Genomic DNA, 144,179 nt, shown 5'->3' on the forward strand with positions numbered 1-144,179 from the left:
TTCATTTTCTTTTCTTTGTTGTTTTCACTTTTCCCTTTCATGTTGAGTGTTTGTTCTTTAAACCAATCCCATCCTCCATGATGCACGGACAGAACATGCAAGGGTTGGAAACCAACCACCTTGAAGCGTTATTGTCCAGGCAGCCAAGTACAAAAGAACCTTGAACGGATGTGTGTGACTGTTTTTTGTTTTTGTTTACTCCCTTCCTCCCTTCTAACCATTTTCAACCTGGTGTCCCAATTTTGGGCTCGTCATTGAAGGGAGAATTCTTCAAACATTTTGTCGCTTTCTGGCAGAAAACGTGTATTTCCAATTTCAACTTTATATACGTTTGTTTTTCTTCACACATTTGCCCTAAGAGTGTCTCACAAAAGTAGTGAAAATAGTCTATAAGCTCACACTGCGTTGTGAGCTTGTAGATCCGACAGGGTCTATCAGGGACCCCAGTCAAATGCACGTATGGAGTCAAATAGGGGCTACTGTATATTATCATGGTCAGTATCATGTTCAGTATCATGGTCAGTATCATGTTCAGTATCATGTCAGTATCATGGTCAGTATCATGTCAGTATCATGTATCATGTCAGTATCATGGTCAGTATCATGGTCAGTATCATGGTCAGTATCATGTCAGTATCATGGTCAGTATCATGGTCAGTATCATGTCAGTATCATGGTCAGTATCATGGTCAGTATCATGGTCAGTATCATGTCAGTATCATGGTCAGTATCATGTCAGTATCATGGTCAGTATCATGGTCAGTATCATGTCAGTATCATGTCAGTATCATGGTCAGTATCATGGTCAGTATCATGGTCAGTATCATGGTCAGTATCATGGTCAGTATCATGTCAGTATCATGGTCAGTATCATGGTCAGTATCATGTCAGTATCATGGTCAGTATCATGTTCAGTATCATGTTAGTATCATGGTCAGTATCATGTCAGTATCATGTTCAGTATCATGGTCAGTATCATGTCAGTATCATGTCAGTATCATGTCAGTATCATGTCAGTATCATGGTCAGTATCATGTCAGCATTATGTCAGTATCAATGTCAGTATCATGTCAGTATAGTATATGCACGGACAGAACATGCAAGGGTTGGAAACCAACCACCTGAAGCGTTATTGTCCAGGCAGCCAAGTACAAAAGAACCTTGAATGGATGTGTGTGACTGTTTTTTGTTTTTGTTTACTCCCTTCCTCCCTTCTAACCATTTTCAACCTGGTGTCCCAATTTTGGGCTCGTCATTGAAGGGAGAATTCGTCAAACATTTTGTCGCTTTCTGGCAGAAAACGTGTATTTCCAATTTCAACTTTATATACGTTTGTTTTTCTTCACACATTTGCCCTAAGAGTGTCTCACAAAAGTAGTGAAAATAGTCTATAAGCTCACACTGCGTTGTGAGCTTGTAGATCCGACAGGGTCTATCAGGGGCCCCAGTCAAATGCACGTATGGAGTCAAATAGGGGCTACTGTATATTATCATGGTCAGTATCATGTTCAGTATCATGGTCAGTATCATGTTCAGTATCATGTCAGTATCATGGTCAGTATCATGTCAGTATCATGTATCATGTCAGTATCATGGTCAGTATCATGGTCAGTATCATGGTCAGTATCATGTCAGTATCATGGTCAGTATCATGGTCAGTATCATGGTCAGTATCATGTCAGTATCATGGTCAGTATCATGGTCAGTATCATGGTCAGTATCATGGTCAGTATCATGTCAGTATCATGTCAGTATCATGGTCAGTATCATGGTCAGTATCATGGTCAGTATCATGTCAGTATCATGGTCAGTATCATGGTCAGTATCATGGTCAGTATCATGGTCAGTATCATGTTCAGTATCATGTTAGTATCATGGTCAGTATCATGTCAGTATCATGTTCAGTATCATGTTAGTATCATGGTCAGTATCATGTCAGTATCATGTCAGTATCATGTCAGTATCATGGTCAGTATCATGTCAGCATTATGTCAGTATCAATGTCAGTATCATGTCAGTATAGTATATGCACGGACAGAACATGCAAGGGTTGGAAACCAACCACCTGAAGCGTTATTGTCCAGGCAGCCAAGTACAAAAGAACCTTGAACGGATGTGTGTGACTGTTTTTTGTTTTTGTTTACTCCCTTCCTCCCTTCTAACCATTTTCAACCTGGTGTCCCAATTTTGGGCTCGTCATTGAAGGGAGAATTCTTCAAACATTTTGTCGCTTTCTGGCAGAAAACGTGTATTTCCAATTTCAACTTTATATACGTTTGTTTTTCTTCACACATTTGCCCTAAGAGTGTCTCACAAAAGTAGTGAAAATAGTCTATAAGCTCACACTGCGTTGTGAGCTTGTAGATCCGACAGGTCAGTATCATGGTCAGTATCATGTCAGTATCATGATCAGTATATGTCAGTATCATGACAGTATCATGGTCAGTATCGTGGTCAGAAACTGTGCCAATGCACATATGGAGATTTTCAACATGTACTGATGTCAGACACAACAGAAGGGCCTACAGGGGCCCTGTGGATCGGCGGGGCGACATAGGAGGGCCGTGTAATTTTTTTAAATTTCAATACAGCAATGTATTGATGTTAAAGATGAAATGTATTTACTTGATTTAATTACTTTGAAGTCATTCGATTATTATTACTTGAGTACATACTTTGTTTAACACTTTTAGTGAAGAGCATGTTCTGCACAGAGAGAGAGGCAGTAGCAGAGGCATCTATCCAGCTACTGGGTATGCGTGAAACGGCCTCCTGCGGGCTCTGTTGATGGATGTCTGGCAGGAGGGCACAGAGACCCCATGTTGGAGCGTTGCCAAGTGTCCTGTATACAATGTATCCAATAGTCCAATTTGGGAGAGAGAGAGAGGGGTTTGTATTATTATTTTTGTACATTGGTGGCTGATGGAAAGCTACAGGACGGACCTGGTGACAGTTGACTGACAAGCTGTTAAGACCTCCACAGTGCTAGCGACAGCTGTCCTGACATCAACCCCTCGGTAGGGCCACGACCAGTGGTGTAAAGTAACTAAGTACATTTACTTAAGTAATGTACTTAGTACAATTTTGAGGTACTTTTACTTTACTGGAGTATTTCCAATTGTCTATACTTTTACTTCTACTCCACTACATCTCAGAGGCAAATATTGTACTTTTACTCCACTACAATGATTTGAAAACTTTAGTTACTAGTTACTTTGTAGATATAAAGTATTACATTATAAAACATACATTAACCACTTTAGCCCTGTTTTATACCTAGGCTATCTACAAGCTCACAATGTGTCGCATCGCGACGCGTTGTGAGCTTGTAGATCTGCTATTTTCAAATATTTTAGTACTTTTACTTTTGGTACTTTAAGTACATTTTGATACCAATACTTTTGTACATTTACTCAAGTAAATTTAGAATTCTGACCTTTACTTTGTAACGGAGTACTTCTACATTGCAGTATTGATACTTTTACTTAAGTAAAACATTTGAGTACTTTTTCCACCACTGGCCACGACTAACAATTATTATTGTCTCGTCTCCGCCAGGCCGGACGCCCCCAAGGCCGGAGAAAATGTTTTCTTGGCCTCACTCCCAGGAGGCCAAGGAAGAACCGCTTACACCCCATGCAGGTTCAAACAGACCTCATGGTGATGCTCGTGGTTTTGTTGATTCTTAGGAATTGGCCTAAGGGCCAAAAACGTCAATTAAATGACAGCGTATGGAGCTGGAGTGTGCGATTTTTTTTTTCTTTCTAAACACACCCATTTTTAATTTGATTAGCTGCAGCTGCGTTGCATATATCATTCACAGTGCTCCATGAGGTCAGCATTAAGCAGCCTGCCATGTTTTTAAACTGCTGTGGTTTTGAACCACAAACTACAAAACAAACTACAAAATCAGCCCTCTTGAATATGTTTGCTTACTGTGAAAGGCATCACTTTCCATATGGCACAAAGAGGGGCATTATTATTATTCACGACACACACCACGTAACCGATTATTCAACGTACGATTTAGTTCAATTACATTTCTGTACATTGGTTAATTGATGAATGGTTTAACCCCTAATCATCCGTGCCTCGATCCTCCTAGCTCTTTGTGCTCTCTCCCGTCCGCTTTGTAGAGCGGTGGCTCTCAAAGTGCGGTGCAGGGACCCTCAGGGTTCCTCGAGGAGGTTCCAAACGATTCTTTAAGAGTGCTACATGCTTCAAAATAGTCCAGCCGACGTCCAAACTTTTTCCGGATGGCCCGTCTGTCCGAAACAACTTGAGACGGTCAGATCATCTATGCAGGTCAGGAGCGTTCCGAGTCCGCCCATCCGAAGTTCTGAATGACATTCATTTTGTAGTTCTTATAGGCTACATACAGTAGCCTGTTGTAGACTAATCTGAATAAAACAAAAAACTAAGAAGAGAGCATTGCCCACTCTCTGTGTTTACAACACATGTGTTTATAGGTGGTGTACTCAACCAGTTAGCCTAATACACACACTATACTTTATTAACCATACAACTACAAATCCCAGCTCAGCATGTGAGCCCCCACTATCCTTAATTCTGATTTATTCATAATAACAGCTGATCTACAAGCTCACAACAAGGCATCGCAAGTTGTGAGCTTGCAGATCGGCTGGTGTTGGCCGCACGATGCCATCGTCATAGTCAGACAATGAAGAATAAATGAAGCATTGACACTCTCCCCTGTCCCCATCCCAATTAAAAAGAAAATATAGTCATTAAATATAATATCAAAAATATTTATTCAGTACGTTTGTCATCACCTAACAGGCTCTTCTCCAGATGAAATAATTAGAATCACACTCACAAAATGTGAGGAGATGTTTTTTTTGTTTTTCTTTCAGTGACTGAATGAGGTGCCTTCGGGCACATGAAAATTTCAAGCCCCATTAAATATTAGATGTCTCAAAATTGCCATACGCCCCAAAGGAGGCTGTGTTCACAAATGTGACGAAATTATGAGAAACCAATTGTAACAACAACACAGAAATGTCCCCTGGACAAAGTTGGAATAAAGTCATAGTGTGATCTGTGTGACCTTTACACCAAATTCCTTTTCATGAATAGTGCATGAATATTCAAAATGGCAGCTTTCTTTACATGGTGGAATGAGTGTTGAAAGACAATGAAAGATTACATTTTTTTAGTATATTGTCGCTGTCGGGTGGTTGTCCAAAGATTGTTACTTTTCAGAAAATGAAAACAATAAACATGCGTGTTCCAATGGATCAAATGGAGTTATTATTTTTAATCTCAAGCTCTTGTACTACTTGTCATTGGTTCGATATTCATTCCACAGACAGACTTCACCCACCCCCCGAAAAAAAATTCTATCGATGAGTCACCCCATGGAGAGTTGAATTCATGGATATTTGTTTTGTTTTTGTCGCATTGTCCTAAGCCAATAATTTGATGACCGGCGGACCGGTAGGCAGCAGTTCTGGTAGGAGACACAAAGGAGAGTCTTTGTGTCTCCTACCGGTCCGCTAGTCATCAAATTATTGGCTTAGGGATTCGACAAAAACATATCCATGAATTCAAGATGGGTCCCGACACACTTTTAGAACCAGTGATCTACTCAGTACTTCAGCAATGTTGTTACGCAATGAGCCTTGACAGCATGACTGCTTGTTTGCTGTCTGAGTATGTGTTCTGCAATGTCCTCCTGTGTTTGTTCCCGTTTGTAGGGGAATGTGACGGCCACTGTATGCAGTTTCCTTGAATCAGCATCATATTCATCCTGTGGTACAAAGTCTTTGATAACACTTGGCATGACTCCAGTTTATCACACAAAATAGACTTTCTGTCTTTCTCCAAGGCTTAAACGTCCTCTTGTGTTTGTTCCTGTTTGTAGGGGAATGTGACGGCCACTGTATGACAGAGCACTTTAATTGAACGAGCTTCATGTATTCATCCTGTGGTGGAAAGTCTTTGATAGCACTTGGCATGATTCCAATTTATCACACAAAATAGGAATGACTTTCTGTCTTTCTCCAAGGCTTTCAACATTCAAAGATGTGTCCTGAATGACTGCAACGTTGTGGGTTGTTAGAAGAAAACAGGGGTCATCGCCATTATGCTTGGACATTTTTTTCAAAATTAAAAAATTGCCATGGACACACAAAATGAGTAGACATTACATATAAAGAGGTAGCCCTAAATTACAGTCATTTACAGATCTGTAACTCTGAGAGTGTAGACATTTCTACACTCTCAGAGTCATGGTGGTCCTTTGAAAATAAAATGTCTGAGAACCACTGTCCTAGTGCATTGGTTCTCAAAGTGGGGTCCGGGGACCCCCAGGGGTCCTTGGGGGGGTTCCAGGGGGTCCTCAGCAAAATGTGTTAATATAGCATCACAATAATTGTAACCTTTTATACTTTGGCTATTCAAAAATAGCAGATATACGAGCTTGTAGATGTGCTATTTTGGAAAAATCGTGAAAATGTGTGCAAACCTTTGAATATATATATATGTTTTTTTTTTAAATTAATTTTAAATGTTTTGATAATAAATCGGTAAAATCAGGCAAAAATAAGAATTTAATAACATAACCTTAACCCTAAAACAGAAATAAAGTAGCCGCCCAGAAACCGAAAAATTTCGCAACGGGTCCCCCAGAGGAATCTTGCCTAGGGCGTTGATCAGCCCAGAACCGGCCCTGGGGTCCTTAGCATGAAAAAGTTTGAGAACCACTGTCCTAGTGGACTCTTAGTGTGCCATAGTGTCATAGTAAATCAGTGTCACACATATTCTGAGGAAAACCTGGAGACTGATTCAGTAATTGTGTCTTATGATCAAAATAAGAATATTGTAATGGTGTGTAAAAAACTAAATAAATGTAATACCTAAAAGAAATGTAAGACACAGAGCAGACACAGCAGACATTCAGTATTATACAATTAGCCTGACACTGTGCAAAGAGAACAAAAGCTCACAAATGAAATAAACACATGTTCGTGTAATCAGCATGAAAATTGAAGTGTATTAAAGCAAAAAAAAATCCAATCAGGGAATCAAACCATGAAGTGATTGCGGCTGCAAAGCATAACGAGGTGGGAGGGCACGTGATGGCATCACTGCATCAGGTTAAAAGTTAAAGAAAAAAGTTAAACTGACTAATACTATTTATTCATAATTATATAAATAAATAATAATTACTGTACTTTAACAAAGGGTGTGCAGTTTGAGTGAAAAATAAGCAGGAGTTGAGGTGAAGTCTATAAGCCAGTCTACTATATCATTGGTTCTCAAAGTGGGGTCCGGGGACCCCCAGCCAGGGGTCCCCAGCAAAATGAGTTAATATAACATCAATACAAAATCTGTTAAACCACATTAACCCTGCATTAATCCTATTCCCCCCGTGGGGCACCAAAATGTTTTGAAATGGGGGTCCGCAGCCACATACATAAAAAAAGTGGTCCTCAAACTCAAAAAGTTTGAGAAGCACTAGGCTAAAGGTAGCTCTCCACCGCCGGGGGAGGCAAGTGTTTGAAAGCATCTGTTGCCAAGAATCTGCTGTTGAATGGGAGTTGGGTACACTTAGCTCTGATCCATATAGCGTTAGAAGGAGTTCTCCTTAACCCTTGCATTGTATAGGCAATGGATAATGATGTTATCTAGCTATACTAGAATAATTAAAAATAATAATTAGAACACACTTCCCAAAAAAAATTATAAAAAAAATACTTGTTTTCGTTTTTTAACTTAAAAAAATGTCAATATTATTAAAAATAGTGACACTAGTGGTGTTAGGGTCCGAAATGACCCGTATACCATAGAAGGTAAAAAGTCATTTATTTTTCATAAACTCAAACTTTATTTTACTCCTGATAGCAAATGCTAATTTAGGACAAGTCTCTCTCACTCTCAAACATGTAAACATTGAATATTTAAAATTTGGGGGGAAATGAGCCACACTTGACACTTCTCTTCCGGGTCATTTCGGACCCTAACACCAACAAGTGTCACTTTTTTTATAGAGACCATCAGAATTAATTAAAAATGATGATAAATAATGTTGTTGTGTTAAAATGGCTATTTCTGAGGATATCATGAAGCCTCGTTCCAATAAAGAAATGTAAAGGGTGCTTTTTACCTATTTAAACTTGAAAACGGGTCAAAAATGACCCTAACACAATGGAAGGGTTAATGCCATGTTACTTTTCGGCCATTGCCCACACACCCCCGATAGCGCAGGCTGCGCAGCCTCTCGACTGTTAAGAATAAAATTTAAATTAAAATGTCCTGATACCTAAAAAAAAACATTACTGCATCCAAAGTAAACAATACTATAAAAACAAAAATTGGCAAATTGTCAAATAATATAAGAAAGAGGCAACAATATTGTGAAAATAGCCGCGCTTGTAAGATGGGTTATTTTCACAATACTTATTCAAGTCAAACTAAATGTAATGCCTCAACTCCAAGTGCTTGTCAGGGTGGGGTTAAAAAATGATTATTTTAGGGGGTCCCCGGTTCAAATATGCCTGAAAAGGTTGAGAACCACTGCATTAAGCCAATTCACTATATTCATACAGCGGCCATTTTGCTCTCATGTCATAATTTGCGGGTTGGGAAGAAACGCCACCCTGCCGGGGTGCCCAAGTATGACTTAATAGCAAAAATGGCCACAGCGTGAATATTGTGAATGCAGAGCCATATAAGGAGAGTTGCATCACCTCCGTTCACTTCATCGGGCCAGTCTTCTATACAGAGCCTTCTATTGGCGAATAGTGACAAAGCCCGGAACCTGAAGTTGAGTGCGGAATGTACTGGAGTCTATGAGCGTTTGTCACTATTTCGAGTTTACATGAACCACGTGACCGGCGGTGTTTTCTGCCCCCGAGGTGAGGCAACTCTCTAATACAAAGCTCTGGGTGAATGGTGAGAAGGCAGAGCAGCGCCGCCAGTGTCAACATCTTCTATTATTTACACATCAGATTCACATACCCGGTGGACGCTTACATAACTTAGCACTTTTAACTCCTCCACTTATAGAGCCAGAGCCGCACTAAGTCAGCGCAGATTAAAGCCTCTTGCCTCTAACATGATTCCGAAGCTCCTGGCCTGGTAGATTTAAACTCCTATGCGAGAGAGGAAAAAGCATGCATGTTATTTCTAAGAATAACACAGTAATATTTTGGAAATTAAGAAAAAAAGGGGGGGGGGATCTGCATTTGTCGGATACGCTTTTTTTGGAATAAGCTTTTGAATGGAATTCATATTTTCATATGGAGCGCATATTGAGGAAGAGAAGAGGGAAGGGAAAGGGAAATGACTTAGGGGAATCTGTTGGAAATCCAGTTAATTTGCTCCGTGGCCAAAATTAAGCCCACGGCTTTCATAAATTAGCATTTCATTAAGATTCACAGGCAAAACAGATTTAAATATTCATGTATTCTCTGGCACTCTGGCCCCGGCTCTGATTAGATTTTAATTACATGACTTTGTCTTAAACAAATGAGCGGCGGCAGCATAAAGGTCTATTTGTCTTCGTTGATAATGAGAAGCACCTGAGAGGAGGATCCATTGAAAAAGGGAGCGCGCTGCGCCGCTCGCCGTCAACACAAACTACATTAAACGCTGTCTGCTGCATGGCCCATATATACATCCTGCTTGTTTACTGGTGATGGAAAGTAACTAAATACATTTACTTAACCCAAGACCCAAGACTGGGAACAAGTCATTTTGTGTCATTTTAAGACTTCTTATCGGCTATTAAAAAATAGCAGAAATACAAGCTCATATTGCGGCATTGCCGCGATATGAGCTTGTAGATCTGCACTTTTTTGAAAATTGTGAAAATGTGTGCACATCTTTGAATAAATATTTCTTTAAGCGAACATTTTTAACTAAAATCGTTGCTTCTGGGGGGTAAAAAAAAAAATGCATTCAAAGATTTGCACTTAATGTTCACGAATTTTCAAAAAATAGCAGATCTACAAGCTATATCTGCTATCTGCTATTTTTGAACAGCCAAAGAGATGACACACAGATGCTTTCCCGGTCTTATAATGGATTAAAACAAAATCTGAGTACTGACAAAACGCTCTGTGCTGCATCCCGGCTTGTTTACCCTTTCAGAATGGAATCCAGCATCTCCATAGCTGAGCCCAGACAGACAGACAGACAGACAGACAGACAGACACCATTTCACACTTTAGTCACCAGAGTGTCGGGATGGGAGAGAGGGAGGGAGGGAAGGAGGGAGCGAGGGAGGGAGGGAGTGAGGGAGGGAGGGAAGCCCCCCCCTGCCTCTCCTCCTCTCAAGTGCTTTTCTCTCCACACCTCTTATCTGTCTCACCTCACGCCCTGATTCTTAAATGTTATTGCTTTTCACACAACTCCTCATAGCAACCCAGCCAGCTAAAGGTCAACAGTTACTTGTCCATGGTGGAAAACATTGCCACGGACCTGATTTGTGCTGTGGTGGGAAAGAAGAGAGGGGACCATCCATGGGTGTAGTGTGTGTGCGTGTGCGTGTGCGTGTGTGCGTGTGTGTGGGGGTGTGTGTACGAGAGGGATATTTACAGTGGTGGGCGGTAACTAAGTATGTTACTGTCGGGCAGAAACCTCTTATCTCCATATTACATTTTTTTTCTTTTCTGTAAATTAACGCCCTATTTGGGGGCATTAGCCAAAATTTGCCGATCAATAAGCTCTCAAAGTGGCACATTCATTGCGATGCGTTGTGAGATTGTAGATCAGCTATTTTTAAGAGATTTTGACGTAAAATAAAGTGTTGAACATGCAGACATGAATACAATGTTTTGTCCACTCTGTATGGTAGAGTATTTTAATACAATATAACTTATACAATTGGGATGGTTGTATGTTGTCTTCCTGCTCTTCCATTGAGACATTTAGATCGTTTCAAAGATCACGTCTCACCTAGACATGAATTTTCGACCTGATGGTCCAGATTCAATGTATCCCCTGAGCAAGCAGGCAGGCTCTATTGTAAAAATTGGCAGCACCACTTGTGCAAGAAACCAGGTTCAAATCCGGAAGGGGAAAGGGAAAGTTACATAGTGCATCTTTAATGTGAGTTTGTTTGTAGATCTGCTATTTTCACTATTTTTAATTCACTATCAATACAGCAACACATATTATATTATATATTATTATTATTATGTGTTATATGATTAGATATTTAAGATAAAATGCTACCTGGTAATTTCTACTTTCTACTAGTACACTGAATACTTGATAGTTAGGGAATTTTAGCAAAATATTTGGACCATCTGTGAAAAAATGTACTACCAATAGCTTTCTTCACCAATGTGTTCTTATAGGTGTCTAGAATCACCTCTCAAAAAGTGCAACCCCAAATCCTCGTGGAAAATCCTGGAGAGCCAATCAAAGTTAAGGAGCCCAGAGGGCTTGGGTGAAAAATATGAAAAGAAATAAAAGTCTTGTGAGGTGTCTAACTAGGGGTTTTCAGGGGTGCTGAATCCATTCCAACCATTATTTTTGAGTAAAAATGTCTCCCTGGCCATCTAATATTGGTATATTGGTTATTGTTAGTGTATAATCAGTGTATAATCAATGGTAGGGGATTGGGGTGTTGTTGAATTGATTCTATTTTGAAAAATAAAATAAGAAAATATTGCTAAACACTTGATAAGAGTGTACACCTACTGTGCACATGCTCAGTGGGATACACTGTCTGCATGTGGGGAAGGAGCGGGAGTGTTGCATCCTGGCAAATATGTCTGGACGATTTTAAGGTACGGTAGTTTATCTACTTTTTGGCATTTATTTTCCTCTGCTTGCAAAACTTTTGATTACTGTGAATTTAGATGTCAATTTTCTCTAGCCTATTGCTTACATTGAACAATCATTAGTTAAACAATCATGACACTTGTCTTTTAGTAGACAACATGGAAGAGGATTCTGTAGCTTGTGGCTTAAGGTGCTTCATCTGTGGTGGTCCTGAGACTGAGATTCAAAAGCTCTCAAAAGTCACCCAAAAAGGCTATGCACAGATGTTGTCTTATTCTGAGAGTGTGGATGATGCAGCATTAATCAGAAGACTACATGAGGACTGGAAAAACTGAGATGACCCCAAACTAAGATACCATTTGGAATGCAAAACCGAGCTATACAGTCGTGCAAGAGGTATATCCACTGGAAATCGTACGTTTTTTTCAATGTGATGAAAGTTGCCACTTGCAGATTTCAATCCTATTCTATGTTGTGAGTGACATCATAATTTAATAAAAACTTTAAACATAATATATTCTTTAGAGCAAGATGAGCAAGACCAACGGCCAGACAGGAAGAAAAGACGCAGGGCCTTGTCTGGGTCAAGTAGTTCAAGTGCTAGCTGGCACACTTGATCTACCATAATACTTGCATCCTTTGCAATGAAGGTATCAATGCTGGCACATTGAAAAGAAACCCTGGTAAGTCTTTTGTATGTAAGATTCAAATGAATTTTGATAATAGTTTTTCTTGCTCCTCATTGTAGGCTTCCACTCAAAGTAGAATAATTTAATCATGCACATACTGTATGTGGCTACCTTTTATCCAGACAGAGCTCGGCAGTTGTATCGTGCACCTGATAATGTCTACCAGGACCAACTGAAAAGGAGTTTGATGCAGAAAGCAAAGCGACGAGGTGATGACTGGGGACGTGAAGTCGCTGGTCGCCTGTCTGGTATTATAGATTTGGTGGCAGAAGAGGCAGTATATCATATTCGATGAAGAAGAGACTTTGAGAACCCTGTTACAAAGTCTAAGGTAACATTATATGGATACGCAATACAGCTGTACAATACAACTCACATTTCTTATCCTTTATTAGTCCCCCTCATTCCTGGATCCATATCAATCTTGCAGAATCAATTATTTTGAAATCAAAAGTTTCACTATTAAAAATTATATTTCTTCCCTCAGCATAAGAAATGTGAGTTGTATTGTACAGCTGTATTGTGTATCCATATAATGTTACCTCAGACTTTGTAACAGGGTTCTCAAAGTCTCTTCTGCATCGAATATGATATACTGCCTCTTCTGCCACCAGGCGACCAGCAACTTCAAGTCCCCAGTCATCACCTCGTCGCTTTGCTCTCTGCATCAAACTCCTTTCAGTTGGTCCTGGTAGACATTATCAGGTGCACGATACAACTGCGGAGCTCTGTCTGGATAAAAGGTAGCCACATACAGTATGTGCATGATTAAATTATTCTACTTTGAGTGGAAGCCTACAATGAGGAGCAAGAAAAACAATTATCAAAATTCATTTGAATCTTACATACAAAAGACTTACCAGGGTTTCTTTTCAATGTGCCAGCATTGATACCTTCATTGCAAAGGAAGCAAGTATTATGGTAGATCAAGTGTGCCAGCTAGCACTTGAACTACTTGACCCAGACAACGCCCTGCGTCTTTTCTTCCTGTCTGGCCGTTGGTCTTGCTCATCTTGCTCTAAAGAATAGATTATGTTTAAAGTTTTTATTAAATTATGATGTCACTCACAACATAGAATAGGATTGAAATCTGCAAGTGGCAACTTTCATCACATTGAAAAAAACGTACGATTTCCAGTGGATATACCTCTTGCACGACTGTATAGCTCGGTTTTGCATTCCAAATGGTATCTTAGTTTGGGGTCATCTCAGTTTTTCCAGTCCTCATGTAGTCTTCTGATTAATGCTGCATCATCCACACTCTCAGAATAAGACAACATCTGTGCATAGCCTTTTTGGGTGACTTTTGAGAGCTTTTGAATCTCAGTCTCAGGACCACCACAGATGAAGCACCTTAAGCCACAAGCTACAGAATCCTCTTCCATGTTGTCTACTAAAAGACAAGTGTCATGATTGTTTAACTAATGATTGTTCAATGTAAGCAATAGGCTAGAGAAAATTGACATCTAAATTCACAGTAATCAAAAGTTAGATAAACTACCGTACCTTAAAGTAATACTAGGTAACGTTTTCAACAAAACTAAAGTTAAATTGTATATCTTTTGCGAGTGGCAAAAGTTTCACAACACCCACTCCGTGAATTTCACCCCCGGAAGCCTTTTATTTATATATTTTCTATTGAACGTGTACGGGGGGGACTTTCCCGGGAAAATGACGTTCCTGGCCAACGTCATGACGTCGTGGCCGACGTCCTCAGGAACTACCGCAACGGTTTCCTGTTTGGCCAGGAACTACCGCGCTATTAACAAAAAGGAACCTCACGCTGATTTTAAGATAATGTAGGATTGGAAGATCGAAAAAGAACAGAAAAAGAAAGCACAGCTCATGGTAACTAATGCTCCACTGGCTAAGAGAAACGATCCGTAGATAGTATAAAACAATTAAAAGATCGCTTTTTGAAACGCTTCCGGCTTCCGGTGAAAACGAATGGAATTCTGGGTAATCGAGGACTAGGGAAATTGTATGCAGTGACGGTAGTGACCAGCAGAGGTTGCTAAAAATCGTTATTTGTGATTCTGCATTGTACAACTTTAAAATCGTCCAGACATATTTGCCAGGATGCAACACTCCCGGTCCTTCCCCACATGCAGACAGTGTATCCCACTGAGCATGTGCACAGTAGGTGTACACTCTTATCAAGTGTTTAGCAATATTTTCTTATTTTATTTTTCAAAATAGAATCAATTCAACAACACCCCAATCGATGGCCAGGGAGACATTTTTACTCAAAAATAATGGTTGGAATGGATTCAGCACCCCTGAAAACCCCTAGTTAGACACCTCACAAGACTTTTATTTCTTTTCATATTTTTCACCCAAGCCCTCTGGGCTCCTTAACTTTGATTGGCTCTCCAGGATTTTCCACGAGGATTTGGGGTTGCACTTTTTGAGAGGTGATTCTAGACACCTATAAGAACACATTGGTGAAGAAAGCTATTGGTAGTACATTTTTTCACAGATGGTCCAAATATTTTGCTAAAATTCCCTAACTATGAGTATTTACTTGAGTATATTGTCTCTGTCGGGTGGAAACCTCAAAACCCCCTTTTTACGGGAAAAAACTGAAAAAAATATGGAGATAAGAGGTTTCTGCCCGACAGCAACGATATACACTGGTGTCCACCACCAGATATTCATGCACGCTTTTGCCTTGTTGCCGTAGCTCATTGTTATTCAGCCAAGACGTGAAGCCCTTTGCTTTGTTGGCATGCTTGCCTTGCACTTTACAGCATGTGTAAATGGTTTTACAAGGCCCTCCACAACACCTCAGCCAGACTGATACATCTGCTCACTTTCTGGGAGTGTCAGTGCAATAATAAATACAGAGTGAAAGATGGTGATTTCTCTCTCTCTCTCGCCCCCCCTCTCCCCCCCCCCCCTTGGTGGAGCTCCCTTCATTCCTCCCTCCCTCCCCGTATTTTTACAACATACCACAACAACCTCCGTATTATTTTCACCCCAGGACGGAAGACAGCAGGTGAGAGAATAAATATTAGCCTGTGTGTGTGTGTGTGTGTCATTTTTTTGCAGTCTGAAATTGTGCAAGAGTGCATGGTTTTCGCGCGCACGGGTGAGTGTGTGTGTGCAGTGGTGGAAAAAGTACTCGAATTCTTTACTTAAGTAAAAGTACCAATACTGGAATATAGATATATTCTGTTAAGTAAAAGTCCAGAATTCAAAATTTACTTGAGTAAAAAGTACAAAAGTATTGGCATCAAAACGTACTTAAATACCAAAAATGAAAGTACTAAAATGTTTGAAAATAGCAGATCTACAAGCTCACAGCGCGTCGCGATGCAACGCGTTGTGAGCTTGTAGATCGGCTATTTCAAATTGCCTATGTATAAATTAGGGCTTAAGTGGTCAATGTAATGTTGCATAATATCATAATTTATATCTGAAAAGTAACTAGTAACTAAAGCTTTCAAATAATTGTAGTGGACTAATTGTAGTAGGCCTACAATATTTGCCTCTGAGATGTAGTGGAGTAGAAGTAAAAGTATATACTTAGTTAATTTACACCACTGTGTGTGTGTGTGTGTGTGTGTGTGTGTGTGTGTGTGTGTGGATCGATGAGACAGGACATTCACAATGCATTGTCAACGTAAATTGTGAATGAGCAAGGGATAATTGATGGCGCGCCGGTCGTTTGTTTAGAAATAACCCCCTTTAGGATAATTAAACCCCAAAGCGAAGCCACTTATTACACGGCTACTAAATAAATGGATAAATAGACCCAAAAGTAACGAAAAAACAAAGTATTTCCTTGCTTACGGTAATGAAAGTATTCCATAAGCGTTGCGCTGGCCGTCCGTCTAGAGCAACACAGTGGCCTCGGAAAACAAGGAAGTGTTGATAAATTAGAATACATTTTCGGTTACTGCATTGTCCATTTCTCACTTCAAATGTTTTCAAAAACATTCTTGAGAGCAATAATTTATTATAATTTAGTTGTAAGTGACATTGCGTGTTTGTTTACATGGCTGCCGTGTTGGATACAGCATAAAATCAAGCAGCGCAGCAGGTGCTCTGAGCCTTTGAAAATAAAAAAAAATCACATCCATTGTGAAGTGGGCGGTGTGGTCACAGTGGTCATCACAGTGATGGAAGTTCACCTAAAGAAAAGTAATATTGTGGACCAACCATTGTACACCCCTAACTTAAAAAAACCCATATATGTGTTTTTTTTAAGTGCATAGTCCTATTTATAGGGCTATGCACATGTGTCATGTGTTTCACTAGCCAATCACAGTCCTGAATAGAGTCAGCGGTGGCCAATCACGGTGCAGGGTTAGGGGGGTACAATGGTGGCCAATCACAGCGCAGGGTTGGGGGGGTACAATGGGTGGGGGGGGTACAATGGTGGCCAATCACAGTGCAGCGAATGTCGATGTCCAAACCTCACTTATAGTGGCGGTTTCACCGCCCAAAAATGTTATAGAGCACATCGGTCATTATTCAGAAACAACATACCGCTGAATTCAGTGATTGACCAATCAGAATCAAGCTTTCAACTAAGTGTAATAATAAAAAAAGAATAAAGTCTGCACACTGCTTGCTCCAACGTTTTAAAATGTATTGGTTTCCACCATTTTGGACATGACGTTTCGAGCCTCACCAGGCCCTCCATCAGACTGATGACTTTAGTGAGTGGATGTACATACCGCCATAGACAGATCCCGCTCCCAAGGGAAGACAAACTATGCACCCACTGCAGAAAATGTGGTGGAAACAGAGCTACACTTTCTAACCATCTGCCCACTATACCAAGATATCAGAAACACATACTTCCCACAGATTAAATACACCCAAGTGAGTTTGAAAACATGACCAACGCCAAAAAACTCCCATACCTACCGGGAGAAATACAACAATGTGCGAACACAGCAGCAAGATTTGTGAGCTGTTGCGATAAAAGAAGGTTAGCCAATGGAATACAACCACCCTAAGGACTACTAACCATTGAGTGTCCTTCACTATCTGTACCGAGTAGACCTCTAGAGCTACTGCACATATAAACTATCTGTACCGAGTAGACCTCTAGACCTACTGCACATATAAACTATCTGTACCAAGTAGACCTCTAGACCTACTGCACATATAAACTATCTGTACCGAGTAGACCTCTAGACCTACTGCACATATAAACTATCTGTACCGAGTAGACCTCTAGACCTACTGCACATATAAACTATCTGTACCGAGTAGACCTCTAGACCTACTGCACATATAAACTATCTGTACCGAGTAGACCTCCTACTGCACATATAAACAGAGCTGCTACCTTTAAACGCATTGTAAATCTGAGGCTTTTTTGTATGATATTTAAAGCGCCCGTTTCGTAGCACGGGCAGCGACATCGAAGCCTCCCGCTCGCTCCGTCTCGCGCCCGCCGGAAAACTAGCGCTCCTTTTTCGATCCAACTGTAACACATACTGTAATGTAGTGCCCCAGACAAGATCCGGCCACAACAGTCCAGAATTCAAAATTTACTTGAGTAAAAGTACAAAAGTATTGGTATCAATATGTACTTAAAGTATCAAAAGTAAAAGTACTGAAATGTTTGAAAATAGCAGATCTACAAGCTCACAATGCGTCGCGATCCGACGCGCTGTGAGCTTGTAGATTGGTTATTTTCAAATAGCCTAGGTATAAAATAGGGCTAAAGTGGTTAATGTATGTTTTATCATGTAATAATTTATATCTGAAAGTAACTAGTAACTAAAGGTTTCAAATAATTGTAGTGGAGTAAAAGTACAATATTTGTCTCTGAGATGTAGTGGAGTAGAAGTAAAAGTATAGACAATTGGAAATACTCCATAAAGTAAAAGTACCTCAAAATTGTACTTAATTTAAGTACAGTACTTGAGTAAATGTACTTAGTTACTTTACACCACCTGGTAGATGTAGTGCCCCACACAAAGACCCGGCCACAACAGCTCTGCCAATGGAGCTCAGCTCAGCTCTATTGGCACGGTAAGTTGTGCGTCGCTTTGCTGAGTGGGAGACTGGGTTCGATCCCATCGGGTCTAAAGCACTACACATGCATACATACATATATCATACATACATCATACATGCATACATGGAGTGCAGCCTGTGGGAAGGACAATGTAATGATGTGCGATAATGGTCTTTGAAGAGCAGGAAGCAGCTCTTTATGCTCATGTAAGCAGCATGCTCCCTCACGTCTTTAATGAGCTGCACAACTCCGTTGCCATGCCAACATAGCATTTTGGCCAAAATCCCCCTGTGTTGCCGCACTGTCATCTCTCTTTCCTTCTCTCTCTCAAAAACCTATAGCCATCTATAATAAGCTCACAATGCGTGTTAGCGAAGCATTGTGAGCTTATAGATCAGCTATTTTTTGGCAGGCATCTGTGTCCCATCTGTGTCTCTGTGACTCTCTCTCGCTCTTTCTTTCTTTCTTTCTTTCTCTCTCTCTCTCACTGTCTTTCACACTCTGTCTGTCTGTCTGTCTCTCTCACCTCCACTCCTCTCCCATCACCAATTAAGGCCCTGCGAGGCCCTTTAAGGAATGTTAATGATAGCGGTCTGTTTGAAGTATGGCTGCCTGTGCGATGTGCCCTGTGCGCTCAGAGGGCATGGTGTTTGATGACTCATGGAGTCCGCAGACCGCTCTCTCTTTTTCAGAGCAGCTCGCCTTTTTGCTCCTAATCAGTGGCGTGCACAGACATTTTGAGGGGCAGGTGCTCAAGCAAAAAAAAAGGGCACCTTGCGCGGCGCGCAGAACCGCCGGCTGCCCTAGTAGTGTGAGATTTATAGAAGAAAATTGCAATGCACATTTTGGGGAATTGTTAATATATTAGAAGCTTTTAATCCAGAATTGATCGATGTCACCATGGGCTACATACTGTAAACTGGAAGAACCCCCCCCCCCTTTTTTTTTTCTTTCAAAAGGGCACTTCTGGTCAAGAGGGCAAAGGGCAACCTATCTGTGCACGTCCCTGCTCCTAATTCAAATTTATGTATTAGTGCTTTCGGGCTTTTTGGGTGAGATGCTGCAAATGGCCTTCAGGCTACAGACCTACACCTATATTCATGGGTACGGACAGAGCTACACCTACATGAATGGGTACAGACAGAGCTACACCTATATTCATGGGTGCAGACATAGCTACACCTACATTCATGGGTACAGACAGAGCTACACCTACATTCATGGGTACAGACAGAGCTACACCTATATTCATGGGTACAGACAGAGCTACACCTATATTCATGGGTACAAACAGAGCTACACCTATATTCATGACTACAGACAGAACTACACCTATATTCATGGGTGCACGGATGTTTTGGCCATAGACATAAATAGGTAGACACTTCATTGGCCAGTGGGGTCCGAGAATGTTCCCCCCAGAATATGCTGGGGTTCAAGTGAATAAATGCCAAGTACAAAGTTATAAAAAAATATATTTTTCAAAATAATTTCAGAAATAAAACAAGTATTCTCTGTAAGTTTTTTATATAGATTAGTTTTTCTTTGCTTGAGTGTTTAATTCATGATGTTTTTTTTTTTTTGAAAGTTTGGAACAACAAGAAGTATCTTGTGGGTCTCGAGGTGAAAAAGTTTGTGAGCCCCTGGGACAGAGGATGGAGGCATCAGGTTTGTTTGGTGCAGCCAGCCGGTCAGGCTTGCCACTCACTCACTCACTGTGCCCAGCATTTTATATTCCCATTTGTCTTTCTGCCAAAGGCAACACCTGGAGCACTGGGGTGGCATTTTCTCTGGACAGGGCAGTTAACTAACAACAACACTAGGAGAAAATGTTGTGTCCTACGGTGTATTTTCTGCACCATTTTTTTTGCCATGTTGCACACGTTTATCGTCTCTGTCGGGTGGAAATGTCCAAAACTGTCAATTTTCAGGATTCAAATTAGAAAATAGCAAAAGCAGCAGATCTACAAGCTAGAAACGCTGCGCAAAGAGCTGCGGATCTGCTACTTTTGATGCTTTTGTGTGGCTCTGTATATATAAAATGGATTTGGTTCCATTTGTACGGTCAGAGTTAAATTAACACTGAAGATTTTACAATGTGTCCGTGGCCTGACGCATATTTTACTGGGGGTCCTTGAAATCTGATTCTGTGAGTGAAACAAGCGACCGGGTCTATGAAAACAAGCCCAAAAGAAGTGACCAGTTTTACCACTTGAGCCCTTTTACATCAGCTATTTTCAAAAAGTGTCTTGAAAGCACGCCCAAATAAGCAACTACATGCACTCCAGAAACAAGCCCAGGCTTTCCTCCGCAGTGGAAAGGCTGGTGACGCGAGGTCAGTGGTGTAAAGTAACTAAGTACATTTACTTAAGTATTTTTTGGGGGTATTTTTACTTTACTGGAGTATTTCCAATTTTCAGTACTTTTACTTCTATTCCACATCAAATGGCAAATATTGTGCTTTTACTCCACTACAATTATTTGAAACTTTAGTTACTAGTTACTTTGTAGATTTTGATTATTATTACAAAACATACACTAACCACTTCAAGCCCTATATACATTTTGGCCATTTGAAAATAGCCGATCTACAAGCTTCTTTTTTAAAACTTGTGAAATGGGACATTCTGCACAATGTTACTTTTGGTACTTTAGGTACATTTTAATGCCAATACTTTTGTACTTTTACTCAAGTACATTTTTAATTCCGGACTTTTACTTGTAATGGATAATTTCTACATTGCAGTATTGATACTTTTACTTAAGTACAAAATGTTAGTACTTTTTACCACCATTGCGCAAGGTTAGGTCCTCTATATAGAACCCCACATCCTTCCCTCAACCACCTCCGTCGCTCTGACTCAAACACGGGAGAATAAAAAAAACCTGTGTGTGTTGCTACTAGAATATCCACAGTAGATAAATGACGATAACGGAGCCCTTTCTTCTGATAATAGTGTCGTTAGGGGTTTTGCAGTCTCTGTATAATTGGCCCCTCAAGCAGACTGATTAGGGGGCCTGCCGGATCACAGCTGATTCAGCACATAGCACCCCTGGGGGGAGGGGGGGTACACGTAATGCAGTAATGCTCACTTTCCATAAGTCTGTCTCCTTTTACATATATCGCCTCTGTCAGGTGAAGACGTTGTACTGTATGTCCAAAACGACATACTTTTCCAGAAAATGGAGGGAAAAAATGACCTGTGTTCCAAATAGAGTTGTTATTTAGACACAAGATCTTAATACTTTTCATGGGTTCAATATTTATGAGACCCATACACACTTAGGGAAAGTGATTTGCTTTGGTTAAAATAAGTGTTAAATAGCTCTATATTCTGATACTCATTGCTATAGTGTGTTTGTTCAGCAAAAGGAGTCTCCCATGTCTCTCCAGCTCTTTATTAAACAGAAAATGCATTTTCAGTGCTCTCTCCTGATTGGCTTAAATGTTATCACCTACCTGAAAATGTACTATATTCTGTTTACTAAAGAGCTGGAGAGACCCCTGTGACCAAACAAACGCTCTGTAGCAATGATTACTATCGATTATTGTACTTTAACCTTAAAGAAAAAAATATCACTTACCCTACCTTTAACCACTTTCACTTTCAAAACAATAGCAACAAATTGCCTGGTAGATCGGCTTTTTTTGCCACTTTTGTGTGACACTAGTAGGACGAAGTAGGTAGGGCTTTCACCAACTAGTCGACTAGTCGACTAGTATAACCACTAGTCGACCTTGTTGGTACTATAGTCGAATAGTTGGATTTTTTTTAATTTTTTTAATGCCATAGTAATGGCCCATTTTACTATTATTATTATCCTCCTGACTTTATTTTTTATCAAAAGGGGGTCGAAAGTATGCCCAATAAAAGCCTATTATTGGGCAATGGGGATCCTTGGAGACGCTGCTGTGGTGCTGTGCTGCTGTGCCAGAAGCGCTTCCCTTAAAACGCCATAAAAATAAGGGCAGGAGGATAATAATAATAGTAATATAGTAGTAGGATGGCATTAAAACAATGCCCCCCCCAAAAAATAAATAAAAATAATAATATATATTTTTTTAATGTAAATTTTGACTAGTCGACTAGTCGACTACTACTTGGTCAAATGAGTCGACTAGTAAAAATCATTAGTTGTGAATGCCCTAGAAGTAGGCGTTAATTTTACGTGAAAAAAAACTATGTGTTGATATGGCATCAAAATCTGTTTAACCCTATATACATCGCCGATGTAGAAGCTCACACCGCATTGCGATGTAACGCGTTTTGTAGATCAGCTATGAAAAAAATTTAATCAAAGAAATCTTGGAAGAACCTGTGGGGGAAAACTCTAATCTTGTATGGGGCGGGGTCGCTGGCACAACATTCGTTTCAGGTTTGAGAACCACAAGTGTTACTCGATACTTATTTGTTTTAACTCTTGCTCATTTGATTTTCCTATTTTGTCTCATCTGTTTAAAGGTAGGGTAAGTGATTTGCGTTGGTTAAAATAATTGTTAAATAGCTCTATATTCTGATAGTACTCATTGATATAGAGTGTTTGTTCAGTATTAGGAGTCTCCTTGTCTCTCTACCTCTTTATTAAACAGAAAATGCATTTTCGTTTCAGTTTCAGTTTCATTTCCAATTTTATCCAACCAGGACAGAGAACTCAATCAGGATACAGATTAAACAAGTGAAATTGGAAGTGATGACACTAAGAAATGAGCAGACAAAATTGGAACTGGAACACTATACAAATTAAGCTTAAAAATGGGTACTTTCTCCTGATTGGCTGAGATTTTGACACCTACCGAAAAATGTATTTTCTGTTTATTAAAGAGCTGGAGAGACAGGGAGACATCTGTTACTGAAAAAACACTCTATAGCAATGATTACTATCAGAATATAGTATTTTAACTATTTAACAAAATACTTTTTGTTTTAACCAAAAAATATCACTTACCCTACCTTTAAGAAAGTAGGTAGCTGATATATTGCACTTTTACCTTAGCGCTAGGTATACTCTTAGTTGCTTGTTTTAGAAGAGAATGCACTTAAGACTTCTGGTGATTAGTAGTTTCCTTGCCTACCTATGTTGAATGCACTTATTGTAAGTCGCTTTGGATAAAAGCGTCTGCTAAATGGCTGTAATATAATGTAATGTAATGTTACAATATTCTTACATGTACTGAGAATGATAACACATGTTAAATGTCCAAAACTGTTAGCCTACTTTTCAGGATTCAAATTCAAAAAGAGCAAAAGTTGTCAGATCTGCAGATGGCTTTGTGTGACGCTTTGTGTATGTATGATCAAGTAAGGACATTGATTAACAAAAAACTCCAAAAGTTAACGATATGTATAATATAAACTGCCCCTTACTGTTAACACATGTGAATGCAACATAAAGAACATCACATGATGGTGTTTATGAGTTCTATAGGGTCTGAAGCCATGCATGGAAGATGAAGCAGTACTTTGTACATCACATGCTACTGTACACTTCATGCCATGTTACTCTGTCATGTAGGATTTTTGAGTGGTGGAAGAAACACAGATTTTGTTTTTGTATATATCGTCGCTGCCTTGTATGTCCAAAACCGTTTTATCATCGTAACACTTTCTTTTTTTTGTCTAAATAGTGAAAATAGAGGATCTACAAGCTCACAACATGTCGCGATGCGAAGCGTTGTGAGCTTGTAGATCGTCCATTTTCACTACTTTTGTGTGACACTCTGGTATGACGAAGTAGGGTATTAATTTACAAAGAAAACACAAAAAGTTTAAATATGGAAATACAAGGTTTCTGCCGAGAGCAACGATATAATGTAAGAATAACAAATAACAAATCATCGCTATCAGGTAGAAAAACCTTGTATGTTCAAAACTGTTATTTTTCAACAACAAAAAAATCCAATGGATCCAATCATTGTACTTGTGCAAATAAGTATAGCTTTATATTCAGTTGTGCTAGTCAAGTTTTTTCCCCCACATTTGTAACCCTTAACAGATCAGCAGATTCACTCAATGTTTGTTAATATTTTATCATTAAACATAACAGTAAAAGTACTGCCTTTTCCCACGTTCTCTCACATGTCCCCTGTAGTACCTCTGTACTACAGGGGACTATGTGGGGTCCCCTGTAGACTATGTGGGGTATGTGTTCCCTAGAGGAACACATACCCCAGTTTGAGAAACACCGGACAAATTAAAAGGTAGGGTAAGTGATATGTTTTGGTCAAAAACAAAAAGGGTTTTTTAAAAAGGCTCTATATTCTGATAGTAATCATTGCTATAGACTAGAGTGTTTGTTCACTAACAGGAGTCTCCCTGTCTCTCCAGCTCTTTAATAAACACAAAATACATTTTCAGGACAACATTTCTGCCAATCAGGAGAGAGAACCCATTTATCAGCTTAATTTTTATAGTGTTCCAGTTCCAATTTTGTCTGCTCATTTATTTGTGTCATCACTTCCAATTTAACTTGTTTAAATCTGTATACTGACTGAATTATCTATCTTGATTTGATATTGGTATCCTGAAAATATATTTTCTGTTTACTAAAGAGCTGGAGAGATGGGGACACAGTCGTAGGCCTATGTATAGTTATCCTTAATTCAGGGCAACCTTATAAGACTAAGGATAACCATGAATGTAATTACTAGAATTCTAACCTTTTCTGGTGAATTTTTAAAGCTTCCTTTGCAATTGCCATTGAGTGACAGTACAAGCAGGTATACTAAGAGCTCTACTTGTGAGCCTCACAGGACTTCAAGGCTACAGAAAAACCCTTTGAACGTTTAAAATATGACATCTTCTGCAGATGGCTTAGGTTGGTGACTAAATCACATCAAAACTTTGCTTTCAGACATAACCCAGTGTTGGGGTCAGATCCGAGAATGATATTAGATTAAGACTGTAATGCTGTTTATGAAGGTTTTAGGTAAATGATTAAAGTCTTTCACTGCCAGATTTATTTCTGGCGGCGTGCACCCACTGCCACCCACTACCTTTTGAAGTAGTCACAGAATATTTATCTCCAGTATGATCAATCCCCTGATAGCTGGTAATCACGGGGTGTTTCACTGTGCTTCCACGAAAAAAAACGACCGTCCGCTCGTTATAGGCCGTTGAAAATAGGACGACTCGTCCAAAATACATAGTAAAACACAGGGGGCGAGATACAGACGATTTCCCAAAGACGTTAACCTGGAAGTGAATGGAGCAGTAAATCCTGGGATCACGTGATCTCCTGGATCTGTGTGCATCTGGGGATGAAATGGTCACTCATGTGTTAGAGAAAAGCGCCATCTGTGGAAAAAACTAAAAAACACAAAAAGTCGTCTTTGGCAGTCTTTGGAAAAAAAAAGTCGTAAAAGTCGTCCTTGGCAGTGAAAGAGTTAAGAAACCTTTAAAAAGAGAAAAGTATTTTCAGCCATGCACAATAGTGTAGGGCTGCAACTATCGTTTATTTTGTAATTTCTTATTATATCGATTCCTTTTTCGATTAATCCAATAATCTACAGGCACGTTTTATTTGAACTTTTTATATATCAGCAAATAAATTAAACACTCAAACGTCATTTTATACTTACACTTGTCGTGCAAAAATTGTTTCGAAACTTTTCACCTATAATGACATGTATGCCCAAAGCAAGAATTGATTTGGTAAATGACCAATAATGTTTATTTTTATTTTTATAATCGATTAAAACTGATAATTCTATTAACTGTTGAATTCAATTGTTACAGTGTGTGATTATAAAACATAAATATTAAACATTCTACATTTCCCAAAAGGAAATGCATGTATTCAGTCTGACCAGAAGCGGAGATAAAACATAATCCTCACCAGTGATAATTAAAAAAAAAAAAAGTACTGGGGTTGAGTGGCCTACTTTGTCTACCATTGATAAGGAAGAGGTTCAGACAAAGCTGTTTACTCTGTTTAATTATGCCATACCACAGTGAATACTAAACAGGTTTATTTTTGAGTGCAACCCTTTTCCTTAAACCAGTGGTTCTCAAAATTATTTATGTCAAGGACCACCCAAGATTATATGTATTTAGCTGCGGACCCCCAAAAATCGAATTTCTTCAAAAATAACAGATCTACAAGCTCATAGCACGGCACAAAGTGACACACTATGGGCTTGTATATCTGCTATTTTTTAATAGCCAAAATATATCTATATTCAAAGATTTGCAAAAAATGATCAACATTTTTCAAAAATAGCAGATGTACAAGCCCATTGCACGGCACAAAGTGACACACTATGAGCTTGTAGATCTGCTATTTGTGAATAGCCAAAGTATAACATATGGTTAAAGTGGTTAAAATTATTGTGACGCTAGATTAACACATTTAGCTGGGGACCCCCTGGAATCCCCTCAAGGACCCCTGGGGGTCCCCGGACCCCACTTTGAGAACCAATTCCTTATACAAATGTTTATAGAGCGCACCGGGCATTCAGAGGGCAGTGGATGGAACACCTATACACAGTACAAACAGACTTTACTGTAGACTGTAGCGCTATCGACGGGAGCACTTGTTACCTAGAGGACAAGAATGAGAGGAAGCATTGGAAGAATGTGTTATGGATGAAAAAGAACCTGTACACACAAGATGTACCAATAAAGAAACCTTGAGACTTTCAGCTTTCATTCTCAATGGTCATAATTATATTCCTTTGCTTCCTTATGCCCCCCGAAAGGTCCTTGGTCGACCTGTGCAATGTGCTCGCTGCTCGCAACAGTGTATGCAGTCAGAGAAATATTCTTCATCTTGCCTGACGCTCCGTTGTGTACTACAGCCCGATATATACTAATTTATATAGCAGATCCCCAAGCTCACAACGTGTCGCGAATGCTGCCTGCGACCCACTGTGAGCTTGACGATCATTTATTTTTGACGCAAAAGACACCGTCGTGCGACGGAGTATACCTCAATCGTACCACTTTCACCTTCAGTGACAATAACTGTCTACCGATTCTTGCAGGAGACAGACATAATCGTTGTTGTCGGGCAGAAACCTCTTATCTCCACATTTTGAAAGGAGCAGATCCGCAAGCTTAAAACGCGGCGCGACGTCTGTTGAGCTTGCAGATCTGCTACTTCTGTTATTTTTTTATTTGAATGCTGAAAAGTAACAGTTTTTGGTTTCCACCCGACAGTGACGATATGTTTAGTGATTTGACAGTAAGTGCTTTAGTAAAGACTTCACCCATTTTCAACCGTATCCGCAACATGATTGGTTCTCAGCTGTGCTCATTATATATATATATATATATATATATATATATATATATATATATATATATATATATATATAGGGCTGTGGACACTTCAGAAACATGCCTATACCAATTATGTGCAATGTACAATAAGTGCTAACTTTCCAGCAAGAGAAAGGCTGTATAGTTTCTATATAACTGTCCACAGCCCTCCAATGAGATGCAGAGTAAGTATCGACATGATTAAATGGTGCCATCTTATGAGCATTAGCGAGGACCAATTATATGACATAAGGTTGGAAATGGGTGAAGTGATCCTTTAACTCTTTCACTGCCAAGAGTATTTTCATAAAGTACTCCCAAACTGCCAGGAATTTGCGTTTTTTTGTTATTTTGTAATTTTGTAATTTGTCATTCAAATAAATGATCTGATTGGGGTTTTAAACCCATAATACAGTTCTACCAGTAGAGAGCAACAAATCGACACATTGATGATCTCGCTGGCTCACTCACCCCCTCCCAAACAGGCTCACGTCATATCCGGTCAGAACCGGATGTTGACATTTTCGACAATCGTTGATCGCGCTAAATTACGATGCGATACACGACTACGATGACTGATCGTCACCCAGACCAAAGAGAGTAGACGTGGACCTCTCCGTTCGCTTTTTATACCGTGTGAAAAACCGTGACTTTCCCTATTCTGGCCGAAAATCACCGGAGAAAAACAACGTGACCCGGAAATGAAATTTTTTTTTTACATCCGGCTCCGGGTGAGTCTGATGTAGTCAGGAAACGAAAGTGATCATGAAAAATATACAGAATAGCGCGACCACAGTCAAAAATAAAAACTCGGGATTTCTCGTGCTGGCACTGAGGGTACTCGGGAAAAACTCGGGATATGTCGGGGCGTGGCACTGAGAGAGTTAAGTGTACTTCACTTCCTTAAAAGGCACTGGTTCTCAGTGTGGGTTCCCACAACAATTTAACCACCTTAAACCATTTCTTTATAGATCTGCATATTTTTTATAACTTTGAAAAATTATAAAAAGATGTTGAATACCTTTGAAGATTTTTAACAATAACAAATGTTTTCAGATCAATATAAATAGATATAAATGTAAATGTATAAATATAAATGTGGGGGTCCTTGCAATGAAAATGTTACACTACTATGGTAATGTTCTTTTTTGGCTTACATTTAGATATACACAGGTGCTGCTACATGGAGCAGGTTATCTCTGCTTCATACAGAAAGCCCCGAGGGGCCTTCCGTGGTTTACAAGTGATTTCAGATCAGCTAGGGGAGCTGTTTAACCAAAGCCTCGCGTCGCCTATTGCTTTTATAAAACAGTAATATACCTTCATAAAGTAAACACGGCAACAATAAAGGAGCTGGAGCAGTGGTTGTGGCTCCCAAACGTTTTAGCTCAAGACCCAAAACTATAGTGCCCTTGGACCCAAACTAGTGAAAATAGCAGATCTACAAGATCTTGTAGATCTGCTATTTTCACAAATTCTTAATATATTTATTTTTTATATTTTTTATGAAAAGGTGTTTTTAATTGATGAAAAGTTGTGATTTTCGTTTTGTTTAAACTTTTGCAAATCTTTTTAAATAATATACTTATATATATATTTTTATGTAGGAATAAAAAGGGGGACATTTACTTGCGACCCATAGAAATTGGTCTGCGACCCAAACATGGGTCCCGACCCACTGTTTGGGAAACGGTGAGCTGGAGCACTGACGGGCCCTGGTCCTCGACGGTCAGGATGTGAAGGGGACATTCCGTGCCCTGGTCTTGACCTTGACCTTGGCCTGCCAGCTGGTCGATTGTGTGGCGACATTAGTTTCATGAGATGGTCTTGCACCAGCTCTTATAAAAAATGTAAAAAAAGATCCATCGCTACATCTGGGACCTGGGAGATGGCTTCAAAAGTGAAGACCTAAAGTACCACCACCCAATAGACTCTGCTGAACTGCCAGGGGGTCCCCAGCAAAAGTAGTTAATACAGCATCACAATCATTTTAACCATCCGTTCCTATGTTGGCTATTTAAAAATAACAGATCTATTCAAGCTCACAGCGTGCCACTTTGTGCTGCGAACTTGTAAATCTGAATTTTTTTTGTTGTTGAAAAATCTCAAAAACAATTGCGAAAGTTTGAATAATTGGGAATTTGTTTACACAAAATTTCTCTTCTGGGGGTCCCTGGCACAAACCATTTTCAGATGGGGGTCCGTGGCCAAATGTACATTAATTTACGGGTCCTTGACAAGAAAAAGTTTGAGATCCACTGCAATAGGGAACATTCAGAGCAAGATATGTATTATGAACAAACTTAAAAATCTATTTTGATTTCATAGCAACTCTACCATGACCATGAAATGTACCGAGCCCAAAAGCACCGTAGATACAGTAACTCACATAATCAGCTTGAGTCCTATTTTTACAAATCTTATAGTTGGCTATGGTGAGCAGATTGCATTTTTATTTGTTTTGACTGACCCAATGCAGTGGCCTGGAAAATAGGTTATTTACTTTCTGCAGAATCCATTAGCAATTCTTTAGCAGTTCCATGTTGAAAGAGCACAAGCCATGCGTCCTTCACAGACTGTAAGGAAAGTGTTAGAAACATTGACATTCAGATAATCAAGGGAATTTACACTTTGTGAGAAACACACTGGTGGACAAAGTAGCCTACTCAGGGCTTTTTGTGTTATCCGTTTAGCATTATTGTATGACTGTACTCTGTACTTTTTGCAAACTGTAAATTAAGTATTCAATCAATCAGCAGAGATATCTGATCGTGAAATGTTCTGCTCTGCACCAGCTGATGCCTGATGATGTCACCATTTTGGTTCAAAAGGCTACACACACACACACACACACACTAAATTGTAAACAGCAGCAATGCTACAGAAAAAATGCATTCACACACTCCATCTGCGAGAAGCTTTCATCCTTCTAAACCAACAGGGTCCATATTAAACCAACAGGGTCCATATTAAACCAACAGGGTCCATATTAAACCAACAGGGTCCAAATTAAACCAACAGGTTACATATTAAACCAACAGGGTCCATATTAAACCAACACAGTACATATTAAACCAACAGGGTCCATATTAAACCAACAGGGTCCATATTAAACCAACAGGGTCCATATTAAACCAACAGGTTACATATTAAACCAACAGGGTGCATATTAAACCAACAGGTTACATATTAAACCAACAGGGTCCATATTAAACCAACACGGTACATATTAAACCAACAGGGTCCATATTAAACCAACAGGGTCCATATTAAACCCTGTTTCACTGAGGCTAAATCACACCATCCTTATAGAGACAAATAGAACCCAAGACTGTGAAGCACTCTAATTTAAAACAAAGCAACACAAATAAAACAACACAATAACACACAACAGCACCAACACAATAGCAACACAATAGCAACAATTACACAACATCAGCAAACAACAACACACAACAGCAGCAACAACACAACAATACACGTCAGCAAACAACACACAACAGCAGCAACACAACAATACACATCAGCAAACAACAACACACAACAGCAGCAACACAACAATACACATCAGCAAACAACACACAACAGCAGCAACACAACAATACACATCAGCAAACAACAACAACAACACACAACAGCAGCAACACAACAATACACATCAGCAAACAACACACAGCAGCAGCAACACAATAGCAACACAACAGCACACTCTCATACATGCAGGTACACTTTCCTACCTTTAGCAGGTTCTCTTGTACTTGTCTCTCTGACAGATCCTTAAAGACGCTGATAGAATCCATAATCCACTGGGTCTTAACGTACGGGTCCATTTGGTTCCATTTGTACACTCTAGGAAAATAAACAAAAAGGATTTTAAAGTATTGGGGTCCCAGAGATTAAAAATAACATGGTATCAATTGGGGGTCTCTGGTAGGAAACTACCTCTCCATTGAGTCATCAATTTATTGGTTTAGGATCAGGAATGTGACAAAAAACTAAAGAATCTCCATGAATTCAAGACTTCATGGAGTGAGTAATAGATAGGAAAAAAGTCATTTTGGGCGTGAACTATTCCTTTAAGAGAATAATAATAAAAAAAAATTAAATTATAAATTAAATTATAATTTTTTTTTTTTTTATTTAACATTTCAAATGAAACCTCCATGGTTCAGTCAATGAGGTCTTCCTCACTGGAAAGTACTTAAAATGGCCACCATGCTCCTTCGTGTTGGGAGTAGTCACATGATCAGTGACATCATCAGTCACATCACTCACCTTTTTTTCTTTTTACTTAGGTAAAGGTAGTAATACCACAGTGTAGAAATACAAGTAAAAGTCCTGTATTCACAATTTTACTTGAGTAAAAGTACAGTGTTGTAGATCTGCAATTTTTTAATAGCCAAGTAATAGGGCGGAAGTGGTTACTGTATGTTTTGTATTAATAATCTAAATCTGCAAAGTAACTATTAACAAAAGCTGTCAAATAATTGTAGTGGAGAAAAAAAGTTCAATATTTGCCTCTGAGATGTAGTGGAGTAGAAGTATAAAGTATTGAAAAATCTGGAAATAAGCAAAGTTGTTTTGTAATTCAGATTATGCCCCATTTTAAAATAGCAAAAATAGCCTATCTACTGTACAAGCTCGCAACACGTCTCAAAGCAACACATCATGAGCTTGCAGATCTGCTATGTTAACTATTTTTGCCATAGAAAGAAAACTATAGAAAGAAAAAAAAGTAAATACAGTTTTGAACATTTTTGAATAGTTTGACTATATGACATGGCCACCAGGTTGAAATGTTCTAATTTAATTTTCCGATCCGATCTCTTAGGCTTTCGTCATGTTGATAGAAGAGCAGATATAGTCTATTAAAACAACTTCTGGCACTTTGAAGAAGATACGATACGCGGCTTCAGAATGATATTACGGTAAACTCATTTCCCTTTTACTCTCCACTATACTGTTCACAATTCTCCTGTTTCTGTACAGTTTTATTTTCATCGTTTCTCAGAAGGGATTTTACAGGTAATTGGACTCCAAAACGATGCCTGATGAAAGCAACACAACAGATAATTACTTCTGTTTGTAGAGTTTATTTTTATTTGCTTGTGTGACAACGCCACCCTGGGAATTTCACTCAGGGAGATCATTACCGAATGTACGTTTTTTTTTCAGTGGTTATGAAAATAGGTTGCAGATGTTTTCAATTATGAAGTTTTGTTTAACGATAATCAAAATGAACGATGAATAATTAAAAACAGAACACTGTTGAAAATAGCTGTGGGGGAGAGTTGGACAACAGTGGTCCCGCATGCACGCACGCGCGCACGCACACACACACACACACACACACACACACACACACACACACACACACACACACACACACACACACACACACACACACACACACACACACACACACACACACACACACACACACACACACACACACACACACACACACACGCAATATGTAACTTTTTCCAATCTGTATGGTAGAGTATGTTAATACGATAATAACTTATACAATTGGGGTGGTTGTATTTTGTCTCCCTGCTCTTCCATTGAGACCTTTAGATCGTGTCAAAGGTCATGTCTCACCTAGACACAGGATCTGACACAAATATTGACCTGAAGGTCAAGATTAAATGTATCCCCTGAGCAAGCAGGCAGGCTCTATTCGTTCATAGAGTTCATAAAGTTAACATAAGTATAACTAAATGCATTTGAAATTAAATAAAAATGTAACTTTTCAGAATTCCAATTTAAAAATGGCAAAAAAAACAGGATTCCAATTCAAAAATAGCAAAAATAGCAGATCTACAAGCTCAAAACTCGCTTGGAGATCGGCTATTTTTGCTACTTTTGTGTGACATAGAATGGCCGAAAAAAGTAAAATTACGGAGATAAGAGGTGTCTGCCCGACAGTATATGCAATGTGGCCCTCTGGAGTGAGTGTGGAAATATAGTGGCCCTCTCCATCATCAAATTTGCATCACCCCTGTACTAAAGAGACGTTTATGTTTTGTTTTGTTTCGCTTCATGGCACCTAACTCCAATATTTTTTAGAAGAAGGCCTATGCACACCGCAAAGGTTGGTGACAGGTGCATAGGACAAAAAGTGCATTATGTTCAGTAGGGGATCTCTGATAATGACATCAAAGAAAAAGACCTGCACACTGTCTGGAACTTGCAAAAAAGAATGTTGCTCTTCATTCGACGTTTCGGTCGTTAGACCTTCATCGGAACAGACAAATCATTTGAATAAATAGCAAATTTTTTTGCAAGTTCCAGACAGTGTGCGGGTCCTTTTCTTTGATGCCATTATCAGGGATCCCTCTCTGAACCTAACTCCAATAAAAAGCTACCACTCAATGGTAACAACAGCAACACAAAAACACCTCTCCATTTAAAATGAACACCACACTAAAAGGAACGACAGTAAAAGGTAAAATGACTATGGGCCAAACAGTAGTCTGTAACCTATAGATATAGAAATCAGATAAGTCCATTACAGTAGAACTGAATCTAACATAAGTACTCACACCTACATTTACCTGCCGGAAGCAATGCTGCTTGGCTTTATGCCTATGTCAGCTCCAGCTGGCCAATGGACTGGGGAGGGGGCGACCAGGGCGTGCTTCTCCATTAATCAATGTCTCTGTTGCCAGCTGCTACATTCACTTTAAAGCTGCACTATGTAACTTTCCTCTTCTAACCCGGATTTGAACCCGGTTTCCTGTGCTGACATTTTTACCATTGAGCTAATAGAGCCTGCCTGCTTGCTCAGGGGATAAATTAAATCTTGACCATCAGGACAATATTTTGGTCAAGATTACATGTTATACATTAAACAAAAGTTACACAGTGCCGCATTAACCACTTATTCTGGGGGCATTTGCCAAAAATACTAGATCTACAAGCGTGTGAGCTTGTAGATCTGCTTTGCTTTCGGCAAAGACATTTGGTGATAGAGGGGGAAAAAGGAGTGGACCAGGTACAGAGCCGACCCCCGTCAACTAAGCGGTTTCAGACTGGATCCGTTTGAATCGAAGCGTTCCCGAGTACGCTTGGCTTCTCCCAGCTGGTCAGCATTCACACTGGCCAAAATCCTTTCGTACTCGACCATTTAATTTAGCAGTAATGGTAAATATGTGCCTCATGGGGGCGCTGTTGACTATGGGGCTTTGGAAGAGAGAATGTCATTCTCAGAAGAAAAGTCACTCTAGAGTGAATAATAAAGTTTGACTGTGTTCCTGACGATGTCTTGAGTTATAATAACAACAGATCAACAATACACAACCAAAGCAGTGTGTGCACTGGTCTTTGAAACCTCGAAATGTAACGTCGTCTGTTAATATGATATTGGCGTCACGGACGCATCCTTGGTATGACGTCACGGACTAACCCTTGGTGTATTTATCCTTATAAATACGTTCGCCACACATGTGTTTTTTGTTTATTATTTTTCACGGCTCGTGCTACTCAAACACTAGCGGGATTATTATTTCTTGTCAACATTCAAGTAGAACAATGAGAAGGTATAACCCAGCTAAAATAATGCGTCATTATAACAAATATAAAAATGATATATGATTAGCAGTCCAGTCTGTCCACTTCCTTCTCTTGGTACGGATGGATTCACACTGCCGCGTTCCGTTCCCGACTCCGCAGCAATCGGACCCGAGACTACCTCCCCAGGTGGTTTCGAGTACGGTACGGTGATGCGTTACGGGGAACGGTTCGCTACGTTCACACTACCACAACATCTGCCATGTGGTCTGGAGTGCGCACCCGGGACCTGAGTGTGAAACGGCTATTAGTTTATTAAGTGTAGAGGGTTTAATAAGGGTTTAAATGTATGAATACAGCAATGGAAAGTGTAGCTGTTAAATATTACTTTACTTTACCTAACTTTACTTTATTTGTTTAATAGCGACAGAGAAAATGAATGAACATCATTATACAAAAAAAAAAAGATGTAAATATGCTGGAGTTGAGCAAGAATGCTAATTTACATCTGTAGTCACAAAAAATCATTGCACCAAAACATCGAACTAGAAACAAACTGTCAAAGACTACATTTTAAAGACCGATGGATGAGCTCATTAAATGAAGACTTTCAGTAAGATTGTCAATCGTATTTCCACTTTTTTTAATCTTAGGGATGGCATAATGTCTATAACATTACTTTAATCTGACATCACTGGGCGATAGAGCAACAACAGACATACTGTATGTGGCTGTGAACGAACATGAACCACATAACCTTGAAAAAGTTTAAGCACTTAAACCCAAGCATCCTTATTAGTAGAGGCCCTAGGAGGGGTCCACGAGCACCCCCCCTGATTTGTTTTTATCTAGTTTGGATTTTTGCCATCCAAAGGCAGATTTCGATGATCCCAAGAAAAAAAGTGGTCCAAAATGTCCCCTAGAATAGTATTAACCATATGAACCCTACTGTCACCTTTCTGCGGTGAACATTCCACTGATTTGAGCATATCGGATCGGCGGTACTGGACATCCGATCCGATCAGACATCACATCAAGCATATTGTTTGATGTGACAAGTGTTTGTGTTTTTTTCCCTTGTAAATTAACGCCCTACTTGATCATCCTACACCGTGATAATACACAAAAGCATCAAAAGTAGCAGATCCACATACGGTGCGAAGCGACGCTTTTTGAGCTTGGTACTTTAGAATTTGAATCCTGAAAAGTAGTTTTGGACATCAGGTTTCCACCCGACAGAGACGAGATACATTATACAATTTTCCCAAAGACGCATTTTGATGGGGTCAGTCAGTCAGTCTTAGGTATTATGTATCGTTGACACAGCCATCATGGAAGATAAAATGCATCTGCTGTAAATGTAAACGTTGTACAGTGAATGCAAACAATGCACAGTCATGAGTGATTAGAAATGTGTTTTTAAAAGGTAAAACAGGGAACTCCTCACAATAGTGGCCAGTTCTGCAGTTACCAGCAGGAGAATTCACATTTCTAGTACACAGTGGCAATTATTATTATTGATCATGAGTGATGATTGCAACTCCACCAGAAAGTGGTGACGTTCTCTTTTCACATTGTGAAAGCAGCACACATTTAGTCAGATTGCTAAAATAACCGCCAGCAGAGATTAAGCTGGCCAAATAAGCATCACGACGGGAGAAAATGAATCGATAGCACGCTGCCCTCTATAAACAATAAGGGATCCACAAACAACCGCCCACTGTGTATTTCTGGATGCGAAGCAGTGTGCTGCATGGTGAGTGATGCATGCTGTAGCAAAGCCTTTGCTTTAGGAAGAAAATACAAGGTATTATGAATCTCATAAGAAAAGGAACAGCTTGGACTTTGCCAACACTTTTCAGGGTCGGAGTAAGGCTCGTCAGAAAAGCCCAAGTCAAGGAATGTAACGGAAAGAGTCATACAGTATGTTGCTCTAGATCAGTGGTTCTCAACCTCTGGGTCAGGACTCGGGAGACCAAATGATTTTTGGGGGGTCCCCAGATGACAGCTAAGTGACAGTCTAGGGACTTTTAAGACCTTTTAAATACCTTGGGGAAAAATGGAGAAAAAAACGACCATTACTGTGTTAAAAGTAGTCAAGTCAATAAAACAAGCTCACAACAAGCTCACAACGCCTCCCAACACGAGGCGTTGTGAGCTTTTATCGGCTATTTTAACAATATTTATCTGTGGAACTGAGGCAAACAAAATGTTATGGCTCAACTCTTACATTCCAAGTGCTTATCTGGGTGGGGGGGGGGGGGTCCTCAGTTCAAATATGATTATTTTGGGGGGTCACATGCTGAAAAAGGTTGAGAACCACTGTTCTAGATCAGTGGTTCCTCAAAGTGGAGTCCCCAGGGGGCCCCCCAGGGGTCCTTGAGTGGATTCCACAGGGTCCCCAGCAAAATGAGTTAATATTGAATCAAAGTCAGTTTTATATATACTGTACATCAGCTATTTGAAGGGAAAAAAGCTGATCTACAAGCTCACAACGCGTCACGATGCCACATGTTGTGATCTTGTATATATTTAAAGACAATCTTGGGACAAAAAATTACTATTTGGTTATTGTTGAAAAAAGTTAACAACACAAATCTTGTATGTGGGTCCCTGGCACAACAGATTCTCCACTGGGGCGGCATCAATGTAGACGGGGGTGTGATCTCTGCCTGCATGTCTTCCTGCAGTCCCTGATCAGCTCTTTTGTCTTGTCAACGCTGAGGGCCGCTGCCAGGGCCAGGGTTTTCTCTTAGCAGAGTTGTCTCCGGTTCTCCACCCCTCTCTCCTGTAGGCTGTCTAAACGTCATCAGTGATCAGGCCTATCACTGTCATGTCCTCAGTGAACCTGACTAGAGTAAAAACAGAACAGCCAGGTGCTCACAGCCAGGAGATATAAAAAGGTAACAGTCCAAAGTGTCAATGGTGCTCACGGATCAAATGGGCTCAAGCATGCGAGAAAAGAAACTATGACGATCCGGGCACTCAGGAGTAAAAAGGCAACTGCCAACATGTTTCGACCACATTTTTGCCCTGATGAAGACCTTCTGAGGTCTGCATGCATGGATCTACAAGCTCACAACGCATCTTGAGCTTGAAGATCTTTCAAAAATGTTTTTTGACATTTTAGATATTTGAAAACTTGTGAAATGGGACATTCTGCATATTGAGTACTTTTCCTTTTGGTACAAAATAATATTTTGATGCCAATACTTTGTACTTTTACTCAGGTACAGTACATTTTGAATAACAGACTTTCCCTTGTAACAGAGTATTTCTACATTGTGGTATTGATACTTTTACTCAAGTGAAACATGTGAGTACTTTTTTCCCACCACTGTCTCCTTGACATGCTTCTCGAACATTTTGCTCACTATTAGGGTGAGTGCTATCTGTCGCCAGTCATTTAAACCAGTTACCTTGCTTTATTCAGCAACGGAATTATTGAAGAGCGTACTCTACCCTCAAGGAAGGTAGAGCATATTGAAGTAGTTGATTTGAATATTCTGTCCATTGACTTCCATTATTTGAAAAGAAAAAGTGCTAAAAAGTTAAAATATAAATGATAAAAAATGTCAAAAAATCTGAATTCCCCAAAGAAGCAGAACTTTTGTTTAAAAGTTTGAGTTCTAGGTTAAAGTATGAAGGAGTTGAAATGGTCCAAAGTTTTGGGCAGAATAAGAATGATAAAAGGTGAAGATAATGTGAGTGCATGTGCTCACTGGCTGCCTAATTATTCACAATGGTGACTGTTGCTGAAAGTCTTTTCAAGGAAAATGGGATGTAAGAAATTAATCAAGTTTGTGAAGAGGTAAAATACTTTGGAAAGGTTTCCCCTCAAAAAGAACAGAAAAGGGAAAAAAAAGAAAAAGAAAATAATGAAAACAAAATCTCCAGAAGTAGTTGCAATAACTTATTTTTGACCTTCCGGCTAGTTAGGCACAGTTAGAGAGTATGTGAAACAGTCCATCTCCATAACTTAAGTGTGAAAATGTGTCTCCGGCTGCCATGTCCGTGTGCCTTCACACTGGATGCTGGTTGAACCATGGAGCTGAGAGCTTATCTCCATGTCTAAAAATACCAGAGGCACCTGAGCAGAAGTGCTAAACCCCCCCACTGCGAGGACAGATGTCACATTTTCAGGGTGGGGTGGGGGCTTTGCAGCACATGTGACCCGCACGAAGTGAGTGTCTCTAACAAGCCACTTCTAAACCTGACAACCTTTGCCAAGAATGTAGAGTCAAGATTTGACTACAAGTCTAAAATATGCGATCTACTCCAAGCCTGTAAACTATCGCAATGGGTATGGTTTAGTGAAGTTTGAACCCAAGTCACCCACAGTTAAAATACAGTTGATGAAAACAAAACAAAAACAAGATCTGGATCTTTCATGTGGCAACTGTGTGACGTCAGTTGGCTGCCATGTATGATTCCAAATGTGGGCAACGGTTCAGCCAGATCAGACCACAGCATTGACTTCCCTTTTAAAAAATGAGTAAATAAAAAATATGAAAATATGAACCATATTATAATACAAATATTGGAGATACTTCATTGGCAGTGTGCACAAGATATTTGGCACTGATCGGCACAGATACACAGACACAGACCCTCTTATAGAAGACTGGCCTCCTGCAGAGTCATGGCGTAAAAACCTGCTTCAATTAATGATAGGGGAAGAAAAAAAACGATCTAATACAGTGGGGTTTTGCCCAACACACACCAATGGCCCGGGAATGTCAAAATCTCAAAGCACACCTGTACCCATAGTGAAAATACATCTATAAGGTCACACCTGTACCCATAGTGAACATACATCTACAAGGTCAGAATCCACCAGGAGCTTGTACATTTCTTACATTGTCGAATAAAAAGAAAAGAGGAAAAAAACATTTGTGAAAATATTACAAATTGCTTTGGGAAATGAGTGTGCACAACTGATGTAGTACATTAAAATAATCCAAAACTTTTTGTATATTATTGCTGTAATAATGTGTGGTTGTCACAAAATCAAATTGCTGCATGTACGAGGCTAAACTGTGTGGTTCTGTTTTTTCTCCAGAATGCTGTGAGTGGAATGGCAAAATCTCTTGATTGATGTTCAGCCGTTTCATCTATTTTGGCTGCCTTCCCAGAGGACCCTCTTAATGTCTGATGTCCTGTCTCCTTTTGATTATATGTGAGCTCCACAAGTGTGTTTCATTACAATGTTTCATTACATTTCAATTATTCATAATTATCAAGTAATGCTTCATTAGATTAGATGCCTATTTCTTCTTCCTTTTCGGGAATTTTAATGTAGAACACGTTTATTGCTGGGGAAGCTACAAGCAAGAAACAATAATTAATTAAAAAGAAATCTGTTTGAAATGTAATATGTCTCAGATTAGTTTCTCAACTAATGTGTTGTTGAGAAAAGTACATTTGAAGATGTTTTTTCCCTCACATATCAGTCGTTCACAACGCCTGTTCACAACGCCTCACAGCACGAGGTGTTGTGAACTTGTAGATCTGCTATTTTCACAATATTTATTTGTGGAACCGAGTCAAACTAAACATAATGCCTCAAGTCAAGTCCAAGTGCTTGTCAGGGTGGCTTGGGGTCCATATTTGATAATCTACTACAAGCAAACGTCAATTAATCTCTCCTTCTCAGGATTCTCAGCAACACTCTCCTCTCTCACGTTGCTGTTCTGTTTACAACTGCACTGGTGATGGGGGCGGGGCTGAAACAAGCGAAACAAACCGTTCACGTCTGACCAGTGATGTAAAGTAACTAAATGCATTAATTTACTTAAGTACTGTACTTAAGTACAACTCTGAGGTATTTTTACTTTACTGGAGTATTTCCAAATGTCAGTACTTTTACTTCTACTCCATTACATCTCAGAGGAAAATATTGTACTTTTACTCCATTTCAATTGAAAACTTTAGTTATTAGTTACTTTGAAGATTTTGATTATTATTACAAAACATACATTAACCACTTCAGCCCTATATACATTTCAGCCATTTGAAAATAGCCGATCTACAAGCTCACAGATTGTAGATTGGCTATTTTCAATTTCTGCATAATGAGTACTTTTACTTTTGGTACTTTAAGTACATTTTGATGCCAATACTTTTGTACTTTTACTCAAGTATATTTTGAATTCTGGACTTTTACTTGTAACAGAGTATTTCTACATTGCAGTATTGATACTTTTACTTAAGTAACAAATGTGAGTACTTTTTCCACCACTGCGTCTGACTCTATATCCTTCCAAAAAACACTTTGATTGCTGATAATGTTGACCAATCCAACTAACTAGGCGTTTATCCTATGTCTGACAGCGCTGAGGAAAAAAGAAAAAACATTGTCCCACCCCTCCCACGCGCCAATCTGGGCCTGCCGGCTCCATGCTATTCACTTTTCACTTCAAAATACTTTCTTTCTGAGATGGCAAGCAGCCTGGGATCTGAGGTTAACACTCCTAGATGCTGAAAGTTAACTCCCTGTGTTATTACATATCTTTGAGGCTGCTTATCGACTCATTCTCCTGAAGAAGAAACAATACGACTGAAACTGCTCGCGGAGCTGTACTCTGACAACCCCCATCATACCACGTCGCCACAGGGACAACCGCACACGCTAAATCGAACCCTCTCTAAACATTTTCTTTATCAGAACCGACCTGTTTTCAACATTTACTTATTGGCTGCTTATCTCGCTCACTCCTTACAACACTTTTTTTTAAAAAAAAGCAATAGATAAACAGCAATTTGTGTTTTGGGGCCAGGAAAAAGTTAGCCTCGCGTAGCCAGACTATATCACTGCGTGGATATGAGTCTGGTGCTTCCATGAGGACGTTTTTTTCCCTAAGGGGCGGGATCAAAACAATGGCCCTCGACGCAATTGGTTACACCTACAACCAACTACCAATTACAGTCTCCCATATTCGAATACTGGGCCCTGATTGGTCACCCACGTCTTCTGGAGCAGGAAATGGATTCTCTATGGAGCGGTGCCAGACCCAAATCGCAGAGTGCAATTTTGTTTTGCACTCACAGATTCGTCTGGTCTCAAGCTAGGAAAAAGTCTGTTTGCATCACCAAATTGACTTCAACATAATCTTCTCTGTCGGGGTGGAAAGTGGAAACCTCATACAGTATGTCCAAAACGGTAACTTTTCAGGATTCAAATAAAAAAATCTGCAAAAGTAGCAGATCCACGATCCAGAAACGCGGCGTCTCGAGCTTGTGGATCTGCTACTTTTGATTTGTGTGACGCTGTAGTAGTGGTGGGAAAAAAACGTTTGTTTCAGTGAACGAACGATTTCGTTCACGATCACGGCCTTGATTTGTTCAAATGATTTGTTCACGCGCCCTCCCGTCCTCCTGTGTGCGTGCGGTGCACGGAGCAGAGCGGGTGATGGGGCACGATCGTGAACGTAAAACAGTTTCAGGAAGTGAAGGGGTTCGTTCGCGTTCGCGGCAAAGGACTAGTTCTTATGAACAAATCGATCATGAACGACCCATCACTACGCTGCAGTATGATTAAGTAAGGTGTTAATTTACGAAAAAACACACAAAGTTAAAATATGGAGATAAGAGGTTTCTGCCCTGCAGCAACAATACATACACACTCCGGGGGGACTCAACCTATCTGCAGAGTGAGTCTGTGCAAATCCCAACATAAGGAGGAGTGCCATGGGAACCGCAGCGCTGCTGGTCTCTTATCAAAATTAAATGTCTTCTTGGCTTCACATGTGCCGGCATGGAAGGATCAGGCTGAGACGCTCGCAGCATAAACACACAGCCTCGTCGCTAGGCTTCCTCGGCCCCCAGGGGAGCGCCCCCCCCCCCCCCTGTTCGGCTGTTAACGTTTACTTTTTGCCGCTTCAAAAGCTCCAGAGCCAGATGAGAGAGCAGGCCAGGAATAATCTGGATGAGATGCAGTACAGTGGTTGGACAAAGTACTCAACCCCAGAAGTGGGGGTTGAGTCAAAGTTGACATATTCCTGGTCAAATATTACCTTGACCAATATTACTTGAGTTGAATGCTGAAAAGTGACAGTTTTGGACATAATGAGGTTTCCGCCCGACATATAGCGATGATATAGCTCTGTGGTTCCCAACCTTTTCTGGATCGGGACCCACTTGAAAATCTTGGGGGGAAAAAGTGTGTCTGTTTTTAATTGATCATTTTGTGTTCCGGCTTGGATCAATGTATTTTTAATTTCCCTTGCTTTCAAATCTGGTGATCGTGAGCTTACTAATTGGCACACACGGCCCATTATAAATTCTTAATCAAATCTGAATTTGCCTACTTTAGGTGGGTTCATTTGAGCAACTTACTTTATTGCATGTTCCGTCAAATGTTTAAAATGTTATTATTTCAGTTCCCATAGTGACTGCAAGACCGACAGTTGACAGACTGAATCAATATAGGCATAAACAATTACTTTGGATACTTTTCTACAATCATGCTGGAATGGGCTAAACTTTAACGTGATTATGCTGATCATATTCAGGTGCAATCCTTAGGCCTACTGTATATTGTTAGTTTGTCTTATATTGTAGTTTGATTGGGGGCGAGTTACATTCATCTTACATTATATGCCGTTATATGTCCTGGTACAGTTAGTTTGTATGTTTTTATATTTTGCTACACATTTTTGTGTTTTTATACTGGCTGAAGCACAGTCTGCCCATGGGGCAAATTAACTTAAACATGAGGTTGTAAGTGGACGGGACTCCCTCTTTCATTGGTGTTTCGCCTTGATTGTGTCTAAACCTTAACATTTAACCAGTGGTGGAAGAAGTTACTTGAGTAAAAGTATCAATACGGCAATGTAGAAATACTCTGTTACAAGGCCTGTGTTCAAAATGTTACTTGAGTAAAAGTACAAAAGTATTGGCATCAAAATATACTATAGCCTACCAAAAGTAAAAGTACTAAAATGTTTGAAAATAGCAGATCTACGAGCTCACTACGTGTCGTGATTCGATATATAGCCTATATATAAAATGGGGTTAAAGTGGTTAATGTATCTTTTATAATATCATAATTTATATCTGCAAAGTAACTAGTAACTAACCTTTTCAAATAATTGTAGTAGAGTAAAAGTACAATATTTTGCTCAGAGATGTAGTGGAGTAGAAGCAAAAGTATTGAAAATTGGCAATACTCCACTAAAGTAAAACTACCACACTGCATTTAACTTCACTAAAACGATGTGCCTAACCCTAACCTTAACCCTAACCTCACAGAAATTATGCCTAAACCTAACCTCAAAACCCTGTCCACCTGGGCAAAACACCGGGAAAAGAGACTCTTCCGTAAGTGGCCATGCTTACGAATGGAAGCGGCCCAACAAAACTGCACGACCCAAAACTGACATATTTTTTGTGAATGCAGACATACTTGAAATGTTTCCAGACTCAGACAGTCTGCAGAGAGCTGGGCTCATCCCCGGCATTGATAAAAACACAAGTATGGACGACACCCTGAGCCAAAGTTGGAAAATCAATAGCTGTGTCCACCTCAGTCTCTGGGGAAACACAGAAGACCACATAGTCCATGGTCAACAACAACAGCAGTGAAAAAAAAAAAACTTCCTTGAGTGGCACTTTTCACTTATTAATAAATGTATATGTCATTTTTTTTAAACCTGGAAATAGTACTTGTTCGACAGGGGAAATGCCTTTTTATTTGCTTTTAGTTGGTTTCACCTCGCGGTGGGATGAATAAAACATCGGAGCATCAAAATAATGCACAAGCATTAATATTTAATTAGTAAAGAAAACATTCACAGGGAAAATAATCCGTTATAAGAGTGAATTTCTACTATTCCATTGCGGTTTCTCCCTGGCTGCAGAGGACGGGGTGGGGGAAACAGAGAGAAATGGTTTTGTTTGGTAGTGCGGAGGAGACCACGTAGCCTCGTTCCGCTCTGTTTGTCTTGGTGGTAGCTGTCGGTTGCTGGTTGAAACAAAAGTTCTGGTCCCGAGGGGGAATCTGCTCCTTCCATCACACTTTTCCCTCCCTTCCTTCTTAAACACTGTTGTGAAAACCAATGAGAGAAAAGAAAGAAGAAAGCAGGGGTGGAAAGTAACTATTGTAAGTATGTTTACTGTGGAATAGTTCACCCGAAAAAAGCTTTTTTTCTAGCCATTAGTCACCCCATGGAGACTTGAATTTTTTTTGTCGCATTCCTAAGCCAATAATTTGATGATGGGCCCCGGTTCCGGTAGGAGACACAAAGAGTCTCCTTTGTGTCTCCTACCGGAACCACTGTCTACCGGTCCGCTGGTCATCAAATGATTGGCTTAGGAATGCGAGAAAAACTAAAACATATCCATGAATTCAAGTCTCCATGGGGTGACTAATTGAAAATAAATAATATAAATTACGCACAAAAAAGAACTATCGCCGTCCAACCTTCCTAGCCTATCGTTTTCAAGATGTTTTGGCCATTATCTCTGGAACGGAAGGTTCAATCTGCTCAGTTCAAAGCTTGTAGGATAGACACACACGGCCGGAAGAGGGGCGCCTACAAATTCACGCCCACTTTTGACACAGCGCCGCTCCTCGAGGTCCTTTATTTATTTTTTTCTAAATTTTTATCCCACGATTTTATAACCCCTATTTTTTCACCCTAGTGCCAATGCCTAAGCGTGTAATCCTGGGCACTACCTTCCCTCTGCCAACCTAGGGAGGCCAGGGCCGAGCTCATGCCTCCTTCAATGCATGAGAGCCGTCTGACCTTCTTATCACCTGACAGGGGAGAGTTTCCCTGGTTGGACGTAGCGCGTGGAAGGAACACGTTATTCCAACCAGTTCCCTTCCCCTCCATCAGGTGCCCCGGCTGGCCAGGGGGAGGCAGGATAGTGACCAGGATTACTGCATGTTTTTTGTGAGGGTACCTACCCTAGGAGACACAGGGAGAACATGCAAACTCCACACAGAAAGGCCCTTTCGCCAACCCCACCTAGGGTGTGGGCACTGATGACGCGGAGGAGAGAACACGCCCCCAGCGCCCAGAGCGTCCCCTGCGGGAATCGAACCCAGGACCTTCTAGCTGTGAGGCGAGGTCCTTTATAACGATGAACTGCAGCTCTCAATGCAATCTCTATGAGAGGCATTGTAAAATACCGTAATTTCACTGGTTAACTACTGAGGCTGTAGCGATTTTCTTTGGTGTTCTAATAAAGTGTCCCATTTGCTTAATTTATCCTTTTTAATGTCCCATATCTGTCATCTCGATATACTACCCACAATATACTATAATATACGCCATCAGTGTGTCAAAAGTTCTAGCTTCTGAAATCTTACGTTTAAGTGGTCGCATGGTATATACGTCACGGACGCATCCCTTGAGGTTTTCAATACCCAGAAAACCGGCGAAAGTGGCCGTTTTCAAAATGTTTTGGTCATTATCTCTGGAACAGAAGGTCCAATCTGCTCGGTTCAAAGCTCGTTGGATGCGTGACTTTGAGGACATTTAGCACGCAATTTTCGGGTTGTTTGGGGTTTCTAGGGGAGGCGAGATCTTAGTTGGGCAGGCGACCGCCTGTCCTGCCTCTACAGTGGGTACGCCACTGGTCGGCGCTCGGCGCTCGTAAAGACAGTGATGTCACTGAAATGCGACAACTTGTCTGTCTGCCATCTACCCTCTGCTGTGTTTTTAACATTATGGGTAACTCGTTAAAGTGGCAAATTAAATGTGAAACACATCAACTACTAAGAAAACAAGAAGATATGTCGACAAAGACACTCCATACATTTGGAAACATATTTTTATTTAAATCAATATCGTCTCCAGTTAATGTAGGAATCTTTTAAAAACTCTCATATCCTCTCATAGGGAATGCATTGGCAGCTGCAGTTCATAGTTCTCACGGACCTCGAGTAGCGGCGCTGTCTCAAAAGTGAGTGTGAAATTTGTAGTTCCCGTGTTGGTATGCGTGACTTTGGGGACATTAAGCACTTAATGACACCTTTTCGTTTTTTGGGGGCTTTTCGGGCACAAAAATATGGTAATTGTTCGGGCCGGGCTTTCATTTTCAGGCCTGTTGAGAACTCTCGAAAAAAAAATACTTTTGCACTTTTACTCTTTGAATACAGGCCTTTTACTTGTAACACAATGTGGTATTGCTACTTTTACTTAAAGGCATACTAGGTAACGTTTTCAACAAAACTAAAGTTAAATTGTATATCTTTTGTGAGTGGCAAAAGTTTCACAACACACACTCCATGAATTTCACCCCCGGAAGCCTTTTATTTATATATTTTCTATTGAACGTGTACGGGGGGGACTTTCCCGGGGAAATGACGTCATCTGGCCGGAAAACGGAGGTGGAAATGCACTGGTTTCCTGTTTGGCCAGGAACTACCGCAACGGTTTCCTGTTTGGCCAGGAACTATCGCGCTGATAACAAAAAGGAACCTCACGCTGATTTTAAGAGAATGTAGGATTGGAAGATCGAAAAAGAACAGAAAAAGAAAGCACAGCTCATGGTAACTAATGCTCCACTGGCTAAGAGAAACGATCCGTAGATAGTATAAAACAATTAAAAGATCGCTTTTTGAAACGCTTCCGGCTTCCGGTGAAAACGAATGGAATTCTGGGTAATCGAGGAATACGGAAATTGTATGCAGTGACGGTAGTGACCAGCAGAGGTTGCTAAAAATAGTTGTGAATTTGCATTGTACAACTTTAAGTACAAGATAATCTCCTAAATTGATCCACCACTGCTACAGACAGAAGAAAAGAAAGAAGAAAGTTTGGGACTTTGAGGTCAATACTTCCAAGAAGAAGGCTGTGGTGTGCTGGGGGTGTTTCTGGGGAATATTAGCACATATAAGCCCAACACACTTGCTTTGCTTTCAGAGTGAATTACAGAGAGAATTGGCAACGAGATGGAGCTGCAGAATAATAGTTGGGGGAGATAAAAGCAGTACTGATGTCTAGTCCAATGTGTAATGGAATGGGAAACGGCCGCACAGTAATGCTCAATTTATGCACCGTCGTGCAACAAAGTACAAATCGGGCTTTTAACTCTGTGTGCGTGTGTGTGCGCACACGTGTGTGCGCACGCCTGTATTACTTTAAGGGCCAAATGTCCCCACAAGTATGGTAGAATTTGCGAAAAAACATTATGTGATGCCAATTGTCCTGATAAATAGCTGTTTTAGGGTTAAAATATATTTATTTTGAGCTACTGTAGGTAACTTAAAGGAAAAAATAAACAGTAGGTTTAGGATTAGACATTTAGAGGTTAGGTTTAGAGTTGCAGTATGCCTGATTTATACACTTACTGTAGTTGCACGCTTGTGTCGCACACCAAAAATAGCAGATCCGCAAGCTCACAACGTGGGACGCGTTGTGAGCTTGTAAATTAGGATTTTAAAAATGACCATTTTTTAACGGCATTCATAAAATCACCATCCTAAAATATTCAAGTCCTCACAAGTATACTGTAGTAATACAAACAAAGTGTGTGTGTGTGTGTGTGTGTGTGTGTGTGTGTGTGTGTGTGTGTGTGTGTGTGTGTGTGTGTGTGTGTGTGTGTGTGCGCGCACGCGTGCATGCGTGCGCATACGGGGGCAGTGGTAATGACACATGCATCTTGACTCACGGTTGTTTGCAGAGATGCATTCATTCATTCATGGCTGCAGTGGCTCAGATTATGCAGGCTGAGAAAATCGACCATTTCCCTCCTGTTAGAAGCTGCAATTTGAATGAAAACATCTCCTCCTGTGCATTCAGATGGTTGCTTTCAAAACCTGGCTTATCAGCTGCATAAAGCAAGTGTTCTATACCAAGCTTTCATATTTATCACTGGCTATTGAAAGCACAGGGTTTGGGGGGGGGGGGGGGGGGGGGGGTTAGCGGCATAAAATGAGATTTTTTTTCTTTCGCTTGGGGGCTTATACTCAGCTTGCTCTTGCAACAGCAATAAAATTAATGAAAGATGAAGAAAGAGGAACTCAGCATTGTTCATATTGTTTGGCTCTGTGGTTCCCAACCTGTGGCCCGGGGCCCACTTGGTGGGCCGTGAACGTGTTGCAAGTGGGGCCCCCACATAATTGGCAAAATACAAAGATTTGAATGATAATATAACATTAGCATAAAAGAATATAATATAATATATATATATATATATATATATATATATATATATATTATGTAAACAACATTTTTATTTTCATTGTGAAACAAATAAATGAGAAGTATATTGTTCCATTGATTCAAGCCAGAACATAATCGATTCGGTTGATCATTAAAATAAACATGCTCTTCTCCGATATGCTGCGTGTTAACCGCTATACGTGGTCGGATGGGTGGACCGCGAATGCCTTTTAAAGTGGGCCCTGATCCAGAAAACGTCTGGTTTAGCTTGATTTTCAAAACATTCTAGCTAATATCATTATCTGACTCAAGGCTGCTGGCACCGAATCTTTTTTTTTAAACATTTTTGATAGTTTTGAGAGTGTGCAATGGGTTATCTCTGGGACCCCAATCAACAGTGTAAAATCTGCAGTATTCATTTTACGCTGAGAGTGTACAAATGGTGTACACAAGTCAACCAAATTGACCCTTAGTTACACACCTGTAAGAGTCCATTTGGACCTATCATCTCGCATAGCCAGACAACTATTCCACAATCTCCCAATGCCATATAGAGTCTGGAACTACACCTCCCGAAAGCCGAGAACGGAAGCTGGCATCCGTTCGTCATTTCCGTTCACGGAAATATATTTAGAAAATATCTTGAATTTCAATTTCTGATAATTAGTAATGCGGGAGTGTAACCCATTAAGACTGGGAACGCATCTGTGTAATTTTTTTGATTTCTTTGGCTATTCAAAAATAGCAGATCTACAAGCTCGTAGCGCGGCACCGAATGCCGCGCTACGAGCTTGTAGATCTGCTGATTTTTTTAAAATCGTGAAAATGTGTGTAAATCTTTGAATATATATATACATATTTTTTTAAGCGAACATTTGTAAAATATTTTGTTCCAGGGACCGCCAGAAGCAAAGATTTGAGTTACAAATGTCCGCTTACAAAAAGAAAATCGGAATATTTGCACACATTTTTATGATTTAAACAAAATTGCAGATCTACAAGCTCTGAGCTATGAGCTTGTAGATCTGCTATTTTGGAATAGCCAAATAAATTTAAAATGACAAACGGAAGCGGGGAGGAGGCGTCACATCCGCTTTATTCCGCTGAACATTGTCAGAGCTTCCGTTGCTCCAGACTGTATGACAGAAGCATTTGAACAAAAAGAGGTCAAGTCTAATTGTCATTCCACCTACATATCACCACAACAACAAACCTTGTGTAATTCCTCAGAGCCAGAGTTTGAAATCTTTTATTGATTTCGCAAGGAAGTTTTACGCCAGCTATTCCTTTAGGACACGGGGGAAATGACATGTTTTTAAGGGCTGCTAAGGTTTTTACATTCGAGACAAACCATTGAGACAGAGAGGATCATTACAGGTTCATATCTACTCTTTCACTGGCTGCACCTTCACTGAGAAACTCTACCCATACTTCAGTCCATGTCAGAACCATAATGGTACAAACTCTGCTCCTCTGATCATCTCTCCTGTCAATCTTGCCACATTAATTGACAAGCACACTCATGGAGTGTACATGAGTGTATTGGGACAGTCTCAAAGCAGCCACATGGCCCAACTAACTCCAAACCTTCCACAAAAAATCCTCAATATTCCGCCTGTAACACCAGCTGCTTTCCATACCCTTACTGTACTTGCACGATACAACTCAATATTCAGGTAGAGCAGCGTAAAAATCGTCACCGTCATTTGGACAACAGACCTACAAGCTAGCAACGCCTCGTGTGTCGACGCGTTGTTGCCTTGCAGATCTGCTGCCAGTAGCCCCTCCCCCTTTTACTCACTGCACACAGCACAGAGTCAGAGACCAGCCGCGATAGACAGAGAAACAAGCGTGTGTGTGTCTGTGTGTATATGCATATATGTGTGTGGTGTGTGTGTATATATATGCATGCATGCATGTATGTATGTGTCTACATATATATTTACAGTAGGCCGTTAATTTACGAAAAAACATAAAAAGTTAAAATATGTAGATAAGACAGCAACGATATAAACATCGGTCGATGAAAGCAAACAAGACCAGGAGACCTGGTTCTGCCAGACCCAGAATGTTACATACTAGAACTAAGTCCTAGTATGTAACACACCTACAAACCACTTTATAACTGAAAAGCATAAATCATTTTAGGCATTTGGTGTACTCTCCAGAATGGAGAGTACTGTGGTTGATGAGCTTTACTTAATGACATACTTGTGACATAATAATGATGTCATGAATAGTTCGTGACGAAAGGGGGACAGACTTTTTTTGGCTGGGGCCGGGGGACAAAGTGACCATGCCCATGTATGGAGAAAACAGATACAAAGCCTCATGTAAGCCCGACCCCTTGGGTCTGGCAAAAAACTACTGGTGAGAAACCTTGTCACACAGCGACGCACCATAACATGTCAGGCATGCTTTGGTTTGCTTCCAAAGGCCGTTTTGTTTGTGTGTTTGTGTTTTTTTGCCCTCCTTCTGAACTCAAACCACAAAATAAGGGAAGCAACGTGCTGTAAAGGAGCGAGCAGTTTGACATGAACATGACTTGGCACGGTCTTCCTCTATGCTGCTGTTACAGCACAGACATGACATAACTCTCGTTTGACTTGTTGTGACTCTCTTTTTTGTTTGTGTCATAGAAAATACAATACAAACCTGCATTGTAAGCTTGCAGATCAGCTATTTTCGAAAGTATGCTTTTGAAAGTGAAAGAGTTCTGGACTAGCTCCTGAGCAGGGCCGAAAACTAGTTTCTGAGAACCAACCTGATCTGAAACCAAGTAGCACCTGGAAACAAATCAAGGACCCGTGAAATAGGTTACAGGCACGGCACAGTTCACTTAGTTCTTGTATTCAAAAAGAGCCATTTGTCTAATCGGGCATACACACATAACAATAAAAGGTGCCAAATGGAACCGAAACTGGTTCTTTGGATTGATATGCCATAGAAGAACACTTTTGGGTTCCAGAAAACAACCTTTCATGTATTGTCCATGTCTAACAAAAAATCACACCCAGTGTGAAGAGAGTGGTGCCTTTGAATTAGTGTAACTGGTTGCATCCTTGTGTTGCAATCAGCTGCAGCTGTTGAGGCCGTGCTCAAACGGACGGACCCACACACACGGTCAAGTGTAGGAGTGGCTGGCAAAGGTAGGAGTGGCTGGCACCACTAAAAAAAAAAATCTTTTCAGTATTACCTGCATTGCCGCTAAGATCATCGGCCTTCCCACACACTCACTTTCTGACATGAAAAACAAAGCCATCACATGCTTAGCACTCACAATGCAAATGACACTGATCATCCCCTACATTGTCCAATGCCATCTGGACGAAGATACAGAGCTTTGAAATGGAAAAACGTTAATTTTAGGAGTTTTAATCCTTCAGCCATTGCGGCACTCAACAAACTGCCTCGCTGATATGATGGTTCTGTGTATACTGGGTGGGACTTCATGTATCATCTTGGTGTTATGTTATGTACTATGTTGTTTTGTGTTTTATGGGTTTTTCTGTTGGAACAGACTGTGAAGATGAATATCCCTGAGGGGACAATAAAGACTATCATTATTATTTCATAGCAAGGTTCTTAAAAATAAATATAGATTTTAATGGTTCTACAAAGAACCCATAACCACTTTGAACCATATTCTTCATTGACCGGTGTCTCCCAGCACTCTGTACTTTCCCTCTACACCACCAAATCGCTTTGTCGAAAATATGCTTTAGTTACTAGTTACAGTACTTTGCAGATTTAGAATATTATTACAAAACATACCGTACATTAATCACTTATGCCCTGCTTTATATTTTGGCTATTTGAAAATAGCAGATCTACAAGCTCACGGCGCGTTGTGAGCTTTTAGAGATCTGCATTAAAGGTTTTTTTTTTTACACATTTTGAAAAACTTGGACTTGAATACATGACTACAATGATTTTGATACTTTTTTTACTAATCAAGTCAAGTTTTGAATACAGTTATGTTTTCCTTTCTTGAACTGCAACAGAGTATTTATATATAGTGGTATTGCTGTTACATAATAAAACATAAACATAAAAAACCTGCGTACTTCTTCCATCGCAACACACAATCCGGTAATTACTGTCTGATTAGCATATCCCCTAGTTTCTACATCTGGCGGGGCTTGTATGCAATAAGGTATACACTCCATGGCAACGCTACTGTAGAATGTATACATCTCATCCATAACTTTGATCTGTAGTACACCATCACACATTGATCTGTAGCACACCACCATCACAATGAGAAGAACCAGGGCGGACAGGACACCGACGCCAGCAGCAGTCATCTGCACCATGCTTCCCTGTTTCTGATGTTTCTTTGGCATGTTGCTGTCAGATCAGTTCCAGTGCGTTCAAATGGGAACGACAGCAGCGGTACGAGAGACATTCATCCTTACTGTACGGCCCAGAGCATCATCCTCTGTTGGCTTTTCATCCTCCAAGTTCAATAAAGCACAAAAAAACTTTGACTGGAGGAGTCGTCGGTGTGGGTGGTAAAAATGTGCATTGTTCATTTAAACTCTGAGGGCCCTATGTTGCACGTCTTAAATAGAAGTAAGCTATTTAGCCATTTTGAGTGGCCAAACAGCATTGGCCACGCCTCCAGGTCTTAAGACATGGTATTTAAGACGCGCAAAATAGGGCCCTGAGAGTGTGCCAAACGGAACCAAATGTACCTGTAAACGGGTCCATTTGTACGCTCGCAGAGTTACAGACCTGTGGGAGTGCATTTTTGCAACATTTTTGCAAAAAAAAAAGACTGTACACAGTGGAACGGTGACAGAACCCGTTTTGAAGCCAGTTTTTCAGCGAATTCAAATTCCACCATCTTTGGCATTTCCGGGTCCCGAAAAGCAACCGGAAACGAAGGCTATTGGCTGGAAGGGCAGCGAGGAGTTGAGTCTTCACTCAGAAAAAAAACTGTAGTAAGCCCTAGAAGCATTATCGTCAACTTTAAAATGTATGGGACCATAATTGACAAAAAACACATGTTAATTGAAAGAAGACTTTAAACTAGCTGTTGAAAACATAAAAGTATCCATGAAAATGTTTACTACTGTTAATAAAATCAAGTGTGTAAAGTCCGGGTCAAATCCCCCATTGTAATCGATGGCGTGGTAATTAGTAGATCTTCTGCAGCCATGCAGCAGCAGGAGAGGGAAACAGCGACACCTTCTGGGCCGTCAATGAGAACTGCAGCGTTTCAATCGACTTCCTCATCGGCTTCGTTTTCAAGACGACATGGCTTGTCGCTTGGTCTCCCCCCCCCCCTGAACATATGCTTGTAGATCAGTTATTTTCGAGAGAGAGGAGGGGGGGGGGGAGGCAGATGCATCGGCCCACCCCATCGCGCTGCATGCTTAGATGAAGTACTCCTTCTTGCTCTCGTCCATGGACTCCTGAAGGGCGGGGTCGGCGCGGAGGGCCGCGTCGGCCGTTTCGGCGAACTCTGTGCCCTTGGCCTCGTTGGTGTGGTAGCTGCCCTTGTGCCGGTACATGTAGCGAATCAGCACCACGGCCAGGCAGATAAGCACCAGGACCACGGCGGCGATGACAGCTGTGCAAATGGAGATAAATGAAGGCGTTACTTTGCTGCAAAGACCCCGGGGTCACACGCTATACGCTGTGACACTGTCCGTCCGTGCCAAAAAGGGCCGGACGGACACAGTTTGCACGATAGAGAAAAACTTTTGTCACGTACCAAGAGCAACTATTATAACGTCTCAGTCGTGTGGAAACCTCATATGTTCACTGTTAAATTCATATAGCAAAAGTAGCAGGTCCACAAGCTTTTGAGCTTGTGGATCTGCTACTTTTGATGCTTTTGTGTGACGCTGTAGTATGATCAAGTATAGGGCGTTAATTTACAAGAAGTAGGGCGTTAAACGCAAAAAGTTTGAATATGGAGATATGAGGTTTCTGCCCGACGACAACGATAATTATGTACAAGCAGTCAGGTGGAAACCTTGTATGTTCAAAACGGTTACTTTTCAGGAAGTGGAAAAAATTAACCTGTGTTCCAATGGATCCAATGTAGTTATTACTTATTCACAAGCTCTTGGTAATACTTTTCATTGGTTAAATATTTATAAAACCCACTCTGACTTTCACTTAAAAAACAATTCAAAAATAGCTCACAGCTTGTAGTTCAGATATTGTTCGTGTGACACTGTAGTTTGACGAAGTAGGGCATTAATTTACGAAAGAAAAAAGAAACAAAGTTGAAATATGGAGATACAAGATTTCTGCCCGACAGCAACACATAAATGATTGATATTCTTTGTTCTATACAAGCAACACTCTAAAGGCAAACAATGTCATGTGGTGTAAACATGGAAAAATGTTCCTCTTAGGCTGTCAGTTAAAAAATACTGCACAGTGCTTGACCTCTTGTTCATTTCTCCAGCTTATATGACGCAAAGCTCGGAGATGGCTTCGTTCCAGATCATAAAATAACTCATTTTAACCCATCAAAAATTCTGAGCTCATCACCGAAGGGAAGAGAAATATTACATTCCTTTTCACGCCAAATAATATGAACACGCCACTGGCAAGCAGTGTTTGTGTCAATGGGAGTTGACGCATTCAGCCAATATTTATGGTTATAAAATAATGAAATAAATAGCATTGGCTTGGGTGTACAGTAACATCTGTAGGCCTTCTGTGTGTTCGTTCTTCTCCAGGAGGAACTGGCTTATTTCAGAATGGCTTGAAAAAAAAAGCTTTGTTCCGATACATTTAACAGACAGCGCTGCTGCCTTTCTGCAAAAGAAACGCGTCTTTGATTTTTAGATTTTAATTTTTTTACTGAAGTGCGGCTGATAACTGCCGCTGGCTGGCGGATGCATTCCTTCTCCATATTGACATAAATGAGGTTTGCAGAAGGAGGGGAGGAGGGGGGGGGGGGGGGACAGCAGCAGTGGCGATGTTTGAATGTTGCAGAATGTTTTTGAACTCACCTCCCAGAATGGCATCAAAGTATCCATCGTCCATGTCATAATCTGTTGGGAGGGGGACAAGAGGGAGCATTTTAGATGATGTGCTCACAACTGTGTCTAGTACAGTCGTTTCTCAACCTTTTTCATTTGTTTGTTTTCTTCCATTGATCTCTTTTCCCCCTTGCCGCCCCCCCCCCCCCCCTTCTTCTTCTTCGCTTTATTTTTTTTCTATGGAAATAACAAAACGATAGAACTATGCACGAAAACTAATTTCACACACTTTTTTTTAACTTCTGTAAACCTGTGATGTGACAATAAAGCTGATTCTGAAAATGAATAGCCAAAGTATAAAATATGGTTAGAGTGGTTAAAATGATAGTGACGCTATATGAACACATTTTGCTGGTACCCCCCCCCCCCCAAGGAAACCCTGCTCCATAAGTGGAACGGACCTGAGTTACTACTGCACTTGGACCTCTCTTTTTCCGTCTACGCAAGATGTCTTTGCCAAAAATAGACGATCTATAAGTTCACAACGCATTGTGAGCTTGTAGGTCGGCTATTTTTGGCATGGACAGTATCATGGTCAGTATCATGGTCAGTATCATGCTATTATCTGCTATTTTTTTAAGTTTTGGCATTCTTTTGCATTTTTTTTTTCTCCAAGTGAACACTTTTTAACTAAAATCTTTGCTTCTGGGGGTCCCTGGCACAAAATATTTTCCAGATGGGGGTCCGCAGCCAAATACATATCCATTTGGGGGTCCTTGACGTCCTGAAATAGAGGGTTTAAGTTATAAGAATAATGACACTAAGACACTTGTATAATGTACATTCATGTTCATTTTGTCGCTTTTGTTATTTTTAAACCGAAAGGTGAATTTGTCATCAGCGTTTGTGTTTACAGACAGCTGTCCGTGTGTGGGGACACATTCTTTGTCTCTGCGGCATCAGGGGACAGAATGCTCATTACACAAAAGTGATTAAAGGTAATCATGAATTATTGCGCAGGCAACAGCTGTCCGCCTTAACTTGACTTTCTCTGAAGGACGGCAGAGGTTGGAATGTAAACCGAGTACATTTACTCAAGTACTGTAGCCTACTTGAGTATAATGTTAAGGAACTTTTACTTTACTCGAGTATTTCTGTTTTTTTACTAAATACTTGTACTCCACTAAATCTCAGAGGCAAATATTGTACTTTTTTACTCCACTACGACTGTTTGACAGCTTTAGTTATTATACATAACATACATTAACCACTTAAGCCCTATTTTACACTTAGGCTATTCAAAAATAGCTGATACAAGCTCACAACGAGAGATCTAAAACGGGGATTGATCCTGTTGCCATGGAATAAAGCTTTAAGAGGAGGAAAGATAAGGGGGGGGACAAAAAGAATAAAGCAAAGGAAAAAAACAAGACATTGTTAATGGAGACTCCGGTGTGTGCAATTAAAAGGCAGGCTCATTAATGCCTAATCACCTGAAACATCTAAGGTGCTCGCCCACTCATTAAAACCTCATCGCAGACCGCATTGTTTGCCATGTGCAACACATTCTGTGCGATTAACCCGTTAAGACCGGGAACGCATACTGTGTAACCACTTCAACCATTATTTTATACTTTGGCTATTGAAAAATAGCAGATATACAAGCTCATAGCGCGGCACCGAGTGCCGCGCAATGAGCTTGTAGATCTGCTATTTTAGAAAAATCGTGAAAATCTGTGCAAATCTTTGAATATATATACTTTTTTAAAGCGAATTTTTTTGACTCAAATCTTTGCTTCTGGTGATTCTACAAATGTCTTCTAAATCCTAACAGTAAAAAAAAAAAAGTATGTTGCTAAGTGTATCAGTGGTTCTTTTCATGTCAAGGACCCCCAAAATGATATGTATTTAGCCACGGACCCCCATCTCAAAATATTGTGTTCGAGGGACCCCCAGAAGCAAAGATTTGAGTTAAAAGTGTACTGTATATATATATATATATATATATATTCAAAGATTTGCACACATTTTCACGATTTTAGCAAAAAAATAGCAGATCTACAATAGCAGATCTACAAGCTCATAGTGCCGCGCTATGAGCTTGTAGATCTGCTATTTTTGAATAGCCAAAGAATTAAAGAAATCTAAAAATGACAGATGCGTTTCCGGTCTTAATGGGTTAAAGGAGAATTACATGACTTGTTCATTTGGGATGAGGGAGTGTGGTGGTGGTTGGGGGGCGGGGGGGGGGGGGGGGTTAACTACTGCGTTTGTGAACTTAGTTGAGTTGTGGGAACGGCCGACTATTAAAAGTGAACGAGCTAAGCCTAGCTAATATAGTCTCCATCGCACGCTGGAAATGGAAATGGAAATAGCCAACCGACAAGCTCGCAACACGTGGCATCCGGTGTCGTTGCCATGTCCGCTTGTCATTAAGACTTTGGGCTCGTTTGTCGCTTGTTAAAATTGGTTAGTTGCGGGTTTGGTTATTTTTTTGGGCTTGTTTCTAAAGTGTAGTTGTTTATTTGGGGCTTGCTTCCTAAACGTTGTTTAAACCAGTGGTTCTCAAACATTTTCATGTCAAGGAAACCCCCAAAATGAATATATAATTGTTCACGGACCCATCCAAGATGTGTGCAACTGTGCATTTAAAATGTTTCCAAAATATAACAAACGTGTCGTTATTATTATTTTTTTTAATTGTTTCTCTCGCAAAATCTGGCTATGCTGTTCGGTCGCATCTGTGGCTTTAGGATGCGATGGGGTGATAGCGCTAATCATCACCGTGGGTGGGTGGGGGGGGTCTTTCAATAAAACAAACCAAATTAGTGGTTTAATATCACTGTAGGGCTGAGCAAACAACACATTGCTCCGCTGGTGCCTGATGATGAAAGCTTTAAGTGCGTCCCTGGGTACCAAGCACTGTTGCCAGATTTAGCGTGAGAAATAAGCAACCAGGTCTATGAAAATAAGTCCCCAAAAAAAAGAGAACATAGGCCACATGAGCACTTTAAACCTACGGTATATCTATCGGATATTTGAAAATAGCCGTTCTACAGGCTCACAACGCGTTGTGATGCGACGCGTTGTGAGCTTAGAGCTGCTATTTTCAAAAACAATCTTTAGAAAAAGTGTAATTTTTTGAATACCGGTATAAGAAAAAAATTTATATATATTTTAACAACACAAATCTTGTACGTATGGGGGTCCCTGGCACAAAACCGGTTTTCAGATGGGGGTCCATGGACAAAAACATATTCATTTAGGGGGTTTCCTTGACATGAAACTGTTTGAGAACCACTGGTTTAAACAACATTTAGCAACCCCAAATAAACAAATAAACAACTACACTTTAGAAACAAACCCCAAAAAACGCAACTCCAAACTAACCAGCAACTTTTCAGAAAACAAGCCCAAAGTCGCTTATAATAATAAGCAGACATGGCAACAACACTGGTGCCAAGGTAACTCAGGGTCACACACGGCCAATTGTGAAACCACAGTTCAAACCTCATTAGCATCGCTACAAATGTGACAAGCTATTTTTTGATGCACACTCACAGACCCTCTTCATTTCTGCCTTTTCTTTTTTACAGACGTGATCAAAGAAAATGCATTAGTATTTATATTACAGTCAACAAACAGTAGCAATGTCTATGGTCTGTGGCGCTACACCCTATACATCTGTTTTTATCTTTGGCTTAAAAATACCTCACTAAATTGTCCTTTCGGAAGGATAGAATATCTCGGCACGATTTCCTGTTGCCGGTGAAGCAGCTCACAGGAACCTTAGAATAAATACATTGCACGTTTGCAGAATACAAATATCTCTTCTGAGGTGATGAAAAAACAGGTGGGGGGGGGGTGTACAAGGTTTAAAGAAAAAATACTTCTGTTAGGCGGCCCAAGTCCCGATCTATGATGTGTGTGAGAATGTTTCCTAAACAATTAGCACAATATGTAGAATTATGATGTTTTGTTTATATTTTTTTCTAAACCCATGTTGAATAAATCGCAGATTGAGCCTTTAACCTTTGCATTTTTTTGCAGTTGAAGAAATCGCAGATTGAGGCTTTAACCTTTGCTTTTTATGAAATATCCGAGACCATTAGTTTTTGTTTAAAGATGCTTCTGAAGATGCTTCTAAACATGCGTTCTATAGCAGTGGTTCTCAAACTTGTCAAGGACCCCCAAATTGACACTTATTAGCCCGCGGACCCCCATTTGAAAAGACATGCCAAGGACCCCCATAAGAGATTTTTTTTACGGCACTAGCAGTGATTTTCAACCATTTCAAGGACCCCCAGTTTGACATGCATTAGGCTACGGACCTCATTTAATGGCATTTCTATCTCTGGGACCCCAATTTATATTGTAAAATCAATGTTCATTTAACTCTGTGAGTGTACAAATTGAACCAAATGGACCCGTTAGGGTCCATTTGGTTCCATTTGTACACTCTCTGAGTTACAGACCCATAAGGGTCAATTTGGTTCCTAACTACTTATCATTTAGCTGGGGACCCCCTGGAACTCCATCAAGGACCCCTGGGGGTCCCCGGACCCCACTTTGAGAACCAATGTTCTATAGTAGTGTGACCAATTCAAACACTCTTAAATCTAATCGATTCAATTGCTAGTTTGAACACTTCAATTACTCTTTCAACTTAAAAAATAACGTGAGCTTGTAGATCGTCTATGTTCGGTCCACATGATTCCAGCAGAGACTTCTGTGGAATCCAAATGACTGAAGTCAGTCGAGGGCAACTGAGAACTTTAATTCATGGGTGTAAAACTTACCAACAGGAGCTACTGTGGCCGTTTCACTGAGACCTGTGGAGATACAAAACACATGGCTTCGTCAAATGGGCAAAGAAGAAAATCATTCTATTCCCTGTACAAGCTTACTGTGGGTGGGCGGTGGTGGTGATGGAGGTTATTATAGGAGACCTACAGTATGAATCAGGTTCTTTCTGACAGTCCTATGATATCGCTGCTGTCGGGCAGAAACCTCTTATCTCCATATTTGAACTATTTATGTTTTGTTTTTCTCGTAAATTAACGCCCTACTTGGATCACACTACAGCGTCACACAAAAGCATCAAAAGTAGCAGATCTACAAGCTTGAAACGCGGCGCAAAGCGACGCGTTTCGAGCTTGTCGATCTGCTACTTTTCGCTATTTTGGAATTTGAATCCTGAAAAGTAACAGTTTTGGACATATGAGGTTTCCACCCGACAGAGACGATATATCATCTGCCCCGTGCTACATGAGGACAACGTTCCCTGATGTCGACAACATCGTCAGCGCTTCAGATCGTGATCCAAAAAGGCTGTGTGTGTGACGATTGTTTTAGCACACAAGCCCTGTCTCTACACCCAGCGTGCGGTATTGATTTGTTGAGGGCAATTTGTTTTTGTTGCCATTCTTTTCTTATTGACATGGGAGTGTAGACAAAAGCGCGGTAGGTAAGGAAGCTAAGGTCAGAGAGAGAAGAAGACATCACACGCTAGAAAGACAACCACGCACGGGAGTTGGATTCAAACCGGCACGGGCCCCTTGTGACTCACATAAGGAGCATGTGTGTTAGTGCACCAATCGACTGGTCCACCAACCCACTCAGTGAATGAATGTTCAGATTCACAAGTTGTCTCAAGGCCTCAAGCGCATTATATTTATTATACAGCAGGTCAATATTCAGCTCTACCCCCAGACCCAAAACAGTTCCCCCCATGAGGCGGGGGGGGGGGGGGGGAGAGAGACAGAGAGCGAGAGAGAGTTCCCAGTAATCCAATAAATTCATTTATCAGCGAGTGCAGAAGTTCACAGTTACCTTTCCGGGGGAAAGAAATCTGCTCTGGGCAAAGATTTATCATCATACATGATGCAGATCAATAGTTTAAGCTTCTCCTTCCAGGCCAGAGAAATTCAGAGATGTATTTTTTTTTCTTCCAAAAGAATATCTATAATTCACAGGAGGGAGAGACAATTTCTACTCTAGTGTACAGTACAGTATGTGCTACCCCTTCGATGTGAACCCCAGGCTCCCTCCAGCATGGGGGGAAAACCAAACACCTATACTTGGCCGGATTAAGCAGATGTTTGGGCTTCTGGTCTTCGGGCAGGACTGCACCGCTGCATAATATAATTGTCCTATCTCAATCGGGGCAGTGGAGAAGAGTATCACAAGCGGGGTAGAGAGAAAGAGAGCACCAAATCCCACATAAATTTGCCAAGCAAACACGAGGGGCCTGTCTCGCCTGAAGGTGTCTCCTCGTTAGCCTCGTTAGCGAGATCTGCCGCTCGCCTTTTTTTTTTTTTTTACGACATGGAGAGTGGGACATCTGCTCGGCTCCGCCGGGACTGGGGGACCAGCAAAGCCACTTCTAAGGGCAGATTCCTCTTCCTGTCACCAGAAACCCCCAGAGGGACCGACACGCAGGCGTGCTCAAAGGGCCGCGGAGGTTAAAGGAGAGAACTATTGGATGCCACAGAGAATTAGAGGCACCACAATGGACTCCCCGACTTCTCTCTCTTTTGGCTCTCACACATTTTGCAGACAAGTCGGCAGAATGGCTTTGCCCCGGGAGCGACATGCGCCGCCTTTCATCGCGTTCCCAGAAGTGGCGTTAATCTTGCCCAAAGCCGGGGTTCTGAAGCAGGAGGGCCTGGTAAGTGTCTCTCGGTATAGGAGAGAGGCGGGTGGAGAAACTGGAAGACAAATTAATTCCACCCTGTAGCACTGTGGCTGACACTGTGCTGATATGATATTCTCAAGGAATAAATATATGCAAAAGCCTGGCTGCAATTTAACTTGTGACTATGTCACTGCACATTAAAACTCGGGAGTGATCGTTTAACCGAGTGACTCTGGTGGGTCCGTCTTTGCACTCTCGGGTTAAATGAACACTATGGCTTTTGCTGAGAGGGGAAATAAACAACACACATTGCATGTAGAGATTGGCTGCCATCTTGCCTCTCTCACACATGCACAATCTAAACAAGAATGTTATCATTCGGCGCAGATAGACTTAGAGCTCTTTGCAGAGGTTTTTTTTTTCTTCTCCCCAGCGCTACGTTTGCCACAGTTTGGCCACTAGTCAATTTCCAGAGCCCTCTCAGGGTGGACTGGGGGATGAGTTGTGCATTCAATGGAGTTTGCGATAAGTCTGAGAGTTGAATGTAAGTCAGCATCAGCAACCGTGACAAAAATATCCCTCGGACTTGGCTGTGCGGGGTGTGTGGGGAGCTTCAGGCCAGTCGTTCTGTCCAAGAACAAAGAACTACAATCAATTGCCATCATGTCTTTTTATCGGTTCAGACTTTTAATGGTATATAGGAGCTAGCAGTGTCTTAATATGGTGCTGGCACTGCACTGAATCCATTCGATGGGAAATGGCCGAATGGGATTAGGTATTTAAGGGCATCATGGTAGTGTACTCACCGCCGAGAGCTAGAAGAGCAAACAGCTTGAGTGAAATGGGACGCTTTTTTTGGGGGGGGTGATTCCGAGCGGCACTCACACACAGCACAGGACAGAACTCTGTCGCTGACATTTTTGATTTATGTGAATGTGACTATAAACGCCATGAAGTCAATGCCGCATTAAAACTCCAAGTACTCCACAGGTGGGACTGTTGAAATGACATTTTTGGAGTATTAAAAAAAACAAGTCTCAATATCTGAGAGGGGGTTGAGAGAGACTTTCATTTCCCCACCTGTCATCGTGTGGTGACTCTGCCAGACAGACAATATTCCCCCCTTTCCATCAAGCAGCAGCTCATCTGTGTCTCTAACTGAGAGTGAAAATACCCACTAAACGCCTGCATGGCTAAAGCTTCTGTTATGCTCCACCACACAACGGTGTGACACACCGAAAAAAGCAGACCTACAAGCTCCAAACGCGTCACAGATTGCGTTGTCAGCTTGTAGATCTGATATTTTCAGCATACAACTAAAGTATGAATCAGGCTTAACTCACTTACAATTTAAGCATTTAGCAGACGCTCTTAATCCAGAGCGACTTACAGTAAGCAAGGTAAACACGTAAGGTAATACATCAAATGCATATACAGTGCCTTATCTAGGATCATAGGTAAACCAATAACCCATCAGTCTGAGTCTAAACACTATAATAATATAACAAAAATTATAATATGTACATGGAAACTATACAAACTATAGGATGCCAGGTCAACAAATAAACCTGTCTAAATAACAAGCCATCTAAATTGCATTTTAACCTTTGCATATAGCTGCATGGTCGTCAAGGCTAGGGCAAGTGCTACCACAATCACCATGAGTGCTATACCTACAGGTACCATCTCCTTTAGTCAAGTCAGTGTTATTGATATAGCCTACCACCAAATCACAACAAAGTTTATCTCATGACACTTTACATATAAAGTACCGTAGCATCAGTACTTTGGCCATGTCATTAGAAGCTTTTCCCAAATTTCCCCAAATATTTTTTTCCAAAATAGCAGCAATAGCTCTTTCCACAGGAAAGCTGTGGGAAATGGAAGACAAATTAATTCCACCCCATAGTGTCACAAATTAATGCATCAGGATCAGGATGTGATTATGTGAGCTTGTAGGTCAGCCAATCGTCTTATTGCAAAGTATAGGCATTTAGCACTCTTATCCAGAGCGACAAGGTAAATAAGACATTCATCGAATGCAGAGAGAGTGCAGTGCCTCAGAAAACTAGGATCACAGGTAACCTAGTAGGCCTATCAGTCTAAACAATACTATCAAAATAGTAACCTGTACATTGAAACTAAAGGATATACCAGGTAAACAATGAATCTAAATTAAAGAAAAACAAACCTAGAAACATGAGAACAAAATGATACATAGGCTTAAGTGGTTAATTAATTAACTAACAGAGACTGAACAATCACCCCATGAGCAAACACTTGGACAACGAACGCATGGCCAGGAAAAACAACCCCTTTATCGTGAAGAAAGCTCAAACTTCTCTCTATCCATTATTCTCGGTCCATTATTGATGCCCTTCTCAGACATGGATGCTGGTCTTTTATTATTTAATACACGTAAAAACCACTCATGCAGCATTCCTCTGAAATAAAAGGAAAGCTTTTATATTGAAATGTATCCCACCACAGCAGTTAAAAACACTTAAACCTCATATCGTTGCTGTCAGGTAGAAACCTCTTATCTCCATATTTGAACTTTGTGTTTTTTCGTAAATGAATGCCCTACTTGATCATACTACAGCGTCACACAAAAGTATACAAAAGTACAGATCCACAAGCTCGAAACGCTGCGTGAAGCGATGCTTTTTGAGCATGTGGATCTGCAATTTTTGCTATTTTGGAATTTGAATCCTGAAAAGTAACAGTTTTGGACACCCGACAGAGATGATATACTTCGCCGACCGCGATCCCCCTCAACACCAAATACCTTCGCCAAAAATAGCAGATCTACAAGCTCACAATGCGCTGCGTAGCACTGCAGTGTGAGCTTGTAGATCTGCTATTTTTGTACCTAATATATGCGCCTATTCTCGCAAAACGTTAGCTTACTATGTTCAGAATGGAGATACTAAGGTTCATGAATTGTTAAAATAGTGTGTCAAAGAGGTCAGCCACATTTTGTTTGCAATAATATTGCAGGGAAACCCGCAGTGAATTCTGAACTTTGTGATTTATCGAAGAGTCTTTTTTTCATGAAACGTTTACTAATTAATAGTTAAGGTTAATAGTTAGCTCAGTACTAAATCATTCAAAAGTCCTAATGCCTGATCTTCATAAATAAACAATTCACTTTATAAAGCAATGATACTTTGGAGAGATCTTGTCAGTTTTCTCTTACTCCATCCCCCTCAATATCTCAGCTTTATCTCCAAGCATAACGTCTCTGTCGGGCGAAAACCTCATATGACCAAAACTGTTACTTTTCAGGATTCAAATTTAAAAGCATCAACAGTAACAGATCTACAAGCTCAAAACGCGCCGCTTCGCGTTTTCGAGCTTGTGGATCTGCTACTTTTGATGCTTTTGTGTGATCAAGTAGGCGTTAATTTACAAAAAAACACAAAGTTAGAATATGGAGATGAGAGGTTTTTGTCCCACAGCAACGATATTTGACTTTGTGACTTTATTTCTTTTTTTTAAACATTGATCTATAATTCATAGGCATGTGTCTCTCGTCACACCACAGGTACTAAGAAAATCCCTTTGACTCCATCATCCATCTTACTTGTAATTTTCACGTCGAGTTCAAAATATAAATTTTCTTTTTCGTTCTCCTTTTCTTACAGATGCCGTGCAACAACGGCACCGCTTTGAGAGACAGACCATTCATAAAAGTCATCTTTAAATGAGACGCTCAATAAGTGGCCATTCCATGTTCCACGGATGAGAAAAAATACATTTGATTGAACCTCTTCGCAGTGTTGGCTCTTAACCAGTGTTGCCATGTCTGCTTATTATAAGCGACTTTGGGCTTGTTTTTCTGTAAAGTCGCTTGTAAATATTGGTAGTCGGGGTTGCTAAAGTTGTTTAAACCAGTGGTTCTCAAACATTTTCAAGTCAAGGACCCTCACATTAATATGTATTTGATGCCAAGGAGCCCCATACAAAATTTGTATTCCACATTTTCCCTTTTCTTCCGAGATTTTTCTCTCTTTTTTTGTGTGGAAATTAGCAGATCTACAAGCTCACAATCTCGACACGTTGAGAGCTTGTAGATCTGGCTATTTTCAAATAGCCAGTAGTGCTTATTTGGCCTAGTCGCTTCTTTTCGGCTTGTTTTCATAGCCCTGGTTGCTTATTTCTCTCGCAAAATCTGGCAACACTGCTTTTAACCCATAGTCATTCAGTTTTAGAGTATACACAGACCTGCAAGCTTAAGTTTTCCAATGCTTTGTCGCACTTAAATATAAGACTATATAATATCGTCGCTGTCGGGTGGAAACCTTGTATTCCCAAAAATACTTTTCAGGAACATTTTTTCAAAGAGAGAAAATATCAGATCTACAAGCCCACAACGCATCGCATCACAACACGTCGTAGACACGTCGTAAGCCTGTAGATCTATTTTCACAACTTTTTCTTGACACGACGAGGTAGGCCGTTAAAGTGACGAATAAAACATGAAATATGGAGATATGAGGTTTCTTCCCGATAGGGAGATATAAGGTCCTCCAGCACCGCATGGGGCTGACAACTGGATTTGTTGCAGTAGTTTCCAAAATTGTTCATGAAAAAATAAAATAAAATACAAACAAAAAAAAGAAACATTGGATCCTTTCCCTGTAAAGTTTTGAGTTCCCTGGCTATCCAACAGACCATGTAATGGTCATTGGGGTTGTGCCACATGCCACTCCCCCACACCACCACCCTCTCTCCCTGTTGTGCTATCAAATAGCACAAATTACTACTTTTTTTCCTCCAACATAAATGTATTTTGTGCTGACCGTGGCATCCTTTCCTCCCACTCCCAACTACACAATACAATCCCAGTGCTGCAATCCAAGTTATATTGTTAATACGACTAACGCAACTGCACTGAATGTAGTTGGTCCACCTGCTCTTCTACTGAGAAATGTATGGTTAACCAATGTTGATTTTGTCGACTAAAACTATGACGAAAAATGTTCGTCGACTACCTTTTTTCACTGACAAAAACACATTTTAAATTAAATAAAAATATGCTATGATGACTAAAACTAAGACTAAATATATTGACAATTTCGTCAACAAATAAAAACTAGACTAAAATGTGAGCGAGGGACTAATGGAGAAGAGATCCAGTAGAACTAAAAGACAAGTCATTTCATGTTTGGTTGCGCTCAGGTGTTCCGCTCTGAAAATAGCAGATCTACAAGCGCTGCGACGCGTTGTGAGCTTGTAGATCGGCTATTTTCAGCATGCAACCAAGTGTAAAATCAGCCATTACGATGCCATCAAGGCACCGCCAAAATACATTTTAGTCGACTAAATCGACTGTAGACTTAGTCAACTATAATCTTATGATATTTAGTCGACTAAAACTAGACTAACAGTAAAACACTTGTAGATCTGCTATTTTCAAATAGCCTAGTTATAAAACAGAGCTAAAGTGGTTAATGTATGTTTTATAATATAATAATATATATATAATATATATCTGCAAAGTAACTGGTAAGTAAAGTTTTCAAATACTTGTAGTAAAAGTACAATATTTGCCTCCGAGATGTAGTGGAGTAGAAGTAAAAGTACAGAAAATTGGAAATACTCCAGTAAAGTAAAAATACCTCAAAACAGTACTTGAACAGTACTTGAGTAAATGTACTTAGTTACTTTACACCACTGCTGTCAACATGGCATTCCTATTTTTGGGCATGTCCTGTCTCACATGTCTCACATTAACAAATGCATCTACACACTACACAGTGGTGCAGTGCAGAGACAGCTCTGACCAAGTTCATTAGCTTAAATAGCGATTCCTAATGACTTCATTACATGCTTCCTCCGTCCGTTCTTAGTCGTTTTTAGCAATCCACGCATGCAGGGCTGTTGCTCGGGGACGACGGGCTGCTGCTGCGGAGGAGAGAGCAGCGGGCAGGAAACGGGCAAAGCAAACTAAACCGGTCTTTGGGGGGGTGTAAGGCATTGGCGGTCATGCATGCATGTTGCATGAGGGTGTGTGCCAATGGGCCGGGCGCCAGCGCAGTGATGTTGATATGTTTTACATCAGCGCTGATACAGGTTGATCATCATCTCCTGAGAGGTTAATGAAACTAAATGATCGCCTGAGGGATGCCGAATGGCCTCAGATTTTAATAAAGTCTCTCTCTTTCTCTCTCTCTCTGTCTCTCTCTCCACTCACACACTTGCACACACTATATCTGAAAATGGCCTGCCAGGCATAACTAATCAACCCGTTTTTAATGAGCTCCGCTCTTGTGCTATTTCAGACACTGATGATCAGGAGGGGGGGGTGCGCTCAATATTGCAATCTCCTCAATAGCAATATATGCTTTGATGAAATGCAAGTGATTCCCGTCAAAGTCATAATGCTTTGCCAGGGTAATTTGGCAGTATGATAACATTGCCATGAATAATGATATTGATGACGTTTTTTTTAAGGGGGGTCTTGCGGATTGCCGCGAGCAGACCGTTGCCACAGCGTCATTCCCAATGACGCCTTTTTGGCTCATCTTGTTTTGAAGCGGGGGAGCTTGCCCGCTAAATATTGGCCAGTGGGCCTACAATAATTCTCCAACTGTTTGGAGCGGAGCATCCACTTCTGCTTCACATCTGCTGAAGCTACAGATGAAGCCAGTGTCGATTAAAAGAAATGTCATTCAAAATGCACGCTGATGAAAAAAAAACTACTACATATCAGAATATATATACCAGGTGATACTAATGGAAATTAATGGTGCATGGCTAACTGGTATGTGTCCAGTATGTGTCCAGTACAATACAGTATGTGTCCACTGGAAGCTAACAAGCCTCCAGTGGACATTTCTCAGGAACTGTACTGTCGACTGAACATTTTCCCCATACAAGATTTGTGAGCTTGTAGATCAGCTATTTTCAAATAGCCAATGTACATAGGGCCAAAGTGAACAGATTTTGATGCTGTACTAATTAATTTGGCTGGGGACCCTCTGGAACCCCCTCAAGGACCCCACCTTGAAAACCACTGGATTAAAATAGGGGGTTTCAACTATTTGACCTGTAGGCATAGGGAAGTGTAAAATAAAACTTAAATATCTTTAAAAAAAAATGGAACTAACTATCCCTTTAACACCCCAAGGGTTATGTGTTATGTACTGTTTGACACACACACACACACACACACACACACACACACACACACACACACACACACACACACACACACACACACACACACACACACACACACACACACACACACACACACACACACACACACACACACACACACACACACACACACACACAATGTTCTCTCCCCATCACAGTGAAATAACACGGATTACAAGTGCGTAAATACACAATATTTTCGAGCTGCGTTCGCGCGTCTTACTTGTTTTATTACACTACATTCACTTTATGGAGAATGTACAGCAGTTATGGTGATTTATTTTCATCTCATACTATTCTCTACATCGTTTGAATTTATGCTGTGCCCAAATAATGTGTACCCAAATACAGTATGAAGCTTAAGGCTATACTACACTATTTCAGCCCAGAATTGCAGAATTTAAAACTTTAAGACCACAGTAAACCTCTATGGGTTTTACCAGCCTGTATTTCTGGTGTCAGACACTGTATTATCAGGCCTCATATCAACCTTGTGAAAAGTGGACTGTATTTCTTTCTGGCTAGTGGCATGATTGCATGAAAGATGCTATCAAAAAATTGGTCCTTGAGGAGATGCTTCCGGGCACTCGGGTTTGTTTGGTAAAATGTCATGTGTTTCCCCCTTCTCATGTGGAAACTTAGATAAATGCCTGGATCCCCGAGGTGCTCCGTGTTGTATGTGTAGGGATGAGCTAACCAGGTGGAACACTGGCTCCTGCACACCTAAGTGCCATACTTGAGTCCCTGATTGCCTTCCCGTTCCAACTGTTATTTTCTGCAGCCTTTGCCATCCTAACCTCTTGTACTTCTTTCCTGTAGGTTTGGTGCAGACATCTCAGTTGTAGTTGGATTTTGAAGCAACTTAAAGGAGTAGTTCACCCAAAAAAAAATCTTATTTTCTACAAACCCCATGAAGGCTTGAATTCATGGCGATTTTTTTGTTTTTGTCGCATTCCTAAGCCAATGATTTGATGACCAGCGGAAAGATGCTAATGTCTCCGGTAGGAGACTCAAAGAGACTCCATTGAGTCTCCTATTGAACGATGATGACCCAGTCATCAAATTATTGGCTCAGGAATGGCTGAAAAAACTAAAAAATCTCCATGAATTTAAGGCTTCATGGGGTGTGTAATTGATTGAAAATAAAAAAAATTACTACTCCTTTAAACCCTATTTTATACTTTAACCCATTAAGACCTGAAGCGGATTGTACATGTCTCCTAAATCTCAACAGTATTCTGAAAAACGTATGTTTCTATATAAGTGGTGCTCAAACTTTTTCATGTCAAGGACCCCCAAACTTATATGTATTTGGCCGCGGACCCTCATCAAAATATTTTGTTCCAGGGACCCCTAGAAGCAAATATTTGAGTTAAAAATGTTTGCTTTAAAAATATATCTATTCAAAAAGATTTGCACACATTTTCAAGATTTTTCAAAAATAGCAGATCTACAAGCTCGTAGCGCGGCACTCGGTGCCGTGCTATGAGCTTGTATATCTGCTATTTTTGAATAGCCCAAAGTGTAAAATAATGCTTTTTAGCTCAAATCAAAAAATGACACAGTTCCAGGTCTTAAAGGGTTAAGAGAAGAATCTAGAAGAATCTAACAGTAAAGTAAATGACATTGATTGATTGAATATTTTATTAGGCAAAAAAATGTAAAACAGCACAGTTACATTTAACTCTTTGACTGCGGACGACGCGATAACGCGTCAAGTGCTACTTTGTCCAGTTGGCCGTCGACGCGTTCGACGCGCTGGACGCGCGTTCATTGTTTAATCTCTGATTGCGCTATGCTGCTTAATATTCAATGTTATTCTCGAGTTCCACTTACTTCACGGACATCTGCATCCGGTTTCATGACCTGGATTCCGTTTCCGGTTTTTGATTCTTTTCCCCAGTCATTTTCGTCCAAAATAGGTAAATAAACGGTCTTTCACATGGTATAACGGACAAACGGACAGTTTCTCTTCTATAATCTATGGTCTGGGTGACGATCAGTCATCGCCGTCGTGTATCACATCGTAATTTTGGCGATCAAAACAATCTGGGACGACATCACTTCCGTTTTCATGTTTTTCCCTGTCTAATCTATCAAAAAGGGTGAGAGAGACCCAACGACCTGATCAAGCAGTCATGTGCTGCTCTCTAGTGGCGGATTTGTGCTGGGTCTTTACATTATGTCCCCTTAAATTATTTTCATGAGAAAAATTCAAAATATAAAAATAAAAAAACACGAAAATTGCTGGCACTGGGGGAGTACTTTATGAAAATACTCTGGCAGTCAAAGAGTTAAAATACTTTGTCTAACAGGTCCGTTCATAAAAGTCCTTGCGGACTTGTTTCCAATGAGGGCCTTGGTATTCAAGGGCCTTGGTATTCATGACACAATGAAAACATGTCAAGGAAAACATTAAGATATCTACAGTACATATATGTAGACCAGCAGGTACAGTATGTACATGAAGTTAGACAGAAAATAAAATGCAGCATATGCAGAGCAACAATATAAATTCAACCTGGCGGAACAGCATGTCTCCCTGAGTTCAAGCTCACCTGATGAGCTTGGTTGAATATGAAAGAAATTAATGGTTGAAATATTGGGCGCTGGAAACACTGAACGTTAACCCATTTAGACCGGGAAAGAATCTGTGTCATTTTTAGATTTCTTTGGCTATATAGAAATAGCAGATCTACAAGCTCATAGTGCCGCGATACGAGCTTGTAGATCTGCTATTTTTTTTACTCAAATCTTTGCGTCTGGAGGATTCTACTAATGTCTTCAAAATCCTACAGTTTTTTTAAACGTGTGTTTATATCAGTGGTTCTCAAACTTTTTCATGTCAAGGACCCCCAAAATTATATGTATTTGGCCGCGGACCCCCATCTCAAAATATTTTGTGATAGGGACCCCCCCCTCCCCCCAGAAGCAAAGATATGAGTCAAAAACGTTCCCTTTAAAAAAATGTATATTCAAAGATTTTCAAAACATTTTCACGATTTTTCAAAAATAGCGATGTGGGCTTGTAGATCTGCTATTTTTGAATAGCCAAATAAATCTGAAAAATGCCACAGATGCATCCTCGGATTGAATGGGTTAACTGTGAAGGGTCCAAACATTGAGTGGTCCAAACAGTGGTCAAAACTTTTTTTTTTTTTTCATTGTTGTTTTTGTTCAGTCTTTTTTGCACGGAACAGTATGCTGTTCCCCGCTCAAATAAGCTGCGCCAAAGGCTTCATTTGGAATGACGCTGCATAATTCTAGATTAAAAAGCTGTTGACTATAATGACATGGCCAAAATACGGACACCACTTGAAAATGTTTTAATGAAGTGCTCTTCAGTGTTGTCCTCTTGGTCTGGGCAACGCCACAGAGACACACATGCAGGAGATATGACAGCAAACAGCCAGCCAGAGATGGTCTACTGGTTAACTCATTAAGACCGCGAACGCATCTGTGTCATTTTAGGATTTCTTTGGCTATAATTTCTTTTATAAAATCACTTTTTTTTAAAGGCCTTTCCATAGGCCCTGGAATAACATATTTTGAGATGGGGGTCCGCGGCCAAATACATATCATTAAAATGACTTGTTCCAGGGACCCCCCCCCCCCCCCTTGCCAGAAGCAAAGATTTTAGTTACAAATGTTCGCTTTAAAAAAAATATATATATATTCAAAGATTTGCACACATTCAGGATTTAAAAAAAAATAGCAGCTCATAGCAAAAATAGCAGCTCTATAGCGTGGCACTCGGTGCCGCGCAATGAGCTTGTATGTCTGCTATTTTTGAATAGCCCAAATAAATCTAAAATGACACAGATGCGTTCCCGGATTGAATGGGTTAATGATCCAATCTGTGCTACCAGCTGCTCTACAATTCATTCCTCTCAGAAACTCCCCTAACATGGCTTCCACTCAGCAAACGGTCACTGTTTAACACTCACAGAGTTCAATTATATTTAAAAAAAATGTAAATGTTAAATGTTTAAATGATATTTTTTGGGGGCTTTTCTGCCTTTATTTATAGTGTATAGTGGAGATGGACAGGAAACAGAGAGAGAGAGAGAGAGAGAGAGAGATGAAGAGAGACTTGCATGCAGCAAAGATCGTCGGGAATGGGACTCAAACCTGCGATGCACTTAGAGCCTAAGTGCCCGCCCGGATCGCTAGGCCAGCGGTCCGCACGTAATTATTTTCTTTTAAATAATAAAAAACAATAGCTGATCTATAAGCTCACAACGCTTGTGGGCTTGTAGATCTGCTATGTTCAATACTTTTGTGTGACACTCTTACTCTGTATAGTGGTGAAGTAATGAAATACGGAGATACATACGATATACTTTTAACTACGACCAGAGAACAGAACAGAATTTTACTCCTATTGTATCTTTGCTACACTGGCTGCCTGTCTTGTCATTCGTTTTACTGATGGCTTTTTTAAGGCCCTTCATGGCCTGGGCCCCTAATTACTTTTTTGAGTTATAAACCACTCATGAGGCTGTGTGTGTGCAGCCTTAGGTCCTCAGGCTGGAACCCGATGGTTGTTCCTACAATAAGTCCAGTCTGAAGACAAAGAGAGTGACCGTGCCTTTGCTGTCAGGAGTCTGGAACAACCTGCCCGAGGAGAGATAAAATCAGGGTCTTCTTCTAAATCACTTCTTAAAATATCGACCAAATACATATCATTTTGGGGGTCCTTGCCATGAAAAAGTTAGAGCACCACTGATATAGCAACAATAGTTTTTCGGAAAACTGTTAGGATTTAGAAGACGTTTGTAGAATCGGCCTCAGGTGATAATGGGTTAAGATCATAATTGAAGTGCTTTCCCTTCTGACCATACGGGGCACCATGCATGCACGACAAATGTTAAACGTTGAAACCGTGTGGAGTGGACTGACTCGATCAGCTGGTTGCTATGCTCTGGCTGCCTATAGCTCTAACTACATGATTATATTTTCATGTCAATTTGGACAGACGTGGTGGCCGCTGTCACTTACATTATTCCTGCCCTGATTGTATGTTGTTCCCAGTCTGCTCTCGTACAAACATGATTGACACAAGGCTTTAACGAACAGCATCCTTTATCATAGCCTTTCAAACCGTTTGCACTGTGCCTGTTAATAAATGCTCACACAAATGTCACACACACACACACACACACACACACACACACACACACACACACACACACACACACACACACACTATCGTGTTTTCGGAAATATCAGAATTCTAAAGCAACAAAGTGACTTTAAAACAGAAAAGGAAGACCCCCAGAGGAGAAGATTTGTGTTAAAATATTCCATATGTTTCACAATACTTTCAAGATTTTTCAGAAATGTTCAAAAATAACAGATGTACAAGCATGCAGAGCGGTGTGAGCTTGTATACATCTGCTATTTTTGAGTATAGCCAACGTATTATTGGTTTAAATGTTTTTGGAATTTAGCTGGGGACCCCCTGGAACCCCCCCAAGGACCCCTGGGGGTCCCTGGACCCCACTTTGAGAACCAATGCCTTAGGGGTCCCGGACCCCCTGTTAAAGACACCCTGTACTAGAGGAAAGAATGGAATCAACAAAATCAGTGTCAATCATCCCGCAATCTGTCTATTAGATTATGATAGAGTATATTGTGTGGAAAGTTGATATTTTGATCCGAGGGTGGTGGTGCTAGAGGAAAGGCCATGGGGTCAAACGGTCGGGTTTCATTCCTCTGGGGAACATGAACATGCTCGGCAAGTTTCCACATCTCGTTGCTGTCGGCGCAGAAACCTCTTATCTCCATATTTAAACTGTTAGTTTTTTTGGTACATTAATGCCCTACTTGATCATACTAAAATGATCAAAAGTAGCAGATCTGCAAGCTCAAAATGCGATGCTGCGAAGTGATGTGTTTTGAGCTTGTAGATCTTCTACTATTGCTTTACTTTTGAATTCGAATCCTGAAAAGCAGTGGTGTAAATTTACTCAAGTACTGTACTTAAGTACAATTTTGAGGTATTCTTTTACTTTAATGGAGTATTTCAAGTTTTCATTACTTTTACTTCTACTCCACTACATCTCAGAGGCAAATATTATACTTTTACTCCACTACAATTATTCGAAAGGCGGAAGCTTTAGTTACTAGCTACTTTATAGATTTGGATTATTATTACACAACATACATTACCCACTTCAGCCCTATATACATTTCGGCCATTTGAAAATAGCCGATCTACAAGCTCACAATGCGTCGCTACGCGACGCATTGTGAGCTTGTAGATCTGCTATTTTCTAAAGATTTTTATACATTGAAAACCTGTGAAATGGGACGTTTCTACTTTTGGTACTTTAAGTACATTTTGATACCAATACTTTTGTACTTGTACTCAAGTACATTTTGAATTCCCGACTTTTACCTGTAACAGAGTATTTCTACATTGTAGTATTGATACTTATACTTAAGTAAAACATTTGAGTACTTTCCCCACCACTGCTGATAAGTAACCGTTTTGGACATATGAGGTTATTCCACCCTGACAGAGACGATATCTTGTGTGGAAATTTGGACCTAAGGGAAGGGTGGCACCAGAGGAAATTCACGGGGGTCAGCAAAAAAAATCCGGCCAGCAGTTTTCATCATATCTTGTTTGGGACCAGAGTGTTGGACTGACAGACCTTGGCATTAGGGCTGGGTGACATGGACTAATCACAATATTTTTGGACCAAAATAGCCGATCAACAAGCTCACAAACGATATACTCAAAGAATGCACTTAACCCTTTAAGACCGGGAACTCATCTGTATCATTTTCAGATTTCTTTGGGCTATTCAAAAATAGCAGATCTACAAGCTCATAGCACGGCACCGAGTGCCGAGCCACGAGCTTGTAGATCTGCTATTTTCTTTTTTAAATCGTGAAACATTTGTGCAAATCTTTGAAACAATTTTTTTTAACTCAAATCTTTGCTTCTGAGGAGGTCCCTGGAACAAAACTTTTCCCAAAATTATATGTATTTGTCCGCCAAATGTGTTGTGCCAGGGACCCCCAGAAGCAAAGATTTGAGTTAAAAATATTCGCTTTAAAAAATATATATTCAAGGTTTTGCAAAAATGTTCATTATTAAAATAAAAAAAAAGCAGATCTACAAGCTCACAGCGCAGCACTCTGTGGTACTGCTGCACTTTAAGCTTGTATATTTGCAATTTTTTAACTGCCAAACTGTCCACTGTGCCCAGGTGAAGTGGAGGGTAGAGATGAAAGGAACGAGGAGTGTGAGGAGACAAGGTATGGACAGCGTCACGCCCCTGGTTTCTACAGACCGTAAATGAAGCCTATTTTTCCGCCATCTTTCTATATCCGGTTCGAAATGCTGACAGAAATGAATGCTATTGGCTGCAACCGCAGCGAGGGCGGGTCTTCACTCGGTTTAACCAGTAGAAACCCTAGAAACATACTCTACTTTATCATGAATTTTAAAATAAATGGGACCATAATTTAGCAAAACGCATATCATGGTGATTGAAAGAAGACTTTAAACTAGCGACTGGAAGCATATAGTATTTATGACAATGTTTATTAAGGTAATAAAATCGAGTGTAAAGTTCGGCCTATCCGCTTGAATAGAGCCTAATTGTTCGTGAAACAGCGGTGTAAAGCTCCTTGCACACCGGGGGCGATTTTTTCATGCGGATAATACGTTAAAAAAAAAACCTTATAAAGTCAATGCAAGCTTCCATGGAGCGAAAAAGCGAGGCGAAAAAGCGTCTTTTAATTATTCGGAACGAGTCCGAATTTTGCGTATATTCGCATAATCGCCGGTGTGTAATGACCTTAACAGCGAGACTACAGGCCATTCATATGAACTGTCACACTTCCTATATAGCCTCAATTTACAAGCCGGATGCTAGCCCCTTGAAAGTGTCCCACACCTCAAGCAGACCCCTTTTGTTTATCCGCAAATGGGCCATGAATATACGGCACCATTACACTGCCTCTCAAATATTTGGCAGTCCTCACCTTTTTCACTTTATCTACTTCTCCCTCCATGCATTCTTCCAAGGCTTTGTTCCCCCGCCTGAATGTGCTCAGCTGTTAACCCATTCAATCCAGGAACACATCTGTGCCGTTTTAAGATGTCTTTGGGCTATTCAAAAATAGCAGATATACAAGCTCAGCTTGTAGATCTGCTATTTTTTTTTTAAATCTTGAACATTTATTGCAAGTCTTTGAATATATATATTTTCATAGCGAACATTTGTAAATGTTTTCTAAATCCTAAAGGTCCTTACACACCGGCGAATATGCGAATATACGCAAAATTCGGACTTGTTCCGAATAATTAAAAGACGCTTTTTCGCTTCGCGAAACTGATGTGGACGCTTGCATTGACTTTATAAGGTTTTAAAAAAAAACATATTTATTCGCATGAAGAATTCGCCCCTGTGTGTAAGGACCTTAACAGTTTATGTTGCTATATCAGTGGCGCTCCAACTTTTCCATGTCAAGGACCCCCAAAATGATATGTATTTGCCCACGGACCCCCATCTCAAAATATGTTGTTCCAGGGACCCCCAGAAGCACAGATCGGAGTAAAAAAAATTCGCTTTAAAACATATATATATATATATATATATATATATACACATTCAAAGATTTGCACAAATTCTCCACGATTAAAAAAAAAAAAAAAGTTTTTGAATAGCCAAATAAATCTTAGAATGACACAGATGCGTTGCCGATCTTAATGGATTAACTCTCTCTCTCCCCCTCTCTCTCTCTCAAAATGCTTTGCACGGCCTCCTCCCCGAGCTCGCCTCCCTCGGCTCGCTCTGGTACAAAATCAAAACACTTCCCGTATGACATGCCATTATCATCAGACCGCTGCAGAATACTGGCGAGGGTAATTACTGGGGAAAAAAAGAAAGAAAAAAACACAGAGATTGGCATATGATAAATCTAATAATTTAAGACGCCGCCACAAGGATGACTTAACCCATTAAGACCTGGAACGCATCTGTGTGTCATTTTAGATTTCTTTGAGCTATTCAAAATAGCAGATCTACTAGCTCAATGCTACAATGTTTCGCTTTAAAAAATATATAATCCAAGATTTTGCCACAAATGTTCACGATTTTTCAAAAATAGCAGATCTACAAGCTCATAGCGCGGCACTCGGTGCCGCGCTATGAGCTTGTAGATCTGCTGTTTTTGAATAGCCAAAGAAATCTAAAAATGACACAGACGCGTTCCCGGATTGAATGACTTAATAAAACATTAGCTCCGCGCAGTGTCCCAGCTCTGATTAGGCAAAACAAATTCTCTTTCTTCCTGGCTTGTAGCTTTCACTTATTAACGCTCCCACAACTGTCAGCTGTCAGAACGAGGCGGTCCCCAAGTCCCCCCACACCCAAGAACCAGATCCTGGCAGCCGAGCCAAGTGACCTTCATTGTGATACGAAGGAAAACGGTTGGACAATTATTAACCCATTAAGACCTGAAGCTAAATGTCTTCTAAATCCCAACAGTTTTCTAAAAAACTTATGTTGCTATATCAGTGGTTCTCACACTTTTTCATAATTATCAAGGACCCCCGAAATTATATGTATTTGGCCGCGGACCCCCATCTCAAAATATTTTGTTCCATGGACTCCAGAAGCAAAGATCGTAGTTATTTTGTTTTGCTTTAAAACTGTATATATTCAAAGATTTGCTCAGATTGTCGAGATTTTTCAAAAATAGCAGATCTACAAGCTCGTATATGAGCTTGCATATCTGCTATTTTTGAATATCTAAAGTGTTAAATAATGCTTTTTAGCTCAAATCTAAAAGTGACACAGATGCGTTCCAGGTCTTTCTTAATGGGTTAAGAGGCATTACCATAGATCAGTGGGCTATTGGGCTTCAATGTTTTTCGGGCATAGGACCCCTTAGCTGAGAGAGAGATAAAGCAGGGACCCCCCACTAGATATTGTATAAAATTGTGTTGCAGATTAAACGTTAACAAAATATACATACACATTTATTTTCTTAGAAAGCGTCATAGACTTGTTTGACAGCACTGTCAATCGCTGTTGTGTAAATTGTGTTTGTTTGTTTGTATTTTCAGACATTTAAATACTTAGCCCTACTTGACCTTTTGATCTGTACTTGGTCAGCTCTTTTTTCCCAACACCAAACCTCTTCACCGAAAATAGCCGATCTACAAGCTCACAACGTGTCGCAGCGCAAAGCGTTGTGAGATCGTCTATTTTTTACTATTGGGACACCATTGTGCGACCAATTCTAAAATAACGCTTAGGCGGTTGATCGAATCGTTGATATATGAAAAAATACCAAAATATAAAAAACACACTCATTCGATTAATCAAAAAGGTGATTGCTAAAATAATCACGCTAAAGATAATTGATAATTGCAGCCTTACCGTACTCAATACATCAGTGGTGTTTTTTTAGGCTTGAAAGGAGAGGAATTGGAGGTTAGGCCTACATCTGTTTCCTGTAAACCATAGTGTTTGTTTTTAATACGAAGCACTTAGTGACCCCTGGTGGCCTGGTGCGTGACGACACAGGCACATACTCTAATGTAAACATTATTATAGAAATATAATGATAATACAGTTGTTCAGGGTTGAATACAACCAAATAACAAAATATGGAGTTTCCTAGTCAAGGTGAACTTGGGAGGAAGAAAAGAGAGAAATATCTTATATTCTAGGAAGTAGTAATATAGTGTAGGAAGGATGGATTATGAAATACTGAGAGAGGTGAGGCGACATCTGGGAAATTGCATATAACCTATAAGGTCACCAGGCCACATACTGTAGTTATTTAGTGAACTCAGAAGAACACCATGATTCAAGGGAATGCTGGGAGATACACCGGGAAGGATTTGTTCTACACTTGTATTGTTCTAATACTGATAACTGTGTGGTCTGGGGAAATTAAAAAGCAGGAAAGGTTTGATAGCTTTGCTAATTGTTTAGTTGTAATTTTTATGTTTTAATTAACTGATTTGATGTGGATGTTGATGGCAATTAACTTATTGGAGAGGGGCGTTATACACCCGCAATTCTCTATTCCGTATACAGTACCATACTGTCTTTATGTCTTGGCTACTGTACAAGAACACCAGTGTGCTCGAGCCTATAGATTTGTTCTATAAACACAGCATGTTGTTATGGCCTCCCATTCCACTGACATTACTAATAATAAATCAATCCTACCTTTAAAAGATGGACAGGTGCCAAGACATGCCACTGAATCGGAACAAAAAATGATTAAGAGAAATAAATAGAAGGCTATAACCAAAACACTGAAGACTGTTTGCAGGGGTGGCTCTAACTCATAATTTATCTAATGTAAAAGCCATTATTCACCACAATCAAACAACCCCCCCAGCCCCACAAACTAGAAAGAAAATAAGATATTGTGAAAATTACAGCGTAGAAAGGGGCAAATCTCAGCGGATTTATTTGAGCTCCGTTCAATTAACCGTATACGCACGAAACCGTCGAGCGCGTTCAAAAGGGAAAAAAAGCCAAGGGTCTCATTAATCACGTTATGAAATCAGACAAGAGGAGAAATCATTTGAGAGCAAAGAGGTCGCGGTTGTTGAATCTTTTCTACATTATTCGCGATGATGGAAGCTTTGGTTTCGCATTATAGGTGAATAACACAAGCGAGTCAGGGGGTCTTTCAAAGCAATAATGAGCCGTTCAACACCCCCCCCCCCGCGCGCGCCCCGCGCGTTCCGGAGGAGAGAAAACGCTCGAGGCATCGCAGAGATGAATCTAAGCGGAAACAAGATGATAGAGAGAGAAATCGGAGGGCCATTATTTAACCCTTTAAGACCGGGAACGCATCTGTGTCATTTTAACATTTCTTTTGGCTATTCAAAGATAGCAGATATACAAGCTCAGAGCACGGCACCGAGTGCCGCGCTACGAGCTTGTAGATCTGCCATTTTAGAAAAAACGCGAAAATTTTTCGCAAAAATGTTCAATCAATTCAAATCTTTGATTGATTGGTTGAATATTTTATTAGGCAAACATGTAAAACAGCACACACAACAACAAACACTAAAAGGTCCGTCCAATAAAGTCCTTGCGGTCTTGTTTCCATTGAGGTCCTTGTATTCAATGGAAACAAGACCGCAAGGACTTTTTATATTATATATATTTTTTTTTAACTCAAATCTTTGCTTCTGGGGGGGGGGGTCCCTGGAACAAAATATTTTGAGATGGGGGGGGGTAATTTTGGGGGTCCTTGACAATGATCTTGACAAGTTTGAGAACCACTGATATTATAGCAACACAAGTAAAAAAAAGACATTTGTAGAATCCCCCAGAAGCAAAGATTTGAGTTACAAATGTTTGCTTTAAAAAATATACACATTCAAAGATTTGCACACATTTCACCATCATCACGATAGTTTTTTCTAAAAATAGCAGATCTACAAGCTCATGGCGCGGCACTCGGTGCTTGTAGATCTGCTATTTTTGAATAGCCCAAAGAAATCTTGACACGGATGCCGTTCCCGGTCTTAACGGATTAAGGAGGCGTGCGGACAAGCGGCGCTATGTAATCCTGACATCATCCTCAACTTTATCTCAGCTCGCCCGGGTTGTGTTGGCTGTTATCTCAGGGTGTTCGGCTGTGTGTGTGTGTGTGTGTGTGTGTGTGTGTGTGTGTGTGTGTTCCGCGGGGTTGTTAGCTAATGAAAGCTGAACAATAGTATCAGGCTACTTGCGTTATAGACTTCCTCTCCAGGGCAGGATATCCTCGAGGGGAAAGTTGTCAGACTGGTTAAGACTCACACAGTCCTTATAGTTCACAACCAGCTCATAGCGCTGTGTGTGCTGTATGTGCAGGACGGCCCTGCTCCCATAATACAGACGCCTGCGTGCACTAATACAGTACAGTCACACACACACGTATACTGTACATTATCGTCGCTGTCAGGCAGAAACCTTGTATCGCCATATTTCTACTTTTTATGTTGTCGTTTTTTTCTTTTCGTAAATTAACGTTCTACTTCGTCGTATAGGCCTAAGAGAGTCCTGTAAAAGTAGCAAAAATAGCCGATCTGCAAGCTTGCAGATCGGCTAGTGTCAGTACTTGTGTCCAAAACTGTATTCCTCCCCCCCCCCCCCCCCTAAACATACAAGGTTTCCACCCGCCACAATAAATGTCCTGTGAAGAGCTTGTCAGCGCTCATCCCCTTTCTTCCTGGCTTGCCTATAGTGTCCAGCAGTGTTGCCAGATTTTGAGAAATAAGCAAACAGGTCTATGAAAACAAGCCCAAAAGAAGCGATTATGATGAGCACTTTAAACCTATACAGTGGCTATTTGAAAATAGCAGATCTACAAGCTTGTAGATCTGCTATTTTAAAAAAGATATCTTGAAAAAAGGTGATAAATGTTAAATGTTTTTGAAACATTTTAACACCACACATGTGTGTGTGTGGAGGGTCCCTGGCAGGTGGTGGTCAAGTGGGGGTCCGCAGACAAATATATATTAACTAGGGGGTCCTTGACATCAAACTGTTTGAGAGCCACGTGGTTTAAACAACATTTAGGAAACAAGCCCAAATAAGCAACTACACTTTAGAAACAAGCCAAAAACAACCGCAACCACCAATATTTACAAACAACTTTACAGAAAAAACAAGCCCAAAGTCGCTTATAATAAGCAAGCAGACACGGCAACGCTGCCTGCCCACAGTGTCCAGATGCACGAGGCTGGGAGCAGTGGAACAGAGGTACTGGCCTCCATATCTCTACCAGCCACATGTCTGTGTGTGAATCACTGGAGGACATGACTTTCTGAACATCTCCCCCAACGCCTCGCCTTTTTCCATGCTTCTTCTGCACAAGTGCATCGTGGGCCGCCGGCTGACCGCCAGCGATGGAGAGTAACTGAGTACATTTACTCAAGTTTAAACTAGGATGGCCATTCGTCCGGGTTTTGGCCGGACAGTCCGTTTTTTTTACCCAGCAGTCCTCCGACCGGCGCACCCTCTGGCCGGACGCATAATTGTCCGGCTTTTGAGAGAGTGATTACAGTGTATGTGTTATTGGTTTATATTTACATATCTCGGTATAAATCTCCCGTTCATTGGTATAGATTAGAATATCAGCTGGCAGCTATGCGCATTTGTGGCTGGCAACAGTCACTCACACTCACTACAGACTCCTCCGTCCTCCCACACTTGAAACCAAACTTGAAACTGAAACTGACGCCAAGTACTGTATGCCTACTGAAGTTGTAACGCAGATAATCTGCGGTAGATTTGCCCAAAGTTGCCGATTTAGCGAACAATGGAGCTAGGAAAAGTTCATTAAAGGTTCATTAAAGGTTCTATGACATTCATTTTCACTTTTAAATGTTTTAATGTTTTTTGGGGGGTTTTATGACCTCAATTACACCCCAAAAAACTGAACTTTGAACATTCAGTGGATTTTCTGTGGTCTGGGGTTTTCTGAATAATTAGGCTGAAAAGTAATCTGTAATTGCCCTTTGGAGAGTGAAGTCAAAGGCCATTAATCCCGCCCACTCTCCTCCTCGCCTCTCCCCTCCCCTATCCTTTCCTTTGGGGGGGGGGGGGGGCGGAGCAGAGGCGATGATTGACAGGCAAAATCCCTCAACAGCGACACCCGCAGGCAAAGATTTATTTTTTCATTGCAGTTGAAAAGGCTTTAGAGATGTGAGAGAAAAACACCTGCAATGGCTCACTGGAGTGGAGTTTTCAGTTAATACTTTTTACACACGTTTTAAGGACCAAAGACTTTTAATGTGTTGTAAAACTGAATGCCATAAAACCTTTAAAGAAAGGGAAAGGTGCCATAAAATGGCATGCTTTGACTGACGAGCTATAACTCAATCAGAGAAGTGCAGGGAGGACTATACCCTCTCGTCTTTGTTCCACCCTGTCGGACAAAATAACAGCAGTAGCGCTATCCAGTACCCTACTAATTGTCCATGAGTCTCCTCTTCTCTTCCCCGCTCTCTCTGTTTTATTCTTTCAGATATGCCAGTATGGATTCGATTTAAATTGGGACAATTTAACTCAAGAACGATTAATTCAACAAAAACCTAAGAAAATGACAATCTAAACTTGAATAAAAACAGAAACAAGTAAAGAAAAATACAAGCACAATTTTGTACAGAAGCTTTTTACAGAGTGTTTTTTTTTACATTGAGGCAATGCTACTTTTACTTAACTACGAGCAGATCGTCAAGCTCCGCGTTGTGAGCTTGTCGGTCAACTATCTTCTACGAAAGCCTTCTCCACAATAACTATGCTGGTGTTTAAGTGTTTAACTAAAAAATCTGAGTATACTTCTTCTTCCATCACTGCTTTCTTCAGTTCACATCTCCCTCCGACATCATTCTTATTGCCATGTTTTTTTTTTTATTGCACAAGTGCAGCATGCATGCATACAGGGCCCCGCGGGGCTGACCCGGTCCGGCCCACAGCAGCGGAGGAGACGCAGGGCCGGAGCAGAGCAGAGCCGGAGCCAGCTTGTTAATGGCTGTGAAATGGTGTGACAGGATCAGATGACTGGCTTCAGGCATCATGGCCGAGGCTGATTGGGGACAGATGGTCGCGGTGTCTCGTGCTTCCCGCTCCGCTCGTTGCCTATAGGGCCTGAGAGCAAAAAGAAAAAAGGGAGGCCTTGTTCTCGTCTTGCACTAACTACAGCGGACATGAGCGTAGAGAGATGCACCGAATTAGAGGGTAAAAGATACAAGCAAACAAACAGGGCTCTTTTACAAACCATGGCAGATTTCACTGGAGGGAATTTTGTTTTGACTTAAGCCCCCCCAGAACGACCCTATCGCCAGAGGAAAACGTAGTCATGACAACGTTTTTGGACCACAAAAACGTTACATTTACGTACGTGTAGGTAGGTTTGTTTCCCTGCCCCCATCCCTGTTTTTTTTTCTACAGGCAGGTCTTCGGTTGAATTTCACCCAACGTTAGTGATAGAGGGTAAAAAGAATTCCCATACTCCCACAATGGTCAGCTGATACAATTAGACTGTGCCTTCACTGGACAAGGCTCAGATGTCCCAGGATTGGGTGGACCATGTGTAACACACACATATATATGGAATTTATTATACCCAACATTAGTGGTGGTGTGACAATATTCAACGTTTGTGTTCTAGGGAAGTAAAGGGGGAGTTGGGCTGTTCGTCTGAGAGAGCCACTCCCTCTGAAACCTAATTATAGTTTTTCAAAGCAATGTTTCTCAACCTAGGTTCCGGGGACCACCAGGGGGTCCTCCAAATGGACCCTTACGGGTCTGTGACTCTGAGTGTACACAAATGGAACCAAATGGACCTTTAGCCGATAGATACTGATCCATTTGGTTCCATTTTGCATACACTTGCAGTTGACATTGAATGTATGTCATTGACATGTCATTGAATTGACATTGTGCTGAACCAAACGATACCGGAACCTCAATCGCCCACTGTAAAATCCTCAGTGCTAATTTTACTCTGAGAGTGTGCACATTTTCACACTCCATTAAGGTTCCATTTGGACCGCTTGTGGGCCCCGAACCGGTTTAGTGTGCGCAGAGTGGCCATCATGGAAAATATCATTACTGCACTGTCGTGTTTTTTTTTCCCGGCGCCGTTATCAACACGCTGTCACCTTATCTCACCCAACAAATCCATTCATCACCTGCTCCCATTGTCAGCGAGCCGCCCAGCCCAGAGGGAACAGAGAGAGCTCAGTGGACAGTTAACTGGCACCCCCCCCCGCCCCCCCACACTCCAATGTTGCCAGATTTTGCACGAGAAATAAGCAACTAGGTCTATGAAAACAAGTCCAAAAATAAGAGACTATAGGCCACATGAGCATCAGATATTTGAAAATATATTTGAAAATAGCAGATCTACAAGCTCACAATATTTGATATCTTTGATATATTTGAAAATATCAGAGGAAACATCTTTACAACACTAATCTGGTACAGGGGTCACCAAAACACTTTTTAGACCAATAACATTCGGTCATTGTGGCGAACGCTTTCGCTGAAAATAGCCTATCAACAAGCTTGGGGAGCACTACTTCCAGCACTGGAGCCCAAGATGTGGTTGTGTTGTTGCTGACTGTGGTGCCAGGGACAGGGGACAGCATGGAGGGGGGGGGGGGAGCTGGCTGGGGGTTGTGGTATAAGGACAGAGAGAGAGAGTGTCTTGCGGTGGTGGCGGTAGTGTGTGTGTGTGTGTGTGTGTGTGTGTGTGTGTGTGTGTGTGTGTGTGTGTGTGTGTGTGTGTGTGTGTGTGTGTGTGTGTGTGTGTGCATGTGAAGCTCTTATCTAAACAGCAGGGACTGGGTAGATGGAGTAGGAAAGGCGGCTCTGCTGCGGGTTGATAGATAAACAGACACCAGACACCATCTTCTTGGCTCCGAGTCCTCTGACTGCACTCTCTCTCCTCCTCCTTAGTCCTCCCTCCTCCCCCGCAGATTTACAAACAACATCTTCTCTCTCCCTCTCTCTCTCTCTCTCTACACATCCTGTTCCAAGAAAACAGGGGTAAAAGGTGGGTTTCCTCTTGCAGTGTGCTCTCTCTCTCTCTCTCCAGCCTCCAGTGGTGAGTGGATTCCCTCAGGGAAGAACAAGATTTTTGTACAGGATCTCCTCACTGGTCAGTAGGAATACATTGAGGACTCTAGCAGGAGCAATCATCCAATGTTTTCGACTATGCATGCTCCTCATGGTACCATAGCACCACAAAAGGCCTTAAAAACAAGGCTCCAGACATCCCAAAATAAACTGGTCAGGCTACTGCTTGGCCTCACACAACTCATCTAACCCCTGCTCACTTTGCTAGACTCGGATGGCTCAGGGTAGAGGACAGAGTACAGCAACTTGCAAAGGGCCTGGTCTACAAGATACACTACACCTCAAACACAAAGACACCCATGTACCTGTCAAACTTCAACAACGTCATTGACGTCATCACAACACCAGAGGGAGCTCCACAAACTCACGTTCAACTCAGATTAGGCTCAAACAAGAGGTTAAATCAATGTGTTCCCCTGCTATGCCACAAACATTTAGAATAAAAGAGCACTTACAGATGGCTGCAATTCAGAACTGGCCCCTGCCAAAAAAATCTAACCTATCACCAGAAATGCATAGTATTGTATATTTGTCTGTCACTAAATGTTTAAATTAATTGAATACACAGGACCCCAATGGAAACAAGCCATAGTGCTTTCTTGACTTCAATCCTTTTAGCATTGTATTTGTATTAAATTGCACTTTGTGCCTTTTTTTGCAAACTGTTAATAAAGTAAGTATTGGTTGAATCAATCAATCAATCAATCAATCAATCAATCAATCAACCAATCAATCAATCAGGTCTGTATACTATTGGCAAATCTTTGCTTCTGGAAATTCTACAGTACAAATGTCTTCTAAATCCTAACAGTTTTCTGAAAAAACGTATGTTGCTATAATATCAGTGGTGCTTAAAACCTTTTTCATGTCAAGGACCTCCCAAAAATATATGTATTTGGCCGCGGACCCCCGATCAGAAAATATTTTTGTTCCAGGGACCCCTAGAAGCAAAGATTTGAGTTGGAAAAAAAAAATGTAGATCTACAAGCTCATAGCGGGGCACGCTATGAGCTTGTATATCTGCTATTTTTGAATAGCCAAAAATAATGGTTATAGCTAACAATCTAAAATGACACAAATAGGTTCCCAGATTGAATGGGTTAAGCAAAGAAATACAAATCTGAGTGCTTCTTCCACGGTCTCTCACACACAGACAAGCTCCTCATCTCTCTGGCATTTCATGACCCTCTATCTGCTCTCCGTCTGTAGTGCAAGTCTCTGATATCTCTCCCTCGCACCCTATCTCTCTGTTTTTCTTCCTCCTCCCCATGTGTCCTGGTCTCACCCCCCTCTCTCTCTCTCCCTCGTATCTACACCTGCCGCAGTGCTTCTTCACACACTTAAAATAAACGAGAAACAAGGAAACGGCGGAAGAGGAGAGAGAGAGAGAGAGAAAGTGTGCATTATGAATGGCCCATTGACCTATTGCAAATTTGGCAAACGTTTTGAAAGATCTACAAGCTCGCGTTGCGACGTGTTGTGAGCTTGTAGATCTGGTCTTTTTGAATAGCCGTAGAATAGCTTGTAGATCTGGTCTTTTTGAATAGCCGTAGAATAGCTTGTAGATCTGGTCTTTTTGAATAGCCGTAGAATAGCTTGTAGATCTGGTCTTTTTGAATAGCCGTAGACTAGCTTGTAAATCTGGTCTTTTTGAATAGCCGTAGAATATACTGTAGTAGGGCTTAAGTGGTTAATGTATTTGTGTAATAATAATAATCTAACTCTAACATACTATAACTACAGTACAATATTTGCCTCTGAGATGTAAGTGGAGCAGAAGTATAAAAGTGTCTTTAAAAACTACCTCAAGATTGTGCTTAATTATGATACTTGAGTAAACGTTCTTAGTTACTTTACACCACAGAGCAAGGGGTGAACGTGAGAGGGAGAGAAAGGTGGCGAGAATGGGTGAAAGAGGGTGTGTGAGAGAGATAGAGAGATAGGGTTGCTTTTTGTGAGGCTTGTTTCTAAACAAGTGTAGTTGTTTATTTGGACTTGTTTCCTAGATGTTGTTTAACCCAGTGGTTCTCAAACATCTTCGTGTCAAGGACCCCCAAACTAATATGTATTTGTCCAACGACCCTAGCCTGGAAACCAGATGAATCTGTCAGTGCAAAAAAAAAAAAAAATAAATATATATATATATATATATATATATATATATATATATATATATATATATATATATATATATATATATATATACCAGATTTGTGCTGTTACTGTAAATGTTTTTCAAAAAAACGATTCAAAATGTTATTTCCAAGATAAAAATAATTAAATAGCAGATCTACAAGCTCACAACACGACGTGGTGTGAGCTTCTAGATCGTCTATTTTCAAATATCCGATGCTCATGTGCGTGCCCTATTATAGTCGTTCGGGGCTTATGTTTTCATGGTTGATTATTTCTCTCGCAGAATCTGGCAACACAGCCAGGCATCACATCATCCCCCCAGACAAGCCAAGGTCAGCACTGTCATCTCATCTCTCTCTCTCTCTCTCTGACACATACTTTCATGCTAGGGGGCGGGGCAGAGTGTGGGTGTTTTGTAAAGAAAGAAAGACGCACGGCAGACGGACGGAGCAAGCGAACGGATATTGATGTTAAGAGAAAATTGAAGCATGGCGGCGGCACGGCGGCCGGTAGGGCTAATGACAAGTGGCCTGTCAGTGTTGTCTACGCCGCAGATATAATGAAACGCTGTAGACTGACAGATAACAGCGCGGCCATTAGCCAAAACCAAGCCAAACAAGGGAGCGCTGCAACACCTGAGTGCCTGTCTGCTTATTATAAGCGACTTTGAGCTTGTTTTTCTGTAAAATAAAGTAAAGTCGCTTGCAAATATTGGTATAGTTAGTTGCGGGTTGCGTTCTTTCTAAAAGCTTGTTTCTAAAGCGTAGTGTTTTCGCCATTTGAATATATTTTGCACCACGGACCCCCCATAGAACCACGCAATTTGTGTTGTTAAAATATTTCACTTTTTTCACTCCCCAAAATGTTTCGAAAATAGCAGAGCTTCAAGCTCACAACACGTCTTGTAGATCTGCTATTCTCAAATAGCTGATGTTAAGTGGCAACACTTTTTGGGGCTTGTTTTCATAGACCTGGCTGCTTGTTTCTCTGCTGTTTCAATTGCCCCACACCTGCATTGAGCAGGTTTTGCTATATTTGGAAGGCTTGTTCCGTTGTTGGAGAGTTAAATAACATAAAATAAAATAAAATAAAATGCAATGAGAAACACAGGCCAGGGCCAGACGGACTAACTAACGTACAAAGAGATATAGGTAGCCAGGTTTGTTTGGCTGAAATACACATTACATTTCACATGCCAAGGAAATATAAACCTGAGACTGGCCGATGACATGAAAACCTAACTACTGTATACTTTCAGATGAAAACCTAACTATACTTTCAGATGAAAACCTAACTATACTTTCAGATGAAAACCTAACTATACTTTCAGATGAAAACCTAACTATACTTTCAGATGAAAACCTAACTATACTTTCAGATGCAAACCCAGGCACATGAACCACTTAATCCCTATTTTATATACAAACGGTGTCACTCATCGCAAATAGCTGATCTTACAAGCTCACAACAGATTCTGAAAACTTTACAAACAATGCAATCACTGTATGTCTATACAGCCAGGTGCGGCAAATGCAAAAGCATATTACTAAAATAACCTTACACATTATAAAACTGACACGCACTTGTGTGAATTTCTGTTCTGGAAATTAATCTTCACAAACTTTAGAATAAGTCATATATATATATATATATATATATATATATATATATATATATAGACACCAGCAGTGCCTACTGTACCTGGCCAACTGCTGAAGCTATTTTTGGATACTGTTCTAATTAGAATTAAAATAACATAGTTTGCTGTCCTTGCATAAGCTACTATATGTGCTGTATTGAGGTTATTATAAAAAGGAACTTGTTTTTAAATCACCAGGAACTTTAATGACACAGATGTAACTGAGGTCCACAGAAAGAAAACTTCACATAATGAACCTCAGTGGTGGAAAGTAACTATGTACAGTACATGTACTCAAGTACTGTACTTAAGTACACATTTGAGGAATCTTTACTTCAGTGGATTATTTCACATTTTCAGTATTTTTACTTCTACTCCACTACATCTCAGAGGCAAATATTGTACCATTTACTCCACTACAATCATTTGAAAACTTTAGTTACTAGTTACTTTGTAGATTTAGATTTTGATTGCAAAACATATTAACCGCTTTAGCCTTATGTATACTTCGGCTATTTTAAAATAGCAGATCTACAAGCTCACGATGAGGATGTTTTATACATTTTGAACACTTGTGAAATGGGACATTCTGCATAATGAGTACTTTTACTTTTGGTACTTTAAGTACATTTTGATGCCAACACTTTTATACTTTTACTCAAGGTAAATTTTGCATACAGGACTTTTTTCTTGGACGTTTTTCTATATTGTGGTATTGATACTTTTACTTAAGTAACATTTTTTCCACCACTTTACTATTCCTGGATGAGCGTCATTGCTCGGCGCAGCGGGCAGCAGCACTTACAGGCACACTGGCAGGTAATTGTTCATTAGAGTTCAAATCAAATTCCCCCATAACCGGGGAGCATCGGCCGTCCAAGTAAATGGCAAACCTGAAGCTTTACTTAATCCATTAAGACCGGGAAGGCATCTGTGTCATTTTAAGATTTATTTGGCTATTAAAAAAATATCAGATCTACAAGCTCATAGCGCGGCTATGAGCTTGTGTATCTGCTATTTTTCGAAAAATCATGACAATTTGTGCAATTATTTGAATATATCATATTTTTTAAAGCGAAGATTTTTTTACTCCAATATTTGCTTCTGGGGGTCCCTGGAACAAAATATTTTGAGATGGGGGTCCTTGACATGGAACAAGTTGGAGCACCAACTGATTTAGAAGACATCTGACTTAGAAGACATTTTTAGATATGTATTTCGCCGCGGACCCCCATCTCAAAATGTTTTGAGATGGGGCATCTCAAAACATGAATCTTTGCTTCTGGGACCCCCAAAAGCAAAGATTTGACTTACAAATGTTTGCTTCAAAACTATATATATTCAAAGATTTGCACACATTTTCACGATTTTTCAAAAATAGCAGATCTACAAGCTCATAGCGCGGCACCGAGTTCCGCGCTATGAGCTTGTAGATCTGCTATTTTCGAATAGCCAACGTATAAAATAATGGTTTAAGTGGTTACACAGATGCGTTCCCGGTTTTAATGGGTTAATCATTACTTCTGCACAACGTAGAGTCTTTGGCCTTCATCTCCTCTATGAGTGCGACAGCCTGCGTCATACAGTACCGGGTCTTTTTATATCGTCGCTGACGGGCAGAAAACTTGTATATTTCAACTTTACTTTCGTAATTTGATGCCCTGCTTCAGTGGTTTTCAAACCTTTTTCATGCCAAGGACCCCTAAATTGATATACATTTGGCGGCGGACCCCCATCTGAAAATGTTTTGTGCCATGGACCCCCAAAAGAGAAAATTTGTGTAAAAAAAAAAGCTAAATTCTACAACATTCTTCAAACACTTTCAATATTTTTCAAAAATGTTCAAAAATAGTAGATGTAAAAGCTCACAGCGTGTCACGAAGTGGCGCATTGTGAGTTTGTATATCTGCTATTTTTGAATAGCCAACGTATACAATATGGATAAAGGGGCAAAAAAGTATTAACACCTTTTGCTGGGGACCCCCTGGAACCCCCCTCAAGGACCACTGGTGGTCCCCTGACCACTGGTTGAGATCCACTGCCCTACTTCATCGTGCTACACAGCGTCACACAAAAGTAGCAAAAAATAGCAGATCCACAAGCTCACAACGGGTCGCATCGTGACACGTTGTGAGCTTGTAGATCTGCTATTTTTGTGACTTTACAAAAAATACATTTGTTGTTTTGTTTTTTATCAATTAATACATAATGACTACATTGGCTTCATTGGAACAGAGGTTCTTTTTTTTTGACATTTCCTGAAAAGTAAAGGTTTTGGACATACAAGGTTTCCACCTGGACGATATACACCATGAACTCAAACCAGACTATTGAGCACAAAACAACTATTTAGGTTTAAAATAAACCCCTCACTTAACAAGTACATTTCAAAGCTACTGTATGCAATTGAATGGACGCTATGATTTTTTTGACAGCCCTTTCTTCCATGTGTTGTAGTATGTTAAAGGTATCATGACATTCATTTTCACTTTTTTTATTTTCAATGTTTTATTTGGGGTTTTATGACCTCAATTACACCCAAAAAACCTGAACTTAGAACATTCAGTGGATTTTCTGTGGTCTGGGGTTTTCTGAATAATTAGGCTGAAAAGTAATCTGAGCTTGGCCCTTCGACAGTGAGGTCACAGTCGATTAATCCCGCCCACTCTGCTCCTCGCCCCTCCCCTCCCATATCCTTTCCTTTGGGGGGGGGCGGAGCAGAGGCGATGATTGACAGGCAAAATCCCTCACCAGCGACACCCGCAGGCAAAGATTTCTTTTTTCATTGCAGTTGAAAAGGCTTTAGAAATGTGAGAGAAAAACACCTGCCATGGATCACTGGAATGGAATTTTCACTTAAAACTTTTTGTACACTTTTGAAGGACCAGGACAAAGACTTTGAATGTGGTGTAAAAGTGAATGTCATTAAACCTTTAACCCATTTAGACCGGGAACGCATCTGTGTCATTTTTAGATTTATTTGGCTTTTCAAAAATAGCAGATCTACAAGCTCATAGCGCGGCACCGAGAATGAGCTTGTAGATCTGCTACTTTTAAAAAATTGTGACAATTTGAGCAAATCTTTGAATATATATATTTTTTAAAGCGAACATTTGTAACTCAAATATTTGCTTCTGGGGGGTCCCTGGAAGGAAACATTTTGAGATGGGGGTCAGCGGCCAAACACATATCTATAAATGTTCTAAATCCGATCAGTATGTTGCTTTATCAGTGGTACTCCAACTTGTCCATGTCAAGGACCCCCAAAATTATATGTATTTGGCCACGGAACCCCCCATCTCAAAATATGCTGTTCCAGGGACCCCCAAAAGCACAGATCGGAGTTAAAAATGTTCGGTTTAACCCATTGAGACCTGAAGCCGATTCTACATGTCTCCTAAATCTCAACAGTATTCTGAAAAACGTATGTTTCTATATCAGTGGTGCTCAATCTTTTTCATGTCAAGGACCCCCCAAATTATATGTATTTGGCCGCGGACCCCCATCAAAATATTTTGTTCCAGGGACCCCCAGAAGCAAAGATTTGAGTTAAAAATGTTCGCTTGAAAAATATATATATTCAAAGATTTGCACACATTTTCACGATTTTTCAAAAATAGCAGATCTACAAGCTCGTAGCGCGGCACTCGGTGCCGCGCTATGAGCTTGTAGATCTGCTATTTTTGAATAGCCAAAGTATAAAATAATGCTTTTTAGCTCAAATCAAAAAATGACACAGTTCCAGGTCTTAAAGGGTTAAAACACGATTTTCGCGCTATGAGCTGAGCTTGTATATCTGCTATTTTTTGAATAGCCAAATAAATCTTAAAATGACAAGTATGCGTGCCCCGGTCTAAATGAACGTGGGCTTTGACCCATTATGAGAGAGACAGAGTGAGGGCCCAACACATTTTGATGAAAGCGCCACTAATCCTTTTTTTCAAGCTCATGTGCTTTACAAGATGACGTAATTTTCCGCTCAGCGGAAGAAGAAAACAAAATGCAATTATGGTCCTTTTCTTGTTGTCTCTTGCAGAAAATAGAGGTTAAAAATAAATCAAGGGGAAAGCGTGTATATACATTCTGCATGGCTCTGTACAGATGAATGGATTGATAAAGGGGCCGTCGTTATGCCATTATCTTCAAAGGCACGGCAAGCAGAGAAAAGGGATGTCAAGGAAATAAGATCAATGCAGTCTGCTATGGGGATCGGCGTGGATTAGATCAAGTTCACGTTTCGGTTCTTCCAGACAGCTTACATCCTGACTCTGTCTAACCCGATGACTTTCAACCGGCCCGGATCGTTTTTGACAAGATCACGTGCAAAAATAATATGTCTGTTTTTGACTACGAAGGGTAAGGGTCAATACGTGCTCATTCCGACGTCCCAAAAAACCTGCCGTTCTGAACGGGCTTTCAGAACAAGTTGGAATAGTCATGCAGGACATCTGGGGGCGTGCTGGAGTTCTGGGAAAAAAGTTCTAGATCACGTCGCGTTTCGGTTTGTCCAGACAGCTTACATCCTGACTCTCGTCTACAGGTTTTATAAATAAAGAGCTTGTGACTAAAATAACTACATTGGAGAAAATATTATTTGTTCCACTTCCTGAAAAATAGTGGTTTTGGAGTGCTGTTTTTCACTGAGAGTTGTTACCATTAGGGTGTTGGCCCCATGATGAGCCAACTATGAGCAGAACGGATGAAGCCAATGATGTAGTCCATGAACTTTTAACTAACTATGAGCAGAACGGATGAAGCCAATGATGTAGTCCATGAACTTTGAACATGTGGATTTCACATGCTGTTAAATCAGGAACAGATCCAACAGCAATCCAGGCGCAATTCTGTCACTTGGCTGACACCCCCCCTGCTATCAAGTCCAAGGTCCAGGCTCCGAAGAGGTTTGATAACATCCAGTTGAGTTTACTTGAGTAAAAGTACAAAAGTATTGGCATCAGAATACTTACAGTATCAATGTAAAAAAAAACACTCAACAATTATTTTTGTAAACGTTTTTGAAATAGGCAATCTACAAGCTCACAACGCATCACATCTATTTTCGAATGGACAAAGTATAAAAATTGGCCTCCAATTGAACTTAAAGATGGAGTGCCATGATATTTTTCAACCCTAAAACCTGATCATAAGGTATCATTATTATGTAAGGATTTTTTTCAACAAAAAAAAAGTGTACAGTAAGTGTTAAAATGTTGTTTTTATGTAGACACACCCACCAGTGCATTAAGTATACCTGGTTCTCACCTTAGCACCTCCTCCACCACCTTAGCACCACCCACCTGTCCTAGTCCCTCCTCCTCCTCATGCCCACACCTGTTGTGTTATGATAATGAGGGGGAGGGTGTGGGCTTTGTGATGTCACTAAAGCGCTGTTTCTCTATTGGCACGTTTGACCCTCAAGGTTTCAGCCTCCAGGAAGAAACTCCAAATAGTCAGAGAAGACATAAAACACCATAAAAACACCACCGGGGGGCTTAATGAAGTTCTATCAACCTCATAGACACATGAAAAACTGAAAAAGTGCAAAAACATGGCACCACCTCTTTAAAGCTGTAACTTTCCTCTGCTACCCCGGGTTCAAACCTGGTTTCCTGCGCAAGCGCTGACATTTTCACCATTGAGCTAATAGAGCCTGCCTGCTTGCTCAGGGGATAAATTGAATCTTGACCATCAGGACAAAATTCGTGTCAGCTCCTGTGTCTAGGTGAGACATGACCTTTGACATGATCTAAATGTCTCAATAGAATGTCTCAAAATACAACCACCCCAATTGTATAAGTTATATTGTATCAACATACTCTACCATACAGAGTGGACAAAATGACATTTCATTCATTAAAAGAAAGTTGCATAGTGCCACTTTAAGAACAGTACTTGAGTAAATGTACTTTACTACTGTTTGCACTCTCTAACACATACAATGCAAAGCATACCATGTCTTGTCTTAAAGAAAAAAGGGGGGAAAAAGTGATTTGTGAGTCTCTCTAGGACGTGTTGTGCGGAGACACAAACATACTGTATCTATATTTTTATTTTTTTCTTCTCGCTTTTGCTTCTTTTTTTTGGGTTAGTGCAATTAGGGGGGCTTGGGAGTCTATTTCCAACAACTCAAACAGAGGTGACGTCTCATTTCGCAGCCGGCAGTAAAGTGCCTCCGTCTCCTGTGCCTTTTTTTGTTCACTTGTATTCGCTTCAACTTCCTGTGACAATCCCAGCTTCTCTTTATTTAATCCATTAAGGCCGGGAACGCATCCGTGTACATTTTTTGATTCCTTTGATTCCTTTGGCTATTCAAAAATAGCAGATACAAGCTCGGCGCTCATAGCGTGGCACCAAGTGCCACGCTATGAGCGCCGAGTGCCACGCTATGAGCCATAGCGCGGCACCGAGTGCCACGCTACGAGCTTGTAGATCTGCAATTTTTTGAAAAATCTTGTACATTTTTGCAAATCTTTGAATATATATATTTTTAAGCGAACATATGTAACTCAAATCTTTGCTTCTGGGGGGTCCCTGGAACAACATATTTTGAGATGGAGGGGGTCCGCGGCCAAATACATATATATAAAATGTTTTCTAAATCCTAACAGTATGCTGCTATATCAGTGGTGCTCCAACTTTTCCATGTCAAGCACGCCCAGAATTATATGTATATTTGGCCGCACCCATCTAAAAATGTTGTTCCAGGGACTCCCCGGAAGCAAAAATAGCAGATCTACAAGCTCATACATAGCGCGTATATCTGCTACTTTTGAAAAGCCAAAGAAATCTTAAAATGACACAGATGCGTTCCCGGATTGAAAGGGTTAAATGAACAGCAGTGTAGTGCACCCCGCCCCAGGAGAAGTCACACAGCAGCGCTACAGAAAAGCACACTCCTGCTGTCACCGGGTGTGTGTTATTTTTTTTTGCCAGGGAAAAAATGCAAATGTATGTCGTCGCTTGGCCACTCAATGGCTCCCCATTCACAAGCCAGCCACAGGAAAAGAATGACAGAAAAATAAATAAATAAATACAGACAACCATATAATGCAGCCAGAGCTAGACTGCTGAGTAAAAAAAGAAAGAAAGAAAGGTGGTGATCTGGGATGAGACTGCTTGCTGTTCATTTCCCCCTGTCTGAGGACTCAGGATCCCATAGACACTTTTAACCTGGACGACCCCTACTTTTCGGGCATGTTTTATATCGCGCTATCGGGGCAGAAACCTCCTATCTACAACTTTCTGTGTTATTTCGTGAATTAACGCCCTACTTGATCACACTACAGCGCCACACAAAACCATCAAAAGCACCAGATCTGCAAGATCTAAACGCTTTTTGAGCTTGTAGATCTGCTATTTTTGCCGTTTTTGAATTTTAATCCTGAAAAGTAAAATTTTTGGACATATGAGGTTTTCACCCGACAGACGATATGAGACATTTTTCAAACCATTTTCAAAATATGCAAGAAATAGCCTACAAGCTGACATTTATAGATGTATAGTTATAGTGCTTGGTATTGACAGCCATTCATTAGCTTTGACAGAAGGTGACGTAAAGTTCTCTGTGTTGCGGACGGTACCAGGGGGTCCCCAGCTAAAGTAGTTACAGTGTAATACAGCGTCAAAATCTTTTTAACCACTTCATCCATTACATGTTTGTTATTAAAAAATAGCAGATATACAAGCTGACAGAGTGTGTATCTTTTTTGAAAAATCTTGAAAGTGTATAATTTTGCATTTTTTCCCTGGCAAAAAAAAAAAAAAAGATTTGAGTAACATCCACTGCTATAGTGTGTGGTGTTGAGATGGGTTGGTGGCGGGTTGGGAGGATGACAGTACTCACTGGTCGGCGTTGGCTGTTTGGGGGCTTCCGTTCCCGTCTGGGTCTGGCCTAGGAGCGACGAAACCGAAGAGATCTCCATGCCAATCACCAGTCTACCAGAACGTCCAGGGAGGAGATTGAGGGGGACAGCTGGGGAGAGAGAGAGAGAGAAAGAGAGAGAGACACAGAGTTAACACATTAAGACCTGTGAGGCCGATTCTACAAAATGTATTCTAAATCCTAACAGTTTTCTGAAAAAACTTATACTGCTATATATCAGCGGTGCTCAAACTTTTTCATATCAAGGACATAAATGATATGTATTTTTTCAGCCGACCCCATCTGAAATCATTTTGTTCCAGGGACCCCCCAGAAGCAAAGATTTGAGTAAAACATTTTCACTTTAATATTCTAAAGTCTTTGCAAAAATTTTCACCATGAAAAAACAAAAAAACAATAGCAGATCTACAAGCTCATAATGCCACACGAAGTCCTGCGCTTGTATATTTGCACATTTTAATACTGTAGCAAAGCTAGGTATAAAATGACACAGATGCTTTTTCCCGGATTGATAAGGGTTAAGGGATTTCCTAGAGGAGGTGTTGGAAAGCTCTCTGGTTACACGTTTGTGTGGGAAAGGAAATGACAGGATAGGGCCGTTTAAACATCGCTTAATTCCCCCTTCACTCACTTCACTGGACACAATAGACTACATTAGAACTAAGCTCTGCAGAGCCACATATACAGAGTGTTCATTTAACTCTGAAAGTCTACAAAAACTCTGTCCAAAGTATTTTTTTTCCCAGTGTACTTGGGTTGTTAAGTTGACCATTATGTTCAAATAAACTATGGTTCTACAGCTTATGTCTGTACGACCGTGATAATACTTAACTTGAAATGAAGTCGGAAAAGTTTGAAAAATGTTAAAGGTTAAAAGAAGCTTTTTGGAAAATGTGAAGGAGTAGGCTAATTTGCCTTTTCAATTTTACAATTATTGTACTTTTCATGCTGTAAGAAGAGTAAAATTACAGTACAAGCGAATTATTACGCCCCCCCCACCCCGCCCCAACCCCCTCATGTTTTAATGATTTAATTGAAATTATTATGATTGTATGCGTACTGTATGCATGAAGGACAGACAAAGCCATTCTAAGCCTGATGGTGACTTCTTCACACCAGTGATTCATACATGTGTTCATGCAAAGGACCCACAAATGAATTTGGCATCTGAACATATTTTGGGCCAGGGTATATCCCCAAGTTGTGTAGTTAATAGTTTTTTGTTTTTCTTATATCCACATTTTTCAAAGACTTTTCCAAAGAGCATGTAGATCTGCTATTTTAGCCACGGCCCTCAGAACATCTATGAATGCTGGGGGTTCAAGTGGTTAAATACAGTATTTGAGTTATGTAATCAGTTACTTTCCCCACCAGAGTCTGTTAGTATCTCGTCTCTGTCGGGTGGAGACCTCATATGTCCAAAAACTTTTCAGGATACAAATTCAAAAACAGCAAAAGTAGCAGATCTACAAGCCTGGGCATTAAAAACAGAAAAAAACACAAAGCGTTAGAATATGGAGATAAGAGGTTTCTTTTCTGCCCGACAGCAACGGTCCGTTGCAGGCTGACCCAACAGCTTTCCCACAAACGGAGGAAGTGGGGCTTTGAGGAAAGGCAGGGGGCTGTCTTATCAGGGTCAAACCGTTAGATATGGAGTGTGCATGGGGGAGCTGAACACAATCACACTCTCACCAAACTCTGCTCACAGCCAGGCCCAGCACGGCCTGCTTCTGGAACTAATGTTAGGCCTGTCACAATTAATACTGTACATAATGGCCTAATCGCAAGTATTTTATATAATCGATAATCATTTTGAATTATTGCATTTTGCGTATCATACATGTACATCAAAAAAAATGTGCGGCTTACAAACGCATCGCATCTCAACGATATTAGTCATTATCGTCTCTGGCGGGTGGAAACCACAGTTTTGGACATATGTCCAAAACTGTTACTTTTCACGATTCAAATTCAAAAATAGCTAAAGCTTGTGGATCTGCTACTTTTGTGTGACGCTGTGGTATGATCAAGTAGGGCGTTAATTTACAAAACAACACAACAAGTTAAGTGGACAACAATTACTTAAATAATGAATCATTATTTGTGTGACAATAGAGCACCGAAGTCTGCCGTAATTTACACATCCTACCTGGTTCGCGGTTTTCCAGCCCCGTTCTGAATTCCCATAGACGTCTTTAATATCAAATGTCAAATAAGAACTGTGTTCCAAAAATAAACAAATGATCCCGGCGGTTTTACTCTTATGGACATGAAGCATCAACTGACGGTGAGAAAACGATAATGTTACTTCCGCCGAATTAGTTACATTTTCGCCAGAAACAGACTGTATCAAATATAAGTGACTGACTATCATAAACGATACAGAACCTCCTCCCTGACAATATCGCCGGGACAGTTTGTTTATTTTTGGACCACAATTCTTATATGAGACGATTCTAAGATGACCCAATGTTATTCTCCATAGAGAAATTACTTTACGAACCAGGGGATGAACGAGTGACGTCAGGACTTCTGTACTCTATTAATCATCACGTATAAAATGTCATGATTGTGACAGCACTAACTACTGTAGCTGTTGTTGACGTTTTTATCATTCAGTCAGTAGACTACCTCTTATAGCACAAAAAGGTTTTTTGTTGGCACGGCATGGCATCTAGAACAGGGTTTGTGTCTGTAATTAAACATTGTTTTATCACTATACTTGTAATTTTATGTTGCCAGATTGTGTCTACACTTCAGTATTGTGCTCACAGACTGTAGCTGAATCAACAACTTGGTTACATTACAGCTTGTGGAGCCTGATAAAGGAATGCCTAAGTGAGGCGTTAATTGAGCCAGTGGTTCTCAAACATCTTAATTCCAAGAACCCACACAACTCTGAGAGTGTACAAATAGAACCAAATGGACCGGTAGGGCACGGGTCTTCAACAGGGGGTCCGGGACCCCTAGGGGGTCCTCAAAGCTCCTACAGGGTGTCTGTGTCTTTGTGCGATAGGATTTCTTTATTAACCACTTGAACCCTATTATCCCTATTCTGAAGAGAACTAGCTGAAGCCGAAAATAGCCGATCTACAAGCTCACAACGCCTCGCAGCGTTGTGAGCTATTTTCGGCACAGAGGTTTGGTCTTGGTCTATGAAAAATGTATACAGTATGTAGTGAGGGGTCCCTGCTTCATCTCTCTATCCGCTAGCGGCTAGGGGGTCCTTGGGGTGAAAAACGTTGAAGACCCCTGCCGCAAGGGATCAGCCCAACAGCGCCGGGGTTTAGCTGTTTACGGTCGAACAGACGGACGGGCGGACGGATCGACGGGCGGGCGGACGGAAACATTGTCTCAACTCTCCGGCCATCGGCCAGCCGGCCTGGTGGAGGCAAAAGCAATCAATAGTTGCAGCCCTACTGAACAGTACATAGTGTAGCGTGCAGCTTCTTTCACCTTCTTGCACACAGCAGCATAAATAAATCGATAACTAAAGACTGGAAAAGGCCACGCCTTATTAGACTTTTTCATCCGTGGAACACATGCTGTTGTCATTTGTGCTGCGTGTCAAGATTTAAACGTTTGTCCATTTGTCTTTTAACACCTTACATTTTGAAGGATTTCATCACTGTCGGCAGAAACCTATATCTCCATATGATTGCTATCGGGCAGAAACCTCTCATCTCATTAATTTTGTTGTGTTTTTTTGTAAATTAACAACCTACTTGATCATACCACAGCGTCACAAAAGTAGACGATTTTCAAGCTCAAAGTGTGGCGCAAAGATCTGCTACTTTTGAATTTGAATCCTGAAAACAGTAGAGACGATGTATTCATTCATTGATGTACTACTACAGTATAGAACTTCTGTCATGCTGAGGTCTTCAGCTGTACCGTGACTGACTGACAAGGCTTTGTCATCACACAATGAACAATATGGTTGTTGTCGGGCAGAAACCTTGTATCTCCATATATATTTTTCTTACTTAAATTTTTATCCCACGATTTTGTAACCCCTATTTTTTACACCCAGTGCCAATTGTCTATGTAATCCTGGGCACTACCTTCCCTCTGCCAACCTAGGGAGGCCAGGGCCGAGCTCATGCCTCCTTCAATGCATGAGAGCCAACTGACCTTCTTGTCACCTGACAGGGGAGAGTTTTCCTGGTTGGACGTAGCGCGTGGAAGGAACACGTTATTCCAACCAGTTCCTTTCCCCTCCATCAGACGCCCCGGCTGACCAGGGGGAGGCAGTATAGTGACCAGGATTACTGCATGTTTTTGTGAGGGTACCTACCCTAGGAGACACGGGGAGAACATGCAAACTCCACACATCTCCATATCTCCATATTTCAACGTTTTGTGTCTTTTGTATCAATGCCCAACTTCATCATACTACAGTGTCACATAAAACAACAAAAAATAACCTATCTAAAAGCTCAACGCGTCACGAAGAGCCGCATTGTGAGCTTGTAAATCGGTTAAGTGAAAGTGGTCAAGTGTGTCTGTGGGTTTCATAGGATATTGAACCAATGACAAGCATTAACAAGAGCGTGTGAGTGAATCATATAACTACATCCATTGGAACACAGGTTCCTTTTTCCATGAAAAAGTAACCGCTTTTTGGCAGCTGACAGCCACAACAATTACGGTGCCATTATGACCTCATTCTTTGTTATGATGTATTTGAGCTGAACCAGCAGTCAGTATGAAGCTAGGCCTGTCACAAGGACCTGTCATAATCGCCTAATCGCAATTATTTGAGATAAAAGCTATATTTTAAAATCGTCATATTCGTTTCCATGTTGAAACATTTTCATTATTTTTCCAAAAATAGCTGATCTACAAGCTTACAACACGTGACACATTGTAAGTTTGTAGATCAGCTATATCCCCTATTTAAAAAAAATATAAGCATAAAATGTTAAAGTTTTCATTTCTTTATATATTTCAGTTATTCGTCATATATGTTCTGTGCAATTTTGACTAAAAGACTAAAAGGCCAATCAGAAATTTAATTTGTATTTAAATGTTCCAATGTTCAATGCCAAAGACACAATTACATTGTTAATCGTAACTTAAATGTTATACTTGTGACAGCCGAAGCTTGTTATGTTGTTGATGGCTGATCATTTCACTGGAGTCAGTATGAAGCTTATCATGTTATGGATAGCTGATCATTTCACTGGAGTCAGTATGAAGCTTATCATGTTGTTGATGTCTGATCATTTCACTGGAGTCAGTATGAAGCTTATCATGCTGTTGATGTCTGATCATTTCACTGGAGTCAGTATGAAGCTTATCATGTTGTGGATGGCTGATCATTTCACTGGAGTTTCAGGCATCCCAGTCATGCTGGCGTACGAGCCACAGTCAGTGGTGGAAAGTAACTAAGCACATTTACTCAAGTAGTAAGTATACTGTTACTTTAGTACAATTTTGAGGTACTTCACTTGAGTATTTAAATGTTTTTATAATTATACTTCTACTCCACTACATCTAGCAAATACTGTACGTTTTACTCACTTTTCACTCTTAGATTACAAATACATTAAACACTTAAAGGGATACTTCACTTTCACATAAAATAAACATTAAAAATAAATATTAAAAAAAAATGAAAGAAGTTATGGCAAAATAAAGGCCCCCTCACACATTAGTAGGACACTCTAATGCGTGAGGGGGCCGTGATTTTTCCATTACTTTTTTCATTTATTTTTACTATATTTTTTAAATGTTTATTTTATGTGAAAGTGAAGTATCCCTTTAAGCCCTCTTTTATACTTCGGCTATTTTATACTTCGGCTATTCGTAGTGTGCTTGTAGATCTGCTATTTTTGAAAAAAAAATCGTTTGTGCAAATCTTTGAATATATTAATTTTTTTAAAGCAAACATTTGTAACTCAAATATTTGCTTCTGGGGATTCTACAAAATTTCTTCTAAATCATAACAGTTTTTTTAAAATACATATCTGGCCATGGACCCCCATCTCAAAATATTTTGTTCCAGGGACCCCCAGAAGTTGTAACAGACTTAAAAATGTTCGCTTAAAAAAACATATTAAAAGATTTGCACAAATTTTCCATGATTTTTCAAAAAAATAGCAGATCTACAAGCTCATAGCACGGCACTCGGTGCCGTGCTATGAGCTTGTATATCTGCTATTTTTTTATAGCCCAAAGAAACCTAAAAATGACACACAGATGCGTTCCCGGTCTTAATGGGTAAAGTATATTTTGATGCAAGTAAAAATGTTTAAAACTTTGAATACAGGCCTTTTACTTGCAACTGAGTATTTCTAGATTGTGGTAAAAAAAAGAAAAGAAAAACAACTTCCACCACTGGCCACAGTAATGCTGTATAAAGTGCCACAGTAATGCTGTATAAAGTGCCACAGTAATGCTGTATAAAGTGCCACAGCCACAAACTGCTAAATCCTAAACGTTCTCACTCATTGGTTGCATGTCTACATGTGAGGTCCTAGGAATCTGGAACAAAGCCTTTCACTGGGCAGATGTCCTTCACAGACGTACAGTTGTGGAGCACATACGTACTTTTATTCAAGTACTGTACTTGTCTTGAGCAGTGGTGTAAAGTTACTACGTACATTTAATCAAGTACTGTACTTAAGTACAATTTTACATCAACACATTTTTCAGAAACCTATTAGGATTTAGAAGACATTTGTAGATTGAATGGGTTAAGTGGTTAATAATGCGAGGCAGCATACTGCTCCATATGGTTAACAAAGCTCACTGTGTGCTCATATCACAGCGGAAAGGCATGTGATATGTGATCATCAGTCAAATAGCATTGGATTGGCCTGGCTCTCTGTGCAGTGGTGGTGGACACTGTACTCAACCCTCAACCCCAAGTACTCGAGTCAAAGTATCCTGGTCAAATGTTGCACATCACCACTGGATTTGTCAGAGATTTGGAATTGCCTTGTTCTCTATGTGTCAGTGGTTCACAAAAGTGAGGTCCAAGGACCCTCAGGGTTCATTTTAGGGGGTCCCAAATAGAGCCTGTAACTCTGACTGTGTACAGATGCCAGGTCTGTAACTCTTATAGATTCATTGAATACGTTATTAACGGTTTGCAAAAAATAGTACAGTGTGGTACAGTTATACCATAATGCTAAAAGGATAACACAAAACAACTATGAGGGGTTGTTTCCATTGTGGTCCTATGTATTCAATTCATCAAGACATACAATCCTATACAAGAGATCATCAATACTAGGAGCGATAAAAGTATTCTGGTTCAGTCCATTTTGGTTCCATTTGTACACTCTCAGAGTTATGGGGGGGTTCTTGAAATTAAAAATAAAAGTTAAAGAACCACTGCTCTGTATGTGATGATATGGTAACAACAAACCTAGATCCGGGGGTCGCTGAAAACCCATATTTTGTCAAGACTGTCTGCAGTGGTGGAAAGTAACTAATAACATTTACTCAAGTACTGTACTTAAGTACAATTTTGAGATATCTATACTTTACTTGAGTATTTCCAATTTTCAATACTTTTACTTCTACTCCACTACATCTCAGAGGCAAATATTGTACTTTTACTCCACTACAATTATTTGAACTTAATTTATTACTTTTCAGATATAAATTATGATATTATGAAACATACATTAACCACTTTAGCCCTATTTTATACCTAGGCTATTTGAAAATAGCCGATCTACAAGCTCACAACGCGACGCGTTGTGAGCTTGTAGATCTACTATTTTCAAACATTTTGTAGATCTACTATTTTGTAGATCTACTATTTTCAAACATTTTAGTACTTCTACTTTTGGTACTTTAAGTATAGTTTGATGCCAATACTTTTGTACTTTTACTCAAGTAACATTTCAAACACAGGCCTTTTTACTTGTAACAGAGTATTTTTGTATATGTGGTATTGCTACTTTTACTTAAGTAAGATATCTGAGTACTTCTTCCACCACTGACTATCTGAGAAAATAAACCCATGCTGCTGAAACATTTCCTGCCCCCATGCCACGGCCAGCCAATAAACAATACCACCGCAGTGCCAGAGAGAAGAGAGAGTAGAGGTTTATAAAAAGCCTCTAGTATGGGGGTGTGTGTGGGGGGGGGGCGGCATGCATGCAACCCCTTACAGTGGAGGCATTGACAAGCGGTTTCATTCCTCGCCACACCACACCGGTTATTATTATTACTACTACTGCGTTTAAAAAACACCCCAGTCCAAAAAAAAAATCACTCTGGCTTTTGAACCGCCACACTAACACACTGCTGGCTGCACATACAGATAACACACTTGAGCCTTTACAAAAAGGAGCAAAAACTCACCAAACAAGGGCTCCAAAAAGCTGCACCAGACAGCAACAAGTTTCCCTCTTTCTGCACTCTCTCTCTCTCCCTCCCTCTCTCTCTTTCTCTCTCTCTCACTCTCTCTGCAAAGCAAATGATATTTGACTCTGGGGCTGGGGGGGCTTGCCTCGCTCGTTGCAAGCTGATCTCCGGTCAAATGGAGTCAGTCACTCAACTCACAGTCCAGTTGGTTAATCGTGTGTGTGTGTGTGTGTGTGTGTGTGTGTGTGTGTGTGTGTGTGTGTGTGTGTGTGTGTGTGTGTGTGTGTGTGCGTGCTTTTTTTTGTGGTAAACATGCTGTCATTATAAGGCGAGTCCACATGTGAGTTATTATTCCCCCCCCCCCCCTTCCTCTCTGAAGATGTCATTCTTCATCTCTACCAATGGCTGCAGATCTAGGTCCCACCCATCAGCACCGTGCAAATACTCCACAGCTGTTGTGTTGTGTGGGCCGGGCTTCCATTCCTACCCCTAGAGAGAGAGCTGAGCTCATGAGGAGGAGTGGACCACTAGTTGCCAGAGTTTGCGAGAGAAGTAAGCAACTAAGGGTCTATGAAAACAAGTCCAAAAGAAGAGAGTGTACAGGCTAGTGGTGGTTATGGCTATGCATCCCATGTCTATGATGCATTATAAACATACATTACTTAAGTTAATAATGTATTATAATCTGCTTATAACACTGTATAATTATAGTTATAATAACTCATTAATGCTCATAATGCTTTATAACAATAATCATAACACAGTATAAAGCATTCTATAATGAATTATAAGGTCAACTATTATAATTGTCTCTTTAATCTTTTAAAGCAACACATGACCACTTATAGTGACTTATGACAGTATAGTGTGATTTCACTGTGATTACAATGCATTATAAGGTGATTATAAAGCATTATACCATGATTATAATGTCTTAAAACTATGAGAATTAACATGGATTGCATAGAAAGGGTCATTATAAAATGGTTTATAATATATTATGATTGCATTATACTTATGATTACTTAGAACTGTAATAATACAGTGTTATATGCATATCACAATGGATTTATACTTTACATTATAAGTCATTATAGAATGCTTTATAATGAGTTATGATTATTGTTATAAAGCATTAAGAATATGTATGAGTTCTTATAACTATAATTATACAGTGTTATAAGCATATTATAATGCATTATAGACATGTTATGCATAGCAAGTGCTACGGTTTGAGAACCACTGGTTTAAACAACATTAGGAAACAACTACACCTTAGAAACAAGCCGAAAATAACTGCAATACGTAAACTACCAATATTTACAAGCAACATTACAGGAAAAAAAAGCCCAAAGTCGCTTATAATAACCAGACACGGCAACACTGGAGTGGACAGGGAAGCAGGGGACAGAACTAAGTACATTTACCCAAGTACTGTACTTAAGTACAGTTTTGAGGTACTTTTACTTTACGTGTGTTTCCATTTTTAAACTTCTACTCCACTGTATCTCAGAGGCAAATAGTGTTTTTTAACGCCACTACAATTATTTTACAACTTCAGTTACAAGTTACTTTAGCAGCTTTAGTTTATTATTAAGACACGTCACATGCATTAACCAATTAAGCCATACATTTATACTTCGGCTCTTTGAAAATAGCCGATCTACACGCTCACAACACATCACATCACATTGTGAGCTTGCAGATCTGCTATGTTTGAAAGACTTTTAGAAAACTTGTGAAATGGGACATTCTGCTAAGAAATGAGTACTTTTACTTTTGGAACTTAAGTATATTTTCATGCCAATACATGTGGTACTTTTTACTCACGTAAATTTTGGAATACAGGACTTTTTACTTTTTCTACATCTTGGCTTTGCTACTTTTATGCAAGTAAAAAAGCAAGACAAATAAAGAAATCAGAGTATTTGTTCGGTTCCTCCACTGAGGAGCAGAGAGAGTGGGCGTGGGGTTAACACACAGGGGTGGATGAAGTACTCACATGTTTTACTTAAGTAAAAGTATCAATACCAAGTGTGGAAATACTCTGTTACAAGAAAAATTAAATTTTTCGCATATTGCCGGATATTTCACGACTTTCCGCATATTTTGCAACTTCCCGCAATTTCACCGCATAAAATTGCTAAAAATCCCGCATATTTCATCGCAAAATCAAGTATTTTAGCCCGCATAATCAAGGATTTTTGCCCGCGTTTTTCTGGAGGGTCTACTAGGTTACTTTCTACCATTGGGCAAATTGCTACTTTTACTCAAGTAAAAAGAAAGAAATCAGAGTAGTTGTTCCTCCACTGAGGAGCAGAGAGAGTGGGCGTGGCGGGTAACTCAACCCTCCGGCCAGAATTGAGTTTGTCAGAGAGCAGAGACCACAGCTGTTTGGCAGGTGAAGGGAGAAGAGGGTGCGGAGGCAGGGAATGATTCAATTATCAGAGTTAGGGCCTTGACACACAGTGGTGGAAAGTAGCTGAGTACATGTACTCAAGTACTGTACTTGAGTACAATATAGGTATTTGTACTTTACTTGAGTATTTCCAATTTCCAATACTTTTACTTCTACTCCACTACTATCTCAGAGGCAAATATTGTACTTTTACTCCACTACAAGTATTTGAAAACTTTAGTTACTAGTTACTTTTCAGATATAAATTATTACATTATGAAACATACATTAACCACTTTAGCTCTATTTTATACCTAGGCTATTTGAAAATATAATTTCAAATTTTAGTACTTTTACTTTTGGTACTTTAAGTACATTTTGATGCCAATACTTTAGTACTTTTACTCAAGTCAGTTTTGAATTCTGGACTTTTACTTGTAACAGAGTATTTCTATATAGTATTGGTACTTTTACTTAAGTAAAGAATTTGAGTACTTTTTCCACCACTGCTTGACACAGGCTCAGTGGAATGGTCACTAAAGAACTGTTCAATGATCTGCTTCAGAACCTGCAAGAACATAATCGTCTCCATCGGCCAGAAACCTCTTATCTCCATATTCCAACATTTTTATTAGAATTATATGTATTTGGCCACGGACCCCCATCTCAAAATATCTTGTTCCAGGGACCCCCCAGAAGCAAAGACTTGAGTTAAAAATGTTCGCTTTAAAAATATATATATTCAAAGATTTGCACACATTTTCATGATTTAAAAAAAAAAGATCTACAAGCTCATAGCGCAGCACTCGGTGCCGCGTTATGAGCTTGTATATCTGCTATTTTTTAATAGCCCAATGTGTAAAATAATGCTTTTTAGGTCAAATCAAAAAATGACACAGACGCTTCTCCCGGTTCTTAAAGGGTTAACTCAAAAGCATGGTAACCGGAACGCTCGCCCCAAAACACACTCGCCCCCATATTTTCCGCGGGCCGCTCGCCCCCAGCGGTTCTTGTATTCTTGTATTTGTTTTACTGAGGTTAAGGTTAGGAATAAGGTTAGGTTTAGGCATAGTTTTACTGAGGCTAAGTTTAGGAATAAGGTTAGTTTTAGGCATAGTTTTACTGAGGTTAAGTTTAGGAATAAGGATAGGTTTAGGCATAGTTTTACTGAGGCTAAGTTTAGGAATAAGGTTAGTTTTAGGCATAGTTTTACTGAGGCTAAGTTTAGGAATAAGGTTAGTTTTAGGCATAGTTTTACTGAGGTTAAGGTTAGAAATAAGGATAGGTTTAGGCATAGTTTTACTGAGGTTAAGGTTAGGAATAAGGATAGGTTTAGGCATAGTTTTACTGAGGTTAAGGTTAGGAATAAGGTTCGGTTTAGGCATAGTTTTACTGAGGTTACGTTTAGGAATAAGGTTAGGTTTAGGCATAGTTTTACTGAGGTTAAGGTTAGGAATAAGGTTAGGTTTAGGCATAGTTTTACTGAGGTTACGTTTAGGAATAAGGTTAGGTTTTAGGCATAGTTTTACTGAGGTTAGGTTTAGGAATAAGGTTAGGTTTAGGCATAGTTTTACTGAGGTTACTTTTAGGAATACCTGGTGGCGACCGTTCCGAGGTCACCGGTTTTGAGCTGGGGCAAGTGTGTTTTGGGGCGAGCGTTCTTGTATTTAAAAGCATCAAAAGTAGATGTAGATCCACAAGCTCCAAGCTGGTAGATCTGCTACTTTTTAAATTTGAATCGAGGTTTCCACCCGACAGAGACAACATCTTGCTTTGATGCAGAGCTTTGGTGAGAAATATTAGAAATAGTACAGACATAATAGTCTATAATATAGACTATTATAGACTAAAAAGAGGAGCTGTGAGAAATAGCGAAGCATCATAGTAATAATTACGTGTTAGAGTTCAACTAATATCTCTCTATGTTACAGGCAAAGATGTCACGCAAGCAGTGGTGGAACAAGTAAAACAAGTAAAAGTTCCGGTAATCGAAATTTACTTGAGTAAACGTACAAAAGTATTGGCATCAAAATATACTTAAATTACTAAAGTAAAAGTACTCATTATGCATAATGTCCTATTTCACAAGGGTTCAATTGTATAAAATGTATTAAAATCTTTTGAAAATAGCAGATGCGACGCATTGTGAGCTTGTAGATCGGCTATTATTGCAAAATGTATACGCTGAAGTGGGCTGAAGTGAATGTATACATGTTTTGTAATAATAATCAGAATCTACAAAGTAACTAGTAACTTTAAGTGTTAAAATAATTGCAGTAGAGTAAAAAGTACAATATTTGCCTCTGAGATGTAGTGGAGTAGAAATAAAAGTACAGAAAATTGGAAAAACTCCATTAAAGTAAAAGTACAGTAGCTCAAAATTGTACTTAAGTACAGTACTTGAGTAAATGTTCTTGGTCACTTTCCACCACTGCACGCAAGCAAGTAGTCGGCAGAATAATTACATGTACTGTACGCTTATGGTCAGATATGAATAGATCACACAATGAAAGCCTCAGTGATCGTTGCTTTGCGTAGAAGATTACCGTGGCAGACTTCATTATCCCTATAGACTCATTATGCCTTTATTCTGAGACTTGTATCTCAGAGGAACGGAGATCAATTTTGCACGGAAGAAAATTGCGAGTGGTGACATTTTGGCTGCATATTTTCAGCATGCGATGGTTCATTGTTATCATCTCCATATGAGGACAAGTGGTGGACTAAGTACTCAAATGCTTTACTTAAGTATCAATACTGTTATGTAGAAGTACTCTGTTACAAGTAAAAGTCCGGAATTAAAAGTTCACTTGAGTAAAAGTACAAAAGTATTGGTATCAGGATGTACTTAAATTACCAAAAAGTTTAAGTACTAAAATGTTTGAAAATAGCAGATCTACAAGTGGTAGATCGGCTATTTTCAAATAGCCTCGGTATAAAATAAGGCTAAGGTGGTTAATTTATGTTTAATAATTTATAATAATATAATTGTAAATTAATAATGTAATCATTTATATCTGCAAAGTAACTAGTAACTAAAGTTTTCAAATAATTGTAGTGGAGTAAAAGTACAATATTTGCCTCCGAGATGTATGGGGAGTAGAAGTAAAAGTATAGAAAATTTAAAATACTCCAGTAAAGTAAAAGTACCTCAAAATTGTACTTAAGTACAGTACTTGAGTAAATATACTTAGTTACTTTACACCACTGATGAGTGATGAGGACTAGGATCCATGTTCCATCCTCAGCATAGCCCTACCCCATTTAAGAAATATTTCTCAATGTTATGTCATAGATCTAAGAAGTGAGAGGGTGTATGAAGCTACTCACCAGAGAAAGCCTGTCCTCATATATGTCAACGTTTTGTCCATAAAAACTTAATGTAATCATCATAGAGGTGTGTCACACAGAACAGTAGATCTACAAGCTTACAGTACAATGCATTGCAGTGCCCTGTTGAAATGCAAGAAATTCTGTAATTTTTTTGTTAGCACAATCATTGTGTTCTGTTCTGTTCTGGTCAAACAGAGTCAAAGTCAACATGGTGCTGTGTTGTGAATGGCTCACTGAAAACACTCTGCTACACTGAATGGAACAGAGCCTTAATTAGCATCATTGGTAACACCTGTGGAGGAAGTAACACTACTGCCTCTAACATCTTTGGTCTTCCCACACGTTCTGATATGAACAATAAAGCCATCACACGTTTAGCACTCACAATAGCAAATGACACTGATCATCCCCTACATTGTCACTTCAGACCCATATGCCATCTGGACGAAGATACAGAATACTTTGTTTTAGTAGGAGTTTTGTTCCTTCCAGCCATTTCTGCACTCAACAAACTGCCTCACTGATGTGATGGTTTCTGTGTATACCGGGGACTTCATGTATTGTCTTGCTGTTACGTTGTTTTGTGTTTTATGGGTTATGAATATCCCTGAGGGAACAATAAAGGGGGGACAACAATTATAGTATTAATTTCATGTCAATATGATTGCCATGCACAGGTCCTATTAAAATTGAAATGATATAAAACATGGCAGGCTAGAAAGCAACACAGTTGCAGCTAATCAAATTAATGTGTGTGTGTGTGTGTGTGTGTGTGTGTGTGAGATTTATGTGTCCAAAGCCACAGTATGTGAACAGTATGGTCAATGTGCACATTCATTGGCCACACCGAAACCACACCCATTATTTAAGATGATTAGCTGCAGCTGTGTTGCTTACATCATCGGTTCTCAAAGTGGGGTCCCCCCAGGGGCCACTGGGGGGGGGGGGGGGGGGGGGGGGTTCCAAGGGATATCCAGCAAAATGTAGAGAGAGAGAGAGAGAACCCAGCTTCAAGCATACTAAACCCTTATTTATACTATATCGGAAATAGCAGTTCTATAAGCTCACAACGTGGCGACATGTGGCAGACGATATACTGTAAGAGTAAATACGGTCAGTGATGGAGGAAGTACTGACATTTCTTACTTAAGTAAAAGTATCAATAACGCAAGGTAGAAATATTCTGTTACTCTGTTAAAAGTAAAAGTCCTGTAATCCAAATGTAGAAGTACAAAAGTATTGACATCCAAATATACTAAATATATACAAATAAATGTATAAAATGTAAAATAAATCCTTTGAAAATAGCAGATCTACAAGCTCAAAATGCATCGCATCACGACACATTGTGAGCTTGTAGATCGGCTATTTTCAAATAGCCAATGCATGTATAGGACTGAGGTGGTTAATGTATGCTTTGTAATAATAATTAAAAAATCTACAAAGTAACTAGTAACTCAAGTTTTCAAATAATTGTAGTGGAGTAAAAGTACTATATTTGCCTCTGAGATGTAGTGGAGTAGAAGTTAAAGTATTGCAAATGGAGACACTAAAAATAGTCAAGTAAAAGTACCTCAACATTGTACTTACTGTAAGTACAGTAGCCTACTTGAGTAAATGTACTTAGCTACTCTCCACCACTGAATACGGTTTATTTTCCCCATATCCACACACAGCACTCCTCCTGAAGGTTAAGTGCCTCATTCAAAGGCACCTCAATGGAAGAGTTGTTGACGGAGGAGGAGAGTGAATTATTTATTTTCTTTTCCCGGAGTTTTTTGTGTGACTCCGAGTCTGTGGGGAATTTCAGTCACTCCACTGTCCCACAGATGACATTCCTCTGCTATGACACCTGAATTCCTCCACCGTACCAGGGGGATTTATCTCATGGCGTCCTATTGCATTTTTCATGATAACGTCTATAGGGGCTGCTGCAACAGCTTATCAAGCGAATATATTTATTTGATAATAACAAATAATTCATAATCAATATTTTAACCCACTAAGACCGGGAACGCATCTGTGTCATTTTAGATTTCTTTGGCTATTCGCGCTATGAGCTTGTAGATCTGCTATTTCAGAAAAATCGTGAAAATGTGTGCAAATCTTTGAATATATATATTTTTAAAGCAAACATTTGTAACTCAAATCTTTGCTTCTGGGGGTCCCTGGAACACAATATTTTGAAATGGGGGTCCGTGGCCAAATACATATTTTTGCACGACATTGTTGTGCAACACATTACACTGGTGGTTAATTGATTCATTGATATATAAAAAACACACTTTCCGATTATTTGATTGATTAAACAAAGTCATCAATAGAATAATCAGATGCCAGGCTAATTTGTTGACCCATAGTTTGTATAGTTTCAATGTACAGATTATACTTTTGTTTTAATATTATACTGTTTAGACTGATGATATGTTCTTGGTTTACGCTCTGGATTAAGAGCATCTACTAAATGCCTACAATGTAAATTGTTATTGTAATCGCAAATTATGAATAGTTGCCCTAATTGTCTGTACCCAAGTTGATAATTTCTGCTGCGGAAGGTGATCAAAACTAATGTGAAACTAGAAAAAGTACTCCTCGGAGCACAAGTCTCCGCCAGGTCAGGTAGGTTATTGTGGCCTCCTGGTGGCGCTATAATAGGCCAATGTGAAAAGGGTGCCATTTCTTCCTCTACCTAGTGGGAATCTGCGTGCAAAATGTCACTAATATTCGCACACTGCGTTCATGATGTGGGGCATTTTGTTCAAAACAGACCAATCTTGCAAACTTCGGAAGCCAATGTTAGCCAATCAGGATGGAATCTGAAAAATCGGACAGATCCGTATTGATCACATGACTATAGAGATACTGTGTACCGATTTTGCGTGATGTTTGGACAAAATCTGTAGGAGTAATATCAAAAATGTAATTTTGTAAAAATTGGCTTCCTGGTGGCGCTATAACAGGCCAATCTGAAAAATTCGGTGCAAAGGTTCTGTTCTGGCGCCCAGGGAGTGTGCATGCACTGTTTCACTGCAATTGGGCCAACGGTGCGCCGAAGATTAGCTGTTCACAGACGGACAGACACAAGGACGGACGGACAGGGTGCAAAACACAAGTCTCTGCCACGCTTTGGCCTAGCGGAGACAAAGAAGCAGGTACTTTGACCTCAGGGTAGAATAAATGATGGACAGACCCGTTTACAACAACAGCATGCTGCACAAAGACCAAACAAAAAAGACCAAACAAAAACAGCAATGAAAACAAACAATGTTTTGACCACTCAATGTTTGGACCTGTCAAGGTTACTGCCCTTCAATGTTTCGAGCACTCAATATTTCAACCATTCAACTCGGGGTGACCTACCCCCGGCTGAATTCCATCTTTTATATAGTTGTTGTGCACCAGGTGCACGTTGCACTTTTATGTCAGTCTAACTTATTTTATATACTGTACCTGCTGGTCTAGGCCAGTGGTTCTCAAACTTCTTCAAGTCAAAGACCTCCAAATAGTCTCTATCTATGCACAGCAGCCATATTATAACTTCCTTCACAGGTGTTACCAATGATACTAATGAAGGCTCTGTTCCTTAAGGCAGGTACAGACTGCAGGACCTTTAAGTGGTCGGGGGGTCATCTGATCGTTAAGCATTACACACTGCAGGAGTTTATTTCTTGAAATCGGCTGTCATATATCGTTGTGGTTTTCACACTATAGATTGATCCCCGACCAGGGATTACACACTGTAGGATAGTTCACTAGGATGCTATCTCCAGAGTCAGACCCAATACATACATTTGTGTTTATTCCAATTCATTTTAATCGACGTATCCCGTGATATGCCCCTCGATCTCCCTCTCTCTCTCCCGACCCTCTCCCTCTCTCTCTCTCACTCTCTCGCATGTCAAGTGCGCAGAAGCAGTCAGTGACAGAGTTGCCATGTCCGCTTATTATAAGCTACTTTGGGCTTGTTTTTCTGTAGAGTTGCTTGTAAATATTGGTTGTTGCGGGGTGCGTTTTTTGGGCTTATTTGTGTAGTTGCTTATTTGGCCTTGTTTCCTAATGTTGTTTAAACCAGTGGTTTAAACAACACATAATATGTATTTGTCCGCAGACCCCCCTTCTGAAAATATGTTGTGCCATCATAGACCCCCATACAAGATTTGTGTGGATTTGGGAAATATTCCACAATTTTCTCAAGATCTTTCTTTGAAAATAGCTGCGACACGTTGTGAGCTTGTAGATCGGCTATTTTCAAATATCCAATGTATTTGTAAATAGGTTTAAAGTGCTCAAGTGGCCTTTTCTTGGGCTTGTTTTCATAGACCTGGTTGCTTATTTCTCTCGCAACATCTGGCAACGCTGTTCAGACACAGCGTGCACATGCTGCACTCACAAACACACACACACACACACACACACACACACACACACACACACACACACACACACACACACACACACACACACACACACACACACACACACACACACACACACACACACACACACACACACACACACACACACACACACACACACACACACACACACACACACACACACACATACACACACACAGAGCTCTGTCTCTGTCTCTCTCTCTCTGTACAATTCCTCTAAAATAAACAGCCCACCAGGCTCGCTCACTCTCTCATTTTGTTTTATAATGTTAACTTAATACAGGACTGGACGGTAATATTGCGGTAGGGACTGTTTGTTGTGGTCAGATCCAGCGACGCTCCCCTACCCACGGTGGCTGTTATGTGCTCTCATTGGCTGTAGCGTGCATCTCCTCGCAAGGTGGTCGTAGCTCCTTTCATACTGTACGATATTGTCTGCTGTGCTGTCTGGGACACATCTGAATATCTAACATGGTAGTTATCTGAAAACGGTCGGAAAGCCGTCGCAGAGCGGATAATCGCGGCCACATCGTCTCGCGGAACCTTTCACACACAGCGAGCATTAGCTCGCCGATTAAAGGCCGATCTGTGTCAGATCGGGAGGTTTTGTCGGCGAGCGCCAAAAAAGGTCGGTGACAGCAATATCGGACCAAATCTCCTACAGTGTGTACCTTCCCATAGTGTAGCACAGTAGTTCTCAGACCTTTTAATTTCCACGACCCCCATAACTCTGAGAGTGTACAAATGGAACCAAATGGACCCGTAAGGGTCCATTTGGTTCCATTTGTACACTCTCAGAGTTACACACCTGTAAGGGGCCATTTGGAACCCCCTCAAGGAACCATGAGGGTCCCTGGACCCCAATTTTAGACCCACTGGTGTAGCAGAGTGTTTCCAGTGAGCCAACATGCACAACATCGGCACCCTACTCTGTTTGACCAGAATGGAGGAGAGCCTTCATTAGTATCATTGGCAACACCTTTGAATTTCTTCACAATATGGCTGTAGATATACACATCACTTTTTGATTTGAGCTAAAAAGCATAATTTTAAACTTTGGCTATTCAAAAATAGCAGATCTACAAGCTCATAGCGCGGCACCGAGTGCCGCGCTACGAGCTTGTATATCTGCTATTTTTCTTAATCTTTAAAATGTGTGCATATATTTGAATATATATCTTGTTTAGAGCGAACATTCTTAACTCTATTCTTTGCTTTAATATGTGTTAATATGGCTGCTGTGCAAAGAGCCTATTGATTTGTATTTGGCCGCGGACCCCATCTGAAATTTTTTTGTGCCAGGGACCCCCAAAAGAGAAGATTTACGTTAAAACAAGCACAGCACGAAGACCAATGGTCTAGGCCAAGGGTAGGCAACCTTTACTATCGTTTTTTTGTGCTTGGAAATGTCTTTCGATATTATTATTTTTTTTATTGTTTGCTAATTTCACAATGCAGAAGTACACCAGTAAGCCGGTCGGGGGATCTTAGTATAATTTGAAATTCAATTCCGATTCACTTTTCAAATAATTATTTTACTGATTTTCCTTTCAGAAACCAAATTAAATATTGCTCCATTTTTCAAATAATCACTTCCAAATTAAACCTCAGATTATACTAAGATCCCAAGGTCAGTTGGGGGTATCTTAGTATAATCTGATATATTATATTCAATTCAAATTCACATCTGAAAAGTCTATTTTACTGATTTTCCTTTTAGAATCTAAATTAAACATTGCTTCATTTTTCCAATTTTCTAGCCCACAAAAAAATCTGGAAAATGCTCCATTTTTCTGATATTGTGCTTAGTATTTTGGCGTCTTTTGATTTGGGACTGACACTGAGAAAAGCTCAAAATAGGGTTTTTTTCAGTTTTTTCATCCCAGAATAAAAATCAAAGAATGTCTTCATTTTTTCAATTTTCTAGCCCACCCAAAAATCAGGAAAATGCTCCATTTTTCTGATATTCTGATTAGTATTTTGTCATCTTTTGATTTGGGACTGACAAAGGAAAACATCTTTATTTGTCTTTGTTTTTCAAAATGTCAGTCATCTTTTAATCTACATTTTTCATCAAAACAAAGATGTCACGTGACCACGTGTTACATCACATGGTCTTTGTCCTTCAAAGTAAAAGTTGTAGTCTAACATGTAAGCAATAGGATCTACAGACAGTCATTAACACCACATCTAATGACTGTATGATGTTGTTTTTAATGCCTTTTCTGTCTTTTTTTTTAGATCAAAGCTACGGCTCACAAAAGTATGTTGCAAGACTACCAAACCTTTCTGGGACATAAAACCGTAAATCCCTTACAACTATATACTTGTGGTGTGGAAGCTCCACCAGCAGGGGTCATTCACTTTCCCCTTGTGCCTCCCAACTTCACAGCACCTTAGTAGTTTTACTGAGGTGCTGTCAACCTAACAACCTTTTTGTTCTTCTATACAAATATTTTCTTTCACATCAGGATTTAAAGGACGAGTTCACCCATTTTCAACCTGTCTTCATATAATTGTTCCTCAATAATGCTCATGATAATATGGCACCCATCGAAAAAAAAAATCCGATGGGGAATCCAAGATAATAGAAACTACAGGCTTTCTATTCCTGTTAGCACGCTATAATGGAAACCATTGTTCTCGCGTTAATAAAAACAAATATATACAATTTTAAATATTGAAGGGAAAAAAATCCTTTCTGTTGAACTGATAATCGGCTGATTCTTTGACCAGATCCGAGAGCCGCCATGAGAAGTAAGTAAAATCGATATGTAAGGCTTAGGCTGTGAAAACCAACTAGGCTGATGAGTTGTCTGATGCTTATCTAAGAGTTAATGTCGCTCGGTTTCACTGATGAACTCCCTTAGCCATGATGTCAGTCCTGATGAACTCCCTTAGGACTTTGATGTTTGTCCTGGACGTTTTGGTTATCTCCATATATGGAGTTCCAGTAGGGGTTCTCTGATGTCAGCGCTAGGTATGTTAGGTATCTCCATGATAATCGTCTAGGAGAGATTCTATGATGTGTTGGAGATTTCAGCTATTTAAACAACAGACAAATTGTGCAATGACATAATTTGTCGTTTGTCCGTCCATTGTATTGGTGAAATTAAGAGCAGACAAGACTGTTAAAATTAAGTGTATTAATTAATCAAGCAGTAAGTTAAAAGTTAGAGAAATGTACTTAACAGAGATCTCTGGGCTCACACTAGCTTTCCTTATCAGCAACAAATTGCATCGAGGTCACCTCACTAAGTCTGAGCCCTCTTATCTGTCCCTAGAGCCCCTATATACTGAAATGTGGGATGGTCTTCAGGTTGGTTCGCCACCTGACTCAGCATTTGTCTTCAAACAATGGGGGGGGGGGGGATTTCTCTCCAACCTGCATCTTTCTAAGATTAGGGAAGGACAGAAAGGAACAGAAACCACAAATGCATACACATGTACAGACAGATGACCTCTCATCACTTCAACGGCCGGGCCATCTGACAGTTTTGTCTTCTTTATTGGGACAGCAATTAAACAATAGTAATTAAAGCAATCGCATATTCTTATAATACCAACTAGTATTAACTAAAGCTTTAAAGGGATATCAATTGCCATCAGATGTCAGACTTGGGGAGGTTAATTGTCTCCATCTATGGGAATCTCCATTTGGGAAGGTTGTGATCAAATAGGTCACTAAAGTCGGGACTGAATAGGTCATTCATCCCATTAGGTTTCTGGGCACCTTGCCATGATCCACCTTGCGGTGTTATCCATCTATGGCTAATGCTGGCAAGTATGCCCTGAACGTTCTTTATACTTTCACTGGTAGATGCGTTTCTGAAGTGTCCATAGCCCTCCTATGAGACACAGACTGAGAAGAAAAAAATCACACAATTTTAGCAGGAGCATTAGTGAGGATCTATGAAGATAGGTTGAAAATGGGTGAAGTCGTTCTTTAATGATCATTAGACTAATAACCCATTACCCATTATCAATAAGTAACCCACCTATATCCCAAACTCCCTCCCCAGTCAGAGTTCATAGTTTTATTGAATGTAGAATTATGTGCAGGATGTCATTTGTATATGTGAGGGAACTTAATTTACTGTCTTTCCCTAGGAAAGACAGTAAAAAGTAGGACTGACCGTGGGTAGCTACCTGGGATGTAAGTTGGGGCTTGATCAACCCCGGCTGGGTCACCTGGGCGAGGGTTCATGTTGCGAGACCCGAAACACCCTATGACCCCAGGCTACAACACTGATGATACATCCCAGGTGCATCCATGTGATGTATTCTTTATTGTATGTACTTAATTTAGGAGAGAATATCTCAACTGTTCTTGGCTAATATGACCCCAAGGAACAACTTAGGAACTGTGACTAATTCTCTATCCGGAATGAAATACCCGAAAATGACCACGCTCTTTTTTTAAATGACCATAACCGGTGCACTACTTCCAACATGGCTCTATCTGCTAAACCTTTGGAGCTACAGATTTACTGAGGTGTTCAAAATGTTCAGAATACTTATGATTAGGGAAACATAATAAAGTGTAAAATGTATAATTTGATATTTGACAGAACAGCTAAAAGAAACGTATTACTGTCCAGGGCCATAAGGATATTTTTGCGCAAATCAATCTAAGAGCACCACATTTGTCCCAGATGTAACCCAGGGCATGCTCTAATGATTTAGCAAGAGCGCCCGAGCCAGCAACCTTCAGGGTCATCATAGTGGCCAAATCCAATATGACCGCCACCTGACAAAGTTTTTAGCTATAACGTTTGAACCACATTTTCAGCTATGAATGCAAACTTGGTGTCTAAATCATGTTTTTTGACAATTAAAAACATGTTTGAATGCTTATCTTTATGATTTAATCTATCTAGAGGACACTAATTTGATTATCACAAATATGGCTACTATGTTCTGAAACAACCAATGTATCTTACGATGTAATTTCATTGAAACAAGAATGATTTAACAGTAGAACTAATTCCTATGATGATAGACCTACAGCTAGAGCTAATACAGTATGTTCAACAATGCTCAGCATAAAGTGTAATACTATATAGTATTACTATTCTATACACCATTGACTAGTATGATATCATACGGTACTAGTCACTAGCCACTGTCAGGATTCATCTACTCTGCTGTGGCCACCACGGCTCTTGCCGGCGTACAGTATATGATGATGACCATATACTCCAATCTTTGGACATGGAAAGTTGATCTTTTCAGGCTCCAAAGTAAGGGTGACCAGAGTTTCTTTGAGATACCTGCACTCCTTTTCCCATAGTCAGGGAAGGCTGATGTTGGTCAAATGGTAACCAGGTCCCTTGAGAACTTCCTCCCAGCCAAGCTGCACTGATTCAGCATGTCCGAACCTGGGAACCTTACTGGACCCATCTCGCAGATGCCAGTAAAGCTTGCGCCATCCTCCTCCACTGTGGCTGCAAAAGTCATGTAGTGGACACAGCAAATGCTGCAAAACTGGAGTCTGCTGCATCTCGATATATAGATGTTGTGTGATTAGGACATTAAAAACAATCATCACCCGAGGAATCAAAAGGACTGAGTACATGCAACTGTGTGTGTGTGTGTGTGTGTGTGTGTGTGTGTGTGTGTGTGTGTGTGTGTGTGTGTGTGTGTGTGTGTGTGTGTGTGTGTGCTCGTGTGCGTGTGTGTGCGTGGTGCAGTATGTATCAGTTATCGCAGAGCTGTTCTGTTGTTGTAGTAATACCAAGACACATTCCTAGCAACGATTTGTTGTTTAGCAATTCACTTTTCAGATTCTAATTTGAACATATTGTTCAAATTCCATACACTTTGACTATTATGATATTATTCACTTTATGCTGAGCATTGATGTTATGGTTTGCTGACCAGCTGCTGCTGGAAGTGCCAACTGCACCCACTAAAGTTACAGGGGTGACCGGGCCTTTGCCGTGGCTGCCCCCTCTGGAATGACTTACCTTTACGCATCAAAGCAGCCCAGTCATCTTTACTAAAGACTAATTTTTGGTCCTTGGCATTCAGTAACAACTAAAGCAGCCTTACCTTCCTCTATTGGCGCTAATGTTTGTTTGTCTGTGCTTACTCATTGTTTACTATTGTCGGCTTACATTGCATTGTTTGCTTCCTGTTTTTTTTTTTTTTTTTTTGCTTTGTTTTGCTTTTTACCTGTACAGCACTTTGGTTGACCTGGTCATGTTAAATGTGCTATATAAATAAACCTTGATTTGATTTGATTTGATTTTTAAAAGGGCGTGGTCATTTTCGGGTATTTCGTCCCGAATAGAGAATTAGTCACAGTTCCTAAGTTGTTCCCTGGGGTCATATTAGCCAAGAACAGTTGAGATATTCTCTCCTAAATGAAGTGCACACATATCTTAGCCAGGTCCTAGAAAGTGAATGACCCCTGCTGGTGGAGCTTCCACACCACAAGTATATAGTTGTAAGGAGTTTACGGTTTTATGTCCCAGAAAGGTTTTAGTAGTCTTGCAACATACTTTTGTGAGATGTAGCTTTGATCTAAAAAAAATGACAGAAAATGCATTAAAAAACACATCATACAGTAATTACATGTGGTGTTAATGACTGTCTGTAGATCCTATTGATTACATGTTAGACTACAACTTTTACTTTGAAGGACAAAGACCATGTGCTTTGACCCATGGTCACATGGCTTCTTTGTTTTGATGAAAAAGGTAGACTAAAAGATGACTGACATTTTGAATAATAACCATTCCAGGCTTTTGGATTCCAGATGAATTAAGAAAAAAAAAGACAAATAAAGAGCTTTTTCCTTTGTCAGTCCCAAATAAAAAAATGCCAAAATACTAATCAGAATATCAGAAAAATGGAGCATTTTCCTGATTTTTTGGTGGGCTAGAAAATTGGATAAATGAAGCCATTATTTGATTTTTGGTCTGGGATGAAAAAACGCCAAAACCTTTTTTAAGAGCTTTTTTTCAGTGTCAGTCCCAAATCAAAAAAAGCCAAAATACTAATGAGAATATCATAAAAATGGGCCATTTTCCAGATTTTAAGGGAAAAAAGAAAAGTTTCAAAATGAAGCAATGTTTTATTTAGGATCTGAAACGAAAATCAGTAAAATATACTTTTCAGACGCTTATTCCAATTGAAAAACAAATAATAAATAAGATGCCCTGACTCCAAAAGCCCGGGGGATCTTAGTATAATCTGAGGTTTAATTTGGAAGTGATTATTTGAAAAATGGAGCAATATTGAATTTGGTTTCTGAAAGGAAAATCAGTAAAATTATTGTTTAAAAAGTGAATTAGAATTGAATTTCAAATTATACTAAGATCCCCCGACCTAAGCCAGCAGCATTGGTGGTGAACGCGAACAAATACGTCCACACATTATTACATTCTTTATTTTCCTTCAATAATGTATTTCTTATTTTTGTTTGGCAATAGGAGAATGTAAGAATAACTTCATGCCTACTACAATAATAAATTATGATTAAAATGTAAAAAAAACTTTTTAACCCAAGCAATAGGGAGCCACTGGAGAGGGCCTAAGAGCAGTGATGGAAAAACTGAGTAAAAGTATCAATGCCCTATTGTAGAAATAGTGTGTTTTAAGTAAAAAGTACAAGTTCGGTATTCAAACTTTACTTGAGTAAAAGTACAAAAGTATTGGCATCAAAATGTAGTTAAAGTACCAACAGTAAAAGTACTCATTATGCAGAATGTCCATTTCACAAGTTTTCAAATGTATAAAACGTATACAAATCCTTTGAAAATAGCAGATCTGCAAGCTCACAATGCGTCGCTTTTTAACGCGTTGTGAGCTTGTAGATCGGCTATTTTCAAATTGCTTTCAAATTGCCAAAGTATATAAATTATAGGTCTAAAGTGGTTTTGTAATAATAATGAAAATCTACAAAGTAAATAGTAAATGTACAATATTTTCCTCTAAGATGTAGTGGGGTAGAAAGTAAAATTATTGAAAATTGTAAATACAGGAGTAAAAATACCTCAAAATTGTACTTAAGTACAATACTTGAGTATATATACTTGGTTACTTTACACCACTGACAGTATGTAGATATATTTGATGTTTGCCTCTCCTTGACATGTCCCCCCAGCCCACACCCTCTTATTAGCTTTTCTCTTTCTGAAAACACAAATAATGGGGCTTGCACAAAAACTAATTTCACCGACTTCTAAACCTGTGATGTGACAATAAAGTTGATTCTGTTGTCGTGCAGAAACCTTGTATGTCCATGTCCATGTTTCAACATTTTATGTTGAAAGTGATTAATACAGTGTCTGTGGGTTGTAAGAATATTGAACTAAGGAAAAGCATCAAGCGGCCAGGGAAAATAGAAAATGATACTCCGCCAGGTCAGGTAGGTTATTATGGCCTCCTGGTGGCACTATAATAGGCCAATGTGAAAAGGGTGCCATTTCCTCTTAGGCCTTTCACGGCAATCGGACACTGCATTCATGCTTTGAGGCATATTGTTAAAAAACATTGGTTTGCTAAATTAGACCTGCTGGTGGCGCTATAACAGGCCGATGTGAAAAGGGTGGCATGTCTTCCCTCTGCCTAGTGGGAATGTGCGGGCAAAATTTCACGGAAATCGCACACTGCGTTCATGAATTGAGACATTTTGTTGAAATAGGACCTATCCTGCAAACTTTGGAAGCCAATCAGGATGGCAAATGGAAAATAGGATAGATCCGTGTTGATCACATGTCTATAGAGATACTGTGTACCGATCTGCGTGTTTTTTGGACCAAATCTGTAGGCGTAATATCACAAAATTTGTTTAGCGGCTGATCTGAAAAAATTGTGGGGCAGAGGTTCTGCTGTGGCATCCAGGGAGTGTGTGCGCGCAGTTTCACAGCGACCGGGCCAACGGTGGCGGAGATTAGCTGGTCACAGACAGAAGGACGGCCGGACGAACGAACGGACGGACGGACGGACGAACAGGGGGCAAAACATACTCTCTCGCCATGACTTTCGGCCTGGCGGAGACAATAATAAAATCTACCTGAAAAAAACATTCACCCAGTCTAGTGAGATGGGTAGCTCTTACTAACTCGAGGCTAGCATTGGCCATCCTGATCACATAAGTTCTCCACAGATTTCGGAAATCACAGTATGACCAGGCCTGTCACAATTATTACATAATCACTAATTATTTGAGATGATTGCAATAATTTTTTGCCTAATCGTCCTAATCATTGCCATGTTGAAAAAAAAATCATATATTTTCAAACATTACATTTTTTTGTGGAAACAGCTTGTAGATACCGGTGCAAAGTGCAACACACTGACTCTAGACAGTTACCAGCTACTGAAGCACCACGGAGAGCGAGAAGAGAACAGAATACTGCGCTCCTATTCAAACCACAGGCTGAGACCAGTTGCTGCAGTTGATCTTCCACTCAGTTACAAAGACTGTGAAGCCAAACAGAGCTGGAGATAATGGACATTGCTCAAGAGAATGTGCTCAGTGGTGCTACGGCTGAGGCTTTTAGGCCTAATCATTCGACTGGATTCCCTGCACGATGGTGTCAAAATTAACAAGGTGAACTGTATACTACCAGACGGGGCAGAGTTGTGAAACCCCCTGATAGACTGACTTTGTAATTTGATCTATTAAACAGGCACGGTAAAGATGCCTGATGGAAGTGATAGTGCTAGTAACCTCTCCTTCTAAGTCAGTATTGGGACTTCAGTTATGTGTAGTTAACTTCACAGACATTGTTGGTTGTGTTGTTGGGCAAGGACATTGACAGGGCTGACAGAATGTTTGCATTTATTATTGTATTAAAAAAATTAAATAAGACATTATTTCATTATTTTTTGTAAACATAAGCTACGGGTAAAAACAGTTGTTTATAACCTGCGACAATACTATTGCACTATTGTTCTATTTGCACTAATCTCTCTTTGCTAAAGAAGGGAGATGTAATGTATTGTGACTTTGCCTATTGCATTGTGGGCTTCCGTAGGCTCTGTCTAGTTTGTCCCTCTGTGCCTGCCGTACCTGCTGTTCCGCACCGGTCTGAATAAACACACAAGTCTGATATAACATGCTCGTAGATCTCTGTGCTTTTACACACTACATAAGTATCTTACAATGGTCAATGGCTGTGTGCAAATGCAGATCAATTGCTCCAGCCACTGAGGAGAACCGGGCAGAAGAGATTTTGGTCTCACCACACAGAGTTTTGTAGAATTATAGGAGGATTGTTAACATAATGATAAATACTTGCAGGTTACAGTATGCATGGCACATATAAAAGTACAGTTATTATACACAATACATTTTTCAACATTTTGACTGTTAAAGGAGTAAATAAAATGCCTCATAGAAAGTTTTCTACAGATTTATCTGTTGGGTTTTATGCCTCGCTGACAGCAAGATGTGTCCCGGGTGCCGGTACAAATAACATCTTGGGAATTGACCGTTTCTTATTTTCTTTTGTCCTGTCTTGAGGAGTACATAACCTGAAATTGATTTTTCCAAATGTTTTGACCCATATACCTTCCTCTGCCCCGAGTGCCCGTGGTGGCCATGAGGTTGTCACATTCCCTTATACGCTTGTATTTCATACCTCGTTTCGGCCAAAACTCTCTCTCTCTCTCTCTAACTCATGCCATGGGTCCGTCTTTACTTGCTTGTAAGCGTTTGGGGGCATTCTTCTGCAACTCCAGCTCCTTGTCACCGCCTCCGAATAACGTATCGATTTTCTGTGCAGGAGACACTTTGTGATCCACAGCGGCCACAACTTCCATATTTGACCTTTAGGTGGGAGTGTAGCGCACACATGTTTAAAGTCCAGTGGTACGAGATAAAAGGTCATCATATTCTCTAGTCTATTGAGGGGGTTAAACTGATGTTTCTCTGTGTTAACCACTTAATCCGCTGGCCTACAGTATAATATCGCTGTCGGGTGAAAACCTTGTATGTCCAAAACTGTTTTTTTTTTGTTGCTTTTTTTGGACTAAATTTACAGTAGCCAATAATTTTGTACCCCCATTTTTCTCCCTAATTTAGTCGTTATGCCAATTGATTCCTCCCCACACACATTTGTGTGTTGGGTATCCTACTGACTCACCTGCCAGTGAGGAGCCCCCAGCGGGAGGACGTATAGAGCCTTCGTCCTACTCCTCTCACCCAACACTCCCTGCTGACACGGGTGCCGCCCCAGCCCGTAGGATTACGTGCAATGACCAATACCACCCTCCTCTCCGCCCCCGAGTTACCTCCCCCGAACACGGGCCAATTGTGTTCGTATAGACGCTCGACAAAGCCGGATGCAGGAGGGACTTTACCACTGCGCCGCCCGAGCGCAGATCGGCTATTTACAAATACTGTATCTATTACAAGTAAGACGCGCGAACGCTGGAAGCGAACGCAGCTTGAAAATATTGTGTATTTACGGACTTGTAATCCGTGTTATTTCACCGTGATGGGGAGAGAACATTGACTGTGTGTGTGTGTGTGTGTGTGTGTGTGTGTGTGTGTGTGTGTGTGTGTGTGTGTGTGTGTGTGTGTGTGTGTGTGTCAGGCTGGTGTGCATTGTCTAAATTCCTGCACTCTGGCGCACTCTGGAGGCTGCTTACAGGCAGTGCACGCATGTGAGTCACATGGGGGCCTGAGCCAATGAGAGCATGAACACAGACAGAATCGCAGACAGACACACACACAACCTGAGCAGGGTTACATAGTAAGCTCCACTTGGTCGGAGGCGCGGTCCGCGTTCGCAATAAATACTAAAGCTACATATACCAAACTATGGGATGCTCTTTGCCATATGCCATAGTCAATGCTCTATGGATTGTTATAGGATAGTGTTTTATTGTAGTGGTTCTCAAAGTGAGGTCTAGGGACCCTCTGGTTTAGCCTACTTGAGGGGGTTCAATTTGTACACTCAGAGTTATTGAAATAAAAAAAAATAAAAAACAGAGAACCACTGACAGTGTGATGAAACTGGTTCTGGAAACGGTTCCAAATGTGATGGAACTGATTCCCGGTTTGTCAATGTTATATTCGGTTCCTCTGATTCCTCCAGTTCCGGATCGAAACCCTGGTAAATAAGGAATCCCACCAAAAAAAAGCTAAACTAGCTGTTCTACACAAAGCTCACAATGCGTTGCGATGCAATGTCATTATTGTTATGCGATTTTCTGTGTATGTTTAAAATGTTGAACCATATCTCCAAACAGACGCATTTGTTTGTTGGCCAGTCAGATACCATCATCATCATCATCCTCCTCCTCCTCCACGGGTTCACGATGATTTCTCACCCCAGTTTAAACCATTTAGACCGGGAAAGAATCTGTGTCATTTTTGGATTTCTTTGGCTATTCAAAAATAGCATATATACAAGCTCGGAGCTTGCAGATCTGCTATTTAAAAAAACATTTTTTGACAATTTGTGCAAATCTTTAAATATAATATCGTTGCTGCCTGGCAGAAACCAGTTAACTCCATTTTGACGCTTTTGCATTTTTTCCCATAAATCAGGGCCATTGAACACCCCTTGTGTGTTGGTAAAAAAATATATAGAACCAATGAAACCAGCGAAGTCCACCGGAGTTAGCTGGTTTTGCGAGAGATATATATTTTTAAAGCAAACATTTGTAAAATATTTTGTTCAAGGGACCCCACAGAAGCATAGATTTTAGTTACAAACGTTCACACTAGATTTTCCTACATTTTCAAGATTTTTCAAAAATAGCAGATCTACAAGCTCATAGTGCAGCACTCGGTACTGTGCTATGAGCTTGTATATCTGCTATTTTTGAATAGCCCAAAGAAATCTAAAGTGTGACAGAGATGCGTCCCCGGATTGAAAGGGTTAAAGTGTTAAAGTCCTCGCAGTGTGAAGTTAACAACTCAGTTCACACTGCTTGGAGTGTCACCATGACAACAAAAACAGATTCATTTCTTCTAGCATAGAGACAGCTTCGTAAAAAAAAAAACAGCCTGACGGTCTGCATTTTGGAAGCGCTGAAAATTTAGTAGAAAATAAAGCACACGTCCAGTGGTGGAAAGTAACTAAGTACATTTACTCACTGTACACGAGCAGCATCAGAAAGTGACCTGGGCAAATTACTAAAAGTCAGTGGTGTAAAGTAACTAAGTGCATGTACTCAAGCACTGTACTTCAGTACAATTTTGAGGTATTAGGGTTAGGGTGATGCGACCCGTTGTGAGCTTGTAGATCTGCTGTTTTCAAATAGCCAATGTAGCCAGATCTGCAAGCTTAACCGAATGAAGGCAACGTCAGGATATATTGATAAATGCCGAAAGTTGCGGTGATCTCGCCGTACGCCCATTATTTGGTCTACACCCCGTTGATAAATGAGGGCCATTGTCTTTGTCACACACTCTTGACATAGGCCATTATACTACTGGGGTGGGAACAGCATGATCCTTTTTCAATAAGGATATAGATTTTTACCAGAGGTGGCCAGTGTCATGAAAAAAATGACATTTTCCTCAAAAAATGGCATAGGCATTATTTTAAGAAGGTGACACAATGCAACACACGTTATTGTGTTTCATCTCTGCTTCATCTCTCTCTCGCAGCTAAGGGCTCCTTGACCTAAAAAACGTCTCCTGATGCATTCAGCTTTTCTATTTTCTCAGTCATCTCACTCAGCCTGTCTGGGGTATTGTCTGAGAGACAGTTAAAAGGTAGTATCACTGATTGTTTGACATAAACACAGCCCTGGCATGCTGTGAATATTCATCCTGACAGGCAGCTCAGAAAGATCAGGCTCTCATTATCATCATCATCGTCTGACCATTTTATCTAAGATGACACGTCTCGGAGCACTCATAACAGCTCGCCGGCTCTGCCCACCCACTCACAGTACACCACACCACACCACAGTTAGACGCCAATTGAAGTTATGACCAGGGGCGCTGGAAGTCATTTATTCCAAGGGGGGCTGGGCTTGGTGGGGGACTCCGCACGCACGCTTTGCATCATTGTTTTAATATATAAGTGTGTATATATAGACTTTAAAAATTATATGTATTTGTTTAATTTACACCACCCCACCACCAGGGGTGCTGCAGCACCCTCAGCACCCCACTTCCAGCGTCCCTGGTTATGACCCCGAAATAAATGCTCGTTATTTGCAGCTCAAATCTTTTCTCAAGAAGAAAATATGCGACGCTATTTAAGACCTTCAGTGTCTGTGCCTGCAAGGAAAAAGTCTGTGATATTAACCCATTAAGACCGAGACCGCATCTGTGTCACTTTTTAGATTTCTTTGGGCTATTCAAAAATAGCAGATATACAAGCTCATAGCGCGGCACCGAGTGCCGCGCTATGAGCTTGTAGATCTGCAATTTTTGAAAAATCTTGAAAATGTTTGCAAATCTTTGAATGTATACATTTTTAAAGCAAACATTTGTAACTCAAATCTTTGCTTCTGAGCGATTCTACAAATATCTTCTAAATCCTAACTAATGTTACGATAATATCAGTGGTTCTCAAAAATTAGATGTATTTGGCCGTGGACCCCACCCATCTCAAAATGTGTTGTTCCAGGGACCCCCAGAAGTTGAAACGGACACAAATGTGCCGCGCTATGAGCTTGTAGATCTGCTATTTTTGAATATCCCAAAGAAATCTAAAAATGACACAAATGCGTTCCCGGTCTTAAAGAGTTAAGTCTATGATAATCAGGAGACAGTGATCATTCTCTGAGATTCATGGGGTAGATAAAGCCACTGCGAATTGCTTTAGCCATAAGTGAAAATTGTAAGAGATTGCATGTATTTGTAGATGATAATCTAAACGTACACTCTTCTCACTCGCTAATGTGAGGGAAAAGTGTGAAATATATGGCATATTGGCCGACTGTAAACGGCATAAATTGACAACCCTACATGAATAATTCCGCCACTTTCCAACATATGCCTGCTCTCCCAAGCCAAGCCGCTCTGAAACACCCTCGCGGAAAGCAAAACACTGTAATCAAGAATTGTTTAGCTAATGAATAACGAGGCCCGGCAACTCATCTGCAACCGTGTTAACCCTTTCAGACCGGGAAAGAATGTGTCTTTTTTAGGTTTCTTTGGGCTATTAAAAATTAGCAGATCTACAAGCTCATAGCGCGGCACTGAGTTAAACATTTTGGCTTTAAAAAATATTATATATATTCAAAGATTAGCACAAACTTTCACGATTAAAAATAAATAAATAGCAGATCTACAAGCTCATAGCGCGGCACTCGGTGCCGCGCTATGAGCTTGTGTATCTGCCATTTTTGAATAGCCCAAAGAAATCTAAAAAAAGACACACAGATGCGTTCCCGGTCTTAATGGGCTAAACGATATTAAAGCCCCCCCCCCAAAATATATATATATAGCAAACAAAGTTAACCGCAACAGTGCTCGATTCACACCCTAGCATCCCACTCGGCGCGGCCTCGACGCCGCGAGGTGCGCTGACACTTTGATGGACCACTGAGCAAACAAAGCTTGGCTATCTGGAACAGAATAGCTTTTTAATTGCCACCCATTCTCCCTTAAAAAATGAGACTGACTGGTTGGTTGTCACAGTGTACAGATGCCAGGCAAACTGTTTTCGTACCCCTTTTTTGCTGGCGCCAGATGTTTCCCTGTCATTCCAGCTATTACATTAATTACCTAGAAAACTCATCGTCTCTCGTCTCATACGTTGTGCCCCAGCGTTGCTGAAGAGACGCCACATGGCCAATACAGCTCATTACAGTGGCGCTCGTTCAAATCGCTCTTTCAAAACTCAGAGGCATGGCGAGCTAGCGACGACACATCAGTCACATGGCGAGCGAACGCGTTACGTTCGCCCCTGTTACCGTTTGCAATGTAACCGTAGTACTAGGGCTCCTTCTGCCCGTTGATAGCCTATGCCATGCCGCCGTGCGAATGCTGGGTGGGTTTTGACTGTGGCCTTTGGTTCTTTAAATTGCTTGTGATCGCTGTTCAATATACATTATCCCCTGGGTGTCGTATAAAGGTAGCTCATGTTTCCAAGGGGAGGTTTGTTATGTGCTGTGCTGTGGGACACCCGGCCGTGTTGTCGTCCATTAGAGAGATGCACTGTTTGTTGTAATTACTGAAAACAGCCATGCAGGCATGGAGCAAGCCCAGGCGCACACAGCACTGATGATTGGTTTTTCAGGGGCAAACGGAGAGCAATCACACTCGCGCACATTGCATGCATTCATTCATTCATGCACGCATGCCACACACACATACATACACACACACACACACACACACACACACACACACGTACAAACGCACACAGTCACGCGCACAGACACAGAGGTGGAAAAAGTACTCACGTTTTTTTTACTTAAGTCAAAGTATCTGCACTGCATTGTAGAAATACTCTGTTACAAGTAAAAGTCTGGAATTCAAAATGTAATTGAGTACAAATATATTGGCATTGGCATCACAATGTACTTAAAGTACCAAAAGTAAAAGGACTCATTATGCAGAATGTCCCATTACTAGTTTGCAAATTTATAAAAATCTTTTGAAAATGGCCGAAATGTATGTAGGGCTGAAGTGGTTAATGTATGTTTTGTAATAATAATCAAAATCTACAAAGTAACTAAAGTTTTCAAATAATTGTAGTGGAGTAAAAGTATAATATTTAACTCTGAGATGTAGTGGAGTAGAAGTAAAAGTACTGAAAATTGGAAATACTCCAGTAAAGTAAAAGTACCTAAACATTTTATGTAAGTACAGTACTTAAGTAAATGTACTTAGTTACTTTACACCACTGCACAGTCACTCGCACATGTACACGCACACGCACACGCATCATGGCACATAGAGTACTTGAGTAAAAGCACAAACGTTTTGCAATGAAAATGTATTTAAAGTACCAAAAGTAAAAGTACTCATTGTGCATTGTGAACGTCCCATTTCAGAAGTTCAAAATGTATATATATTTTTGAAAATAGCCGATCTACAAGCTCACAATAATGCATCGCATCGCATTGTGAGCTTGTAGATCGGCTATTGTCAAACGGCCGAAATATGTATAGGTGTATAGGTGTATACTGTAGGTCATTAATGTATGTTTAGTAATAATAATCAAAATCTATAAACTAACTAGTAACTAAAGTTTTCAAATAATTGTAGTGGAGTAAAAAGTACAATATTTGCCTCTGAGATGTAGTGGAGTAGAAGTGAAAATACTAATAGTACTAGAAATGTTTACTCAGTCGAGCGCACATCTCCGCCAGGCCGGGTGGAACTCCATAATTGGACAAGACTGATGTCACCAACATGACATCAGTAATTGGACCAATATAAGTGGCAGAACACACATATAACTGCTTATAACACTTCAAGAGGCTGCTGTTATTCACCATCGTCTGTTTGTGAAATGTTGAGGTGGACAGTGTGTCTGAAAGAAGGACCAACACATGATTGGTCTATTGCTGCTGTTCCTGTGGATCTCAAGGTTTACCTCTTTGGAAGGTACAGTAACGTGAATGACAGTGGTCAGATTGATGTAAACGTCTTCAACACAGTGTCCTTACGGTGGAGGAAGTTGTCCCCTGTGACGACTAGAAGAGGAGAACGTCCCCCTGAGGTTCCCACCAAGCGCAGCGGACCGACAGCTGTACTGGTAGAAGATTTCATTTACATCTGGGGGGGCTTCCCATACTGCAACCTGCTCTATGGATTTGATGTCGACTCCCACAGATGGTTCAAGCCCGAGATTTCTGGAACTGTTCCAGTGGCTACGTACGACCACACAGCCTGTGTCTTGGGGAAGGTCATGTATATCTATGGAGGACGCAACCAGCTGACTGGATGCACTGATGACATGTACAAGTTTGACACAACCACAATGGTCTGGTCTTTAATTAACACCAGAGGCACTCCACCACCTGTTTCAGAAGGTCACTCTGCCACCATCATCGGGACAAAGATGTTTGTATTTGGGGTGCCACATTTGGGGTACCACAAACACTCTGACCACAAGGTCAGAGTGTTTGACACAGAGACCAACAGCTGGCTGAACACACCTTCTGCACAGCCTCTCACAGAACTACGCTATGGTCATTCAGCCTTTGCCTACAATGGGGAGCTGTACATATATGGTGGCCGCAACTGGAACCAGGACTTCAATGATCTGTATACATTTAATTCAGAGACCTTCATCTGGAAGAAGGTTGAACTCAAGGGAAACGGCCCTTCTCAGAGGTATAGGACGTGCTGTTGCATGGTGGGAGATCGTATCATCCACTTTGGAAGATGCAAAGATCTGTACATCTTAGATTTAAGTCCAACACTGAAGACACTATGCAAGTTAGTAGTTATTCAGTACGGTGTGGAGCAGTCAGAACTCCCTCACAACATCAGGTGGGAATTGGCAGCCATGACTAAAAACCACTAGAAAGGTTCACATGCTCAGTGGAGCGCACATCTCTCTCTCTCTTTTTTTTATCCCACGATTTTGTAACCCATTTTTGTCTAAGTAGTCCTGGGCGCTACACTCCCTCTGCCAGCCTAGGGAGAGCCTAGAGCCGAGCTCATGCCTCCTTCAATGCATGAGAGCTAGCAAGCCGCTTCTTGTCACCTGACAGGGGGAGGTTCCCTGGTTAGACGTAGCGCGTGGAAGGAACACGTTATTCCAACCAGTTCCTTTCCCCTCCATCAGGCGCCCCGGCTGACCAGGGGGAGGCAGTATAGGATTACTGCATGTTTTTTGTGAGGGTACCTACCCTAGGGGACACGGGGAGAACATGCACACAGAGAGGCCCTTTCACCAACCCTACCTAGGGGTATGGGCACTGTTACGTGTATGGGTTTGGGGAGACTGTATGTTTATGGGGAGACTGTGTATGGTGTTTTTCTCCCTGCTACTCTCTGCCTGCTGCTCTCTGTCACTCACTCTCAGGTCCAGCCCATTCACTCAACTCAACTCCGCCTCTCACCACCGGTTGGTCCTTCCCCTCATCACTCCACCAATCACCTCCATCGTCATCATATATAAAGCACCTGTGACGGCGGCCATCTTTCTCTCTTCCCCACCATGCTTCCAGCAGCTCATTTGTTTGCTCCATGTATTGTCCTAACTAATTCACCTCCAGTCTTATAAAGACTTTCTGACCTTTTGCCAAACGTTTAGTACAGGGGGGGGGCAGTTTAGCTCTGGGGTACCCTGTACATATTGCACGTAGGTAATTCCAGTGTTTAATCCCACTAGTCTAGAGGTGAGTGCCACCCTTGTATTTTCTGTTCTTTGTTAGAGTAGGAAGGATTTGTTTCTCTTGTGAGTAAGTAATATCTTTATTTTGTTTAGACTGAGTTTTGGTTTTACTACATTCTTTCCTTTGGCACCACCTGACCCTCCCTGTATTGTTGACTTGGCATTCATTTACTTTTTGTCCATTTAGTTTGTTAATAAACAACTTTTCAGTTAACCTCAACTTCTGTCTGTCTCAATTATATAATTTGGGTATATGTTACCGTCCCTTCCTCCTGGACCACCATCTGGGACGTAACATTTGGGGGCTCGTCCGGGATCCTCATGATCCCAAAATATAATACCCTGATTACATAATTGAGACTCTAACGACAGATGGATGTTGTGAATTGTGAAGTTGTTTATAACAGTGTTATTACATAGTCATGATTGACATCAAAGCGTTTCTTGATCAGCCAACGTTTGAACAGTTCAACCTATTTTTGAAAGATGATTTGCTTGCCCTGGCAGCGTATTTTAATATTCCCATCTTAAAGCCAATACTTAAGCCAGAGGTTAGGATTTCAGTTTTGGAGAAACTTATTGAGTTAGAGATTTTGACTGTTCCTCCACCTACTCCTGCAGAGCAGGTAGAAGGTGTTGTCGAACATGGGTCACCTGAAAAAGCTCCACCAGGTGGAGACCAGGAGGAGCCTGAGGTTCCTGTGTCGCCTACATTGTCCACTCGATCAAGTGTTTCTAGTGACAAGGCTAGGATAAAAGTTCGTATTGCCCGCCTTCAGGTGGAAGCTCAGGAAAGAGCTACGAAGGCGGAGTATGATCACAAATTAGAATTAAGGCGGTTAGAAATTGACGCTGAGAAGGAAGTTAAATTGAAGCAACTGGACGTTGAGATGCAAAAAGTTAAACAGTTTTCTTCTCAATCTGTACCAACCCGCCCCTTTGATGTAGCGAAAAATGTTGCTTTGGTACCCCCCTTCCGGGAGTCAGAGGTTGACTCTTATTTCAGTGTCTTCGAGCGCATTGCGCAATCTTTAAAGTGGCCTAACGATGTTTGGCCAGTTTTGCTTCAGTGCAAATTGAGTGGAAAAGCTCAAGAAGTAGTTTCCTCTCTGTCATTAGAGGAGGCATTACAGTACGAAAAAATCAAGGGTGCCGTTTTACGTGCTTATGAATTAGTGCCTGAGGCATACCGACAGAAATTTAGGAACCACAAAAAGGCCAGTGGTCAGTCCTATGTGGAATTTGCAAGGGAGACAGGAGTTTTGTTCGACAAATGGTGCGTTGCCACTAAAGTACAGGACTTTGATTCTCTCCGTGAGCTGATCCTGTTGGAAGAATTTAAAAATTCAATGCCAGAAAAGATAGTCACTTATCTAAATGAGAGAAAGGTGTCAGACTTGCAACAGGTAGCCATTCATGCTGATGAGTTTGTCCTCACCCATAAGCAGGTGTTTGGGCCTTATCAAGCAGCCAAGCCCTCTGTGTTTAAGTCTGTGAAAACAGATCAAGGTTTCTCACAGCCTGAAAAAGCAAAAGGAGATTTTTCATCCTCAAGGGAAGAACGTGAGTGTTACTATTGCCGTAGAAAAGGCCATCTAATTTCTGATTGTTTAACGTTAAAGAGGAAACAATCGCCTGGTTTTTCATCTGGCCCTTCGCAAACAAAACCTGTGAGTTTGATTAAGACTATTTCAGGGTCCCGCACGGAGGCTCCTCCCCCTCAGCAAAGTGCACAAGATGATTGTTTCAAACCTTTCATTTTTAAGGGGTTAGTCTCTCTAACTGGGGATCCTAAAGACCAGAAGCCAGTTAGGATATTGAGGGATACTGGTGGGTCACAATCGTTTATCCTTGCTGATGTACTGTCACTGTCTGAGAGTTCCTCCTGCCAGTCTTATGCAATAGTGCAAGGTATTGAAATGGGATTTGTTCCAGTACCACTGCATAGAGTCCATGTACATTCTGAATTGGTGAGTGGATTTTTCAAAGTGGCTGTCCGCAATGCTTTGCCTGTGAGGGGTGTAGACTTCATAATGTCTAATGACATTGCAGGTGGTAAAGTAGTGCCAGTACCAGAGGTGATAGACAAGCCAACCATTGACTCGGTGTCTGATGAAGTGTTCCAGCAGTACCCTGATGTGTTTCCGGCATGTGTAGTTACTAGAGCTCAGAGAAAGAAATTTGGCGTTGATTTGTCTGAGTCTTTCCTAGGTTCAGACACAGGGGAGGCCTTGGTAGAAAAAACAAAGACCACAGTTAATGTAGAACCTGAAGGTGTGGGAGTGCAAGATGCTCATGATTTAAACCTGCCGGTTGACCGTGCACAGTACATGGTAGAGCAACAGGGTGACAGTACCCTTGCCAAGTGTTTGGCCTCTGTTCTAGGCAAAGAGGAAGCAAAAGCCAAGAAGGTGGCATACTATCTTGAAGATGGTATGCTAATGCGCGCCTGGTCTAATCCTGCTGCAGAGGGGTTGGATTGGGGCACATGCCATCAGCTGGTGGTACCTCAACAGTATCGACAAAAGGTGCTGTCCTTGGCTCATGACCATCCCTGGTCCGGTCATCTTGGTGTCACCAAGACATATGACCGGGTCCTGAAAAACTTCTTCTGGCCTAGACTGAAACATGATGTTGCTCAGTACTGTCGTGCATGCCATGCTTGTCAACTGGTGGGTAAGCCAAACCAAGTTATTCCTCCTGCACCTCTTCATCCTATTCCTGTTATAGGAGAGCCTTTTGAGACAGTCATAGTTGACTGTGTGGGTCCTTTACCCAAAGCAAAGTCGGGGAATCAGTATCTTCTAACAATTATGTGTGCTGCAACCAGGTTTCCAGAAGCCATTCCCCTGCGCACAATTACTGCAAAAGTGGTCATTAAAGCTTTAAACAAGTTCTTTTCTACCTTTGGCCTACCTCGGTTTGTGCAAACAGATCAAGGCACTAATTTTAAATCGAGACTGTTTGCACAAGTGCTTAAAACTTTAGGCATTAAACACAGGGTGTCTAGTGCCTATCACCCTCAGACACAAGGGGCATTAGAAAGATTTCATCAGACACTGAAGTCAATGCTGCGGAAACACTGTCTTGAGTCAAAAGCAAGTTGGGATGAGAGCATTCCTCTTGTTTTGTTTGCAGTTCGTGAAACTGTTCAGGAGTCACTAGGTTTCAGTCCTGCTAGCCTAGTTTTTGGACATACTGTCAGGGGCCCCCTCCAAGTCCTTAAGGAGCAGTTGGTTAATGTTGAAGCAACTTCTCAATCAGTCCCTGAGTATGTTAATCAGTTTAGAGAACGCTTAAAGCAGGCCTGTTCCTTAGCCAAAAATGCATTAGCCTCTTCTCAAGTGACCATGAAACAACACTTTGACAAGAAAGCTGTTGCTCGTTCCTTTAACACAGGAGATAAAGTGTTACTTTTGTTGCCAGTACCTGGTTCCGCTCTCTCTGTTCGCTTCTCTGGTCCTTATCTGGTAGAGCAAAAAATCAGTGAGACAGACTATGTTATTCGCACCCCTGACCGAAGGCGCCAGTCCCGTGTGTGCCATGTTAACATGCTAAAGCTGTATCACTCTGGGGATGAAGTTCCAACTAGGTCTCCAGAGCCTGCAGTTTTAGGTGTAGCATTAAATTCTAAGGTCTGCGATTCTCAACCTGATGATGATGGGCTGGTGTTGCGCAACGCAACCCCACAGGGTGCAAGACTAGCAAATTCTGAAATGTTGTTGAATCTACCTTCCTTTCTGTCTCACCTGCCAGAGGATCACTTGAGTGATATAGAGAATCTGATTTTGGATTTTCCAAGTTTATTCAGTGATATTCCATCTCAAACTTCAGTTCTCCGACATGACCTTAAACTAACCACTGCTAGGCCCATCAAACAGCGGGCCTATAGGGTTAATCCTGTTAAGCGGGAGACAATGAAAAAAGAGGTTGAGTATTTGTTAAAACATGGATTTGCTAAGCCTAGCTCCAGTCCATGGAGTTCCCCATGTTTGTTAGACATCAAGTCAGATGGAAGCCCAAGGTTTTGCACCGATTTTCGTAAGGTGAATGCAGTAACGGTACAAGATGCTCATCCACTGCCACTGATTGATGACTGTATTGATGAGATTGGTCCATCTACTTATGTGAGTAAGCTTGATATGCTCAAAGGATATTGGCAGGTTCCTTTGACATATCAAGCATCCACAGTTTCTGCTTTTGTGACACCTGATCATTTCTGCCAATATACAGTGATGCCTTTTGGTATGTGTAATGCTCCTGCTACCTTTCAGAGGCTCATTAATCTGGTATTGGGGGATGTCCCCCATTGTAAGGCATATCTAGATGATATTGTAGTGTACAGTTCAGACTGGACTTCACATGTGTCAACCCTGAGAGAAGTTTTTAGTCGTTTAGCAAATGCTTCTTTAACCCTCAACCTAGCCAAATGTGAGTTTGGGAAAGGCACAGTTCTCTACCTTGGTAAAGAGGTAGGCCAAGGAAAAGTGAGGCCCATTGATGCCAAGGTCTCTGCCATCACTGCTTTCCTGAGGCCTACCACTCGAAGAGAATTGCGCCGTTTTCTAGGCATGGCCGGATTCTATCGTGGTTTTTGTAAGAATTTTTCCTCAGTGGTGACTCCGCTCACTGCCCTAACCAGTATCTCTAGGCCCTTTGTCTGGACCAGTGAGTGCCAGAGTGCTTTTGAGAGCGTAAAAGCCCTCTTATGTAGTGCACCTGTCCTCTCAGCTCCAAACTTTACTCTTCCTTTTAAGTTAGAAGTAGATGCGAGCGGTACTGGAGCCGGTGCAGTCTTGTTGCAAACAGATGACCAGGAACTCGACCATCCAGTTTGTTACTTCTCTAGGAAGTTTAACAAACACCAGCTCAGGTATTCAACCATAGAGAAGGAAACACTGGCACTTCTGTTTGCATTACAACACTTTGAGGTGTATGTAGGGTCCAGTATACTTCCTGTGGTAGCTTACACAGACCATAACCCCTTGGTTTTTCTATCCAGGATGTATAACCAGAACCAGCGACTCATGCGCTGGGCCCTTATTGTACAGAATTATAACTTAGTAATACGTCATAAGAAAGGTTCCGAGAATGTCTTAGCAGACGCTCTCTCCCGCAGTCTGTAAGAGTGGTGTTTTGTAGCCACAAACATTTTGTTTGTGTCTTTAGGGTGGGAGGTGTTACGTGTATGGGTTTGGGGAGACTGTATGTTTATGGGGAGACTGTGTATGGTGTTTTTCTCCCTGCTACTCTCTGCCTGCTGCTCTCTGTCACTCACTCTCAGGTCCAGCCCATTCACTCAACTCAACTCCGCCTCTCACCACCGGTTGGTCCTTCCCCTCATCACTCCACCAATCACCTCCATCGTCATCATATATAAAGCACCTGTGACGGCGGCCATCTTTCTCTCTTCCCCACCATGCTTCCAGCAGCTCATTTGTTTGCTCCATGTATTGTCCTAACTAATTCACCTCCAGTCTTATAAAGACTTTCTGACCTTTTGCCAAACGTTTAGTACAGGGGGGGGGCAGTTTAGCTCTGGGGTACCCTGTACATATTGCACGTAGGTAATTCCAGTGTTTAATCCCACTAGTCTAGAGGTGAGTGCCACCCTTGTATTTTCTGTTCTTTGTTAGAGTAGGAAGGATTTGTTTCTCTTGTGAGTAAGTAATATCTTTATTTTGTTTAGACTGAGTTTTGGTTTTACTACATTCTTTCCTTTGGCACCACCTGACCCTCCCTGTATTGTTGACTTGGCATTCATTTACTTTTTGTCCATTTAGTTTGTTAATAAACAACTTTTCAGTTAACCTCAACTTCTGTCTGTCTCAATTATATAATTTGGGTATATGTTACCGTCCCTTCCTCCTGGACCACCATCTGGGACGTAACAGGCACTGATGACGCGGAGGAGAGAACGCGCCCCCCAGCACCCACAGCGTCCCCGGCGGGAATCGAACCCAGGACCTTCTAGCTGTGAGGCCACAGCGCTACCGACTGCGCCACCGTGCCCCCAGGAGCGCACATCTCTGCCAGGAAGTGTGACCAGTCTGGAGTTTGACTCCATAGTTGGTAAATGTTTCAGACGGATGTGACCGACAAACAGGGATGTGTGGTCAAAATAGACGGTTGTGTATTTTCCCTTACAGTCAGATGTGCACTATTATCCCACTGGTTCTCAACGTCGGGTCCGGGGACCACCAGGGGTCCAAACGGACTGAGATTACACAAATGGAACCAAATGGACCCTCAAAGTTATATTAACACAGTGGATTTTACAGTGTAGATTGGAGTTTCAGTAGGCCTATAGTTTAGTTCAATGATTCAATCTTTTCCATTTCAGGGACCCCTAGTTTGATACTGTATGCATTAGTCCACGGACCCCTAGACTCCGCGACGGTGGGCAGGTACTTTACCACTACACCACCCGAGTGCCCCTCGGACCCCCATTTGATTTATTTTTTCTGGGATCCTACTGCAGTGGTTCTCAACCTTTTGGGTGATTTGGGGGGGGGGGGTCCCCTGGTGACAGTGAAGTGACAATACAATGACTTTTAACTCATTCACAGCCAAGGGCGACTTATGACGAGACATCGTCATAAGTCACTGCCAAGGACGACTTATTACGACTTTCTTTTTGGCGTATAACAAGCGAACGGGAGGTCGCAATGACTTTTTATTTTATTTTACGGAAGCACAGTGAAACCCTCCGTGATTAGCAACAATCAGGGGATCGATCATACTGGAGATACATATTCTGTGACTATTTGAAAAGGTAAGAAAATCAAAAAATCGCTGGCAGTCAGGGCTTTATTTATTTATTTACTCTGGCAGTGGAAGAGTTAAGATCTTTTTTAATACGTAAAAAAAGAAGAAAATAAAAAAGACCATTGCTGCATCAAAAGTAATCAACAACTATACTAAAAAAATTGTCAAATGGCCGAAATGTGTATAGGTGAAGTCGTTAATGTATGTTTAGTAATAATAATCAAAATCTACCAAGTAACTAGTAACTAAAGCTTTCAAATAATTGTAGTGGTGTAAAAAGTACAATATCTGAGATGTGGTGGAGTAGAAGTTAACATACTAATAGTACTAGAAATGTTTGCTCAGTCAAGCGCACATCTCC

General features: G+C 40.6%; 1 protein-coding gene across 1 annotated transcript; it reads right to left on the reverse strand.

The window, feature by feature from the left end:
* Positions 1 to 51,685: 51,685 nt before the first annotated feature.
* On the reverse strand, positions 51,686 to 107,906 carry LOC308073757 (glycophorin-C-like). Its single transcript, XM_080412870.1, has 5 exons — positions 107,691 to 107,906; positions 99,327 to 99,455; positions 61,071 to 61,103; positions 56,302 to 56,343; positions 51,686 to 54,899 (listed from the first exon to the last, which is right to left on the reverse strand). Exons 2-5 carry the CDS (start codon positions 99,403 to 99,405, stop codon positions 54,703 to 54,705), a joined length of 351 nt encoding a protein of 116 aa, XP_080268996.1. The 5' UTR covers positions 99,406 to 99,455; positions 107,691 to 107,906; the 3' UTR covers positions 51,686 to 54,702.
* Positions 107,907 to 144,179: the final 36,273 nt, after the last annotated feature.

The sequence above is a fragment of the Gymnoscopelus braueri genome, assembly GCF_963280865.1.
Source record: "Gymnoscopelus braueri genome assembly, chromosome: 18".
In the NCBI taxonomy this organism is placed as follows: domain Eukaryota; kingdom Metazoa; phylum Chordata; class Actinopteri; order Myctophiformes; family Myctophidae; genus Gymnoscopelus; species Gymnoscopelus braueri.

What these genes read in the sequence shown, in the direction of transcription:
- LOC308073757 (XM_080412870.1), bottom strand. Translation starts at nt 99,405, where the DNA reads ATGGAGATCTCTTCGGTTTCGTCGCTCCTAGGCCAGACCCAGACGGGA. An exon ending in CAAACAGCCAACGCCGACCA is followed by an intron (nt 61,104 to 99,326) that starts GTGAGTACTGTC and finishes GTATCTCCACAG; the next exon opens with GTCTCAGTGAAACGGCCACA. An exon ending in GGCCACAGTAGCTCCTGTTG is followed by an intron (nt 56,344 to 61,070) that starts GTAAGTTTTACA and finishes CCCTCCCAACAG; the next exon opens with ATTATGACATGGACGATGGA.